Genomic DNA, 144,179 nt, shown 5'->3' with positions numbered 1-144,179 from the left:
CCCTTTGCCTCTGACTGTGCTTTGCTGGGATGGCCTGCAGTTGCTGCTTCTGTCTGAGAGGGGACAAAGACTAGACTTTGTGGTATATTCCTTCTTGAGAGCTCTAAGGGCTTGGACTGAGCTTGCCTCCTGTTTTGAAGTCTCAAGGGACAACAAAGACTTCACTAACCCGTCTCAGAGTTTACTTGCTGCAGACTCTAGCTTGCCAAGTGGCGCCATTCCAGTTCCTGGTCCCCTGGAAGTGAAATCTCGTGAAATTCCCAGTGCATCGACTTTAGACGACTCAGAGTGACTTTGCAAGGATGCTGCTGCATGAAACCTGTATGACTATCTGCACCTGAAGCCGTGGACCTCACTGAAGTGCAAAGACCCCACCAACAATTCAGGCTCAACATAACCACAGCTGCTAATGTCCCGAGAACTTGTGAGAATGGAGTTCAGTCAACACAAGGTGTATTGTAGCAGTGACGTTCATGACACTGACTCTGTCGCAGCCCCTCTGACCCTATGAAATGATCGCAACCCGTGAGGTCACCCCGCAGCATATTGTCCCACCAGGCATCGACCCTGCTGAAGGTGTAAGGGACCAACACCTCACACTGACTCTGCCTCACCTCTACCACTCGGCAGCAGGACCCAACGCCTCTGCTCCTTCTTCCCGCAGCACCTGAATTAATGCCACCTCTGATCCAGCGAAGCCTGGCTCCCTGACTCAATGCACCACCTTGTTTCTTCACTTTTGCATAAAGTACTGTACCTGGACGTCTGTGTGACTCCATGTCCAATGCCAGTGGCGTCACATTGTGGGAAACGACTCCGTCACGATGCCGTGATAACAGCAAATTGCAGCATTTGTGCTTCTAGGCACTATTTTGTGTTTATTCTTGCAAATTCAGTTACTAGTGTATGTCAGATTTGTCTCGTATTGGTCTTGTTTTATTTAGATAAATATTCACTATTTTTCTAAACCTGTGTGGTGTCCATTTTGTAGTGCTTTCACTGTATTACTGTGTGTGTTGGTATACATACTTTACACATTGCCTTTGGGATGAGCCTGACTGTTCGTGCCAAGCTACCAAGGGGATGAGCAGGGGTTATCCAAGGGTGTATCTCCTTTACCCTGACTAGAGCGAGGGTCACTGCTTGAACAGAGTGCAGACTGACTGCCAACCAGAGACCCCATTTCTAACACTGACGATTTTCACTTTAAGTGACTGCATTTTGCTCTTTCGCAATGCTCACATCTGCACCTATCAATGCCAATGTTTTTGTTATGAATTTATTTTTTGATTTAGTTTTGTTAAGAGCCTTAAGTGATAGCATTTCACATTCTACCAGCTCTTGTTGTTTTTAATGTCAGCACAGGGCCCATTAGCAGTTACTGTCTCCTACTAATGCTGTTGTAATTTCCTTTTGTTATGGCCTTTGTTTACCTGACTGCTGCTATTTCACTATAGCAAAACACATTGGTCCCTAGAAACAATACTTTGGATGCAAAGAACCAAATGGTGAATACAATTTATTCAAGGGTGTTTATGAAATCTATTTCAAGACACATAGCAGTGCAGTGAATATTGTTGCAAAATAAATTCACAAATGTATCAACAAAGACATGCAAAACATGGACCCTTACAGCAAATTCTAATAATCATACAGGGTCTGTGTTTTTAAAGTTGATGTCTTTTCGATCCCAATAAGAACAGTGGGATCATCATCAGGTATCAGGGGGATCCAAACAAGCCAGAAAGAGAGATTATGAAAAGTGTTAGAAATTGTGTTTCTGGTTGGCAAAGGTATGCACCCTGATCAAGCAGGAACCACAATCTTTGTCAGGGTAAGGCATAAACACACCCTACATTACCCTTTGCTCACATCCTGATAGCTTGGCACAGAGCAATCAGGTTTAACTTAAGAGGCAATGCATACAGTATTTGTGCAATATTTCAAAAAGTAAAACAGTAAAAACACCACACAAAAAGATATCACATCTGGTTAGAAAAATAGGACTTGATTTTATATATATGAAACAAGACCAAAGCAAAAACATCCAATAAGTAGAACTTGAGTTATGAATTTTTAAAGAATAAACTGTAGTAAACAGGAGCCTTGCATTGAGGGAAACACTGCAGTGATAATCTCGAAAGCAATGCACTGGTTTCATCAATGCAAAGGTGGAGATGCGCCGGTTCTGTCCTTGCAACGCTGAGATGAGTTGATTCTGCTGAAGAAGCACCTGAAGATCTAACTCCCACTGTCCAGGACCGTGGTGGCTCGACTTGGCAGGAGAAGCTCACAGCTGGCAGAGTCCAGTTGGGCTATTTGGAAGTCTTTTAAGTCCCTGAGACTTAAAATCAGAAGACCAGTTGGCTGGCCCTTTGAGACACTCTGGATTCTAGTTTGAAGAGATGCAGGCCCAGTCCTTCTCACCCAAGCAAGAAGGGGAGTGGGTCAGCAGGTTAGCAAAGCTAGGAAGAAATTCTTCCAGAGTAACAGTTCAGGAGAGTGGCAGTCCTTGTAGCAACACATCAGTCCTCTTCGTGGGAGAGTATCCAAAGTCCCAGGAGCGCATTGAAGTGGTGTGGATTGATGACCAGTTCTTATACCCAGTGGTGCCTTTGAAGTAGGGGATATTTCAAGAATGTCTTTGAAGTACACAGAGATACTCCCATCCTGCCCTGGATCCAGACTCACTCAAATGGATTATGCAGCTTTTGGTGTAGAGACAGCGCACAGCCTATTCAGTTGTGGCTGTGAGGCTGTGGCCAGCTCCTCTTTCCCATCCTGTCCTGATGGCCCATCAGAGTCCATCAAGTTACACCTAAGCTTCCATTGTGTGTGGCTGCCTAGAGGGAATACACAAAGCCCAGCTGTCACCCACTCCAGATTAGTGATCAGAGACAGGCTGGCAGGCACACAGGGCTAAGGGAAGGAAAATGCCTACTTTCTAAAAGTGGCATTTTTAAAACTGTAACAATGAATTTGACTTTACCATAAGAGAGGATTTATCATTGCAATTCCATAGATACTAAACCTGACAGATCTACCTCCTCTCAATCGGGAATTACAGCTTATTAAATGTAATAGGGAATCTCCAGTGTTATCCTGTAAGAGGGGTAGGCCCCACAGTAGTGAAAAAGAAACATGGGAGTTTTTGGCTACCGGGACAAGTAAAACTGGAAGGCACATGTCCTACATTTTAATTATATAGCACTCCACTCTGCCCTATGGGCTACCTAGGGCCTGTTTTACTGATGCCTTATATGTAATACAAGTGGAGTATAAGACTTAGCAAGAGGTTTTAAATACCAGGTCGACATGGCAGTGTGATACTACATTCAGGCTGTAATGACATGCCTGGGACATGGCTTGAGGGTTACTTTAGTGGGTGGCACAATCAGTGCTGCAGGCCCACCAGTATTTTTGATTTACAGGCCCTCGACACATGTAGTGCACTTCACTAGGGATATTTTAAGTAATTTAAATATGCCAGTTAGGTATATGCCGATCAAAACCATGTGTAGAAAATGAGCACAGGCACTTTAGCACTGGTTAGCAGTAGTAAAGTGCACAGAGTCCTTAGGTAGACAAAAAACAAGTACAGACAAATTGTAGGCAACCAGGCAAAAAGTTTGGGGAAAGACCACCCTGAGGCTGACAGATCTAAGAAAAGGTAACACAGTTCTTAAAGGAGGGGGTCCAATGTGACAAACCTCAGTTACAGAATGGATGGTAATGACTTGAGCTACAAATATGCTGGATACCCATTGGGAACTCCAACCAGCCTACAGTGGGAGGCACTTATGCTTTCTGGGTCTCAAGGTTGCGAGCTAGATTCCTTCACTGGGCTGGAATCAACCCCAAAAGGGAGATGTGCCGGTACTGCTTACTGTCAGCACTGAACTCTTTCAATGAGGTCTCCAAAGGCCATTGTTGAGAACTTTCTGTGATGGGCTGTACTGTTCATGTGTTTGTTGATACACTAGTTGATCGTAATTTATCAGTTGAGCGTATCACCATGAATGTGTATTTTGCACCAATATTCTCTGCCCCACTAAGTTTCTTGAAATTGTTTTTCATAAACTCTTTTGAATAAATTATATTTGCCATTGTATTCACCATTTCGTTCTTCACATCCAAAGTATTGTTAGATTTATTACCTCAGGTCCCCAGTGATCATTGGGACTTCCTTGTTAAAATATTATTATTATTCTTAAATCGCTATTTCACAGCATACGTTATGACCATTTGAAACTGTTCTTTATAAAGTGATCCTCTTTTTAGTATGCACTCAGTGAAGTGTATTAATGACTACACTCCTGAATGTCATGCTGGTATATATTCTAATTGTGATTTACAGCTGTACTTGAAAACCAGTTTATTATGTATTTCTTACTTGTAAGGCTTCCTAGTTTGCAATTTCAGACTTATATTTTCACTGGAGATTGTACTAATTTCTTGCTCTATTGAGTTCAATGTTTGAGGCTCTCGCATCACTGGGTGTTGGGAATCTCTGTTGTGTGCCATCCAATTTCCTGCCTGTGAGTGGAGGGGGGTGTGGCACATTGACCTTAAGTGTTATTTGAGAATTGTTAGAGGTTGGAATCTATTTTCTAATGCTATTAGACCCTCTGTTGTCTCAGGGTTTACCCACTTCAAGCCTATGGAATCAGAAAGTAGAAGATTGTTACTAAATTGAGTGGCTGTGAGAATATCCTCTCTAATGACTGATCTGCACCCCCTCACCTTATGGGGCCAGTGGGTAACTTGTTGGTTAATGTGTCAGGTGGTTTCTTAGTGTCAGCCTGCAGCTTTGGTACATTAATTAAAAATATATCATGGCCCATCTTGCGAAGTGGTAGAAATCCAGTACAGGATCCTGAACTGATTAGGAATCCATGATGCTTTTAGGGGTAAACATGTGCCCCCCCACCCTTATGTGCATTCTGTGACAGGGAATTACTGCCTAACCTTCCAGGGGTAACAGCTCTACTACTGGGAGTCTTAAGATGTTTATCAAGCACCTCCGTTATAATTATGCCTGCATTAGAACTATGTCCCTTGAAAGTACGTCGGACTTGGGATGAGGTTGAGGTGATAGTATTGGTGCTGATGCTGCCCACGTTTTGGATGATTCCTATGTATGTGAACTGCACTCTCAGGTGGAATAGTCAGATTTGCATGATTAGGGTTACCAGGATTGTCAGGCTGTCCAATTTTTCATTAAGAGCTTTGGACATCCTGGTGATGTGATATCTTAGCTTTTTTGTCTCTTTTTTTATTGTGATTATGGAGGGAGTAGGGTTTGTTCCAGAATCAGATTCACTAAGAGGAAATGTCAGAGGCTGAGCTTTATCTGACGTGTGTTCATCTAATGTCCCTAATATATAAAACCTATTGGTACATTCCATTGCTACTGTGTCCCCTTCAGTGGTGTGGTCCAAGGGCTGGGTCGTAGAAGGTGTAATTGTTAAGAGGTTAGCATCTGATATGGGTTGCAGAACTACAGGTGTGTTGCGATTGGATTGGAGCACTGTACAGGTACTCCTGGATTAAAAGAAGTGTGAAATATCACCTTGCGCTCCCTTCCCTGTTTTATTCCCCTTAGCTTTTGGACCCAGAAACCCTTCCACCTCCTAAATTAGTACATCTATTTCATCATGCCATGCATGCAACTTTCCACTGGATATCTTGGCTGTTTCCCTGCTTTCCCTAAATCAGGAATTTTAGTGTTGGCCTTACATTTTATCATTATGGCCTTACGCTTGAAACTTCTTGAACATGAGATGCCCACACTTCGGGACAACAGGGGTGCCTATTTACGGGCTCCTTCACCTCATGTTACCAACTCAAACCTCTTTTAGGTTCTTTTTAAAGTACAGTAAATTATGGATACCTAATTACTGATTATTTCTTTAACAGTCATTCGCTGCCTGACGCAAGGTGGAGGTGTATCTAAGGTGTTGAAGGTTTTGTATTACTAAGGGGTAAAAGAACCTTTTGCAGTCCCACTCACCCCTAGTATAAGAACATCATCACTGCACAAGTGAGGGAAAAACATGAGGGTTGCGACTGTGACGTACAATTGCCCCATCATCCGACCTACGGGGAAGATGAGTTCCATGGCATCACAACACCAGATAGCCGTTCACAAGACTGGCGGTGCCAAGCCCCCTAGTTTGCACCATGAGAGGAGAAGGTGTTGGCAATACTGCATCCTGAGGGCCTGACTGGAATATCGGGAGGACTGGAGTCTGGTAAGAAACCATCACACCTCTGGCACTAAGTACTCCTGTCCAGCATACCCCTCACCACTCTATCACTCCCCAAGTCACCCCATCTACCACTCCTCCTCACATCTAATCACGTAATACCACTCCCATGCATGCCACACCATCACCCTGCCACAATGGCCACACAGACCCATCAAAGTGCATGGATAGCACTGCCAAGAACAGCCACTACAACTCCCACAAAGCACCTGCTCATCCACATCAGAATCTGCTAACAGCACTGCAAATCACAACTCCTGCATGTACACCTACTATACTCCCCACACTAACTGGATGCTTAGAATGAGGACCAACTCATGGCAATGACAGCAATGCAATCCCCATGCCCCAACATTCAATGTAACATGTCACCTCACTCACAATCCACTATCCACAAACTAGGCTTGCAGTGCTGCACCTGTCATTACCATAACTGGGAATCAAGTAAAGGCACTGTATGCATCAGACAAACAGACAACCAATCACAGCTTCACCAGATAACTATCTTCCACTCCTTTCACAGGTACCCCAGCCACTGGCACCATGGAGACGATGCCAGAGACACCAGCTATCCCAAGGATAAAGGCCCCAGTGACGAGTACGCCTCAGGATGCCTTGACAGTGACGACTTACCTGGCCCATTGGGCACATCTGGTCAGTTCACCACTCCCAGACTCAACCTGTCCACATCCAACACCCCTCCCCATTGTGTCAATTACAGCACCGCCAAACCATAATCCCCAAACCTGTGTCACAAGGACTTGTCAATCAGGTGTGTTCCACGGTACAGGGGCCAGAGTCTAACCCACAAACACAAGACAATGAAGGTACTGGGAGTGGGTACACCAGGCCTGTGGCACAGGCATATGGGGTGTGGGAGTTCACCTGTAGGCCAGAGGACAGGGCAGTCAAGGGACCTAACTGACCAGGAGGCCATCTCCCAAGTCCTGGGAGCATACCAGCAATCCCAGGTCAAGATGGGCCAAATTCTCAACATCTTGGGGATAAACCAAATACTGCAGAGGGAATACCATCAGGAGGCTGTGCAGCAGTGGCAGGCACTCAATGCCTTCATGACTACCATTGTAAGGGTGCTCAATTACCTCCCCAACATCCTGCGCCCCACCTCCACCTCCACCCCCTGACAGGCACCTTCCACTGGCACCCCCTTATCAGAGCCTTCTACAGTAGAGGCAGCAGTGGACTGGAGGCCCTGGCAGGGGACCTACTGGCCACACTCTTCCCTCAGTAGCTGAGGAACCCCCCACAAACGTGATCGTCCATGCAGGCATCCATCTGGAGTAGAAGCCAAGACCAATACCACTGCCAGGACGTGAACATTCTCCCTTGTGGGCCATTTACACACACTGTTGACTGTTCAATGTTATCTCTCACTTTTTCTGATGGCCCTTGGACAATGGACCTGTACTACCTACAGCTAGGCCATCTACTCTGATGAAAACATCCACTATGACCCCACTCATCAACTGTAGGACAATATTTGCACAATAAACACCCTTATAGCACAACATATGCATGTGTGTCTTTATTGTATAATGTGGAAATGTGAGCAAACTGGAATGGCATGTGTTGTAACACTCATCAACCTATAGCCAGTGCAAATCACAGTAGAGGGAGGCATCCACCTCAGGGAACATAGGTCACCAGAGATGTCACATTAGACTTCTCAATGAGGGTTAGCAGTCCAGTCACACACCAGAGAAGATCCAGTTATTCAATCTGCAAAAAAGACAACACAGGGGCACTAATCATTATATGAGCCATGGTGCCACTCTATGCACATGTGCAGTAATTAGTAGCAGTGTTCCCTTGTGCTTTGACAAGGAAACAGGACATAACACATTACACCTCAACTTCAAGAAACACAAGAATGACATAACCAAACACCTGTAGCTGACATCTGGAATAAGCTCAAGACAACACCTCCAACTGTTAGCAGACCCAACTTGCCATGAAAAGCTCAGGCAACAGTTAGGATATGAAAGTAAATGCTGTATAGAACCCATAGCTTGTCTCACATCTGGACAGGAGATTACATGACACATAGCATACTACAGGACTGTCTACAGTAGATGGCAACTTAGCAATCTGCATATGCTACAAATGGCAGTGTTTAAACCACTGACAATGCTCCTGACATATCTATCACCACCCACTTATGGTAAGTGTCAAAGTGACATCTCCAGTGACATACCTTGCCAGGAGAGCTGTTTATTGAATCCAAGTGCAAATACCTCACCTGCTACAACACCGACATAACATACCTGTATGTCATTGGAAGTACTGATTGATCAGCTCCGTCCTAGACTCTGCTGCGCCATCATCATCTGCCTCCTCATCACTGTCCATGTGTCCATCAGCACCCACTGGTCCAGTGGCCATTTCCTCATCTGCCAGTAATGGGATTTGACATCTGAGAACCAGATTGTGGAGCATACAGCAGGCAACAATGATCTGGCAAACCCTCTGCCGACTGTAAAGGAGGGCACCTCTCGAGACGTGGAGACACCAGAACCTTGTCTTGAATAAGCCAAAAGTCCTTTCTATCACACGCCTTGTCCGGCATCCGTGGTAGGGTACCTCACTGGTGTCAATAACCAGGGAAGGTAAGGATATCCTGAGTCTCCTATATAAATAAAGGCAGGACCATTTGGAAAACAAGGACACGTACAGGGAAGTTAGTGTTGACAACAGAGACACATATCCACACTGATACCTACCAAATGAGCCAAGCCCTCTCTCTTTGTAGACGTGTCATTATGTGTGGGGCATTGCTGTTCCTCAATATGTAGGTGTCATGGACAGATCCTGGGAAAAAAACATAACAAGGACAATAAGCATATGGCTTTGAAAGTAGCCTACTCAGGAAAGTGCTCCTCTTTTCCCCAGGATGCCATTAAATGGGTTTCTGGGTGTCTCTTTACAATGGATGACAATGCAGTGACTGAGGATAACATCCTATTTGGTTTATTCTACCAACGTATTATCCAGCTTGAGGCCTGCCTTGAGTTGGGAATAGGCATAGTGGGTGAAGATCGATAGACTGTAATGTAGCCCCAATTTATTGCTTGTGGCTGACATAAATTCAAGCATCCCATCCTTCACTATGTTTTCAGTTGCAGTTAATGCCTTGAGTGCAACAGGTATGCCCAAATGTGGCACATGCTCATTGTGCTATAGGACTCAAATTGAACCCTACAAACTATGCCTAAATAGACAAAAGGTTTTTGGGGTGGCTTGTGCGCTATGTGGAGCAGGTCTCATATGGCAGTTCTGGATAGTCTGCTTCCAAAAGAAAGCAGGTCAGTACTGATTGTGCTTGAGACATGATTGGCAAAAAATGAAGGACTGAAATGCAGCTCTGAACTTTCACCACAGGCTGAGACTGATTCAAGCAGTCCATCCTTCATATTGTTGTTTGTTGCATTGGACAACAGATGTGAGTCCTGTACTCACCGTGCCACAGCACTGAAGCTGCACCCTTTTGACATTTCCCACAAAGCCCAGTAGTTGTCTTAGCTTGATTATGTGTCCTTCTGGAGAAGTCCTAGTCTGGCAGTTCACTATTGAACGTTCTCACGAGGAGCAGGGTTAGTTCTGATTTGCACAGGTTGGGCTACGGTGTACAGTGGCATGGTAGTCCAAAAACAAGGGACCAAAATGTGGCACAAGTGATCACCAGAGTGTGAGAATATTTCAAGCATTCCATTTTTCAATTTGTTGTTTGTAAAAGTTGACAGCCTAAGTGAGACTGTTATGCCCAGATGTGGGTCCGGTGCTTACTGTGCCATAGGACACATGCAGCAGTGGGTCTACTGATGAGTGCCAATTAGGCTGAAACCAGTCTGGGGATGCTTTTGTTGCCTTCTGAAGGTGGCCTTGTCTGCATTTCGAATGGGCTGTTCTCATGAGGAGCAGTTTGAGAGATGATTTACATAAGGAAGGCTTCTTTGTAGAGTCAGATGGTGGGTGTCAGAACCCCTTTCAGAGAGTCACAGGGCAAGAGGGAGCCACTGGCATAATCTTGGGGCTTGGGGCTTGAGGCATTTTACTCCCAATGTCCTGAAGCCCGATCAACCATGGATCCTGAGCAACTGTACCAAGTACATGCTTAGCACTTGACTCTCAGTTTTAGCTCAGGTCGAGCAGTCCAAAGCTTCTCAGTGAGAGGTAGACGTAGGTGGGGGAGGGTGAAGAGAGGCTCACAACTCAAAATATGGCCAATAGCAGCAATAAAAGATTGTCCAGTCAAATATTTGCTTTTATGAAAAAGTGCTTAAGTAAAATGCAACATTCACAAACAATAGACAGTGACCCTTGAGATCAGGACTCTAGTGCTTCAATAGCATAGCTCCTGAGTCCTGTTCCCATCTCCTTAGTGGGTATTCACCATTTACTATAAGCAACATTCAGATTAAGCCTGACTAGTAGTCTGAATTGCAGGGGTCCCACTCCGACTCCAAATAAAGTCAAAAGTATTTCAGTGCTGAAGCTGTATATTGCAGGCAAGTTCAACTGAGGCAATTCTAACATGTTCTTCAGTCTTGTCCACACCAGCAGGACCTGACCAAAGCCATATGTCTCTGGTGACTACCACATATGCAGCAATGCCATGGCAGGGGTTGGGTGTCCTCAAGTTCCTCACATGCAGTCCTGCGGGGATAGTAGCCAGGGGTCCGCAATGATTATTGGAGTTGGGAGCACTCAGGGCAGAGGCATGAGTCCATCACCATGTCCCAACAGTGGGCAGAAAATGGGATAGTGTGCTCTACATATTTGCATAACATAACGTAATATAACATAAAACACAGATAACATGAGAGTGACGGATGAAAATGCTTGAGTCAGTCTGATTCACAAGTAGTTACATATATAAATATGAATATAAATATAAATATATATGTATACGTCTGCAGGAGAGACTAAAAGAAGTTATGAACTCCTTGAGCTCCTCCCATGCAACGGTCACCTACCTGAGCCACTTTTTTCTGATGGTAGGATGGAGGGAGGTGGGCATGTGGTTGATATCTTCCCACATCTTCAACACCCTTACCACTACTGCATCTCAGACTAAATGAAACAGGGGTGGGGATTGTAATGGAGTGGCTGGGATTGTACCCAGACCCTCCTCTTCCTTTCCTCTCTTCCAGATTTCTGTTCAGACATCCCTCTAAGATCTTAGTGCTTCCTTGTCTAAAAAAGAAATGCTAAAATAAGGGACAGTATCCATTCCCCAGCAAGGACCAATGGGCTATTTCTTCCAAAAAGCCCAAACAGTGTCTAACTCCTTTTTGGGGAACGGACACACAGCTGCATATTTATACTCTGTTTGCGCCAAATTTGCGACATTATTTTAATGCAAATTCGGTGCAAACTTAACTCCATATTTATATTTTGATGCTGGACACATCTAGCGTCAAAATATTCGATTTTTCAAAAAATTTTGGATACGTGAACCTACCTTGTGTCAATGAGATGCAATTTAGGCGTTCCCATCCAAAAATGGTGCTATCCCCACAGCGCCATATTTATCCCATGTGCTAAACTGATGCACGGGAGGGAGGCGGAGCTAACTAATGGGGTAAGTTTACTTAGCACCATTATTTAACTCATGGGTCAGACCAGGCGTTAGGGGACCTGTGGACCCATTCCATCATTAAACACAATGGAATGGGTCCACAGATGACCTCCCTAAGCCCCAGGAACACCTCCATCCCCACCAGAGGGTGGGGGACCCCATTCCAGGTAAGAATAAAAAAACGAAAACGCCATTGGGGCCCCCTGCATGCACAGGGTGCAATGGCCAGGCCCAGGGGACACTTGTCCCATGTGCTGGCCATTGGAGTGGTGGGCATGACTCCTGTCTTTCCTAAGACAGTAGTCATGTTTTTGGTGGTTGTGCACCAGGAAATGGGGCTAGTTTGGTTAGCGGCATTTTTTTTTGCCTCTAACCAGGCTATCGGCATTTTTTTAGACACAGCCTCCTCCTTCCCTACTGCCACCGCCACCCAGCTACCGTCGTTTTTCAGGACGCTAGCCGGGGCTTAGCACCAGCTTCTGCCATTCTATAAACAGGATGCCCGGCATGCAACTGAGAATCACGCAAGCCGGCTATAAAGATTTTGACACAAAACTGCGTTAGTGCAGTTTTGCTCCAAAAGCTATCATTATGGGCCACAGTTTTGCATTCTAGCTTTGAGCCAGATGATTTTTCGATTTTCTTTTATCCTCAGAAAAAATCCAAACCACACCCGTGGGGTGCAAAAACACACATCTGCATACCAGCAAGGAGGCAGATGCTGTTTGATTTGTGATAAATGCTCACATATGTGATTGGCAACAAGCATTGGCAAAGCTATTAGCATTATTTTTGGGAGCCAGGAACTCTTGTCTATTGTTTCCTTATTCCAGCCTTCAGGTCTCATTTTCGCATAGTTCATGAGATTGTGAAAAGTCTAATAATGCAATGCAGTTTAACCACAGATCTCAGGCTGGCTACCCCGAGACCTAATACCAGAAATGAAAAGAGAATCTCTTTGGAATGAAAGTTACAGTTTTCATAGATTAGCCACACTTGTGCATACTTTACCTCAGCACCAGGAAATTGTCAGGTGGCTCTTAATGGTTTCGGTATATTGCTTTGAGAGATTCATAGCTATGTCTAGCATTCTAGATTAATCATGTTTTCATTATTTAATTATGTGAAGGAAATGGCTGACTATCTCATCTAAACTTGACTTTAGAAACATCTTTCTCAAGTTCTCCTAGCGTCTCGATTGTCCCACTTACAGATGATCCATATGCCGTAGCAAGATTGATAACCCAGTCTACGAATCAAGACTTTTTTAGTTCCCCATTGTGATGAGGCCTACGGTTACGGGGGTTGGGGGGGTAAAGTCAAATTAACAGCACTCTGCATGTTACTTTAAGCAGTCCACCACCAGATTCTACTATTTTCTGCGAATTCTCATTTGTATACCTATTTACATGCTATGCAGCTCAGAAAATATGTCTGTGATACATCCTTTTAGAAGAATGTTTAAACATGTCAGAGTTTTTATTATACAGTGCTATCTCTCATCTACTGTCCCCCAAGTATATAAGAGATATGTATGAATATTATTTCTTACATGCAGCAGTAACTTTCTCCGATTTCAATCCATAATACAAATAATCTTGGCTACACGTGTTTAGTCATGGTATCAAGAAGCCACTCTGGTGCCACACGTCTGAATACATTTACATTTCATAAGTATTTTCCAAAATAACTATTTCCCAAGTTTCTCAATTTTTTAAACACCAGCTCTCCTTGTGAACATCAAATACATCTATCTGTCGTTTGTATAAAGCAATTGCCGTTATCACACACCATCATCTATGAATAGTCTGCATTCTGACTTTTAATTGTACATCTATTTTTACATAAAATACCCTGATTGGCAAAACAGTGAAGAAGAGCAACTATTGTATTATTGCATTTGGCTGGGAAACTTCTCCACGCAAATGAGGTAGATTTAAGGTTCAAGGAACGGTCAAGCTTGCAAAACGTGCCAAAAACAAAATATATTGGATTTGCTTTGAAACTGCTTATCTCTCCCTATCTTGCATAAAATTGCTGTTCCTTTATTCATTATATATGGAAAGATAATATTGCATTCTTAACAGTCCGATTTATTGAATTGTTAGCCGTTCCCACTTTTAAATTGCCACTGTAAGCAAAGCAGCAGTGATTTTCTCTTCTGAAATTGGTATACACTCATATAACGTTCCAGTGAGAAATTGGGTCGATTCAAAGCTCGCAAGTGTTTACCTTAGCCTCAAATTGGTCTTTCTGTCTCTTTCACGGCTGGATTGTCATTACTGTGCTAAAAACAGACAATTACATGTTTCAAAAGCTACAATCGTTTTGCAAAGTTGAGGGGAAGCAGCCTAAACCACGACTCCTTAACAACAACGGGTGTTGTTCACGAAAGCAGAACAACGCTTTCCTGAACAACGACCCTGTTTTCCTCTGCCTTAACCACGCATGTCTGGAACAATGAACATGCGTGGTTAAGGCAGAGGAAAACAGACTGTGGATCGGAGAGGATGCATTCAGGTAATTGGTGCAGGGGTAGGGTTGGGGGGTAGTTTTAGTTTTTAAGGGTGGGGTAGGGGGTCGGGTAGTTTTTGTGGTAGGGGTGGGGGGTTGGGGTGATTTTACTTTTTAGGGGCGGGGTAGTTTTAGGGGTGGGGGTCGCAGTAGTTTTAGGGGTGGGGTGGGGGGTTGGGACCCTTTAGGTTTTAGGGTCGGGTTGGAGGATCGAGGTAGTTTTAGATGTGGGAGTTGGGGGTTACGGTTATTTTAGGGGCGGGGTGGGGGGTCATTTTAGGTTTTAGGGGCGGGATTGGGGGGTTCGCGGTAGTTTTAGGGCCAGGGATGGGGGTTTGGGTAGTTTTAGGTTTTAGGGACGGGGTGTGGGGTTGTGATAGTTTTTGGGGCGGGAGTGGGGGTTGGGGTAGTTTTAGGTTTTAGAGGCGGGGTGGGGCATTGCAGTAGTTTTAGGGGCGGGGTGGGAGTTTGGGGTAGTTTTAGGGACGGGATGTGGGGTTGTGATAGTTTTTGGGGCGGGAGTGGGGGTTGGGGTAGTTTTAGATTTTAGGGGTGGGGTGGTCGCAGTAGTTTTAGGGGCGGGATGGAGGTTGGAGAAGTTTTGGAGGCGGGTTGGGGGGTTGCAGTAGTTTTAGGGGTGGGGGTATGGGATCCGGGGAGGTCACGTGCTGGAACCATGCATGCCGTTCCAAGCATGCCTTTACCAGGCGTGCCTTTAGAACGAAAGATCATTGTTAAGGCATTTGTGGTAAAAGGAATTAGTGGTAACAACGCAGTCGTTGCTCTGACCACGTTGTTCAGGCATGCGTGGCTCCAGCATGCGTTGTTCTGACTTATATTCAAAGTTAAGATCACTATGTAAGTACTTAGCAAAGTAAGTCTCTGTCATCCTGTGTTTACTTTTCATGTTCCACCCACAGGACCTTAAAGGATCAGTCTTTGACCAGAAACAAGATTTGAATGTTAGTGGCAGTCTTTATTTTCTTAACATTGACCCTTTTTGCAGTGTGGTACACTCTCTAGGAGGACAGGGAGTCTTGGATGATCATTCCCTAGATCAGAGAGGCTGTGTTGTGGACATGCCTAAAAGATTAAGGTAAAAAGCTGAAATTTTTTACTAGTTGGGAGGAGACCTTATATGGCACACAGCTTCACTGCACTTGTGCACTCTAATTTATGTTTTTAATCACACAGGGAGTGGTTTTATCTTTTGTAACTGTGCGTCTGCACTTTTACTCATTTAAGTAAAAAAGGAAAGATTGGTGCTCTTTGGTCCAAGCAGTTAACTGCGGAGAAAGTGATCCTTCTGGACGGCCATTTTCCCTCCTTTGAGCCACCTGGATGTAATTTTTTATACTGTGCACTCCAGTGCGAAAGGTGGTTTGGCTGATGATTCTCTACTTAAGAAAGGCTGCACAACGGAGATGCTGTGGATGTGAACAGCTGGCAAGCAGTGCAAAAGGCACATCAAAGGCAATCCTGTCTATGCCCGTCCATGTCCTTTCCGCTGCCAGTGCCAGCTATGCTGACCATTTTGGGGCAGAATAGTGCTGAAGAATTTAATGGTCTCCTTAGGAGATGTTTAAGATGAAACCCATGCAGAGTTGCAACTCTAAACAACTGACGGGCTACTATAGTGGCCCTGAGTCTTGCTTCATCTGTTCTTCATTTCTGACTTTTGTATTCAATAAAATATTTCCTAGTAATTGTTTGTTCGACCTTCATTGTCATCTCCAGGCCAGGCTCTTAGGGCTGGTCTGGTTAATTTCCGTTCACTTGGCAAACACACCCTAAACATTTTCAACCCCTTGGGGGGGCTCTTGGATAGATGTCATTTTTCTGACAGAAACATGTCTTAATAATTCATCTAATCCTGAAATTGCAATGGCTATACCCATGAAATTTCCCCTAGGGATTTTGAACACGACTACAGCCCGAAATGCTGAACAGAATTACACCAAAGTTGGCAAAAAGGTAGATCTTTGTTCAGAAAGATCTATTTTTGTTATTTGGTGTAAATACATTCAGCAGTTTCAGAGATATGTAAAAAGAAAAAGAAAAATAGATATCCAGGGACGCTGATCCTCCATGGATCTAACAGATCTCATTCTGAAATCAGATTGTCTGGCAACACTTCAACCAGGAAGTGTTGGCAGTTATTTTGGGACTCAGAGTCAGCCGAGTCCCAAAACAAAAGTAAAAAAAAGAGAAGGGGGCAGGGTAGTAATACCCTGAACCCCTAGGCCTGGTACTGGGGTACCTCAAGAACTGTACTGGGGTCAAAAAGCATTTGTTTTGGTAAATTTTCACAGCGAAAACCATGAAGGGTCCGCAATTCCCCACAAAACCTTTTAAAAAACAAGCTTCGGTGCTTGTTTAAGCTCAGTCTCCAGGTGGGACAGGTCACCAGGGCAATTTTTAATTATTAATTTGGGAAGGAGGCGCTTGCAGGCCCCTTCCCCATGGCCAATCCTGGCCCCTGGGACCACCAAATCCCTGAGGCAGGCCAGAAATGTGGTGGCAGAGGGTCATGCATTCCCCTCCAAAGGTGGCTTATGGCCTCCGGACCCACCACCTCCTCGGGCTGGGTCTTTAAATGAAGAGGGAGGCTGCATGGACCCGGCTCATGGGCATTATTTATGCACCAGGGACCACCACCTCCCTGGGGCCCTGGAAAAGTTAAGTAAGGGGAGCGCGTTGCATGGCACCCCTCCAGAGCTATTGTCAGCCCAGGGGACCACCACCTTCCCAGGGCTGGCCCTGAACAAACCAAGGAGGGGGCCGCATACCTCCCTCCTTCAGCCATTAATTGCCCTGGGGAACATCACCTCTCAGGACTGGCTCTCTATGTCCTGAGGTGCCCACCGTCAGTATATAGTTGTTTGCTGTCACTTTTTGAGAGCTGTTGACAGCTCCCGCAAAGCAAGAGCAAAAAGTAAGTCTGCTCCCAGCCAGCGGTAGCAGGGGAAAATGCTCCCACTTATTAGGAGCAGACGTTTCACCTGTTTTCCGGCCCGCTGTCAAGTGGGCAGGTAAACAGATGAAACAATTGCTCTTGCATGCAGGAAGCAGCATTTCTTGCTGCTTCCTGTGTGTTGGAGCAATTGGACCATGGCGGAATGGAGGCTCCACCACAGTCCACAAAATTACACACTGGTGTTGTGGGTCAATTTTTAGCTCCTTGCCTCGGCACCATATTTGGCTTAGCTTAGGCTTGCGACTTGTGCCCTTTTACTCAGATAAAATGATCTGTTTTCATTTATTAAATTTAGGATACCTTGTTTTAGTGGTCATGCTTTTATTTTCATAATCACTTGCAATTCTGCAAGAGAGTCACTGACAGTGTTATGTATTACATACTTTCATTGAGTTCTTCTGCTCTGGGTTTACAACTGCCACCACAAGACTGCACCAACAGTCTAACACTTAGGTACATACCTGCATCAGGCTTATTTTGCAAGAACAAAACATGTTCTTTATATGCACACCTTGTATCACAAAAGGCTTTAGAGGGGGTCTAAGCCAGGATTTTGCATCTACACTGCATGTCAGTTTGCAGCTGACCTCAGCCTTTGTGTATATATGGAGCCTGATCTGGAGACTTACACCACCATGCTCTCACTAGAGGCTAGAGATTAGGCTTTAGGTAGGAATTATATATTCATGTTTATTGCAATACGTTGGGGTTGTTCATCTTTACATCTCTAATCTTCATAATCCTGATTTTGTTATTCCTCATTATCCTAATCATTGCATCTCATGCATTTCATCGTAGATTGCAGTCTTTTCAATAAATGTATTGAAACCTATCCTGCATCTCCTTTCTTGCCTGTGTGTGTGTAAGAAACTTTAGAGAGAAAGGGTTAAGGCTTGTTCACCACGATTTACCTGAGGGGTCTTCAGATTTCCATGATCTAGACTGCCACAAATCACTTTTACCGTTTGGGTGAGGTGCTGCTAAAGAGCTTGGAGGGTTGGGCCAACAGCTGCCAACTGGTGTGTGAGTGACTCAGTCACCCACAAACAGAGGTGCATCTGCCCCAAAACCAGCAGTCTTGTTAAGGTACGAGAGTTCCTACAACTGCGTGCACTTTGTGGGACGAGTAGCCAGGTCCCAGGGAATGGGGTTCTTGGGGCAAAAAGTGGCAAGGAGAGGGATGCCACGTGGCTCCCCTTTCAATATTTGGCTTAGCTGCAGGGAAATTGGCCTGGGGAAGGGGGCCATGCTGTCCCTTTCTGTTCTAATAATTGTCTGGGTCCTAGGGGAGGAGGTCTCCGGAGCCAAAAATGATCTGGGGCGGAGAGCTATGTGGATCCCCTCATCTTTTCCTATTTTGGGTTAGCTGTAGGATGGGAGGTTGCTCTTTTTCTGTGTTGGTCACTAAGGCTCAGAATTTCCATCCCCTGGTCCTGCATCTCACCCACAATGCACTATACCATACTCTAATGCTTTGAAATTGGTGTGTCCTGACAAAGCATAATGGTATGTATATATGACATCCATAGCTATGAAAATCAATGAGTAGTTGAAAACTTAAATGCAACATGTACGTAATACTCAATTCTACAACTTAGGTAACCAGGCTATTACCTTGGAGATCATGGTTGATGACACACACAGTAGGCGAGAGGGAAAAGCCATGATAAAACAGAGAAGCTCCCCAAAGGGCTCCAAAAGATTTTGAAGAAAAATGATTACCACACTCCTTAAGAACAAAAAGAGGGAGGTTCTGATGAGCAGAAGTTCAGGGTGCTTTTTCACCTGTCCAGGTCTGCTTGTCCTGGGAAATCACCCATAGATGGGCACTCCACAGGGCAACCAATGTGGCCATGGGATAGTTTATCACAAGGTGAAGAGGGCAGAGCAAGCGCAATGTCCTTTTGTTGGGACGTGGATCCAGAAGGTAAGCTGGTGATCGCTAAAGGAATTGGAGCTGCTATTTGCAGGAGGTCAAAGTAAATGGGGTCCCTGTTACTGCTCTGAGGGATACCTCATAGCTAGGCTATGGTGGTAGCCAGGCTGGGTATCCCAGAACGGTACCTGCAAGGACACTTCTGCAAGGTAACCCAGGACCATATGCAGAGCTTCTTCCACCCAATGGCCCTGTTATATTTAGAAAGGGAGGGGGATACACGCTCCGAATAGAGTCATTGTCAGCCGGGGTGCCTCCAAAAACACACACACTGGAAGTGCTGCTCCCAATCAGAGAGTACTGAGGCCCAGATGGAGAACAAGGGTTAGGAGGTGGAGGCCATGCACAGTGTGAGGACTAGTAGGTCAGGGGTTATCTGCTATGATGGAAAAGCTCCTCAGTACGGCCATTGGTGATGCCACTTCCAATATGGACGTGCTGGCTGTGCTGTCACAGAGACTTTAAGGGGCCTGCCCCACACAGACCAATACCTGACATAGACAAAGTGTTTCGCCTTTGAGGGGAGCTGTGGTTCCCCCCTTCATGTCTAGGACTGACAGGCACCTGTTCAGTCTCTTGGTCCCAACCTTGAACAGGATGTCACCAGTGATGTGGCAGTTGTAAGAGTGGAGGGGGTGTCTATCAGCTGAGGGTGTAGTCCCCACCCTGGGAAACCTACAAGACCAGGGAGGCCATTTGATCAAGTGGTGAACACCTTACCAGCCCCACAGCCAGAAGTGAGGCCTGCCCAAGGTGCCAGATTGGAGCCTTCACTTGGCAGTGGTTGACCAGAGGCATGGCTTGAGACACTGACAGCTGGCAGTGGCCTCTGTAGGTTATTTGCCTTATGTGCATATTTCTCTGGGGTGGGAGCAGACATCTGACTCAAGGGAAATAATCATCAACATCCCCCTTTTGGCCATTGTGGGACTACCTGCACATTGGGTGGCATCTGTGAGCAGCTAAGCTTAGAAGCCTCAAAGATGGACTCTGCAGATCAGGAGAAGTGTTCCCCTTGTGATGGTTAAGTGGCTCAGAAGAATGTTGAAAGTGGGATACAGATGGCTTTAGAGAGACATAGAACAGACAGGTGCCACTGCAGAAGAGGTTAATTGCCCTATTCCTATTGCCTGAGCTGGGAAGTCTATCGATGAAAGGATTAGGGATGGGCATAGCTTGCGTAATTTTCTGTAGTGTAATTTCACAAAATTACAGCAAAAGTCTGAAAGATTGTGAGGAATTAAGGGGGGAGCACAACATTACATTTAATGCTATTTCCCTAGTGCGAAATGAACCCTTACGTCCAAAATGGACCAGAGGATGTATTTCTTGCAATATAATATATTATATTATATTATATAGAAAATAGCACTAAATGCAACAGAACATGAACAGCAGCAGCCAGCTCTCGCTCTCTTATTGTGCTGTTGTAGTAGGTATTTTTACTCCAAATTCTACGAGCAGGCTTAATTGCGTAGTTTTCGCCATTTTTGTGTCACAAGAATAAAGCAAGCTCACTGAATTGACTTTGATTTCTTCCTAATTAAAATTTAACTCAGTCCGAGTATTGATTTGTGTACCCTAGCTCTAGGTTGAGAGAAGGATATGTAGGATGAGCCCTTTTCTGTAGGGTCACCATGGATTGTTCACCTTTTGCTGGACCCTATATTTTTGCTCTATGTAGAACAGTGACAGTGCAAAAATGACTTTAGACCTGATTTTTGTATTGAACCTGTTGCAGTTGTAAACTGAAAATTCAACCCATCAAAATAATCCCTTTTGACAGGTCAAAAGCCTCCTTTTAAATTCTTATAAAATACTCCAGCATAGGCTTTATTGCATATAAGGCAGGTGCCTGGTATTTAAGCGTAGGAGCTCAATGTTGAATGGGTTCTTACAGTGAAAAAGCTAAGCTTAGAAGCCTCAAAGATGGACTCTGCAGATCAGGAGAAGTGTTCCCCTTGTGATGGTTAAGTGGCTCAGAAGAATGTTGAAAGTGGGATACAGATGGCTTTAGAGAGACATAGAACAGAAAGGTGCCACTGCAGAAGAAGTGAATTGCCCTATTCCTATTGCCTGAGCTGGGAAGTCTATCGATGAAAGGATTAGGGATGGGCATAGCTTGCGTAATTTTCTGTAGTGTAATTTCACAAAATTACAGCAAAAGTCTGAAAGATTGTGAGGAATTAAGGGGGGAGCACAACATTACATTTAATGCTATTTCCCTAGTGCGAAATGAACCCTTACGTCCAAAATGGACCAGAGGATGTATTTCTTGCAATATAATATATTATATTATATTATATAGAAAATAGCACTAAATGCAACAGAACATGAACAGCAGCAGCCAGCTCTCGCTCTCTTATTGTGCTGTTGTAGTAGGTATTTTTACTCCAAATTCTACGAGCAGGCTTAATTGCGTAGTTTTCGCCATTTTTGTGTCACAAGAATAAAGCAAGCTCACTGAATTGACTTTGATTTCTTCCTAATTAAAATTTAACTCAGTCCGAGTATTGATTTGTGTACCCTAGCTCTAGGTTGAGAGAAGGATATGTAGGATGAGCCCTTTTCTGTAGGGTCACCATGGATTGTTCACCTTTTGCTGGACCCTATATTTTTGCTCTATGTAGAACAGTGACAGTGCAAAAATGACTTTAGACCTGCTTTTTGTATTGAACCTGTTGCAGTTGTAAACTGAAAATTCAACCCATCAAAATAATCCCTTTTGACAGGTCAAAAGCCTCCTTTTAAATTCTTATAAAATACTCCAGCATAGGCTTTTGCATATAAGGCAGGTGCCTGGTATTTAAGCGTAGGAGCTCAATGTTGAATGGGTTCTTACAGTGAAAAAGCTCCAAAAGCTATTTTCTCTCTAGTAACACTAGCTGATCCATAGGAGAATGCTGAGATTACAATATTACATTTAATAATGCTAATTTCGATGAGGAAATAGCTAGAAAAAGAATTCAACAATTATTTAAAAAACGTATTAAAAATCCAAGTCAGCATTTTCATAAATGTTAAGTAGAACAGTGAGCACGGGACCCACATCTGAGCACATCCGTCACACTCAGTGCATCAACTGCAACAACAACAAGGTGATGGTTGGAATGCATTAATTAATCTCAGCCACTTGCAATTGCTCACACCATGTCCTAATCCATCATTTTTCACCCACCATACCATCTCAGTTTGGACCAAAACCCTTAGAGATTTAATGAGATGTGATGTGCGAGTCCAAGTCCACAAGTGGAAGGAGGCTCCATTGGAAGGTGAGCCAAGTCATTATAAATCAACAAATATAGGGCTCCATATATGTTTGTGGCTTCATGAATGACTCAAGATGACTGATAAGGAGGGAGTATTACAATTTTCACAAAATGGTGCATTTGATTTAAAGTTTATTGAGAATTTTAAAGAAAAAATATATTAAAAGAAGCCACCTACTCTACCCGCACAGTATGAAGCACTAAATGGAATTGGACAGAAACAGAAAAGCCTAAAAAGAATTGAAAGCTGGGAAGTTGAGATGAAGAGACAGCTAGAAAAACTAATAGACATTCATGTGATGATATTTTGGATGCTGTGTTGTCCTCACACCACCACCTTATTTTTCTCTATCAGTTTCAGAAAATGCTACTTCCTCTATTATTACTGTGGCCATAACCCCTGTTGACCCGAATGTAGTTTAGATTGGGTGAACACTTCCAACACTTTGGATTGTAGCTGCACCGGTATCAGCAGCCATTACTGTATTTGCTCCACGTTTTATAGCTTCTATTGTGACTATTCCTGTAAAAATGTGACACAATTCGTATCGGATCAGACATTGGCATTTCTTGTTGCATCTGCACTAATAAAATAGTGCTTCAAATCCTGTTTTTCCAGGAGCTGTAGGAGGAGTAGCTGCAACAGCGTTTATCCCAAAGTAACAAAACTCACACATTTTTGCCTGACCACCAAGAATGTTCAGTCTTTAAGAGAAGGAAGAAGGATTGTTTTTACAACACCAATAACACAGATGTAAGATTCTAAGAGTATTCCTTTACAGAACATTTCCAGGGCATAGTTAGAATGACCAAATAATTGTTACTATGTGATCTCCAGGAATAAAGTTGCATATTGCTGGACTGGTTAAGTGCATTCAGAAGTGAAGTGATTTTAATAGATGAGAGAGCAAATGGTAAAAGAAGCAGGGAAAGAAAAACAACAATCAGATACTACAGGATTAAATGGTACACCGTCTCCAGTACCCCCAGATGAGGATGAGGCTTTAAAATTCCCTATGAGGTTGGAGGATATGTTCATGTGACATTGAGTCAAGGTGATCTTGTGACATTTACAAGCAAGTTTACTAAATTGAGAGAGAATCTGCGTAGTGGTATGCACAAGTTTAAAGATTTGTGAACATTTCAAAGGCTTTGATATTGTGGTGCCAAATGATCGAGGGCTGAGCGTAAGGCAACTGTGCAATAGCCACTTAGAGAGCCCCAGGAGAAGTGTGTACCCGTGGACCTTTGCCTAAGGTAATGACGATGTATAATGAGGCAATTACCTTTTTGAAGGGTAAGGTACTAGTAAGGGGCATTGGGGGTTGAAAATTGATGGAGCGACTCAGGAAACCAATGAATTAGTGCATGCTTATTATTAAACTGTGTTACAAGTGTTCAAATAGCACAGTACACAACAAAATCCTGAAAGGGTAGATATTGGATGTTTTGTGTCACAGTTCATTCTAAGGTTGCACCTATGACACTATGCACATATTACAGAATCTGACTTGCTGGCAGACAAAACCTTTATATAAGATCCTGAAGTATGCTAAATACTGTAGCAATGAACAAGGGATGAGACGGAAAAGGCTGAAAGAGAAGTTTATATTAGCCAAAACGAAGCTGGCTCAGAAAGAATTTCAAAACCAGCTGTATGTAGAAAGTGTTGGTGGAATGCAAGATGTTGGTTTGGAACCGTGGTAAAATGGAACAACATGGATTTAGTGCCCCATAGCTTAGAGGTCAAGGTGTTCCGGTACATGCAAATTCAGGGGTAGATATTGTGACATTGAAAATGTCAACTTCTTGTCATTATTGTAATAAGGTCTGAAAATGGAAGAGGGAGAGTACATAGAATCCTCCGCGAGTAAATGGTGATTGGCAAATTTAAGGTATAAATCCCTTACAAATATAGAGTATCCAAGTTCAGGTTCTAGTTCAGAGAATACAAGCACCAAATCAGTCACAAGTCTCTATAATAAAAATCACAGAACATCATTAACCGTTGATTCAATGTGAATCAAGCACTAACAGGGAATCTGAATCCCTTTAAGAATCACAACTCATTTCAACAATTTCCTGTGTTTAAGAATGAGTTTTGACCATGCCATAGGGCGGAGGACGATTGTGTGCTTGGAGCAGTCTTAGAGGTAAACCAATAGTCCATTTGTAGAAGGTGAGGTAAAAGTCCACCAAGTGTAATTTCGGATAGACACCAGTGCTACCCATTCTGCTGTTACAACAGTGGAAGTTCCTGACCTGCCGCTCTTGGGAAAGAAAGTGTGGATATTTTAAATAAGCCCATTAATAACCCCATTTCAAAAAGGGTTCCTGTAAAAATAGGCTCATTTGAAGAAGATCATCAGTTGTGCGTGACTCCAGTACTGTACATCTATTAGGATGGGCTCTCTTGTGCAAATTAAGTTGCACTATTTACTGTACACCAGATGGTGAATTTCAAACATATGAAGATGTTGAATTTCAAATGGCCAGAAAAGCTGTTGGATTGTTCCCTGTAAAAACAGAAGAGGATTTATCTCCCAATTTAGGAGACACTGAAGAATCCAAAGCATGAAATTTTTCAGGAAAACACACTAGACTTATTAAAGGTGTAGAACCTGTCCAAAAAATAATCAAAGCAATTGCAGAATTCCCAAGAATGCCACCATACGATGTTACACGTGAGACAGTGGCTGGTATTACTCCGGTGACTCAATCAATGTTAAACAGGGAATTTTAAGAAAAAGCATCAAAAGTCCCTGCAACTTTCCAATTATCGGCCTACAGAAGCCTAATTGCAAGTATAAAATTGTGCAGGTCTTACAAAAAGTTAACCACATATTCATCCCATGTTCTTCTTTGTTACTGAATCCAGGTACAAAATTATCTCATATTCCTTGTAATGTGGAGTGGTTTATTGTTCTTGATCTCTGAAAGCCCTTTTCTCTATCCCATTACATGAGGACAGACAGTTTCTTTTCTAATTTGTATTTCAGAAAAGATTTTTGGAATGGTGCAGAGTTCCACAAAGGTATACCAAAAACTCTTAAATCTTTAATCAGATCTTAAAAAAGATTCTTGAGACTTTACAAATACCCTGCCACTCAGTTATAGAGTACATTGATGACTTGTTTGTTGTGTCAAGTACCCAAGAAGTTTGCAAAGAGGATACTATTGCTTTCTTGACTACACTGACCTTTGGTCAGTGTTTGTATCACTCCCAGTGCAGCACCACCTGTTGCAGCTGCTGCCCTTTGTCCTCTCAGCCTGCCCGAATCTGAGTGTTCAAGGCCCTTCACCACCTGCAGGCACCGCCTGCACCTCATTCTTGGAAGCCAGTGCTGGCCTTCTGTCTCTCTCTCCCCTGCCTTCTACCTTTTTGCTTTTCTGCCTCATTTTGCCTCTGTTTCCCTTGTTTTTCCTCCTTTGGCAATCCCTGTGCTTCCTTGCTGCTGCTCCCCCTGCAGCCCCACCCTCCTCCCAGTGCCATTTTTTCAGCCCTGCTCCCAGTGCCATGTTTTCCGCCCTCCTGCCTTAATGGTGGCCAATGTGCAGCCGTGCAGCGGGCATGCCACCAAGCCTGTCTGCACCTGTCAGTGCCCCCAGACCGCACCCAGCGGATCCTGGGTCAAGCACCATCCATCAATACAACACCAGCACCCTGCACGCCGTCAACACTGGTGGCTCCACCGCCTACCACCACGCCTCGCCCAACGACATTCATGGCACATTATGCTGCTACAGCTGTATCTCCTCCTGTCCTTGTACTCCAACCCCCCATCTGCTAGACCACCCAGACACCTCAGATGTATACTACTCAACACGTGCTCCCTCGTCAAGCATGCAATAGAAATTTGGGACCTACTCAACTCCATCACCCCTGATGTTGCCCTCTTCATGGAGACCTAGATTACCACCTCCTCAGCACTGGACATCGCCACTGCCATTCCTGACAGCTACAAGATCATACATACAGACTGCTTCAACCGACCAGGAGGAGGTGTCACCATTGTGAACAAAAACTCACTTCACCTCACAACCAGCATCAATGCCTAGAACCCCATTGACGAATACCTGCACTTTCAGATCCAGACAAATCCAAACACCACCCTCCATGGCAGCATCATCTGCCCACCCTTCAGCAAAGCCCTGGCCGACTTCATCGCTCCCCCTGGCCTCACCTCAACAGACTACATCCTTCACAGCAACCTCAACTTTCATCTTGACAACCACAGTGACCTGAACACCTCTATCCTCATGGAGAACCTTGCCACCCTCTGGCTCAAGCAACTGTTCAACCTCCCCATGCACTCAGCAGAACACACCCTCAAACCTGTTGTCTCTGCCGGAAACCACATCTCTGTCTCACACACCTTTGAACTCCACTCGACCGACCACCACTGTAAACACTTCTCCTTCACCAAGACAGTCAAACAGCACCAACACACCACCCTCCTCACAGAAATTGGACCAAGGTCAGCAAAGCCACTCACCGCCGCTCTCTGTCACTCCCCACCACCGGACAACACGAATGACAATGCCTTGGCCAACAACCTCCACAAATGGATCGTCAACTGCGCCAACACCCCAGGCCCCCTAAGGAAAGCCACCGGCAACTAACACCACAGGAGACACAGTTGGTTCTCCCCCGACCTCTAAGAATCCATGAGCACATGCAAAAGACTTGAGAGAAAGTGGAGAAGCTGTAAGAGCACAATAGACCACAAAGCCTTCAAAAACATCATCACATCACACCACCAGCTCATCAGATCAGCTAGAAAATCGGCCATTCAAGAGCGCATCAATGCACACAGCACCAAAGAACTCTTCAAGGAATTCACAAAACCTGGCATAGACACCACAGACATCACACCCTCCCAAGACCTCTGCAACAAACTTGCCACCTTCTTCCACAACAAAAAAAGCTATGAAGGTTTAGCAAGCAAAATCCTGCACCCCTGCCCACCAGAGAATACACGAAGCCGCGGCCAGCCTACCCTGGACATCCCGCACCAAAGCCACATCTCCGCCCACCGGAGAGACACTGGCTCCCCATTGACAAATGCATCACTTTCAATTTTCACCAGACCTGCCTACCTTATCCACCGCCCCTCCTTCTACACAGACTCCAGGCAACTCGGCTCTGCACAACTAGTCCTCACCACCATACCAAGGATTCAGAAGAACACGACTGGAAGTAGATCCTTCTTCTACCCCGCCTCAGAGACCTGGAACACAATGCTGCTCCACCTCAGTTGGTCTCCCTCTCTGGCTGAGTTCAGGAAGGACCTCAAGACCTTGCTCCTCGACTGACCTGTGTTCACCATCTACTGCCTTGAGACCCCCAGGGGGACAAGCCACGCTCTATAAATGTTTCATTGATTGATTGATTTAATCATTTAGCTCAAAATTGTCTGTAAAGTGTTTCAGAACAAGTTGCCATACTGCCATAAGGAAGTCCTGTATTTAGGACATCTCCTTAAGAAAGGAACAAGGGAAGAGTCACAAGAGAGAATCACTGAAATGGAAAACACCTAAAATGCAGCCAGAAGTCAGGCTGTTTCTGGGAATGGTAGGCTACTATAGACAGTTGTTAGAAATTGGGTCTCTAGTTGAAAGTGGTTTGCACCCTGTCTAAGTAGAGACCCCCACTCTTGTCAAGGAAAGGGTGACACACAGCTAAGATAACCCCTGCTCACCCCCTTGGTACCTTGGCTCAAGCAGTCAGGCTTATCTCAGAGGCAATATGTAAGGTAATTGTACACACATACTACAAAAGGACTCCACACCCATTTAGAAAAATAGCCAATATTTATTGGAATAAAACAATACCAAAAGACAAAAATCCAACATACACAAGTAAAGATATAACTTTTTAAAAGTTGAAGTGAGTCTTAATCCAAAGGAATCAATGGTTGTATCTTTTTAGTACACAGTACCTGGGATGCATCAAAAACACAAACAATGCAGGCCCCAACAGAGGTGAGGTGCTGGGAAAACAAGACAACGCGTTGGTTCCTTACTGCACAGGGGAGGTGATGTGTTGGTTCCTTACTGGCAGGGGAGGTGATGCATCAATTTCTGGACACGCAGCCTTGGTTCCTTGTGGGGTGGATGAGCAAGTGATGCAAATGGATAATGCAGGGGAAAATCTAGATGCAACTGTGATGATGAAGCCATGGTGGAATAGGCGCTGAATCGGTCCTACATGCGCTGCATCGATTCTTCCACCAAAAGACAGGTGCAAAGTCAATTCTTCAGGTGCCAGGCAAGAGCTACATCGATTCTTCTGCCAGGCATTTTGTTGATTTTCAGCTGTTTCCCATTAATGCATGGATTTACTTCCTCAGGACACCAGTTTCCACTTCCAAGATCTCAGTGACTGGATTTGGCATGACTAAGCAAATCATGACTCTCAGCAGAAGAGTCTAGGCACTGGCATATGAAGTCTTTGATGTCCCTGAGACTTCTAACAGAAGGCAAGCTCAGTTCAAGGGCTTGGAGAACCTTGGAAAGCAGGATGTTAAAAACAAAGTCTAGTCCTTTCACTCCTAGGACAGTAGCAGCAAGCAGCCGGTCAGCACAGCAAAGAAACAAGCAGAGTGGCAGTTCCTCCTATGGCATCCAGCTCTTCTTCCTGGCAGAATGTCCTTAGTCCAGAAATGTTCTGAAGTTGTGGTCTCAGAGGTCTAATGCTTACACCCATTTCTTCCTTTGAAGTAGGCAAACTTCAAAGGAAAGTATTTGCCATGCACAAGACCCTGTCTTTCCTGCCCTGGCATCAGATGCACTCTAGGGGGTTGGAGAATGCTTTGTGTAACGACAGGCCTATTCAGGTGCAAGTGTCAGCTCCTCCTTCCACTCTAGCTCAGGAAGACCCAGGATATTGAGGGCACACCTCAGCTCCATGTGCGTGACTATCTAGAGTGAATTCACTAACAGCCCAACTATCAGCCTGGCCCAGGCATGTATTCCACAGACAGGCAGAGGCACAGAATGGTTAAGCAAGAAATACTCACTTTCTAAAAGTGACACTTACAATCTAAAAACAACTTCGCCAAAAGATGTATTTTTAAATTGTGAGTTCAGAGAGCCCAAAATCCACATCGCTGTCTGCTCCCAATGGGAAAATTCTCTGGAAAGGTAGGCAATCCCCACATTAACCTATGGGACAGATAGGTCTTGCAATAGTGAAAACTGAATTTAGCATTATTTCACTATCAGAACATGTAAAACACACCACTACATGTCCTACCCTTTAAATACATTGCACCCGGCCCGTGGGGTTGCCTTAGGCCTACCTTAGGGGTGATTTACATGTATTAAAAGGAAAGGATTGGGCCTGGCAAACGGATGCACTTGACACATCAAAGTGGCAAGTAGAAACTGCACACACAGACACTGCACTGGCAGGTCTTAGACATTTTATAGGGCTACTCATGTGGATGACACAATCAGTGCTGCAGGCTAGTAGCATTTGATTTACAGGCCCTGGGCACATATGGAACACTACACTAGGAGCTTACTAGTAAATCAAATAAGCCAATCAAGGACTAACCCATCACCAACACAATTTAGACAGAGAACACTTACACTTTAATACTGACCAGCAGTGGTAAAGTGTCCAGTATACTAAAGCCAGCAAAAATGAAATTCAGCACAGAATCGAAAACAGGAGGTCTGAAGCCAAAAAGACAGGGGTAACCACACCAAGCGCTGACACATTTCCCTAATTTCCAAGCCTTTAATGAGGTTGATGCACAAAATGTGCCTTATCTGCATTCATGAGACAACAGCTTAAAAGCATTCTTAGGATTAAGAGAAAGTCTCTGTCACTAGGAATGTCTGATTACAGCAAAATGTTCACTTATTTTTTGCAGTAAGAAGGATTGATGCACTCCCAGTGGTTAATCAAATGCATGGAGACTTGTGCAGCCCTCTGACATATATTTCACCTACCCTTGACTCTTCCCAGCTGTCTGAAAGTGTTTGCTGCAGTTGGTGTCAGTATGAAGAGTACCAAGAAAATAGTCATAAAACTTCCTCTACAGTGATGGTCCCTCACTGCATTGAGATATTGTTCACTCAAACAAATAACTCAATACTTGAAAAAGAGCAGGATTACCAAATTTGAACAATTCATTCTTGCAGCCAACAAAATTAGTCTTAAGTGATGTCAAACTCTCAGTCAAGCTACATTGTTACCATTGCTGGGGAAAGAAATTGATGGGGGAGAGGTTGTGCTTGACTGTCTCAATGTCACGGATTTATGCACAAAAAGCCACGGTCTGACATTAAGAATGAACCCTTTGATGAGCTTGGCTATGTAATCTTTGTTGATGTCTCCTGCCTAAGAGATAATAATAAGAATTTGAGAGGGGTTTATGCTGTCTGTACAGTTCAAGAAGTAGTAGAAGCCTCCTGGGTTTGAGACGTTACCTCTGCACAAGAGGCATAATTGGTCACCCTTAACACAGCATGCTACCTTTAAGAGAAATTGCAGTGACAATATTTAATGATAGTCCATATGGCTTTGGAATGGTCCAAGATCTTGGACAGTTATGGTGACAAGAATGATTTATGAATTTGTCCAGATCGCCCACCCAAAAGGGAGGATAAGTTATAAGACTATTGGAAACTTTACAACTGCCACAAGAAAGTGCAGTAGATAAATGTTTAGCCTACAGGAGGACTAACAATTGTGTGACTTGGAAACAGATTTGCCAATGGAGTTGCTCGGTATTGTGCAACTTTGGCATGCGTATTTAAAACAGAGTATGCAAATGAATCTAATGAGGGCACCACCTTTTTAGTGCTGTTTTTAGTAGCTGATACATGGGAAGAAATTAGGGGCCAGATGTAGGAAAAAACAATTTTGCGACTTGCAAATTGCGAGTCTGACCGACTCGCAATTTGCAAGTCGCAAAATTGGATGCAGAATGGTGTCTCAGACACCTTCTGTGACTCGCTATGGGGTTGCAAAGACCCACCTCATCAATATTCATGAGGTGGGTCGCATTTTGCGACCCCATAGCGAGTCCCTGCACTCACAGGAATGGTGGCCTGCTGTAGTCAGCAGACCTCCATGTCTGTGAGCGCTTTATAAATAAAGCAGTTTTTTTTTCATTTTGCAGCCCGTTTTCCTTAAAGGAAAACGAGTTGCAAAATGAAAAGTAAACCGAAACCATTTGGTTTCGTTTTTTTCGACATTCACAAAGGGGAAGGGATCGCATGGGGACCCCTTCCCTTTTGCGAATGAGTTGTGACACTGGTGGTAACTGCGAGTTGGTTTGCGACCGCATTCGCGGTCACAAAGCAACTCTGAATTGCGATGCAGTCGCAAATAGGAAGGGAACACCCCTTCCTATTTGCGAGTCGCATTTCCAAATTGCGAGTCGGTACCGACCCGCAATTTGGGAATGAGCATCGCGTTCGGCTGTTTGCATGCCGCAAACTGCGATATTTGCAGTTTGCGACATGCAAACGGCTTACTACATCTGGCCCTAAGAGCTTACAGGTAGAAATGTCAGAAGAATGATCAGACAGGATGTGTTAAAAATGCAAATGAAATGTGGGTGTTAGCTGATGGAAGTCGTGGGTTGCCTGATAGCCTGTTATACCCCATTATGAGACATTTGCATGGCCCTGCACACATATGAAGGGATGCCATGGTGTATTTATTTAGGCAGAATTGATTTTATCCCTTTTTTGGAGCCTTTGTTGAGGAATTGTGCCACAGATGAGACTGAGATATATCCTGGTCATAGTGTGTATTTTCTCCTTACAGGTGGAAGGCTACCCAAAAAGGAGTCTCATTGTAGACCAACTGCTGTTGCAGGAACTCATACCCAGGTTCATATTTATGGTTTCTCACTTTAGTAATAAGATCCTTTGAATGCTGTATGTGGAACAAAGATTGCACTGCAGTAATTGACCAGAAGCTTCCAGCTTATCATAACACTGAAATCTTATTTGGCTGAGGTCTGTACATCTACATCTCTGAAATGGTCAGGTGCTTTACCTTTAGTATTGATGAGTCTCCAAAGCACCCCTGAAAGAGGAAAAGGATTGTCGCCACATGAAATACTTATGGGACATGCCATGTGATTGCTTGCTGTGTCTGCAAATGCACTTGCAAATATCACAAATCACATAATTCTTGACTACTGCAAGGGTTAGCTGATTTGGTGCATTTTGTCCCTCACCAGGCTGGAGCTACCACTGCTGTCCTGAGTGAGTCGGGAGTAGTGCCACAATCTTAACCCCAGTGATGGTGTCCTTATTAAAGAGCACATTTGAAAAGAAACCTGCTTGGAATCAAGGTGGAAAGGGTCCCGTCAGGCATTCCTGATTACTTACACTGCCAATAAAGGGGCTTGAATTTATGCTTCTCACATCCGGAGAGTGAGATACGCACTTGATGAGGTGGTGACATTTGAGCAAAGTCCATGAGCTCCTGTGTCTGTATGTCATGATGGACCAGAGGAGTTGACGTTCATCAGAATTCCTCAAGTGTAAGGAGTGAAAAACTATAAAGAGAGGAGGAATGGCAAAGGAGTAGGAGACAATTGAAATCTGGCTAAACGCACAGCACAAACCATCATCAAAGAAACATAGTCTAGTGGTATAAGTGACATAGAAGAAGATCAACAGACACCAGGGAGATCTAAGAGAGCAAGAGTACCTTGTTGTAGGTATTCAGCACCTACATGGACCTATTATACAGAGAGCATGCATAATGTGACAGAATGTGATCTAAATGAACTGAGAACAGAACTATTTGATTTTTGATCCTCCAGGACATGCCACTATTAACACAGCACATGATTCAAACTCTTGAAATAAAAACATGGTTAAACTTTTGACACCTCATTGATTCAATTCAATAACACCTTTTTCTATGAGTAATAAACTGGGTCCAAACAGCAGCTTAAAGAGTGTGACCAGTGACCATAACAATTAGTTTTAAAGAACAATTAAAAGAATTAAGAATAATTTCCTCACACCAATGTTGCAGTAGAATAGCAGGATTGAAATACTCATAAGAACACAGAGTAGGGCTAGGGATAATTCACAAAGACTATTGAATATAAGCCACATAAAATAGCTGTAAGTTTTACTCATTTTGCAACAGTAAACATCAACACATAATGCCTGCTGCTTCATTCTACTGAAGGTTTGACTGTAGACAAATGTGTTTCCTAACAAGGCTAGATGTAGAATTGTATTTGCTGTTGTGCTAATAATTCTGTTAGCAGTCATAATTGCTCTAGTGATATGAGTAGCACCCCAGAGATAGAAACACTGAAATCTACACTTGCATCTACATCACCTGCACATATAGTAGATGAGAAAAGATTAAAAGCTTCATTTATAGATGATTCAAATGGGGATGTCACATCAAATGTATATTCTAGATTAGTTCAGGAATACACATACACGCTTTCGATGCCAAGGACTATTATGTCTGTGCACATCTATATGTTTCATCTAATGAGAACATGTCTTACAATCATATTCCACTTTATTACACAATTTTATGTTGTATATTACTTAGTTTATTTTTTTAGCAGAATCATTTTGAATATTTTAATTCCAATTGTGACTTTATCCCTTCTGGAGTCTCCCTTCACAAGAACATTAATCCCCAGCCACAGCTAAGTAAATGGAGGCAGCATGTTTTTTTTCTTTAGATCTCCAAATTATATAGGGGGTTATTACAACTTTGGAGGAGGTAATAACCCCCATAGACTATTAAAGCATTTGAACAAAATCTGTCATGCTTAAATCAACCATTAGAGGAGAAATTCATTCAGGCATCAGACAAAAGCAGAGCTTACATGTTTTGTAAAGCAACAAAACAAGAAGATGTTTTAAAGAATGTGTGACAAGAAGAAGAAGATGAGTATAAAAAGAAAATGATATGTCCTAAATTGAAATTGGGCAGATGACAGAAAGGAAAACTAGGTTTTAACAAAAGAGGCAATCACATGAGAACCAGACACATGGGTACAGGTATTCGTGAACATATATTTAAAGTTCATGGAAGGCCTGTTAAAATTTTAACTGGGGAGGAAAAAGTTATTCCTGGAGTATAATGTATTTGTAGGTAAGATGCATTTTTCTAATTACCTTCAAGTGGAGGGTGTTTGTTCTTTAGCCTTATTATTCTCTAAAATGTATCATGTGAAGAGCATAGATGCTCCGACGATGAATCCATGTCACAGAGATAGGCGTGGTACAATTGATAGAACACAAAAAATGGGAAATATTTTATTGTGCAATCCTTCCCTCAGTGAGAGCAGTCTTAAATGATGAGAAAATCAGAAAGCCTTCTGAAGTTTTAGATAAGTTAGCCAATAGTACATCTGGTGCTTTGCTAGCAGTTAATACAGAATCAGTGGTTATTAGATTTATGGACTTGCAAGATCAATTGGCATTAGATATATTGCTGGCAGAGAAAGATAGAGGGGGTCAGTACAACATTGGCGGTAAAAGGCGCTTACCGCCGTGCAGAAGACCGCCAATACACTGCGGCGGCCGCGGAATTCCGCCACAGCTATTATGATACACATCTCGGAAACCGCCGAAATTCAGACACCCACACAAGTCCGCCACACCAAAGGTCAGTGATAAACTGGCGAAAACAAAACCTCCACCTCCACGCCAACAGAAACACGCCCATGCTATTACGACCCATGAATCCACGCGGAGGTCTTTCAACCGCGGTATTCCATTGGGGGTACAAACTGCCGCGCTCAAAATAGACACACATCTCCAAAACACCGCCACATTGGACAATTCCAAATACACACACCTGACACACATACAAACAACACTCCCACACACCCAACGCAATATAAAACACACACCCACATCACCCACAAACCCCTACAACCAAAAATCTATCACGAAGGCCAGAGACACAGCACAGATCAGACAATCCCACCACGCAGAGGCACACAACACCATCACCAACACAACATCCACGCACAAAACACCACACACCACGACACATCACCACACACATCAACACTCACACCGCCCCACACATCACACACACCACCCCATGGCACGCCAAAGACACCCCCGCTTTTCCGAAGAGGAGCTCTGGGTCATGGTGGTGGAAATTGTCCGGGTAGAGCCACAGCTATTTGGCTCACAGGTACAGCACACATCAATAGCCAGGAAGATGGAGCTAAGGCGAAGAATAGTGGACAGGGTCAACGCTGTGGGACAGCACCCAAGAAAGAGGGAGGACATCAGGAAGAGGTGGAATGACCTACGGGGGAAGGTGCGTTCAACGGTCTCCAGGCACAACATCGCGGTTCAGTGGACTGGCGGCGGAACCCCACCTCCTCCCCCACAACTAACAACATGGGAGGAGCAAGTCTTGACCATCATGCATCCAGAGGGCCTCGAGGAGTCGGTGGAGGATGGGACACTGGTAAGTCAAATCTTAACTAACATATCCCCCACCCTACCTGCATGCTATCACACACCCCCACCCTCGCACCCTCCCCTATCACCCCAAATCCTCACTAATGTACTAATAACACAAACTACACATCCCAACACCAAGCCCTGCCTGACACAACGAAGCATGGACACCTATCACCTAAGCATGCGCACTGCACATACCCAGAACAACCCCTTAACCATCATCACACAAGCCCCCACACAGGAATGCTAGCACTGGGGTACACGGTCACCCACCCATTGCACACCATGACACACACACATGCAATAATCATGCTCTTATGCCCCTGCAGGAACACGAAGGACCGTCACCACACCAGAGCGTCCAGACAACACCACTCCACCCCCAGAAGAGGCCCACAGTGACGATAGCAGCTCTGCCCTACTGGAGCCTGATGACCAGCCCGGACCATCGTGGGCCTCAGGACAGTTGGTTCCCCTCGCACAGGCACAGCCCAACACTGACCTTCCACCCTCTGGTAACACCAGCACAGCATCCACCCAGCGGGCCCAAACCTCCCTACCCAGGACAGGTCAATCAGCGGTGTGTCCACCACAACAGGGAACCCAGGCTAACCCACCACCCCAACAACAACAGGGACCTGGGGACAGTGGTAGTGGGCACACGGTCCAGGGGACGGAGGCACAGGAACACAGGGGAACTGGGAGGGCTGCTGTGCGACAGGGAGCGGACAGGCCAAGGGAACCCACTTTCCACGAGGCCCTCACCTCCATCATGGGAGCATACCACCACTCCCAGGAGACGATGGCCACGGTCCTGGTCAAGTTTCAGGAGACCCAGCGCCTGCAGGACGACCAGTATTTGGGGTTCAAGGAGGAGCTCAGGACCATCAGCTCCGCCCTGGGCACCATCGTAGGGGTGCTGAAGGACAGACAGCAGACCCTGAGGGACACCGTGGCACTCCAAGGGGCCCCTGACACTAGCATGGACGATGAACTGCCCACCACCTCCGCCGGCGCTAGTGGACAGGACGCCCTGCCACAGGACCACCACACCAGCACCCCACCCCCTGCAAACGGACAACCACCCCGCAAGCAGTCCCTGAGATCAAGAACAGGACAGAGCAAGATGGCAAGACCCCCGCCAGGAAATGAGACCACCCTGATTGTCCCCCCACTGCCCCACTTTGTTACCCTGTCCATACTTGAACTGCCCCAGCTCCTCTTCCTATGCCCAGATGGGCAGTGCATCTGTGAGACTAATAGACTGGACTCTGCCATGGACATTCCTCCGCCATCACCCATCACCATTTAACAACCCCCTCCCAATTCTGAGCACTGCAAAAAACACCCTTGAAACACAAAACAATCTGGAGTCAGTCTATGATTTGTTAAAATGTAATATCAATGATAGTGTGAAAATGCATTGTGAGATGTAAAAGCAACATACCAATGTCACACATCAAAAGTCCTTGTAGGATGCAAGTAGATGACACACGTTGGTAACCACACCTGTGAAACCGTAATGGAAAGAAACAACTCAATTACCAAATAATCCCAAGTAATTACACACAGGATAGAGGAAGACGTGTGACAGTAAATGCAATGTAAAATCTGAAAATGTTCTCACCTGTGTGTCACTGGAACTATTGCTGTATGACTGACTCAATGTTGTCGTTGTCTTCTTCCTCAGCTTCCTCCTCATCACTGTCCCCAGGCTCCACAGGCTCCACAGCTGCCGCAACACCGTCATCTGGACCATCCTCCTGCAGAAAAGGCACCTGGCGTCGTAAAGCCAAATTATGAAGCATCGAGCAGGCGATGATGATCTGGCACACCTTCTTCGGTGAGTAGAATAGGGAACCACATGTCATATGGAGGCACCTGGCCTTAAGGAGGTCGAAGGTGCGTTCGATCACCCTCCTAGTCTGCCCATGGGCCTCATTGTAGCGTTCATCTGCCCTGGTCCTGGGATTCCTCACTGGGGTCAGTAGCCAGGAAAGGATGTGGTAACCAGAGTCCCCTAATAGCCCTACACAGTGCCTCTGGAGTTGACCCATCATATCAGGGATGCTGCTATTCCGCAGGATGTAGGCGTCATTCACAGAGCCAGGGAACATAGCATTAACCTGGGAGATGTACAGCACCTGCACGTCAGGGGGGATTCCTGTGGGATGGCGGATTGGTGAGAATAGGTCTGGCTCCAACTGGGTATATAGTTCCTGGATTGTGGCACGGTCAAACCTGTAGGTGACGATGACATGTCGCTCTTCCATTGTCAACAGGTCCACCAGCGGTCGGTACACCAGAGGATTCCGCCATCTTCTCACATGTCCCAGCTGACGGCACCTACGAAGGACAAGAGCGACGATAAAGTCAATTTTCATCCAGGTATGTACCCACAGTTACACAGAACACGACACCACACACAAAACCCTTCCTGTATGTGTGTTGAGTGTAGGCCTAGCTATGTGTGACGCAGAATGAAATGAAGCCATGTGGGCCCCTGAAATGGCGGCTGCCTGACCTCTACAATGGGACAATGGGATTGTGGGGTAAATGCACTGGCGTTGCACACCGTCGCGGTAGGCAGTTGTAGACCGCAGCGCAATGCTGCATTGGTTCACATAGGACCCTATGGGTCCCAGGAGCCAATGAACAGGTGCGCCGGCGGTGATGATACGCACCACCGCAGACGTCACCGCCGCGGACGTCACTGCCATTTTCTATCTGTTCAATCACTAGATACCTGACCTTCGACAGGAGAGGACCTACACTGCAAGTGCTGCTGTGACCTCAGTCTGGAAGCGACGATGGCTGCTGCGTCTGGGGAAAGGGCCCCTGCCTTCACTGCTCAGGAGTTGGAGAAACTGGTAGACGGGGTCCTCCCCAGTACACGCTACTCTACGGTCCTCCAGACCAACAGGTTAGTACACAGGGAGCACGTTGTATGGGCTAGGCCTAGGTGGAGAGGGCTGGGTGGAAGAGGGAAGGGGGCAGAGTTCAGGGAACATTAATGCATGTCAATGAATGGGCCACATGGCTAGAGTAGGGAGGGGGGCCACTCACATCGACGGTGCAGTTGGTAATGACTTCTCTTCTTCCCTTGTGCATGTCATGTAGGTCAGCGCCCACCAGATGAGGGACATTTGGCGTGCCATCGCCAAGGATGTCCGGACCCTGGGGGCCCACCAGAGACGGGGCACCCGCTGCCGTAAAAGATGGGAGGACATTCGCCGCTGCAGCAAGAAGACGGCGGAGGCTCAGCTGGGGATGGCCTCCCAACGTGGGAGGGGTGCCCGTCGCACTACGACCCCCCTGATGTTCCGGATCCTGGCGATGGCCTACCCGGAGTTGGAGGGGCGCTTGAGGGCATCACAGCAGACACAAGGGGGTGAGTACAACCTCATTCTGAGGACTTTGCGCGCAGTAGAGGGGTATGGGTGGGGGAGGAGGGCTGTGGGTATACCTAGGCCGGCCAGAAATGCGTAGACTAGGCCCCTCTGTAATGCAGCCCATGTGGCACTCTACCCCACCTCAGTACAGTGCCAAGTACAGGTATAGTTGCCCCTGTGGCATCCATGTGTGCAGATGTCCACCATAGCGATGTAGGCCATATCCCAGGAATTGCATATGGAGTGGCCAGGAGCATGGCATAATGCAGGGGGCTGCTGTGTCTGTCTCGTCCGCCAACGGTAGCGGTATGCCATGCACTCAACCTGTTCTTCTTCTGTCTTCCCCCCCCTTTTTGTGCTCTCCCTGTTCTTTTGTGCATCAGCATCATCAGGCGAAGGTACAGTGGCATCGGAGCACAAGGGAGCTGCATCCCACATGGCCATGGAGGGCCACACCACGGACTCAGAATGCACCAGTGGGACGGAGGGCGAGGGGAGCTTCACATCGGCCACCGGATCACCAACCAGCGACACGGACTCGTCCGCCAATGGGGGCTGCCTTGTGGTGGTGGCACCATCTGTGCGCCCCACTTCTACAGGTACAGCCGCCACCTCCCCTACCAGCACCGCCCTCCCAGCAGCCCCTCAGCGTTGGTCCCGTGCCCGCTCACCCAGGAGGGTGGGCATCACCTTCGCCCCAGGCACCTCAGGCCCTGCCCCAGTCACCCCTGCTGCCCTCAGTGAGGAGGCCATTGACCTCCTCAGGTCACTTACTGTTGGGCAGTCTACCATTGTGAATGCCATCCAGGGTGTAGAACAAGAGTTGCAACACGGTAATGCATTCCTGGAGGGCATTCATTCTGGTCAGGCTGTCCTTCCGCGAACCCTGCAATCTCTGGCCTCAGCACTGATGGCAGCCATTGTCCCTGTGTCTAGCCTCCCCCCTCCAACCTCCTCCACCCAGACCCAATCCCCTGTACCCCAGCCCATCCCAAGCACACCTACAGACCAGCATGCACACAAGTCAGCACACACAAGTAGCTCAAGCAAACATAGGCACCACACAACCCACAGGCACTCACGCAAGCCTCACCCACATACAGACACAGCAACATCCACTGCCTCCACTGTGTCCCCCTCCTCCTCTTCTCCCCCCTCCCTCCCAGTCTCGTCTACACACACACCTGCATCCACCACATCTACAGGCACCAGGAATCGCACCAGGACACCCAGCACCACAAGCCGCTCACCTGCACTCACCACCTCCACTGCCATTTACACGTCCCCTGTGTCCTCTCCCAGTGTGTCTGTGACACCCCCTCCCAAAGTACACAAACGCCGGCAACCACACACCCAACATCCATCCACCTCACGAGAGCCTCCAGTACCTGCACCCAAATCACCTAAAGTGACACCTCCTACAACCACCTCCTCTTCCTCCACTCCCAGACCCCCTCCAACTACCCATCCCAGTGTTCGTCAGAAACTGTCCCTGTGTAAAGTTGACCTTTTTGCCCCCACCAGCCCTCCAATTCATCAGTCCCGTTGTACCGCCTCAGCCAAAAAGCCTCCAATACCAGTGGTGCCTGTTCAAGGTATGTGGAGTGCACCGGCCAACTGGTCAGGCAGTATGACCCGGAGCCAAGGCACTGGCAGCCCACCCCCTGTAAAGGCTCTGAAATTGGAAAGTGGACGACGGGACCGTGTGAAGACTCCTGGTGGGAAAACAACTCACAGGGGTCCCAAGGGGATTGGAGAGTCAGCTGTGACTCCACCAAAGGTGGGGAAGGGCCAGAGGAAGTCTGTCCAACCTGTTGTGAGTCTCACGGCGGAGAAGGCCGGCATCATTCCCGGCGGTCGAGACGCCACAGCCAGCACCTTCGTCACTGGTCAGGAGACCACCGCCGGAGTCAGTGCCCAGGAGGGCCCAAGTATCGTCACTGGTCAGGAGACCACTGCCGGAGTCAGTGCCCAGGAGGGCCCAAGTATCGTCACTGGTCAGTTGGCGGTGACCGCTGCGCTGCTTGTCTGTACCGCCGTGGCGGGCGGTGTGTTAAAGTGGCATTCTTTGTTGACGGTTTCCGCCAGGGTCATAATTCCCTTTTTTGGTCCGCCGGCCTGTTTGCGGTATTGCCGCACCTTTAACACCGTCCACCAGGGTTGTAATGACCCCCAGAGTCTGTAAAATGTTGAAAGCACACCATTGTTGTTCATATATACCAGAAGAAGAATGTGCACAGAACATTTCTGACTTAAAGCCTGAAATGAAAAAAACTTAGAAACTACTAGTGTGATAGGCACTTTAGGTACATGACATTTTGCTATAAGCAGCTGGCTTTGAAATATTTGTAATACATTTTTAGCCATCATATAAAAACCTATATTGATTATTGGTATTTGTTTAATATGATTATTTGATATGTATACAGGATTTAGATGTTACCTAGCAACACAGGAAAAAGGCAAAGGAGGGAAGAAATAGAAATGGAAGAAAGAAAGAGTAAGGCTTGCAAAAAGTTGAAGGAGGGGTAAACCTTGAAGAGTATGACAGATGACTTAGCAAAGTGCAAGGGTACATCTTAAAGTTTAATTTATGATAATTTGTGATGTCCATTCTAGGCAGAGGGAAATTGATGGAGTGAAAGTCCTCATTTTGCAAACAAGGTGCATTTTACTGGAAAGTGAAAAATGTGTGCTGAATAGCACATGTATAATAAATGTAATTTTTGCAGTAGGTAATCATACTTAGGCATTGCAAGCACACAAATGAAAAAATATATATACTGCCTTATGCTAGCCATATTAACGCTGATTTTACATGCTAGTGTAAAAGAATATGTTTTCTCACCTTCGCCTTGCATAAGATGATTTTCTTTTCCATAGCAGATGATGTAACTTTCCAGAAACCTTTTGTTAGCCAGTGAAAAGGCATTTGTTATATATTAGGCAGCTGATAGTGAGGTTGTCACCTGGAAGGGGGGAGATGACAGGAAAGTGACACCTGGGAAGATCTGTCTGAACCACAGATGTTCCCAATGTATCATTTCAAGGACTCAACTACTGTGTTTTATTGTGAATACGTGAGAAACCACAGCACTTACCTGTTCCTAGAGTTTATTGAGCATTCATTGGCTGCTGGGGACAAGGAATGTAATATTTGTTGCTTTTACAGAATTATATCAGTATGTGTTTTTTAATTTCAAACAGAGCAGGACTGTATAGGAGAAATCCCTTCCTTTCCTCACTGAGACTTGTCTCTTGCTGATTTATAGCTGAGAATACTTTCCAACTTTGTAAAATGTATTATTGCCTAAGTGTGAATGCTTCATGCATATGCATTTTCATTAAAAAAAATCAGAAATCATAATTTGCGTTTCTGAACTGATACTATTCTTTGCTTTTTGAAGAAATCGACTTTCTTTTGCCTGAACTGAATTTATCTAAATTAGGAACTTCCTCTATTAAACACATGCTGTGTTTCCTCTATTTTATTTGTAATCCTTAATAATGTATTTTTTCTTGTTTTGGAATGTTGATGCCTAAAAATTAATATTTACTGAATAGACTAATCTGAATTAATTTGTTAAGAAACTCTTCAACTCACACTATCTCCCTTTAGTAATTCTAGTCAAGCCCCAAATGGATGTCACTGTTCTTGGCGTTTAAAGAAAACTATTGCTCATTTTCAATTGTCTTTATCAACATACAAAGGATTATATGCCCAATGGCATAGGTTATTTATTGATTATACTTGAAGACAGGTTCAGGAATTCCCTCGCCCCGATCCCCTTACTTATGATTTGAAATGAATTGCAAAACCCATTTTGAGAATCAAAAGACTTTTCTCACTCACAAAAGGGGTTTAGAAAATTGCAAATTATACTTTTACCTTCATGGTCCCTTCAATTTGCAAATCTCAGGAATTCCGAAAGTAAAGGTGTTTAGTCTGTCAGACCCAAACTAGCCTCTATTATATGTTTCAATCAACTTGCAAGTTACCAATGAGTTTCGTGGCTTTATAAAGTCTACTCGGTCATAGAACTCCTGGTGACTCAAATTAATCTTCCAATGTATGGAAGAGGGCATTTTTATCACAAACGTTTGTACTTTTAACCTGTTGTCACAGTTGAAGTGTGTTTTGAGCGTAACTACGACTGTTTTTGCTGCCCGACAATGCATGGGACGCCTCTGCTGCCTTTAATATTGAATGTTGTTTGCGGCTTCTGCTCTGGTGCATTTAGAATAAATACAGTATGCAGGGTGAAGTGTCAAGTCTTACTACAGTTATAAAGCCTCAGGAGCACAAGTACAGCCATCAAGTGACAGAAAAGAGCTGTGCAATTGGTTGCAACTTAAATATTGGAGGGTGAATGAAATATACAGTTGCTTAAAATGGTGTTCTTGCATCTGTCTCCAAATCTGTCAGTTCTGAAAACCTGATGATTAGCTGCAATGCTATCTGTGCTATTCCCCACTATAAACACCAGATAAAGTATGCTAATTACCTACCTGGCACCTAGTTTTTAAATGGGGTTTTGCAGCCAGAAATGTTTTATTTCATGGAAGCCTTGCAGTGCTGAGCTCATGAGCTTCCATCCTCTGTGCATGTGGTGTCTGCTTTCTCTTCTGCTTGCTCAAACTTTAATATCCTGATTATTTTGCTTGTGCGAAGGTGGTTCTTGTTACCCAATATTTTGTTTAACTTTCAGTAAGCGCTCACGTGTCCGACAGCACCACCGTATACAAAGCATAAAATCTCCTCTGTGATCTTGTTCAAAGAATATATTCTTTCTCAAACAGGAAAACTTTCTTTTGTAAGCATCCACTTTTAATCGGAATCACAAAGCACACTCTAATAACAATATATGTACTGTCTCTTGTTTCCCAGGTGACTTTGATTGCTGTAAGCAAATATCGGTGGTGGTGTATCTCCGTTCCCTTTTGAGTTCTCTACTTAATTTCTGTAATGAGTTGAATTCGTTCTGAAAAATGGCGCACAATAAAGGTATGTCAAATAATTAACTTTTGCAAAAATTCTCGAAATTTGTGAATAATTACAAGAAATTACTTGATACTGAATGAAACGTAGATCTGACATTTACATTGATTTGTTATCATGAAATGTGGTCTTGAGTTTACTTTGGAAACGATCCTGCATTTTGCTGTAGTACTGTAGAGCCACAAACATAGGTGTAATTTGCTCTCTGCCCAGGGACAGTTTCTCCTTAATAGTGGAGTAGCATAGCCCTGCCAGCTGCGAGCGCAGCAGGTAAACATAAATAAAATGGCATATTAAATGCTGTTTTATTTTGCCCTCATGCTGTGTACAGTGCAAGCGTGAGGAAATGTGGTGGGGATGAATCCTTCAATTGCAAGAACACTGCTGCCCCTTGCAGTGCATATGTCTGGTTGGCCGGCTGTTACCTACGGCCAGCCCAACATGCACACTGTTGACCCAGCAATCCCACAGCTGTACTGTCAAAAAGCTGGGGGGTTGATGGTACAGGCCCCCAAACTCAAAATGAGTGCTGGATTAGCCTGCTCACACCAGTCCTGGAGCTGTGCTCATGCTGCAAACAGCATGAGAGCAGCTCCAGGATTGGTTGGAATCCAGTTCCACTGAGCAGGAAGGAAGCCTTTCCATTCCTGTTCGCGGACATGGGAGAGAAGTGCCACACTGGGGGGAGCCTGAAATATAGTAAGTTTGGCGCCCTCTCACCCCACCATATTTTTAACCCGCACGCCGCCACTGTCTCTACCTGTGGTCCTGCCAATGCGAAATGACATAATTTCAGGAATTTTGCTTAACAAGAGTAATGTGAAATTCAGGAATTATGTGACACATATTTTAATGCATGAAGGCATTAGGGTTCATTGTGTGGAAAAAACTGTGCAGAACTGAGCCCAACCTTTTCTGCACAGTTGCCCACTGTAAATGGGTAATATAAAGTTGACGTAAGGTACCCACATGGTGATGTTGCAGATGTCCTAACCAAGGGTCTATGCCAAGTTCAGCCTCCATTAGTGATGTGTCAGTGCAAGGATGCTTCCAGTCTGATCTCTCAGTCAGCATTAATGGCCAAAAAAACTCACATTCTATCATAAGAAGAGCAAAATGCTCTGCAGTCTTTTGTCACAACTAGGATTTGTGAGGCAGTACCAGTCTGTTACACTCTGACCTCAACTGATAATTTGGAGTGTCATTATCCCACTCATTTGAATCATTCTGTCAGAATAAAGGGAGGAGCTGCAGCTGATAGCATGTGTATCATGGAGGGGGTGAAGCTTTAATATAATTTAAATAAAAACTGGTAACACACTCACCCCACTGGCTCTCTGAAGTCGAAACATGTTGCTGTCTGCACTTTGAATAAATGAGTGTGCCACACAGAGGGGGTCATTCTGACCTCGGCTGTAAAAGGCGCTTACCACCGATCAGAAGACCGCCATAACACCGCCGCGGTCGCGGTAAACCGCCATGGTCATTCTGACCCGCAACTGGCAAACCGCCAAAAACCCGACATCAACAAAAGTCCGCCACATCAAAGGTCAGCGGGAAACTGGCGATGACCAAACCTCCACCGTCACGCCAACAGAAATACGCCCATCCCATTCCGACCCACAAATCCCCACAGCGGTCTTTCAACCGCGGTATTCCATTGGCGGTACACACCGCCGCGGTCAAAATACACACACCTTTGCAAAACACATCCACATTGGATAATTCAAAATACACGCACCTGAGACACATACACACACCACTCCCACACACCCAATTAAATATAAAACACACACCCACATCACCCACAAACCCCTACGACCACAATTGCGACTGAAGGACAGAGAGAGACAGCACAGAATAGAGTACACCATCACACAGAGGCAAATCACAACATCACCTACACAATATCCACGCACCAAACACCTCACACCACCGCACTCACCACACTCTACAACACATACACCACCCCTCACCTCATCCACACCACCCCATGGCACCCCAAAGACACCCCAGGTTCTTTGACGCAGAACTCAGGGTCATGGTGGAGGAAATAGTTTGTGTAGAGCCCCAGCTCTTCGGGGCACAGGTGCAGCACACCACCATTGCCAGGAAGATGGAGCTATGGCAAAGAATAGTGGACAGGGTCAACGCTGTGGGACAGCATCCACGAAATCAGGACGACATCAGGAAGCGGTGGAACGACCTACGGGGGAAGGTGCGTTCCATGGTATCAAGGCACAACATCGTGGTGCAGAAGACTGGCGGCGGACCCCCACCTACTCCCCCAGAATTCACAGCATGGGAGGAGGAAGTCTTGCACATCCTGCATCCTGAGGGCCTCGCAGGAGTAGGCGGAGGAATGGACTCTGGTAAGTCAAATCTTCACTACTTCATTCCCCCCACCCCACCTGCATGCCAAATCATACCCCCACCCTCACCCCCACCCCATCACACCAACTCCTTGCTAATGGCTCACCATCACAACCCACCCATCCCAAAACCTAGCCCTGCATGCGTCCCCAAAGCATGGACACCCATCACCAAAGCATGCCCACTGCACACACCCATCACCCCCACAAGCCACCGTCACAAAAGCCCCCACAAGGGAATGCCAGAACTGGGGGACACGGCCACCCACCCATTACACGAAATGGCACACACAGAAGCAATAACCATACTCTTATACCCCTGCAGGACCCGAACGCCACCACACCGCCCAGGAGGGTCCAGAGATGTCCATCCCACCCCCAGAAGAGGCCCCCAGTGATGACAGCAGCTCTGTCTCCCTGGACCCAGATGACCAGCCCGGCCCATCGGGGACCTCGGGACAGTCGGTTCCCTACAGACAGCCACAGGCTACAGCAGACCTAACCCCCTCTGGGAACACCAGCACAGCTCCCACCCAGCGGGCCCATGCCTCTGTCTCCAGGACACGTCAATCAGCGGTGTGTCCACCACTACAGGGCACCCAGGTTGACCCACCACCCCAATAACAACAGGGACCTGGGGGCAGTGGTAGTGGGCAGACCGTCCAGGGGACAGAGGCCCAGGGAAACAGGGGAACTGGGAGGGCTGCTGTGCGACAGGGGGGGGACAGGCCCAGGGAACCGACTCTCCAAGAGGCCCTCTCCTCCATCATGGGAGCATAGCACCGCTCCCAGGAGACGATGGCTACGATACTGGCCAGGTTCCAGGAGATCCAGGTACTGCAGGAGGAACAGTACATGGGGTTCAGAGAGGAACTGCAAAACATTAGTTCCGCAATGGGGACCATCGTCGTGGCCCTCAACCAGATAGTCACCACATTGCGGGACCATGTGGCACCACAAAGGGCCCTGTCACTAGCCTGGACCAGGAACAGCCTACCACCTCCGCCGGCGCTAGTGGACAGGAGGCCTCCACACAACGACAGGCCACCAGAACCCCACCTCCTGCAGAAGAAGAACCACCCCGCAAGCGGTACCTGAGATCTCACAAGAAGACAGAGTAGGATACCAAGACCCCCCCAGCAAAGGATACCCCCTGATGTCATCCCACTGTCCCACATTGTCACCCTGTCCAAACTTAAACTGCCCCAGCTCCATCCTTCCACAGGCATATGGACAATGCACCTGTGAGACTGAAAACTGGACTCTGCCATGGACATTACTCCACCATCACCCATCACCATTTTACAATCATGTTCCTAAATTTAGCACTTTAATAAATTCACTTATTGCACTTAAAAAATCTGGAGTCTGCCTGTATTTTGATCAACTGTATTAGACATAACGGTGCCAAAATGTTCAGTTACATTGTGATGACAACATACCACTGTCACACAGCTGTAGTCCATGGGCAAACAAAGCAGAGGTCACGCAGTGGGGCCCACAGCTCTGAAAACGGAAGGGAAAGTCACAACTCAGTTAACTGGGGGGAAACACAGACAGTAGAGAGGCAGGAGACTTTAAGTAAATGTAAAATGGCAGGGTTGATTCGTACCTGTGTGCTACTGAAAATACTGTTGTATCACTGTGTCCCTGTTGTCTGTGTCGTCCCCGTCATCTTCCTCCTCTTCACTCTCCACAGGCTCCACAGCTGCTCCAACACCACCATCTGGACCATCCTCCTGCAGGAAAGGCACCTGGCGTCGCAAAGCCAGGCTGTGAAGCATACAGCAGGCCACGATGATATGGCACACCTTCTTTGGTGAGTACATTAGGGATCCACCTGTCATATGCAGGCACCTAAACCTGGCCTTCATGAGGCCGAAGGTTCTTTCTATAATCCTCCTAGTTCGCCCATGGGCCTCATTGTAACGTTCCTCTGCCCTTGTCCTGGGATTCCTCACTGGGGTAAGTAGCCACGACAGGTTGGGGTAACCAGAGTCACCTATTAGCCAAACACGGTGTCTCTGTAGCTGTTCCATCACATAAGGGATGCTGCTATTTCGCATGATGTACGCGTCATGCACTGACCCAGGGAACTTGGCATTTACATGGGAGATGTACTGGTCAGCCAAACAGACCACCTGGACATTCATCGAATGATAACTTTTTCTGTTCCTGTACACCTGCTCACTTCCACTGGGGGGAACCAAACCCAAATGAGTCCCATCAATGGCACCAATGATGTTGGGGATATGTCCAAGGGCATAGAAATCACCCTTCACTGTAGCCAAATCGCCCACCTCAGGGAAAACAATGTAGCTCCACATGTATTTCAACAGGGCAGACAACACTCTGGACAAAACCTTAGAAAACATAGGCTGAGACATCCCTGATGATATGGCCACTGTTGTTTGGAATGATCCACTTGCTAAAAAATGGAGTACTGACAGAACCTGCACCATGGGGGACATCAGGTCTGGCTCCAGCTGGGCACACAGTTCCTGTATAGTGGCTCGGTCAAGTCTGTATGTCAGTATGACATGTCTTTCTTCCATTGTCGACAGGTCCAACCACCGGTCTGTATACGGGAGGATTCCTCCATCTCCTCGCAAGTCCCAGCGGACGGTGCCTAGGAAGAACAACATGGAGCACAGAGTCAAGCAACCCACAGGTACGTAACCACAGCTTACACAGTACACGATTCACTATGCATTGAATGGCTTGTATGATTGGCAATGCAAGGCCTAGGCCTGTGTGATGCAGTAGAAATGAAGCCATGTGGGCCCTTGAAATGGCGGCTGCCTGACCTGTGAAGTGTGACAATGGGATGTGAGGTCAATGCGCTGGCGTGGCACACCGTGGCACTAGGCGGTCGAAGACCGCGGCGCAAAGCAGCATTGGTTAACAGTGAACCCTATGGGTCTCAGGAGCCAATGACGATGTGCGCCGGTGGTCGTGACCGCCATTTTCTATCTGCTTAATCACTCGAGACCTGATCATCCACAGACCTATACTGCAAGTGCCTCTGTGACCTCGGTCTGGAAGAGAGAATGGCTGCTGCGACTGGGGAAAGGGCCCCTGCCTTCACATCTGAGGAATTGGAGAAACTTGTTTATGGGGTCCTCCCCCAGTATGCGCTACTCTATGGTCCTCCAGACCAACAGGTAAGTACACAGGGAGCACGTTGTGTGGGCTATGCCTGTGTTGAGTGGGGTGGATGTAAGATGGTGGGGAGGGTAGCGAATGAGGAATGCAACGCACAACAGATGAGAGCATGTGCCACATGGCAAGGTTGGGGAGGGGGGGCCACTCACATCGACCATGCAGAAAAGTGATGATATTTCTTTTCCCTCCCTGTACATGTCACACAGGTCAGCGCCCATCAGAAGATTGACATTTGGCGTGCCATCGCCAAGGACGTCCGGGCCCTGGGGGTCCACAACAGACGGGGCACCCACTGCCGCAAGAGGTGGGAGGACATCCGCCGCGGGAGCAGAAAGACCGCCGAGGCTCTGCTGGGGATGGCCTTCCAACCTAGGAGGGGTGCCACACGGCAATTGACCCCCCTGATGTCCCGGATCCTGGCGGTGGCCTACCCCGATTTGGATGGGCGCGTGAGGACATCACAGCAGACAAAAGGGGGTGAGTATCAGCACATTCTGCTATATTAGCGCACAGTGGAGGTGTCTGGGTGAGGGAGGAGGGCTGTGGCTATCTCTAGGCCAGGGAGGTTTCTGTAGGCTAGGCCCCTCCGTAAGGCATGGCCCTGTGCCCCCGCCCCCCACCTCTGTAGGGTGCTAAGTACAGCTACCAATGGCCCGGGCTCACCTATGTGTGCATTTGTCGTCCATAGACTTGTAGGCCAAGTCACACTAATTGAGTAGTGTACCCCGAGTGCGCGGCGTAGGGCAGGGGTCTTCTGTGTCTGTCCTCTCCGCCAACGGTGTCGCCAATGCATGCACTCAACATGTCTTTCTTTCTTCTTCCCCCCCTTTTTTTTGGTTTTCCTGTTCATGTGTGCCTTAGCATCATCAGGCGGAGGAGAAGTGGCATTAGCGCACGAGGGAGCTGCATCTCACATGGCCCCGGAGGGCCATGCACCCGACTCCGAGTACACCAGTGAGACGGAGGGCGAGGGGAGCTCCACAACGGGGACCCGTGGAGACGTCAGCGACACCGACACGTCCTCGGAAGGGAGCTCCCTTGTGGTGGCGGCAACATCCATGCCCACCGCAACAACAGGTACAGCCGCCACCCAGCGCACCAGCTCTGCCCTCCCAGCAGCCCCTCAGCATTCGCCCCGTGCCCGCTCGGCCAGGAAGCCGGGCATCTCCTTCGCCCCAGGCACCTCAGGCCCTGCCCCAGTTACCCCTGCTGCCCTCAGTGCGGAGATCATTGACCTCCTCCAGACGCTCATTGTTGGGCAGTCTACCCTTTTGAATGCCATCCAGGGGGTAGAAAGGGAGGTGCATCGGAGCAATGCATACCTGGAGGGCATTCATTCGGGTCAGGCTGCCCATCAGCGATCGTTCAACGCTCTGGCCTCAGCACTGACGGCAGCCATTGTCCCTGTCTCCAGCCTCCCTCCTCCAACTCCCTCCACCCAGTCCCACTCCCCTGTTCCTCTGCCTATCCCAGACACACCTACAGACCAGCCTGCACACACATCAACACCCAAGGGCAGGTCATCCAGACATAAGCACCACAGATCACACAAGCATTCACCCAAGCAACATCCACATGCAGACATGCCAACAGCCACTGCCTCCTCTGGGTCCCCCTCCTCCTCGTCTTCCTCCTCCCTCCCTGTGACGTCTCCACTCACACCTGCATGCACACCACCATCAGCCAGTACGTTCATCACCACCACACCCACCAGAACAGTCCGCACACGTGCAGTCACCACCCCCACTGCCATTTACACGTCCCCTGTGTCCTCTCCCAGTGTGTCTGTCACCCCCTCTTCCAAACCACACAAACGCAGGCAGCCACCCACCCAACAGCCATCCACCTCACGACAGTCTCCGTCACAAGCACCTGCACCCAAAGACAGCACACTTGACTCTCCTACAACCACATCCTCTTCCTCCACTCCCATACCCACTGCACCTACCCTTCCCATTGCTCCTAAAAAGTTGTTCCTCTCCAAAATTAACCTCTTTGCATCACCTGACCCACCCCCTCCATCTCGTAAGAGTCCAAACAGCACCTCAGCCACCACAAGCCCTGCACCTACTAGGACCATCGTTCAGGGCTATTGGAGTCCACCAGCTCCTAGGGCAGGAACATCGGCCAGCAGCAAGGGGACAGCCAGCCCACCCCTTGGGAAAAAAAACAAAAAAGGGAAGGGCCGGCGCGACAGGCCTGAGACGGCTGCCCCCAAGGACACCACCCTTGCACCGTCACCTGGCACATACACAAAGGGAGGCAAGGGCCCCAGAGATTCGGCAAAGGAGGGCAAGGGCAGCAGGGCGGACAAGTCCGTCAGCAGGCGAGCTGCCCAGGAGGGCCCCACCAGCCCCATTTGGGGTGTGACGGAGGACACCCACGGGCCCAGGACTCCAGCACAGGAGGGCCCCGCAAGCGAAAGGTCGGATGGCGACTGAGCGGGAATTATTGGCCAGATCTGGTTCCCCAGGAACACAAGACAAGCACCGCTAAACAGGGCCCCGCCATGAGAAGCACCGCTGAACAGGGCCCCGCCGTGACAAGCACCGCTGAACAGGGCCCCGCCGTGACAAGCACCGCTGAACAGGGCCCCGCCGTGAGAAGCACCGCTGAACAGGGCCCCGCCGTGACAAGCACCGCTGAACAGGGCCCCGCCGTGACAAGCACCGCTGAACAGGGCCCCGCCATGAGATGCACCGTGCCCTTCCTGTCAAGCACCGCTCCGCTGGGCCCTTCCTGTCAAGCACCGCTCCGCTGGGCACCGCCGTCTCTGAACTGGTCCGCTGGGCCCTTCCTGTCAAGCACCGCTCCGCTGGGCCCTTCCTGTCAAGCACCGCTCCGCTGGGCACCGCCGTCTCTGAACTGGTCCGCTGGGCCCTTCCTGTCAAGCACCGCTCCGCTGGGCCCTTCCTGTCAAGCACCGCTCCGCTGGGCCCTTCCTGTCAAGCACTGCTCCGCTGGGCACCGCCGTCTCTGAACTGGTCCGCTGGGCCCTTCCTGTCAAGCACCGCTCCGCTGGGCACCGCCGTCTCTGAACTGGTCCGCTGGGCCCTTCCTGTCAAGCACCGCTCCGCTGGGCCCTTCCTGTGATTCACCGCTCCGCTGGGCCCTTCCTGTCAAGCACCGCTCCTCTGGGCACCGCCGTCTCTCAACTGCTCCGCTCTGCCCTTCATCTCAAGCACCGCTGGCCCATTGGGAGGGCCGGATCTGTGTCGGGCAGGGCTTCACAAAGCACTCTGGCCAATATGCCTCCTCCATAACCAGTGGAGTCTGTAATCCACCTGATGGACTGTGGCTTTGCACTCCCCAGGATGGTACAGTGGCCAATCCACCCACTGTATAGACTTGAGAGACTGTGGCTTTGCACTCCCCAGGATGGTACAGTGGGCATGGAGGCCCCTCGTGGATCTGGCGTCTTGGACTCATGTGGCTGAGGTGCCCCCCTTCCCTTCCCCCTGAGGTGCCTGTGGTTTTATTAACTGATGCCCCAGCAGTGTTCTCTCCAATGGATTTGGGTCTCGTGTGTGGGCTTTGCCCATGTGTTTATGCACATTGGCCCACGAACAATGGAATGTAGCCAATATGTGACGGACTTTTGGACTATGTATATATTGTTCATGTTGTAATATATTTATTTTATATATTTCATATTTCACTTAACTTCAAATATGCTATAATATACTTCAATTTTAATGATCATTTTATTTTGTCTTTCCATTATTCCGGGGGGCTTGGGGGGTGTCACTCTGACTTGTTGCTCTGCATTGGTGTGTAGGGATTTGGGGGGGGGCGGGTGTGTCGCGTATGTGTGTGCCCGTAACCTTTTCTCCTCCCCCCTCCCCTGTGTCGTAGGTGCAGTACTCACCGTTGTCTTCTGCACCGGCGTTCGTGCTCCTGGTACAGGAGCAGGAAGACAATGGCTGGTAGGATGTTTAAATCGGGTTCCATGCTGTCCAGATTCCTCGTGGAGTGTGTATAGGGGAGCGTTTTCCCGTTCGTAGTCTGTTTCCACCGTGTTTTTATCGGCGGGGCTCCCGCCCCGGAAAAGGTGGCGGATTGGTGGGTCGTGATAGTGTGGGTGGTACATTGTCTGCCGCCTGTCTGTTGGCGGTGACCGCCGCGCTGTTTGTTTGTCCCGCCGTGGCGGTCGGAGTGTTAAAGTGGCGGCCTATGTTGGCGGTTCCCGCCAGGGTCAGAATTCCATTTTTTTTACCGCCTGCCTGTTGGCGGGTTGGCCGCCGCTTTAACACCGACCGCCAGGGTTGGAATGACCCCCAGAGTGTCTTCGGGAAATTATTTTCAGCTTAGGAACATATATTTGTGTATGCAATAAAGGAGAGCATGGCATGACACATGCAGTGATTTAATACATGCTCTGACATATTCTGCAACACTGCACAGATAGACTACTGCTGCTGGTTTTTCTTACATTTTATACTGACATTGTCATGACTTCCCCTCGTGTGATACATTAGTTTCACAGAATCAGGCTCTTCATATGGCCAAGGGGCTTTGTCCACCAAGGTGATTACCACCCTGCCTGCCCTACTCTATTTCTCTGCTATGGACGTACTCGGTTCAGAGTCTGGATAGCACAGTTAGAAAAAATAGGTACTGCAAATGTGCCTGAAACAAATAGGCATGGAACGTAATTAGACGTACAGATCTGACCCTGAAAGGGCTTAGCTACACAGCTGCACATTGTTTGATTACATGGGTTGGCTCTCCCTCAAGGGATTTTGTGCCCTTACACTGAAGTATGTTGGCCAGTGATAGCAGCCAATTGCTACTTCTCTACAGTAAGGTGTGGGTGTCCTGCCCCTATCTGTTACCTGTACTGCTTTCCTGTTTTGAGCTAACTTTTCTTCGTTTTGTTGCTTGATGTTGTGCCAGCATTTTCAGCTATACGTTTCTGTGGAGAAGAAAGAAGACTATTTTAGGCTGGTGAACCTCAATTTTGCTGATCGTCCCCAATGAGAACAATACTTGAAAAACTCAACATAATAAAACACCAGGAAAAAATACACTATGTTGAATTTGTGGATTCTGTTATGTATGTGTAAAAAACATATCACAAAATTAATAGGTGTGTATGCAACAGGCACTATAAACAGTACAAGACAATCTAATGTACAGTTAGACTTTAAAATGTACATTGATTTTAAAATATTATAATTAGAAGATGATTTACTTGAATAGAGTGATTTGCCCACAACTGCTCAACTTTGGGACACATAGTGAATTCTCTTTTGAATCCAGGTATGTGGGTTGCACAGTGAAAATAAACAATTACATTTGAATATGATAATAATGCTAGTTATTTAACTGGAGGAAGGACATATGCTTCAATTTCTCTGACCCACTTTACAACCACTAGACATATTCCTTCCAATTTTCAGTAGATTAGTAGATTAGGTTCGGAACTGAAAAAACATAACAATTCCTACATAGTGGCTTTATATATGGACATCTGGAACAATAATACAACATCAGAAATGCATTAAACCCATTTGCAACGTGTCCATAGAAAACAAGAAGCATGTTCTGTATTTTTGTTCCACAATCCTATCCAAAGATTGATACAGCCGTGCAATACACAATGGACCACTGGCATTACTCTGGTTATGAAGCTTACCTCATCACCACATGAGCAAACGTAACTAGCATTGTTTGTCAGTGAGCATTTAATTAGGAGAACAAAAAGTTAACAAGTGATAACTGCTCTACCCAGTAGTGGTAGAACTAAACGCGTAGGTTTTAAGTATGACACTTCTCCCTTGCAGCAAAGAGTTATTTATCTATTAGCAGGTTTTACTATGCATTAAAGATTCCATTTGTTTTCACTGCCATGTGGTGTGTTAGAGGAGGTACTGGAAATTTAAATATTCTATTGTTTTAGTGCCAAAATGCAGGCTATCCCAACTACTGAGGACTTGAAAGATGAAGGACTGAGACACCAAAGTATTCCGAAGTACGCAAATTCACTTATTTATAATTCAGTTTTATTGCAATTCATTGTATGGGTTATTTGTACCACGCAGTTTCAGTAGCATCATTTCTTTCTCCACCTTAAAACAACTTACATTTGTAAGCAACTGTCATGGTATGGCATTGAGAACACACGTTTCACAACCTCAGTGGTTTGATCAAGACTGATTGTGCACTGATAATAATGCTGATTTCATTGTGTAGTCTTTGTCATTTCAATGAAAAGTTATGGGTTGTCATACTTTAACAGGAATCCAATGTAGTTGTCAAGCTATCCATATAGTTCAAGAAGATACAAACCAATAGCCCTGATTTAAACGGGAGACTCCTGTTTTTTTTTAAGGAAAATTACTTTTTTGGCTGTCTCCTGCTCGCAATTTCCTCTGCTTCAATAGAATTCAATGGGAAAATACATTCTCCTAATTTTTATGTTTTTAAAATGTTGGTAGGTATGCGAAAAATCAAAGAGTACTGTTATTCATTTGTTCTCCATTCAAGTGTCCTTCTCAGCCTGACTTCCAGATTCAGACTCGTGATAGTGCAACAGGTGCCCTCCTGGTGCACAGTCTGTCACCCTAGCTGGAGGAGAGGATCAATAGTACTCCAGAAGTGTGCCTGAGCTCATCACTCCAACATATCTGTCTGTTGCTCGTATGTGGCACTTTGTCCAAAGGGTATCTGAATGGAACCTTGTTACTGCAGCCCATAGCACTTGACAAGTGTGGCTTAGCTGAAGAATTGACTATTGCTAATCCTGTTCCACAAGTCCAAGTGTGCCTAACTGGACTTCAAGTTGTTTAACCTAATGCCCCACTTGTACCCCAATAGATTATTCCACTGGAACAGAGGTTGCTGCTTTAAGGAACTTGTCTAGTATATGCAAGAATGACTGCATGGCTCCCCGTAGTGGTGACTGGAAGTGAGCCTGATCTGGTTATACAGTTGCAGCAGAGTTGTGAAGTTCCTAGAAGCTGCTCAACTGATGACAAAGCAAACTGAGTCTGAAAGCTGACTGCATTATACCCTAGACCCCCTAAAAGGTCTGCCCAGCTGAGCTGGCATCTCAACAAGCAGTCTTAGTGGAGGAGGACTTTGTCAGAACCTGTAGGTCCTAACTCCAGGCAACTCACTGTGTGCCCAGAAGAGGGCAGATGCCCCAAAGACTCAGCACTCCTGCCAAGCATCACCTCCAGACACACACAGGGCGGGTGCATTTTCCACCACATAGGGAGGAGGATAAGGACTGAAGAATGCTGAGGCCTGGCCAATGTCAACCAGGGAGACTGGCATTGGTGAGGGACATAAGACCGACAGGCTGAGTGCACGGGTCTTCCTGAGGGGAAGAGTAGGACTGCATCTGTGGCTGAGATCAACACCAGGGTTACCCTAATGTTGAAAGAAAGAGAGCGAGGTGAGAGTTAAATTAAATACAAAACTGGGAGGGAATTTTTCACAAACTGGCTTCATTGCGGTGATACTAGGTGTGAATTAATATTGTTATCAGAACGTTGCTGATGAAAACATTACAGAGGGTCACCCAAGGGCTCGAAACATTAATATATAGAAAATGCCATCTATCCAATCACCGAATAAACAACTGTCATGGGATATGGTGGAAGGAAAGAAAGATTCAAAGGATGAAATGACAGTTGAAAGTAATCTGAAAATGAAGAATTACACATGGAAACAAAATAAGCAGACAAGGACGTTTAAGCAAGGTAAACAAACAGCAAATTCACGCAGCTCCTCACACTAAAAAGTGACAGGAGTAAAAAAAATACAATAGTTAATGCTAAATAAAAGATAAAGGGGCCCTACAGGGTCCTTGCACCAGAACTCTGAGTGTCTCTATTTTATAGTATTATGTTTTAAAGTGTATTGAAGTGCACTTCTTGTGTAAAGATAATCATTGGGTTAGACAATTAAGTTAATATGTTGCTCGATGTTTTTTGCCTTCTGCGGCTCTTGTACCCCCAAACTAACCTCTCCAAGAAGCCAGTGAGTGATCCTCAGCTCTGCTACTAAGATTGCAGAGCCAGTCCTAGTTTGCACAGCCATAGAAGGGCGAGCTCTGGGACTTCAGAGGCAAATGACACCAGCCTCAGCAGGTCAAGTAGCCTCTGCTTGCCTCATTGCCCCCCAACTTGGTCTCACAAATTTTTATCTGTGATGCATACTAACACAAGGTAGCCATCAATTTTATTTGTGAACCTCGTGTAATCGGAGGTCCTCTGAGTCCAAGGCACCGAATTAGGCAAACTTTGCTCAAATTGGCTAAATTGTGCACTGATGTTTAAATCTAAGCTCAAATAACGTTTGTCAATACCTGTTAAAAACATTCGCTTTTTTACACGTGTTCGTTCTGCAAATGTTGATGCTTCGCTCCAATTTTACATAGCCTCCCACCCTGAGATGAGCATTTCAGACACAAGCAGCAGAACTCGATACAGTAGTTCTTTATATTATACTTGTCATCCGTAAACATTTATACTGCGGAGTGTAATCTTTACACAAACAAAACTTTTTTGTTGACTTCTTGAATAAACACAGTTGCTAGATTTTTAAGGATAGTGCTTTTGAATGCCTTTCAAGCTGTCTCCTTTTCATCTTGGCTATCCTTGTCATTTGGATGTTTCTGCTGAGTCTGTTTGGTTTAATAAGTAAGATGTGATTGAAGTGCCATGTCCTCTGACCCATTCTCTTAAATGAAATGCAAATTTGGAGGTGAAGTTTCTAGAAACTGACATCAACGGGGTGGTAGTAAGTGTGAACTAACACTGTTATTAGAACTTCGCTGAAGAAGACAATGCAGAGGGTCATCTGAGGATTCAAAACATGAATATATAGAAAATGCAGTACATCCGATCGCTGAATAAATAACTGTCATGGGACATGGTGGAAGGAGAGAAAGACTGAAGGATGAAAGGACATTTGAAAATCATCTGAAACTGAAGAACCGCGCATGGAAACAACGCAAGCAGACAAGGACTGCTAGGAAAGATAAAGGAACAAAGCACATTCACATAGTTCCTCACACTAAACAGTGACAGAAGTGGAAGAAAATAAAATAAAAGCACTGAGAAGATTAAAGAGAATTGGTGGTAGCAGGATGAATGAGAAGAGTGTAAGGCAAACTATTGTGAGAACTAAATCGTGCCTAAAACTAGTGGCAGATAAAAGAGGAGTGTTAAAAACCGAATATGAGCTTTATTCGCTTAAAATGAAAGCAACAAGAAGTGATGAAATTATCTGCACATTTTTAAGTTTGTATGTGATAGCCTAGTCAAAAATGTACTGTGCTGCTCACGTATGGCTTCGCAACATCTACGTAATTGATATTCTGGCGAAGTATTATTACACCATTTAGGTTACCAAATGCAACTCTTCGCCTCAAATTAATTGTAGGACAGGTACGCATACTATTTTTTTACCCTCAAAGTTCTGTTAAGATTTTGCTCGCTGTCCTTTTCCTAATTTGTTAAGTTTCACATTTTTTACCTATCTCCGCCCATGGTATTGTTTTTTCGGACCTCGATTAATTAGTTTGCTAGTGTATACCACTTACTTACAGGTAAGATAAATACTGATTCCATGGAGTTCGATAAATCTCATTTGCTAAGTAACAATGATTATGATTTTTTGCTGTATGCAGCTGATACCCATGTGTTAAATACAGAATGTGTGTTATTTAGCTCATGTAAAAACTACTGCACCTGGTAAATAGTACGTGCACTAAACATCAAGCAGTGCAGATTTTCAGGTATTGGAAGTTCCTGAAGTGAGGAAAATGAATCCCTAGAGAACAGAAACTGCCAGAGCAACACAGAAAAGGACCTTAGGATACCCCAAAAGTACACCAACAACTCCACCCTGTGTGGAAGTGTGCAATCATTGTTAGCACACCCTCGGCTTATCTATTTTCAGTGATATTAATTAATTATAGTAAGCTGACAGCATCACTTAAGGTCGATTAATCTTTTGACTTGTTTAAATTATATAATGTAAAACGCAACAACAACCATCAAACAATGCAATTTATTAGAGAGACTTTAAAGAACTCACCATGACCCATTTGGCCATGAATAACCACACCTTTTAATTTCAATTTAAAAGTTTATATTCCCTATATTGACAATGCTAAGGTCACGAAAATTAATCTCAGCACCAAATGGTACCCATAAAGAAACATCACAGGCTGGCCAAATCTCCGAAAGAATCTTAGTTTAAGCAAAGTGATGAGAACAACAACTTCAATGGCGAAAACACTAATCAATAGCAACAATATTTGAGCAAAATAAATTTCATACATTGATCCAAAAATAGAGTGATAATCTCTAGACACAAAGGTAATACTTCGCTAACTTCGCATCAGCATATTGGGCTTTATGCAAAAGTTTTAGCAACACTATTTTAGAAAAACATCTACAGTGTTATCAAAACAACAGCAGCTTCTTCCGACTGTGATCTATAAGATCTTTGTTTGGCACATTCCAAATATGCTGCGAGATGTGAAAGCATACAAATGTATCAACAGCTAGAACACTGGGAGTTAGATGAATTCCCACTGTGGCCTTGTCTGCTTGAGGCCCAGTAGAAAACAAGAAATACTCATAGTATTTCAACATTTAATTTTGCAAGGAACATGCTCTTAACCCCTTCACTGCCAGGCCTTTTCCCCCTCAGTTGCTAGGCCTTTTTTTGGCGATTTGGGGCAGTTCGCACTTAGGCCCTCATTCCTTTTTGTCAACATAAGTTACCCACGCCAAATTTGTGTCCTTTTTTTCTAACATCCTACAAATTGAAGGGGTACCCAGAGTTTGTGGGTTGCCCTGAAGGAGACCAAGAAATTAGCCCAAAATACAACAACGTTGTTTTTTGCAAATAAATGGGAAAAAAGGGCTGCAGAAGAAAGCTTTTAGTTTTTTCCCCTGAAAATGGCATCAGCAAAGGGTTTACGGTACTAAAAGCACCATCCTCCCAGCTTTCAGGAACAGACAGACTTGAATCAGAAAAACACATTTTTCAACACAATACTGGTATTTTACTGAGACATACACCATTTTTTATATGTTTTGTTCTTTTAGCCATCTTCCAGTTAGTGATAGAAATGGGTGTGAAACCAAAGCTGAATCCCAAACAGCTAAACATTTCCAAAAAGTAGACAGAATTCTGAATTCAGCAAGACATCATTTTTGTACATCCTACAAGGTTTTCCTACAGAAAATAACAGCTGAAATATAAAAATATTGAAATTGAGTAAAAAAAAAAAGCCATTTCTCTCCACGTTTTACTCTGTATCTTTTTCCTGCCATCTCAGATTTTCAAAAGCGATATACTAATATGTCTGTTGGACTATTCTGTTTGCGGGATACAAGGCTTGTAGGTTCATCAAGAACCCTAGGTACCCAGTGCCAATAAATGAAGTCCACCTTGCAATGTTTTTTTTTTTAATACGGGCATAGAGCAATTTATTTGGTAAAATATAAAGGATCAAAAATAGTTATCAAGGAAACCTTTGTATTTCCAAAATGGGCACTAGATAAGGTGCTGAGTAGCAGTGGTTATTTGCACATCTCTGAATTCCGGGGGCTCCCATACTAGCATGTGATTTACAGGGCATTTCTCAAACAGGCATCTTTTTTACACAAAGAAAAAAATGTAGAGAAATACAAGGGGCAATAACACTTGTTCTTCTATTCTATGTTCTAACAGGTTTACCGATAAAAATGGTACCTCACTTGCGTGGGTAGGCCTAATGCCCTCGACAGGAAATGCAACATGAACACATCACATTTTATGGAACACTGAACACTGGGTGGTAGGAAATTTGTGCTGGTGTGGTGATCCTACAAAGAAAAGAGAAGAAAATATGTTTTTTTAAGGACATTTTGAGGTCTGCAGGGAGTATGGGTAAGAAAATGTTGTGGGATCCACACAAGCGACACCTCCCTGGACTCCTCCGGACGTCTAGTTTTAAAAAATGCCTGGGATTGGTAGGTTTCCCTAGATGAAGGCCGCACCCAGGACCAAAAACACAGGTGTCCCCCCATGGAAAAAGAGGTTTCTCTGTAATAGATCATTTTGGTGTATCCACATCCTTCTGTGATGTTCTAAACACTACAATTGTGAAAAGAAATGCACTTAGGTTATGTTAAAAAGAACCCTCACCCACCAACGAAGTTAGTGGCATGCTTCATCTTCGTTGTCCCACCCGACACACCTAACATGTCACGGCTGTGCTGCGATGTCTGATTACAGGGGAGGAGGTTTTGCCATTTTTACCACACATACTAGTTGTATTTTGCACGTGGGTAAATGATGGTTCAGTGGATCAAATTTTATTAACAAGAGATTTCACAAAAATTAAATACACTGTTAATAACTTAAGGGCCAAAAAACTGAACCAATGACTCATAGCTCCCAAGCTGTAGAGCCGATACAAGGCACCGGCCGATTTACAGTCCATTCACACACCTTTCATACAAGACATGCACAAGACCATTCACATCGCCAGCTGCAGGCCCAGCACATTACAACACTCGCATCAACAGACAGCGCCATGCAATTGCCCATCACAAATGTGGCTTTATCACAAAGACAGCGCCATGCAAGGGCCCATCACTTTCATATGTCCACATGCCTGATACAGCAATCACACCAGCTGATGGGAGTGTGTGGACTGGCGTTTGGCTACAGTATGTTGTAGTGACCAACAGCAAGTCACTATTTACACCACTAGCCAAGCGCCACTCTGTGCACACCGCCAGCCAAGCGTCACTCCGTGCACAGTGCCATCACTTTTTTTTTAAACAACAAAGAAACCACTAACTAATTATAAGTAAGTACAGAACTACAAACACAAAAGCTCGAACTAAATACATGACAGTAATGCCAACCGTGAAACTGAACACATGAAAATATACAACAGGCAGTTTACGCTCAGGGTATTTCCCAGGATTTCTTTTCGGTGTGGTAACACCTGAAACAGCTGGCCACACACAGCCCAGGCTTTGAAGGGCAATCAGGGCAGTATATCCGAGTCTCCCTCCGGATACCTTTTTGAGCACAGACTCTACATTTCTTAGTCTTTTTTGGGAGTGGGAGGAATCTGATCAGGAAAGTGGCGATCTTAAAATCTAGCCACATCCTCCACTACTGCTACTCTAGGAACTCTTGCATGATCCACCACAACAAGGCTCTCTATCACTGAATCCTGAAATTTAACAAATTTCAACTGTGACTCAGGGAAATAATCCTTGAACACAATAAAAACATTAAAAGTTGTTAGATTAAATAAATGAATCATCAACTTTGTATACCAAATGTAAGACTTATGAACAGCAGTGTAAGGTTCCAACCTCTGATCTACTCTATCAACACCACCCATGTGTTTATTATAGTCCAAAATGCACACAGGTTTGCGCACTTCAGCATCTTGACCCCAAACAGCCACAGGTGAAGTACTCTCATCATGAATGGTAGTTAGCATGTAGACATCTCTCCTGTTGGCAAATTTCAGAGCTAGCAGCTCATCATTCCGCAAGGCACTGCACTGTCCCCTCTCAAGGTTTTACGGACAAACTCCCTTGGATAGCTTTTCCGGTTAGAGCGGATTGTGCCACGGCAAGTGTCCACTCTGAACAATTCCTTGAACAACTGCACTCCAGTGTAGAAGTTATCTACATACAAATGGTGACCTTTGTTAAACGCTTGTATACCAAGTTCCCACACAATTATCTCACTAACTCCAAAAGTGGGTAGACAACCATGGGGGGGGGGGTCAATACTTGAATCCCAACCAGTGTAGACCCGGAAATTATAAACATATCCTGTACTACTTTCAGACAGCATATACAATTTATTGTCAGGAATGTACTGCCTAAAAAACGACAGTTGAACAGGACCAATGACTTGTCCACACTTATTTCATTGCCTGGAATATACACCTCGAAAAATTGATCTAAAAAGTGATTAAGGATAGGCCTAATCGTGAAAAGACGGTATTAATCAGGGTGATCTTGTGGCATGGCTAAACCATTGTCAGCAAAATGGAGCACCAAAGAAGAAGCAAATACTGATTACGAGTTATGGTTGCAGGAAATATAGCTGTTGCCATCCAGGGACTAGTAGACCAATAAGAAGCCAGTGATGGCTTCCTTTTCAACTCGATCAAAAAAGTCAAGCCCAAGAACTTTTTCATCTCTTCCAAATTTGTGGGAATCCACTCGGTAGCTCTAGACTGAGGCCTAAGTCTGGCAGTGTTGTCCTTCAAATACTGATCCGCAGACAAATTAGTCTGCTCAACAATCTCTTCCAAAAATACATCGTCCATTAACAACTCAAAGAAATTGACAGGCAAAAAGTTTTCCATATTCACTTTACACCCTGGGAGACTAGTAAAGGCAGGCAACTGTGGCTGCTCCATGTTTGTGGCAACCCAGGTGCCGGGTCTTCCAATGGTAAACCTTTCAGCCTCAGGCTGCTGCACTGTTGGAACATCTGGGTCCTCTAAAACAGGCCCTTCATCTGCACTGAGTGTGGTTTCCTCATAAGAAGATTCCTCTTGGACAGAAAACTCACTGCCAGAATTTCTCACACTTCCTCCCCTGACTCCGATTCAGGGTCAGTCCAATAATCATGGTCAGAAGATGACTCAAAAAGCATGCCAACAACCTGCTGATCGGTCACTCTGTGGCCAGCCATGATCCTTTCTAAGAAGTGTAACTTCACAAATGCGCCAACAACAACCAGCACTGTTTAAAATAAGTAACAGACAAAGTGTGGCTGTAGCACAAAGAGTTATGTACTCAAAAACGATACCACTAATTTGCCTGAAAAAGCTAGACTCACCAGCAACTATTCAGCACAGACACAGCAATCACCAATACTATCCCACTAAAAAGAAAAAAGAAAAGCAAATTAGATGTAAGACAACACAAATATAATTGTGCACAAATCTAAGGACAATTTCACACACAATCCTGCATTTAGTGCACCACCTGCAAACATGTCATTCATGCATGGCAACAATACTCCTTTGGAGTAAGTTGTTTTTACTTATCTAAAACATGTAACTATGAAAAACGCAGGTCAACCACTGCCAAAACAGCAATGAGCCACGGCAAAGGAAGCAAAATCTTTGAACTAGAACAAAAAGGATAAATAAACTGTTATAATCTTGGTTCAAGTAGTGGGGCACAGATGTACTCTTTGGATGAGATTATGCCAGGTTTGAACCATGGCATGCGCTCTGTGTTTTTGTTGACACTACCGAGTATGAATCTTTCAGACACCTTCTTTAGCTGGTCCTGTAGCAGATGTAGCAATGTGATGGGTTTGTCCACTGTACTGTTCTCCTTGCTAACTTCCAGTGCAAAAAAAATCAAAAGGGAGAAGCAAGTGTGTCAGGCATTTGACAGGGCCCCATTTGTCCACATCCACACTCATAGCTTTCCCAATTGCATCACCTCCTCTTTGAATGACATAGCCATTGATCTATCTGTACTGATCCAAAGAACAGTACAACATGTAATAGGTTGAGTTCCAGTGTGTTGGCACCTCCTGTATCAGGGCTTTAACTGATACTCTGTTAGCATGCTGAATAATCCACAACTGCTTTTGGACTTTAAAAGAATGAGTGACATGAGTGCACATTCTTCTGCAGGTGGAGAGTATATTGCTTACTATGTCTTCTGTTTTGAGAAAGTCTTGCACAATCAGGTTGATGCAGTATGACAAAGACAGGACCCTGAAATAGTCACCATCTGCCATGGCCTTGACTATGTTACTTGCATTGTCCGGGGCAACAAATCAATTTTGGAGATCTTTGGGTCACAGCCATTTAGACACCTTGCTGTTAAGATCATCTAAGATGTTGGCAAATGTATGTGATTTCTCCATGGCGGTCATGGCTAGTATTGCATGCCACCCGATGCTCTTAAAACTTTCTTCATGGGCGAAAACCCATAGATCAGTTTTGCTTTATCACCACAAAAGAGATCCAGTATGTAGTGATTCACATGTAGTCAGTTGCTTGATAGCCAGTCCACACGTCCGTTGTCAGGTGATTAGTGTAGACATCTTTTTGTTGCAAAGCTTGTCCAAACAATTGCAGCACATCATGATGCAGCATTCGAACAGCAACTCTTGCAAAATTGGCCTGACTTGAAAACTTCTATTTTGGGCAGATGGCTGATGCAAATTCTAGGAATCCCAGTCTTTCCACAAAAAAAAAGGGAGAAGGTCCTGCGCTAACATTTTTGCCAGCTTCCCATTGTACAAGCATGCAGTTGGATGGTTGCTAAAGTAGGGGTCCTCCTGCCTAAATATGCCCGTAACAGTAGCCTGGATTTTCTTCTCTTCTCTTCTGAGGCCACTGACGCAGGCGACTTTTGAGAAGTAAGTGGTGGTAGACTAATCATTCATCATGGGGCTATTACTGTATGGTTTCTCCATCTGACTCAGAGTCTTCTTGTGCTATTGTGAGGTCACTGAGGTGGGTGATTCTGGTACACTGATGAGGACAGGTCTGCTTTGCATGATGATGTCACCCTCTTTTCCTCATCACCTCCCACAGTGATTGGACTTGTAGTGGATGTTTCCTGGCTCTCCTCACCTTCACCACCACAACCACTTTCATAATTTTTTTAAGGTACTCCTCCCACCAGATGTGTTTTCAGTTGGGTTGTTTGGCCTCCAGTACCATAATGTGAACCAGGCTTACCAAGACCTTCCATTGACAAACACTTGTGTGGTGAATGGATCATATTGCAATGTTCTCATCCTGTTTGCTAATCATAAAAAAGTCCAAAACTGGGAAGAAGTGCTTTGTTAGTGGGCCAATGCCTGAAGAAGAACAGGAGGTAGGTGGGTGTGTTGTTGATTGTCTCTCTGCAGTGCATACTTCTACTGAGGTAGGAGTTGGTGCAGATCTCAGCTGGGGTTTTACAAATATGGAAGCTGGCAGTACTGCCTGCGTCACATCCCTTGGAGCAGGTTGAATAGTAATGTTGGACTCCTCTGTGGCAGTTTCTAAAATGAATGACTCATTGCAGTCATTTTCCTCATCAACCCCTTCCATAATGCTAAGGCTTCCATAGATGTTTATTTTCCCTTGCCTCTCCTGGCATCTCCTGGAATCTGCTGGGGTCCACTCCACGTCCCTATTATCATCATCAGAAGTAGTGCTTGGAGAAGATGGTAGAATGCTACCCTTACCTTTCCTTGCTGGAGATCTGGGAGCCAATGATTCAAACAGTAGAGGCTCTTGCTCTGCAGGAAGCTGGATCTCCTGTTCTGCTCCAACTTCAGGAGTATGTACTATTGCTGGCTGTGGGTGCTATCCATTTTGCTCTGTTTCTTGGTACTACTTTGCAAAAAGGACAAATCCAATTTAACGTCACTGCTCATGGCCGTTGCCATGATTGCAGTGGCTGCCTCATTGACATACATGGTCTTGGTCTAAGGTTGGTGTGGTGCTGTTGAAGCAGGATTGCTGCTCCAAGGTTTCTCTGCAGAGGCCAGTGCAGCAGGCATGCATCTTCCAAAAAGGTTGTGGTCGGCACACCACTGGTGGAAAGCTGATTTCTCTCACCTTTTCTTTCTTGGGAGCAACTGTCTTCAGTCCACTTTAAAGCTCTCAGTTAGCAGTGGCACTATGCCTCACAAGTGGAAGAGATTGGAGGACTGACGTGACTGTACATGCCTTCTGTTTGGCAGTGCTGGGCGTGATTTCTCTTGTGCACCTAAAAGCAACCAAGCAAGAAAACCATGTAGTTAGTGAAACATGGCATTGTTGATGGTTGAATAAGTACAGAAAAAGGTAATATTATTGTGGTTGGTTACTCAGGCAACAAAACATACAGATATAGCTCTTTGCTTTGTGTCCATCTGTTCTAAAGGAGACACATGTGGTAGTCAGAGAGATTAATGGGCTAACAGAATAATCCTTAGAAAACCTTTGGCTGGCAAGATGATCCGGTGGAATGTAATAACAATTAAAACAATGAATGGTGCTGATGTGTCTGCAGTTTAACACAACCAGAGTGTTCAGGAGGAAATGGAATTATGTCTGAAAAAACTGAATGCTATGGCGCGGCTGTGTGTCTCTGGTGGATAGATGGATGGATGGATGGATGGATGAATGGATCATCTAAAATAAAATGAATGTTTTTTTTAAAATAACATAAAAAAAACATTAAAGGAAAAATAAATTATCAATAATTGCTGATATTGGTATGGGAGGACAAGAAGAAAGAAACCTATTGTGAGGCAAGGAGGAGCACAGTAAAAAAAGCATGTAACATAAACACTCTTCATCAAAATCATATTCTTAATATACATATACTGCAGTGATCAAAAGAAAATGGCCACCAGACAAATGGTCAAACAACAACAGCAAACACGGAGGCATGGGGAAAAAAAGTACACATGCAAGCGTATGACAAAGGCATGCTGGCTGGATGCTCAAAATGGCTGCCAGCCACATGATAAAAGAACAACAGTAAGCAATAGGCATAAGGAACAGAGTAAACATGCATGCCTATGGCTAACACATATTGGCTGGATGCACAAAATAGCCACCAGCTACATCGTCAAACAACAACAGTGACAAAGGGAGCATGGGGAACAAAGAACACATGCAAGCCTGGGTAAAAGCACACTGGCTGGATGTACAAAATGACCACCAGCCACATGATCAAACAACAACAAAAATCAAGGAGGCATGGGTACAAAGAATACATGAGAATGATCTGCCACCGGTGGTTGTTCTGCAGATGCATGGGATGCTGGCAAGGGTGATATCGGCAGTGGGGAGCTGTCAGGTCGGGGTGTAAAAGGAGAGCTGTCTGTTGAGGTATTCTTTTCTGGTGTTGTGCAGTGCCTTGTGAGCGTGGGTGAGGAGTTTGAAGGTGATTCTCTTGTTGACAGGGAGCCAATGCAGGTCTCTCAGGTGTCATGTGATATGGCAGTGGTGGGAGAGGTCCAGGATGAGGTGTGTGGAGGTGTTCTGGATGTGTGTCATCCTTTTCTGGAGTTTTGCTGTGGTTCCTGCGTAGAGAACATTGCCGTAGTCCAGTTTGCTGCTTCCGAGGGCATGGGTGACTGTTCTTCTGGTTTCCGTGGGGATCCATTTGTAGATCTTTCGGAGCATGCAGAGGGTGTTGAAGCAGGAGGAGGAGATGGCATTGACTTGCTGGGTCATAGATAGTGAGGAGACCAGGATGAATCCCATGTTGCATGCATGGTCAGTGGGTGTCAGAGCGGTTCCCAGTGTGGCAGGCCACCAGGAGTCATCCCATGAGGAGGGGGTGGAGCCAAAGATGAGGACCTCAGTCTTGTCGGAATTCAGTGTAAGGCAGCTGCTCTTCATCCATTCCGCGATGGCCTTCGTTCCTTCGTGGAGGTTGGTTTTGGTGGAGTCCTTGGTGAGGGAGAGGATCAGCTGGGTGTCATCGGTGTATGAGATGATGTTGAGGTTGTGAGATTGGGCGATGTTAGCGAATGGAGCCATGTAGATGTTGAAGAGGGTTGGGTTGAGGGACGAACCCTGGGGTATGCCGCAGATGAGTTTGTGGGCTTCAGATCAGAATGGAGGGAGGCAGACTCTGAGTTCTGCCAGTGAGAAAGGAGGTGATCCAGTCCAGGGCTCTGTCAAGGATTCCTGCATTGCTGAGGCATGTGCGTAGGGTGTGGTGGCAGATGGTGTTGAATGCAGCTGAGAGGTCCAGGAGGATGAGGGCTGCGATTTCACCATTGTCCAGTATGGTTCTGATGTAGTCCGTGGCGGCAATGAGGGCAGTTTCGGTGCTGTGGTTGCTGCGGAATCCAGATTGGGAAGGGTCCAGAGTGCTGTTCTCCTCGAGGAAACGGGTCAGTTGTTTGTTGACAATTTTCTCTATAACTTTTGAGAAATGGGAGCAGGGAGATGGGGAGCAGGGAGATGGGCCGGAAGTTCTTGAAGTTCTTTTGGTCTACCTTAGGTTTCTTGAGGAGGGCGTTGATCTCGGTTTGTTTACAGCTCTCCTGGAAGGTGGCAGATTTGAAGGCACTGTTGATGATTTTCCAGAGTTGGGGTGTAACAACGGAGCTTGCTTTGATGAGGATGTGGGGAGGGCAGAGGTCGGATGGTGAGCCAGAGTGGATGGTGTTCATGATTTTGATGGTGTCATTGTCGTTGACGTGGGTCCAGGAGAGCAGGAGGCTGGTGAGTGGTGAGTCAGTGGTGTTGATGGTTGACGGGGGTCTGAGTGCTGAAGCTGTCATGGATGTCTGCGATCTTGCTGAGGAAGTAGGCAGCTTGGGAGTCACTGAGGTCTTGTGATGGCGGATATCATTGGCGTTGGAGCTGGGGTTGGAGAGTTTCTTCATGATGTTGAAGAGCTCCTTGTGGTTGTGTGTTGTTGTTGATGCGTTCTTTGAAGGTGGTTCTCTTGGCGGTTCGGATGAGTTCATAGTGTCTGCGGATGGCATTGTTGAAGGCTGTGTGGTTGTCCAGAGTCTGATCTTGGCTCCACTTCTTTTTGAATCTTTGGCATGTTTGCAGATTCTTGGAGGGTGGCAGTGAACCAGAAGGCCTTTCTGTCAGTGCATCTGTTGGCGGGATTTTTGATCTGGTGAGAGTGTTGGCACAGTGGTCGATCCATTGCTTGAAGTTGCTGGCCGCTGTGTCAGTGTCAGTAGTGTCGATGGATGGGCTCCGGGAAAGGGTAGGAATAGGTTGGTCTTTGTGACCTTGTTTCATCTGCGGTGTGGGATCCGTTGTGGAAGATGGTGAGTTGTGGGATTCTCGAAGGAGAAGTGGATGCAGCGGTGGTCTGTCCAGTGGAGTTCGATGGTGTGGCTGAAGGAGATGTGTTTGCTGGCGGAGAAAATTGGGTCGAGTGTGTGACCTGCGGAGTGGGTGCGTGTCGTGACAAGCTGTTTGAGGCTGAGGTTGGAGTTGTTGTCGAGCAGGGTGGTGGAGTTGTTATAGTTGGTGTTCTCGAGGTGGAAGATTAAGTCCCCGAGGATTAGGTAGTCTGTGGATGTGAGAGGTGTGTGCTGATAACGTTGGTGGTGGAGTTGCTGAACTGCTGCTGGGGGCAGGCGGTCTATAAATGAGGGTCACTCGTAGGGTGGTGGTTGGGTTGGTATAGATCTGGAAGTGCAGGTGTTCGGCAGTGCAAAGGGTAATCAATTTGTACTGCAACCATATGCTGTTACATTTTTGTAGAGATTGTGTTTGCCAGAAAAAATTCAGCTAAAATTGAATATGCCCATGATGTTCTTTGCACACAGTGATGTACTAACACACAATGTGTGTGAACATTTTCGTGTGAATTTACTCAAATACATAGGTTTCTGGCCATTTTTTCATACCTGTCTATTTTCTATAAACTTAATTTTTACTGAATTTTTCCAAGAGAACAGCCAGACATTCGAGAGGGGCAAAATGTCCTTCACAAATGTGCCATACTTTTTATTTTTGATGCAGCAATCAAAAGTTATTTTACCAGAGGGAAGAGTTGGATTACTGCTACTCTCATCCTTCTAGATCTGTCCACTGCCTTTGACACCGTCTCCCACTTCATTAATATTAAGCACCTACTTGAAGCTGGACCTCCAGGACCCACACTCTGCTCAATCTTCTTATTCCTTACAGTTGACCCCAGTTGGTCACCCTGACTCCTTTCACCTCGGTCATCAGTAACCTCTCCTGTGCAATACTACAAGGATCCTCAGCCCCACACTATTCACTGCATACATGACCCCACTCTCCAACATTATTCATGCCCAAAGCATCAGCGGTATATCCAACGCACATGACACCAAGCTCTCCATCCCTGAAAAAACACCGAACACCCAGACCAACTTCATAGCCCACATGTCCAAAGTCACCATATGAATATGAAATAAAAATGCCTCATGCTCAGCACAGTCAAGATGAAAGTAATCATATTTGGCAAAGAGCCTTCTGTGGGGCTACACCTCGTGGCCAGCTGAACTCGGACCCACACCCAACTCAACCAAAGATGTGAAGAGCTTCAAAATAGTAGTCAACAGCCATTTAGCTATGACCAACCAAGTAAATTCAGCCCCCACCCCCTGATTCAATACCTTAAAATTCTCAAGATGATTTTCAAGTGGCTTCCTCTCAACACTCACAAAACCATTAGCCAAGCCCTTGTCACCAGCAAGCTCAACTACTGCAACAGCCTCTATGTAGGAATCAATACACAATCTACCAGAAGACTCCAGGCCACACAGAATTCAGCTGCCAAACTCACACTATGACAAACCCTCTGCACCCACATAACCCCACACTTCAGAAACCTTCACTGGCTCTCCATTCAACGTACCAGCCACTGGTCCTCTACAAGTCTCATATAAGCACACATCCCCTGCATACTCAGAGACAGAACCAGTGGTCGTGCCTGCTCCTACCTCGTTCAGAAAGCCTGGAATGACCTGCCTGTGCGCTTCAGAACCACCTCCTCAGTTCTTGAGTTGCACAGGTAACTGAAGACATTGCTCTCTGACTGATTTTGGTCGAAGGCTGGCCCCCACAATTCCTGCTTTCATTGTTCTGTTGTGCGCTCTACAAAGAGCTATAACCAGTGATTTATTAATAAAATAAGAAGTGTCAGTTCTCAGAGCATAGCTCAGCACTGAAGTCTGGCACTTTAAAATGTCAGAGCACAAATAGCAAGTGTGTGCAGTCCCAAATTCACTTCAGACCTCATAAATTCACATCGGGGCACTCCCTGCTCCGTCATTTCACTTTTACAGGTGTCTGCTTTATCCATTGGTGATGCATTTTCTGTATTTATCTTCCTCGGTTTTATTTGTTTTTCCCTACGTTGGTCTTGAGAAATGTCTGATGTGAAGAAATAAGTGCTGGCCCCCAAAAATGAGTGCAGGTGCCCCCCACCGGCAACCACTGGCACAAATAAGCATTGCTTATAATAGCATAATGTTACATAAGGTGGTGTGTTCATAGTGTAGTTTATTCTTCTACTTGTACTAAGACAAATTTAAACCGAAGAATGAAATAGCCTTGGTAACCCCCTCAATACTGCATTACCTTAGAGCTAAAATTAGGCATGTAATATACAAAATGGAATTTATAGGTCCTGATAAAATCCCCCAGCATCTCTAATGAGTGCAACAGTAGGGCTGAAACATGTTGATCAAGAAAGGGGGATGAATTATTCCTCTCTCCTATTTTAAGTAGACCAGGTGAGGACATTCATAAAAGAGTATGTTTCATCAAGCTTGATTAATCCTCCCACACCTCTACATCATAGGGGTATTACACCTGAAAACATTTATAAGAGCTCCCCTCTCTACAGGGCTGTAGCGCACATCAGTGACAATCATCATCAGTGTGAGGAAGAACTCAGTGATAAATCATGCCACCTAAGTGAGGGTTACTGCCCTGGAAATGGAAATACCCCTTCTCAAATCACCTTCACTCTTAGGTTAGAATTTCTCCAACATTTACTCCTGAGTATACCTTTGGTTAATGTTGTTTACATGTCATCTATTCATATATATCCTGTAATATTTGTAGGCTAGGATTATTAAGAGGAGAAGTCATGTCAAAATGACCATGATGCCTGTATTTTTCTAGATATGTCTCACTTGTGAATATTTGATCTTGTATTGGCCATGCATTGACAGTTGGAAGGAGAGCTGGATAGATGCACCTGTGCTTGTATTGTGAATAGGTCCATTGGCCTCTTGCTTGCAATGAGCATTCAAGCTGTGGAGCTGACATCACCTTCTGAGAACCATCTGTTGCTTGCAGTTATATGGATGCCACATGGTTTTGACTGATCCCGCATCTATGCACGTTTTCTTCAAAATCTTCTAGATGACCCACATTTATGGGCAGACTGTCTGCCAGCCACCTGTCATGTCAGATCAGAGGTGCTTCAGTGTGGATCTTCTGTCTAGTTCCTGAATGAAACCTTACCATCGCAGCCCATAGCTCTTAAATAAGTGTGTCTTTGCAGAAGTATTGACTGGTGCCAATCCTCTGCCAATTGTCTAAGTGTGCCTGAATGGACTTTGGACTTTGAGTGGTTAGCACAATGCCCCTGCTGTACAACCACGCTTCATAGTTGGCTCATTCAAGCAATGTGGGCCAAACACTGAGTGGAACTCATGTTTGATTTGAAACTTCATTTTCGTTTTGAATGTGTGCCATCTTGGTTTTTTTCTGCACTTTTCAAAACCTCAGTTGGACTGGACTCAAGCCTTGTTATGGATCAGATTTTTAAGTGAATTGCAAAATAGGAAACAAGCCTAATATTCCTGAGGACATGCGACTTAGAGAAAACCTGAATTGAAGCTCTATGTGTAATGCTAACTGACAACTAAGCTGCCTTTTTGTGTAGCTTTTTTCATTCAACATAGTTGGATAGCAATGTGACAATCTCAATTCCACTATTTTCTACTCCATTCACAGTGCAGTTAAAACTGATCAAAAGCCTTTACTTTTGATACTTTCTGGTGAGAAGGATAAGGACCATGCTCCACTTCTGGTGAGACTGTGGTGAGACTGTCCTCGAAGTTACTTTACTATGATTTTGAGATAGCTTACACCCAAGGTTTAAAGAACAATAGAGCAGATTATTTCTCTATGATTCCATCAGAAGACAGTGATGCAGGTTTGCCTGGAGATGATGATAAAGAGAGTTGTCTTATTGTCTTATCACAGCTATTGATCTAGGACCTATGAGTGTTGTTGCTGAGTCTGAAGGAAGTGGAAAAATGGCAATCAACCTTATTCTTAGCCAAATGATTTTGTTAGTGAAATCGTTGGTCGGTCAAAGGAAAACAATAGTACAGTTGAGTGCCTCAGCCAAAGTGTGAAAATAACACCAGATTTGTCAGTGGAAGATGGAGTTCTCATTCAAGGTGAAAGACTGTCACCCTCTGAAACTTTGAGGTTGATGCTTATCCACAACAAACAAGGCATGATAGTATATATTATACTATAAAAAGGCATCATAGTATAATAGTATATTTTGTTTATAGAATCAGCATCATTGGCTGCAGCATCATGACTATTAGTTTCTATCAGGATAGTTTTGCTAAGGTTTGTTAGGACTGACAAGGGTGACATAGAAAACTGTAGCATCCACTATTTTAAATCTTTTGTTGATTGTTCAATGTTTTCTTTGTTGTAGGTGAATAACTGTTAGTTGGATGCATTGCATAGCAGAGGGTTTGTCAGAAGTAGGATGGAATAATGTTTGATCTTGAACATTTTGAACCCTTTTTCTGGTCAGATTTTGCTGTTAGTAATATGCATATATAGGTGTGGATGTGTGTGAGGTGGCCCCAGATTTACCCTCAAGTATACTAGCACACTAAGGGCCATATTTATACTTTTTGATGCAAATCTGCGCAGACACAGTTTTGCGTCAAATATTTTACCGCCGGCTAACCCCATTATCTCAGCACCGCTTGGGTGTCAAATTTATACATTGACGCACGGCGGCACAAACCACTGGAGTGAGTCTTTTTTTTTTTACTCAAACCAATGCGTCATACCATAAAGGAAAATTACGTTAATGCGGCGAAAATGACTTTGATCCGGTTTAAGACGTTGCAAACCGGATAGGCACCATTTTTTGACACAATTGCGTAAAAAAGCAGCGCAAACACGGCAAAATGTGCAAAGGAGAGGCAAAATGGATCCCATAAGCTTTGCGAGACCCCAGGAAGATGACAACCGACCAGGAACCAGCTAGGAGGACCCACTCAAGACCAAGGAGAGGGAGAAGAAGAAAAGGAAGTGTTGGTTCAGTGCAGAGGAGCAGGACATACTGGTGAAAGAGGTGATGGAACACCAGCACCAACTTTTTGTCACCTCTAAATTGCCAATTGGGAGGAGAGAGGCAATTTGGCAACAAAGTGTTGACAAGATAAATAGTTTGGCAGAAGTATGGAGAACAGTCATGGAGTGCAAGAAACGCTGGCATGACTGCAAGCTCAGGACCAAGGAAAAGATGGCTGGGAACAGGAAGGCAGCACTGCAGACTGGAGGTGGGAGTCCAGCACCGCAGGAGGCTCTGGACCACATGGAGGAGATGGTGGCAGCGTTCAGCCCTGAGGAGATCGTCACAGGGATTCAAGGACAGGACAGTGCAGACTACCAGGAGACAACACAGAGGAAGGGTAGTGGCATGGGAAACTAAAATGGCTATTTGTAAACTGTGAGTGGGGGGGACCTACCTATTACACAATGCAAGGAAGTGATGATATTCAGGGAGTGGACTGGGCAAAGGGGCACGGCACAGGGGCATGGGCTGTGCAGAGGAAAACTGGGGCACAGTATTACACTACACCAACAACATTTGCATTGGGGTATGCTGTCATGCCAATCATGATGGAAAGGTAAAGCCAGTCCAGGAGGGTAGTGTACAATGTAAGACTGGCCTGCTGTCACATGACAGCTGGTATTCTCCCTACATGAACTAGGGCTCAATTAACAGTCTCAGGCCATATCCGCAAGTGGAATTTAACATTGACAACAGTTGCCACTACCACCTCTGCTGTGTGTGCAGGTCAAGTAGTTAATGGCAGTTACGTGCCCATAAATCAAACACCCCCAAATTAGAGGGTTCAGGATGGCAACATTACCAATCCCCTGTAATTAATAACAAAATTGCTAAACCAGTCATATGTGAATGCCCATAGTCACTACAAACTTTGTCATAAACATTATGAGGTACACAGCAGTAATGTCATGCACAAGCTGCATATGTCAGGGTCCATCCTGTGCCTGGGTTACAATAGCTGCAATGATACCATGCAACATCCCAACTGTTATACTGCTCAGACAACACCATTGAGGGGGAGGACATATGTAACTGGCTAGTGAAATACACCCGCACAGTCAGACGAGGAAATGGAACACTGCTAGGACCATCAGTGCAATCCAATCTAGCACACATTCCCCAACATCAACATTACACACTACCAACACTGAATTCAGTAGTGTGCCATGCCAATGCTATACATAGTATATGCTAGGTCTCAGCAACATATAGCTGGATGTGAAATATCAGAGACTGGGGCAGTTCCACATTGTTAAGTGTGGTACAAGTGCCATCAGAACACCCACAGCCAGTGCAAGGCCACAACATGAGAATGGAAGTAGACAGAGGGTTGGATAGGACAAGAAAGTGGCAACATACAATTTGGGCAGAACCTACACCTAGAGGATATGAAGCTGATATTTCCCCAAACTGCCCACATCACATGTGACTTGCAGGTGGGGCATAGACCAGGGAGAATGCTAATATTAAAGACAGGAACAATGAACAGGAACCAAGATCACAATGTGCAACTAAAAGGAAGTTAGGCACGTCACATTACAAATGCCACAACACAGACACACTAATTGTATTATATCTCATTGCAAAAGACGATGGCTCTCCTGGGGATATGCCTGGACTTCCCTGATGACATGGATGATGAGCTGACAAACATCAGCCAGCAGACCCTCCAAGATGTCCTTGGAACCCTCCAGACCCCACCTTCAGTTGCAAGGAAGAGCACAGATACAGCAGCCATCACAGAGGATCCACCCACCATCCCAATTGTACAACCTGCCAGCTCCAACCAACTGAGGACTCTGAATACACTGGCACCAGCTTTGAGAGGACTGTAGTTGGAGTACAGCGGGAGCTGGCCAAGGAGATGCAGGTGCTGATGCAAAATATGGCAGCCAGCCCAGAGGGGTCCGTTCATGCATGATGTCAACTGCAGAACAGGCAGCAGCTATGCAAGGGCAAACATCAATCTTGCAAGAACTTCAACAAAGTGTGAAGGAAATCAGCACAGCAGTAAGAGAGTTTACACAATACCTCCAACAACAAACCTTTCAACGCGTGCACAAATGCAATATTGACCCCCTCAGGGCCACCATGGCTGCCCACCACAGTGATGTAGCTGCTATCCTTAAGAACCAGCAGCTCCTCCTTGCTGCAGTACTGCCCTTAATAGCCCCACAGTTGGCAGCCTCTGGGATTTCTGACTCCACGTCTTCAAACACTGAAGTGTGTGTGGCCCCTTCAAATCCACCTCCACCAAGGGCAGAGGAGACAACACACACATTAGAAGATGAAGACACGATCACCTTCACCCGTAAGAGTAGCCGGTAGCACTAGTCCCTGACATATGGCCACTTATAACCAAGGTCCTGTGCTTTGTAACATGCCAGTCTTGCAACAGCTGCTCACAGGCACTGTTCTCCAGCCCACTGTTTACCTTGTTACTATGCCCTGTGATTGTCTCTCAAACTACCTCATTGGCGTGTCCAATGACATGTCCTTTGCACTTGTGTAGAATCACAATGGAAGGTGTCACACTAATAAACTCACAATCCTGGACTATGTAGCACTACATCACTTAAAAAAAAATAGCACTTACACAACCACTTTGTCTCTGTGTACTGTGACACATCAAACGTGAGGGAGATTAGTGATTTTGCCTCATGTCAATGCCCATAGAATGTCAATACAACTGCCCTGAAAGAATGTGGGCTGATAACTATGCACTGTGGTCTGGATTGTACTATCATCTGCCCTTCCTGTGGGTTAATTCTGAGATAAATAGAAACTATACAGTATAATGCTGTGTTGGACAGAATAAGTCTTCTTCAAGGGATGTCTAAGCAGAATATTATTGTCTTAAAATTTTTCTTCCAGACAATATTTACGTATGTGACATTTGACTAAAATGTTTTCTCACACACACCATACAGCAGGAATGGATTTGTATGAGTGTACGTACAAATAAGTGACCAGGCAGTACAATGTAACAAATGATCGGTGTGAGTTATGTATACTATACTACATGAGATTATACCACCACTCACCTTATCAGGGTTCACATGAACATCAGGTTGCAGGCAGACATAACACAGTGTCCTCAGTACCAAATCAAATCAAATCAAATCAAATCATGAACATTTATAAAGCGCGCTACTCACCCGTGCGGGTCTCAAGGCGCCTGGGGGAGGGGGTTACTGCTGCTCGAAGAGCCAGGTCTTGAGTAGTCTCCGGAAAGCGGAGTGGTCCTGCGTGGTCCTGAGGATGGTGGGGAGGGAGTTCCATGTCTTGGCCGCCAGGTAGGAGAAGGACCTCCCACCCGCCGTGGTGTGGCAGATGCGAGGGACGGCGGCGAGAGCGAGGTTGGAGGAGCGAAGAGGACGGGTGGGTGTGTAGAAGCTGAGGCGGCGGTTGAGGTATTCGGGTCCCTTGTTGTGGAGGGCTTTGTGTGCGTGGGTGAGGAGTCGGAAGGTGATCCTTTTGTTGACGGGAAGCCAGTGCAGGTGTCTCAGGTGGGCGGATATGTGGCTGTTGCGGGGTATGTTGAGGATGAGGCGGGCGGAGGCGTTTTGAATTCGTTGCAGACGTTTCTGGAGTTTAGCGGTGGTTCCTGCGTATAGGGTGTTGCCGTAGTCCAGGCAGCTCGTGACGAGGGCGTGGGTCACAGTCTTTCTGGTGTCGGCGGGGATCCAACGGAAGATCTTTCGGAGCATGCGGAGGGTGAGGAAGCAGGAGGATGATACGGCGTTGACTTGTTTGGTCATGGTGAGAAGTGGGTCCAGGATGAAACCGAGGTTGCGTGCGTGGTCAGAGGGGGTCGGTGCGGTGCCAAGGGCCGTGGGCCACCAGGAGACGTCCCAGGCGGTCGGGGTGTTTCCGAGGATGAGGACTTCCGTTTTGTCTGAGTTCAGTTTCAGACGGCTGAGTTTCATCCAATCTGCGACGTCTTTCATTCCATCTTGCAGGTTGGTCTTGGCTCTGGTGGGGTCCTTGGTGAGGGAAAGTATAAGTTGAGTGTCGTCGGCGTAGGAGGTGATGATGATGCTGTGTTTGCGTACGATGTCGGCGAGGGGGCTCATGTAGACATTGAAGAGAGTCGGGCTGAGCGAGGAGCTTTGTGGGACGCCGCAGATGATCTCGGTGGGGTCTGAGTGGAAAGGTGGGAGGTAGACTCTTTGGGAGCGGTTGGAGAGGAAGGAGGTGATCCAGTCCAGGGCCTGTCCTTGGATCCTGGTTGCTTGTTGACGGTCTTCTCTATGACTTTGGCAGGGAAGGGGAGGAGCGAGATGGGGCGGAAGTTCTTCAGGTCGCTTGGGTCCGCCGTAGGTTTTTTCAAAAGGGTGTTGACTTCAGCGTGTTTCCAGCTCTCTGGGAAGGTAGCAGACGAAAACGAGCTGTTGATGATGGTCTGGAGGTGCGGGGCGATGATGTCGTCGGCTTTGTTGAAGGTGAAGTGTGGGCAGGGGTCCGAGGGGGCACCGGAGTGGATGGAGTTCATGGTGGCTTTGGTCTCTTCCGTGTTGATGTGAGTCCAGGCGTTGAGGGTGATGGCTGGGGTTGTGGGTTCTGTGGTGGTTGGCTGGGTCTGGTGTCCGAAGCTGTCGTGAAGGTCGGTGATCTTATGATGGAAGAAGGTGGCGAGGGAGTTGCAGAGGTCTTGTGAGGGCGTGATGGCGTTGGCGTTGGCGTTAGGGTTGGAGAGCTCTTTGACGATGTTGAAGAGTTCTCTGCTGTTGTGGCTGTTTTTGTCCAGTCTGTCTGTGAAGAAATTTCTTTTGGCGGAGCGGATCAGTTGGTGGTGTTCGCGGGTAGCGTTCTTGAGGGCAGTCATGTTCTCTGCGGTGTGGTCCTTGCGCCAGGCTTTCTCGAGTGTGCGGCAGGTTTTCTTTGATTCCTTAAGGGTGTCGGTGAACCAGAGAGGTTTTTTGGTGTTGGTCTATCTTGGGAGGCGTCTGAGGGGAGCGAGGTTGTCTGCGTTGTTGGGGTCGGAGGAGAAGGTGGGTTGGTTGTCGTTGAGAGTGGAGAGAAGCTGTTCCTCGGGGATTTTGTTCCACTGTCGACGTGGGATGGGTTGTGTGCGGAGGTGGCGAGTCTCGCGTCGGAAGGTGAAGTGCACACATCTGTGGTCGGTCCAGTGTATAGCGGAGGAGTGGCTGAAGGATACGTGGTTGCTGGCGGAGAAGATGGGGTCGAGCGTGTGTCCGGCGATGTGGGTGGGGGTGTTCACCAGTTGCTTGAGGCCGAGGTTGGCGAGGTTGTCGAGCAGGGCGGTGGTGTTGGGGTCGTTGTTCTGTTCCAGGTGGAAGTTGAGGTCACCGAGGAGGATGTAGTCCGGTGAGGCAAGGGCGTGCGGGGAGATGAAGTCGGAGATAGAGTCGCTGAAGAGGGCGCGGGGTCCAGGGGGTCGGTAGATGAGAGTTCCTCTGAGGGTGGTCCTGGGGTCTGTGTGGATCTGGAAGTGCAGGTGTTCGGCGGCGAGGGGGGTGTCTTCGGTGGAGGTGGTGACGTTGATGGAGTTCTTGAAGACAATGGCGATTCCTCCTCCTACTTGGTTGGTGCGGTCTTTCCTGGAAATCTTGTAGCCTGCGGGGATGGCTATGGCGATGTCGGGGGCCGAGGAGGCGTTCATCCATGTCTCAGTGATGAAGGCGACGTCCGGTGCGGTGGAGTCCAGGAGGTCCCAAAGTTCAACGGCATGCTTGTGGACCGAGCGTGCGTTGATCAGGATGCATTTGAGGTGGTTGTTAGCGCGTGGGCTGGTGGGCGTGGTGTTTTCGCGGTGGAAGGTGAGTTTGCAGGTGTGACATACGAAGGGTCCGTGGGTACGTTTCGGGTTGGCTTGGAAGCAGGTGCTGCAGCGCCCCGCGTTGAGGGCGTGGAGGGTGACGGGGTCGTAGCGGTGCTGCAGGGTTTGGGAGTGCTGGTGGCCAGGGGTCGTGGCGCTGGGCGCGGTCCAGGCACGGACAGGCGCAGACGGGCTTGCCTTTGGCACGCCTTTGGCGTGCCACCGGCTGCCATAAGAGGGAGGAGGGGTCAGCTGGGGCGGGAGTGGGGCGACGAATGGGAGCAGGGGGTGCGGGGGTGAGCAGGAGGTTGCGGCGGGAAAGCGGAGTGTGGGGAGTCAGGTAGAGGGGAGAAAAGATAGGGGAGGGGGGGTTAAAGGTGGCGGGGAGTTAGGAAGAAAAGATAGGAAGATAGGGGAGGGGGAGGGGGAGTTACAGAGGTGGAGGGGAGTGAGGAAGGTCAGAGAGAAGAGTCAGGAGCGGAAGAGCAGAAGAGAGAAGAGAGAAGAGCTCAGAAGAAGGTAAAGAAGAAGAGGAGTGAGGAGCAGAAGAACAGAAGAGAGAAGAGCCAAGAAGAAGGTAAAGAAGAAGAGGAGCAGAAGAACAGAAGAGAGAAGAGCCCAGAAGAAGGTAAAAAAGAAGAGGAGCGAGGAGTCCAGAACAGAAGAACAGAGGAGAGAAGATCCAAGAGGAAGGGTAAAGAAGAGGAGGAGAGAAGAGTCAAGGAAGAGGAGTCCGGCAGAAGAGGAGAGCCCTGAGAAGCAGAGGATACAAAGTACACAGAAGAAGAACACAGATGAAGTACACAGATGAAGAATACAGATGAAGAACACAGAAGAAGGACAAAGAAGAAGAAAGCACACGCAGGTCGCGGTGCAGAAGAGAAGGAAGAAACACAGATGAAGTACAAAGAAGAAGAATACAGATGAAGAACACAGAAGAAGGACAAAGAAGAAGAAAGCACACGCAGGTCGCGGTGCAGAAGAGAAGGAAGAAACACAGATGAAATACACAGAAGAAGAGCACAGAAGAAGAACACAGATGAAGAATACAGATGAAGAACACAGAAGAAGGACAAAGAAGAAGAGAGAACACGCAGGACAGGGTGCAGGGAAGAAAGAAGAGCACAGAAGAAGAACACAGATGAAGACAGAAGAAAGAACACGCAGGACGGGGTGCAGGGAAGAAAGAAGAACAAAAATGAAGAATACAGATGGAGAGCACAGAGGAAGATCAAAGATGAAGAAAGAAGCAGGAGAGGAGGTGAGTAGCGCGGAGCAGGGCGAGGGGCTAGGCGGGGGGGTACTTACTATAATTTTCGCAGGACTTGCTTGGAGGTTTCAGGAGCCTGGACTGGTGGAGCTGCAGCGGCAGGGGGAGCGGCCTACCCTTGGGTCAAGGGTCGCTAACTCTGTCGTGCAGCGGCCACCATAAGAAGGAGGAGGAGGGGAGGAGGGGTCAGCTGGGGGCGGGAGTGGGGCGACGAATGGGAGCAGGGGGGGTGGGGGCGAGCAGGAGGTGGCGGCGGGAAAGCGGAGGGTGGGGGGGTCAGGTAGAGGGGAGAAAAGATAGGGGAGGGGGGTTAAAAGTGGCGGGGGTTAAATCAGGTCTCAAAGTATGTCAGGTTGAAAACATTCATCCAAACTTAACAACACATTTGGAATTATAGTAACCTTGAGTGGTGGGTGCAATGGATGGCAGATGCATAGAGAAGTAGCTTTGGTGTAGCTGCCAATGTGACAGCTCAATTGGGATTTGGATGCAGGATGGAACAAAAATGCAAATACTAAATTGACACTGTTCACCCTTGCAAGGCCCTGATCTCCAAGCATATGACACATACTGTAAAGGAGTACCTAAATATTTATTTAACAGTAAAAAAGGATAATAAAACTAGGGGAAACACCTTAACTAACCTAACCTATCCTAACTACACATTACCCACAACTGGCCCTAACTACCCTAAGCTAAACTTACTTATCACATTTAAATAAACACTCTAAACATCAACTTCCCACCCCCCATATATGACGGGACACATGGTGGACAACATATACTAACCTAAACACATACTATCTTATACTAAACAAATATATATATATATATATATATATATATATATTTTAAATTATGTTTTTAATTTATTTTTTATTTAATACACAAAAACCCCAACATCATCCCCCACCCTCCCACCCACATAACAAAAACATGTAAAATATCATACCCTCCACCCCAACCCACTACTACTAACTAAACTAACAGCCTATTCTAACCTAACACTAAGCCCCCCTAAACCCACTAATTAAAAGAACCAGAAAAGAGGAGGGAGGGGAGGGAATCATGGGTGAGGGTATCATATTCACAAGTTCTCCCTCCACAGGGTCTTCTTAATAGCGGCCACCCTCCTGCTGCGGCCTGTCCAGTCTGTGCAACATCTTTTGCATATCACGTTGCATAGCACGAAAATCACCAGTGTCAATGACTGCAGCAGGGGTGATCTGTGTACCAGTTGTTGAGGGTTGTCCAGTTGGTGGTGCCATGTTTGGAGGGGGAGGTGCAGGTGCTGCTGTTAGTGGTCCAGAAGCTGAGGAAGTTGATGTTCCTGCCATGGTGGCTGGCATCCTTGGTGCCACCTGGGTCATAGTGGTGGTACTGACGACTGTTGTGGACACAGAAGGGCCCCCTTGGGCAAATACCCTCCACACCCCTGAGGCTCTTTCATGGCGATAGCGCCGTGCCAAGTGGCGGAACCCAGACTCCACATCCAGAATGTGCTGGTAACGCATCGCCCTCCGCTGAAATTCACGGATCTGGCTGGCATCCATATTGGCTGCTGTTAAAAAAGAGAAAGCCAAACATTAGGTACACCATTGTGTGATACAGCTACTGCTGAGAATCAGACAATACATCTATTGTGGCTGAAACAGGCCATATCACCATACAGATCACAGATTCTCCCTGAGGAGGTACATGCCAATGCAGCCTACACATGTCCTATCTAACAGCACAGCAATGTTCTGAAAGATGTATACCAACTTAAATGATCTAATCATCATTGTTAAGCTATTAGTCACGCAACAAATGCTGCAAGTCCTCCACATGTGACAGGCCAACTAATGACTATCTTCTGGATGACAATCAAGGGCCACAAGATCTGGGATTTGTAAATGGAATTGACAGGATGGTCTGCAGTTGCTAATCAAGAGTGGGTATCCTAGGTTGGGACAAGTGATTCACAGATTTACATGTCTGTGTACTACACTTTGATCATCACACCTAGGTACACATTTCATAACCCTAAGCCTGTGCCTCAGGGGGAGATGGACAAGCAACACATACTTTCAAACATCAAGGACGCCCAGGAAGCTTGGGACAGCTGTACATGGGTTTAGTCAGTCCACTACAGGTAAGGAGGGTGTCCAACTAGGATAGACACAAACCTTGGACAATCTCATCCACATTTATGTTTGTAATTTCAGACAATTGTCAACATCATTTGATAACTCCAATACCTGTCCTACAACAAGCAGATAGATGCAAGCACATATCTGGGCATGAGCTGCATGCACACCTATGACATGGTACTCAAGTGCCACATACATGTAGCACAACATGTGGAGCTAGATGCTGCTAGGAAGTCAAACATACAGTCAAACATGTTCATTAGTGAACAGGGAGGCTCAAGTCTGTCGGTAATACTTTGGCATCCCTATTCTGTGAGATTCAGCGTATGACTTGCTGACTAAATCATGAAAATGGCCCTCTTCTAAATTTTCTTTATAAGAAATTCAACAACTAATGTCACCCTATTCACATGGCCATGCATACAGGGCTGCACTACAGTCCCAAAAAATTACTATACGCTACGGATTGTCCAACTCAAATATGGAAAGAAAAGTGAAACTCCAGTCAAGTTAAATATCAGATCATGTGCCAGCACATCATACCTCGATATGTGTCCAACACACAGGAGTCAATCACATAACAGCTGTAAACACAATACAGAACAGAAATATCAACACTTACTGGATACGTTTGGGTCTGCAAATCGAGCCACTTCGCCAACTGTGTAAGGGGCAGGTCCACCTCTAAAGCATGGATGGGTGAAATGTGCTCAATGTCTGTGCAATGTACAACACTTTCAAATAAAAATACTGTGTGTGACATTATATCTGAAAGTCTATTCTCTCAGGCATGATGATACTCCATCATACATAGCACTGCAAACTTGTATAGACCCTGTCACTCCAATGAGTGATACACACACATCTGCCCACGTGCAGTGGCCCTAACTATCATGTGGTGACAAACATGATCCATCAATTGGGTGCAGACTCATTTATGGAGTGTACTCCTTTCATCATTTGTAGTAATGAGAGACATGCAAACCCACATTCCTGGAGCACTGCAATACCAGTCACTCAGGTATTGTGACTTGTGCATCAAGTGAAAACCAGTTACTGTGTGATGCTAATGTGGGTTGATTGAAGGTCATGATTTATTATGCTTTCTATGGTCCCTTACATGTAGGGCCTGTGTTGTGTGTAGGTTACATGTGCTACAATTACAGTGTACCCTGAGCCACATATGCCCCCTATGACACCATAATGGCTGGTATCCTGTGCATTTCTTGGTGACAATTTGAGGAAAAACATGGATTGGCCATTTTAAACATTTTAATACAACAAAGAAATATATGCTGACAGTGTATATTGTGGTCATCCATGACAGAATGCATGGGCACAGGTGTAGTCATTGCACCTAAAATGTGTCACTCATTGCCCTGTGCACCCATAATGGGTTTTGGTAATCACAGTTAGCCACATTCACAATCTTACATTTGCCAAGTTGGGAGATCAGCAGGTATAGAGCAAACTGACACTGTCACATTATTGAAACATGGTTTAGCAGATGTACTACTGTGTCAATCATGATGATTTAGGTTTCAATTTGGATGTACCTTCGGAATGGCAGCAGTCACAGGAATGCTGGTCTTCTGATCTTAGCATACACCCATGTATGTGATAGCCTCCATACTGGGAAGTTAGCAATTGTACATTTGCTGCACTAGATCAGCAGGGGTGAACCAAACGTAAACTAGCAAAGAATTAGGGAACTTTAAATGTATGATGGAATTGGTCAGGGGTTCCTTGCACAACATCATGCATGTAACACATTGTGACCATGCATTCCCCAACGTCAGGTAGCCCATGATGACCCCATAACTTATGAGAAGTGCAGGGCTATAGAGTAACACAGATGGGAAATGCATTAACTCTGTTCCAGCTATTGTGCCCAAGACCAATTTAAAACACACAGGTACAAAGAACAGAGGGCCAGGGATAGTTGTTATCCCTCAATTTCTATCATTTGCTTCATGTTATATGCCACAGCTATGGAAAGTAGCACCAAACATTTAGATATGAACCTGTGTGCATTACTTTGGCATCCATTCTTAATTTAATTGCGGCACAACCAAGTCAAACTATCAGCCTACGATATTACCGGAGGTTAGAAATAAATTGGTACGTATGGGCCAGAATACAGTTCAGACATGTGTTCAAAATAATTGGGGAACACATTAATTCTTTGCTTTAGCTTGTGAAAAACATCTCTTTCCTGGTACACTCACAGACCATGGACAAAACATATGTTTGAGCCGCATTAGCATCATCTATTGACATGAAGGCAGCACTAATTTACAAGATCCAGTTGTGTTTTGTAAGTTAGTGCAGCTGTTGCGTCAAGAAATGACGGTAATGTGTAGCAATTATTGTATAACTCAGGGCCACTGTATGTTTTACTTGCATTCCACATGTCCTTAAACATTGCCTGCAGCATATCAACAAATCTGCATTTAAATGTGGACATTACTCTGAATTGTACTCACCAAACTGGGCCACCAATCACAATACCCAAATGGTCCAGCAGGTCTTGCTCTCTGGCAACAAGGTCAGCCCAGCGGTGCTTCAGTTGGTGGTCATTGCGCAGGTTGTTGAAGATGAGACGCAGATGGTACAACAACTTTGATTACCAGAGCCTCCTCGCCTCTGTGTGATACCCCTGTATCACCCTGCCACCTGCTTCTATCATCAATGGGAGGAAGTGGCACACCAGCCAAATGAATGCCCTCAGCTGCTCCTCACCCATTATCCACAGACGTGGCCTACCCAACATGACAAAAATAATAGTAAAAATAAAGGGTACAGAGGAAAATAAAGGGAAAGGAGGGAGGAAAATGAAAGAAAAGTAACCCTAAAATAGCCCAACCGTCCCCAAACTAACAATACCCACAACAGTTTTCCAACAGTACAAAGACAAAATTAGACACCAAAGATTACAAATAAACACTAACAATGAGCAACTCAGACAATTACAAATAAAACAGATGACAAATAGGATGGCACACAGGAGACAAAAGCACAATTGGGACAGACAAAACTCTAAGCACAGCCACACAGTCTAGAAAAATCACAGACTGCAAAGTGAAAATAAAAGTACACCCACTGTACCAATTCTGTAAACAGGATATCCTATTACATCACTTTCTGCCTCAAATGCGGAGCATTTTTATTATGATGCGTCAAAATATCAAGACGCTTTCAGTCTGTGCGTCAATTTTTTTTACGCAAGTGCTTAAAAATTACCCCTCATCCATCGCTCAAAATATTGAGCATTGGTAACCAATTTCATGGGGTACAGTGTAGCAATTACCACTCGGGCCAATGGATGTATCATGGCTGTAAGCGTCATATTTCTATACATATGCGGCGATTTTTGACTCATATGTGTCTTTTTTTACACGTTTGCATCAAAATTTATGTCTTTTACTGGGTTTGTGTCATTTCTCACATTTGTATAGTAAATTACAGCTGTAACTGTACAGAGACAAGCTGTTTGCACCTGCATTGTGCATTCTAGTGTTTGGGCAAATGTGGCAGATCATACTACTGCGGACCATGATACTCCATTTGTTGTACCAGATGAGCACTCTTCACTGATGCAATAGATACCCCAAAATTTGCAATTCAAATTAGTATTACCCAGTTTGAGCAGGTTGTGGGTCAATAGAGGATAAAGGGTACGCAACTTAATACATTAACTCATTGCCTGTTTGTCAATGTCTGTGAATTGGCTATTTCAATTTTAGTCGGGCCTCTGTGTGAACATCATAAGACGTGTTTTCATTAATGTACTTGTGCATGGGGAAACATCCTTTTTTACGACTTTTTTATTACGAAAGTCGTGGTTAACGAAAGCGTAACAACGCTTTTTTTAACCACGACTTCGGATTTTTGTGCCTTAACTATGTATGTTCTGAACAACGAACATGCGTGGTTAAGGTACAAAGAAGGGAGTTGGCGAAGGTAAGTGGTGGGTTTAGGTTTTGGGGTGGGGTTGGGGGGTGGGGAATTTTTGGTTTTGGGGAGGGGTGGGGGGTCAGGGGGTTTGAGCTTTTGGGGTGAGGTTGGGGGGGTGGGGCGTTTTTGGCTTTGGGGAGGGGGTGGGGGTTTAGGGGTTTTTAGATTTTGGGGTGGGGTTGGGGGGTGGGGTGTTTTTGGTTTTGGGAAGGGGGTGGGGGGTTAGGGGGTTTTAGGTTTTGGGGTGGGGTGGGGGGGTGGTGTTTTTGGTTTTGGGGAGGGGGTGGGGGGCCAGGGGTTTTTAGGTTTTGGGGTGGGGTTGGGGGGGTGGGGTGTTTTTGGTATTGGGGAGTGGGTGGGGGGTCAGGGGGTTTTAGGTTTTGGGGTGGGGTTGGGGGGGTGGGGCATTTTTGGTTTTGGGGAGTGTGTGGGGGGTCAGGGGGTTTTAGGTTTTAGGGTGGGGTTGGGGGGGGTGGGGCGTTTTTGGTTTTGGGGAGTGGGGTCAAGGAGTTTTAGGTTTTAGGGTGGGGTTGGGGGTGGGGCGTTTTTGGTTTTGGGGAGTGGGTGGGGGGTCAGCGGGTTTTAGGTTTTGGGGTGGGGTTGGGGTGGTGGGGTGAAGGATGTAGGTTGAATGGTGCCTATTGCTAATGATTTTATCAAGAATGCCTTTACAACGAAATATCGTTGTTAAGGCATTCGTGGTAAAATCATTAGTAGTAAGGACGAGGTCGGTGTTCCGACCTCGTTGTTAAGGTTAGTAGTTGTTTTTAATTCGGTGTTCCGTCATATAATCCTTGTGCATGTGTTGTAAATGTGGATAACCATCAGATGCTATTCTGTGTGGAAATAAGTCAGGAAATGTGTTTGCCATACACATAGCAACTAATGTTGTGTGAACTTCCCTGACTTTTGGGACAAAAGCATCTCCCATGACAAACTATGCACAGGATAGATAGAGGACGGTTGATAATGGCAATGTTACAAGAGTAAGCCATCACATGTACTGGAAATGTTGGATACCACTTCCTGGTCAATTGTTTGTATACTACCCATGAGTTAGGCATTTGAAAATGCTATGTGGGTACGGTGTTTGTGACACAGAGTCCCAAAACGAATCCAAAAATGTAATGTCACTCCACAGTTTGAGTCATATAATTGTAAAATGTGTCTCTTGTGGCAGTGGAGGACCAGCAGATCAAGCTGCATGTGTTCACATATTTCCAGCGGTTAATTGCACAAAGGGTTCCATTTTAAGTGTGTGGCCCTGTGTACACTGTGTCATTATTGGCCTCCATTTTGTCACAGTTACGTGCAGGTCTAGTCATGAGTCTGTAGAGCCATTCCCTGCATTAACAGAGTATCCTTCAAAGCAGAATTAAACGAAAGCCAAAGAGGAATCGACTACACACATGGGGATAGTCCAGCTATGGTCCTGCAGAAGTTTTATGAGACTGACAACAGGGCAACCTTGGTGTGCTCACAAAGTTAATGGATCAGTAATTTAAAACCGCCAGGTTTCATCACAACATTTGTACAGAGGGTGGCCTCTAAAATTCCCACTGCAACCGGGAACATCAGTGCCTCTGTGCTGATTAATCTCACAGCTAGTCACCATGCAAGCACCATCTTTGGGTTGCAGCCAATGTGAATCTGTGTGTAGACCGTCAGGGCACAAACATGTTTTGTCCTTTCATGTACATTAGCAAACGTTGTTTGTTGTGCTGGAGGCACCATACCCAATCCATGCATACAGCCATGGTACACTGTCACTGTTTGTCACTCATGCATACATGAAACCCAGACAAGGGATAGGGCGGGATTAGGCTATTTGAAGACATGTCCCAGACCATGATACGATAAGTAAACTGATTACACTATACAATCTATTTGAGGATTCATCGTAGACCTACCAGACACAATACCTGAGGAGGAAAGTGAGGGCATGGAGAGCAACTATGAGACAAATGTTGCCACAGGGAACCTTTATGGTAACACAAAGACAGGAACCAATCAGGCTAACAGGATGGGGGCTCTGTCAGGAACTAACATGAAGAAGGTAAATACACAGTGAGCAGACACTGACTGGGAAAAGCTGGAACAACACTATGGAAAATGAAAACTGTATTTGTGCTGTGGCCTGCAACGTTACACAGTCACCCAAAGCCTGTGTCACACAAGTAATTTATACAGCAATGCACAACAAGGAAATACATATAATGGCAGCTTCTAAGCCGTTCCAGGCAGCAGCAAGGGCAGTGCAGGTTCAAATGGCTGGTCTGCATGGAAGTGCTCACAGGTGTGCTTCAGTCTCTCAAAAGTCCTGCAGGTGAGAATCAAGTTCAAAGGGCCAACAGTACCTTTCACATGGGAAGCAATGGACAGGTGATTACAGGTCCTACAGACTACCAGGCAGTGCATTATCGGACCTGAAGTCCATGCAGATAGATGAGCTATGACTATTGCATGCCATACTAAAGAGGGAAGCACACTGGAGTCAGAATGTGAGTCTGGGTGTGTGTAGATGAAGGATTATCAGGGTACAAATAGTCCATTTACAGGGCCCCCTAGAGAAGTGTGGGGAGAGACTGAAAACATGCCTGTGGCAGGACTTAGAACCTGGGATGGCATGCGCAGGGCATATCTTGTGAACAATGCTTGTCATACCTGGGGCACTCGTGCTATCCATTTGCAGCTTACATGGACTTCTTGTCACACATACTCCTTGCAAAGATAGCTGATGTCACACTTACTGCTGTCAAGGGTCTGGTCATACATTCCTGTTACTAATGCAATAGCACATCCACTGCCTCATGTATGAAGCAGTTTTTTACCTCATGATTGATGGTGTCTTAGTTTTGTGCCATATGCTGCAATGAACCATGTTGCCAACATGGATGTGTGCCAGAGCTGTGCTACTCTGATATTGCCCTTCAAATGTGAAATGGACAGGGTATATGTCATTTACACTGTGTGTGAAGTTGGGTGTACATTCATACCCATCAAATGTGATGTGGCTTTTTCAGTATCCTAATCTGTATATCTGCTATGCTCCATGAGGCTAAACTCTGATTATGATCCCTAGGGATCATGTGATGCATAAATAATTACCTAGACCATGATTTAGTGATTGGATTAGGTGTTTAATGACATATGGTAAGACAGTGATGATGGTGACTAGAGTTAAAAGAAGTTTTGTACAATGTGTTGTCTCCGATGCAATCCTGCTGCAGTGTTTGGATGGTCCCCCTCATGTTGACGGACAACATCCTCCTCTTTGTCCTCTTCATGCATTTGTGGGTCTGGTTCATAGAGGGGAATGTTCCTCCTTACACAAATGTTGTGCAGGATGGCACAGGTCAAAATGATCTTGCACACCATTTCAGGTGAGTATAGGAGGCTGCCTACGGTGATGTCGAGGCACCTGAATCTTGATTTCATGATGCCAAAGGTCCTCTCTACTATGGTGCGTGCCCTCTGATGTGCCTCATTATAGGCACGCTCGGCTGCAGTGCTTGGGTTTGCAAATGGGGTCATGGGGTCATGATCCATGGCTGGATCCCATACCCCTGATCAGCTGAAAGAGAAAATGAGTGAAACATTTTGATGGAGCTTGCACCATGATTATCACTTTGCATGGCAGTCGTTATCTTGTGTGGTCTGTGACTCATCTGTGTTTGTGTTATTGTGTGGAATCCTAGGCTTCTAGAATGTACCATCTGCATTGGGATGTTTCATTATCTGAACTGGCATTTGGCTGATTGACCGGATGTCAGCTGTATTTTTGTAGACTTGCAGTACATTGTGTACTCCCATGCATTATGCCATTTGAAAGAGGTGTCCATGTGTCTTAACTGGGGGTGACATGATACTTCCATACACAGAATCAATTCCACAGTGGTGGTAACACGGTTGCATCTATATGGCCTGGACATCCCATCCAAATTAACATATGCAACAGAATTAGTTAAACATCAGTGAGGCCCTTTGATTTGGCTAGGCGACAATGTACACCACATCTCCATAAGTTGGCAGCACTGACGTGTTGACTATTGACAATGCACAAATATCCCATGTCAAACAGATGAGAAATAGGATGGCACATGGGAGACAAAAGCACAATTGGGACAGACAAAACTCTAAGCACAGTCACACAGTCTAGAAAAATCACAGACTGCAAAGTGAAAGTGAAAGTACACCCACTGTGCCAATTCTGTGAACAGGATATCCTATTACATCACTTCCTGCCTCAAATGCGGTGCATTTTAATTATGATGCGCCAAATTATTATGACGCTTACAGTCTGTACATCAATTTATTTTAACACAAATGCTTAAAAATTACCCCACATCCATTGTTCAAAATATTGAGCGTTGGTAACCAATTTCATGGGGTACAGTGTAAGAGTTACTGCTCGGGGCAATGAATGTATCATGACTGTGAGTGTCATTTTTCTACGCATATGCGGTGATTTATGACAAGTTCTGTGCAGACCTATTTATCTGCGCTCACCGAGTTGGCTCATGTTCAAACGTGTACCTACACTACTGAACCTGGTCCAGTTAAGCTGGCTACCTTGGTTGTGGGGTTGAAGGTTTAAGTATCACAAGGTCCATATGCTTGTACATCTGTTGTGTATATGGGTAATTGTCTCAATCCGTATGTGTAGCAATGTGCACTTTGCAATATTGTCACATCAATATGTGTTCTTAGCACAGTCCACTTGCTTATTGGTAGTGGGCAATGTCAGACCAGCAGTGATGTGAGATGTTAGTACAGCCTCAATGATTCCATGTCCCATTCATTGGAGTCATCATCATGATGCTATGTGTGTCATGGTGTTAGACCTGCAGCGAAACACATTGCATATGCCTTACACAGTACATATTGCTTGGAAGGGTGTGTGATTGAGTGTTATTGGTGTGATATTGTAAGATTCATCTTCCAAATTGTACTGGCAGTTAAGGCCATGCCATTATCACTGTGTGGCTTTAAATTGTTGCCTTGTGTCTGTGGACTGGCATCTGTTGTTATTTGCATCTGTCATTTGTCCATAGGTGTGTATCCCATAGGGTAAGGATATCAAACATGACTAGCAGTGTCACAACCTCAGTGTCTTCCTGGCCACGTGTCAATGTAGTGGTGTATGTGTTGTGTGTCCTACAGGGTTGCTGTGCTGTGTATATATAACTGGGTTTCTGTACTTACCAACAAGTAGGCCATTGCCATATCGTCCATCCTGGAAGTGTTGATTGATGGTGCAGTGGCGGAAGATGAATGAATCATGTACACTCCCAGGATACTTTGCCACGATGTTGGTGATCAAACCCCGGTGATCCACAATGGCTTGCACATTGATGGAGGGTGTGTGCTTCCTGTTGCGTTATAGATGCTCAGTTGCAGCAGGTGGCACAATCCGTACATGATGTCCAGTCAATAGCACCAGACACGTGTGGGAAGCCGTTGATATGGTAGAAGCCCTGTTTGGTCTCCTGCTGCTTCTGCTGTGTGTTGGGGAAGCTGATGTGGCGGGTATGAGGGAGATGATGGCATCCAATACCTTGGGTAGGAAGGCAGAGAATGAGAGCTGTGAGATCCTGGCAACCAGGGGACCAGTGGTTTGAAAAGAGCCACTTGCCAACATGTGGAGGACAGCTAGCAGCTTGGTCTCTGGTGGAATGATGTAGGGTGTCTGCAAGCTGGGTGCCAACTGTGGCTCAATGTGGTGCAGCAGCTGCTGAATGGCTTGCCAGTTTAGTCTGTACCGCTGGATGATGTCATGCTCCTTGAGTCTCAGAAGGGTTGTCGTGGTCCTGAATATCCTCTCCTGCCTTCTGTGTCGCCTTTGGGGTCCCTGCTGGTGTGGTGGAAGCTGCTGGTGTTGGTCATGTGCTCTGCGTCTTCGTGCATGCTGGATGATTAGCACCTTCATGTCTTCCTTTTGGAGCTCTGATATTGCTTCTGTGTGTTTTCCTTAAGTAGTGGTGTGTTTGCCCCATTTTAACACCTGCCCTGACCCGGGCATTCTTTTTTGACGCAACTCGGGCTGGGCTTCATTTTCCACCTCCGCCTCCCAGCCGTGCGGCATTTTTGCACGGTAGGATAAATATGGCGCATCGGTGTTTAAGTCATTTTTTGGACAGGAACGCCTACCTTGCATGTCATTAACGCAACATGGTTTCACGCATCCAGAAAATGATGTACACAGCGGAATTTTGACATTTGCGGGCTCGGGCATCAAAGTATAAATATGGTGTAAGGTTTGCGCCGAATTTGCGTCAACATTTTTTATGCAAATTTGGCACAGACAGAGTGTAAATATGGGCCTAACTGTTATCCACAAGAGTGTAGGGGATGTGGAGTACTGGAGAATCCCAATTATATTCTGGATTTATTGATAAATTATGTTGTAGGTAGTGCAAGTCTGGAAGCTGAGAAATGGTGATACGTTTCCTTAGATTTTCCTTGAATTATTGCAATTTCTGTGATGTTATTGCGATACATAGGGTTCTCTTGTAAGTATGGCCAACTTCATGGCCATCCATCAGCTGTGCTCTGGTACTTAGCACCATGCCTCACATTGGGTTTGTGGGTAAATTGGGTTGGTATCAATTACCTTGACTTGTCTGGTGAGTGTCAGATGTACTGCCTAGTCAAATTTTGATGACTGTAGAGTCAGCTAAGGCTAAACTGGTGTAAACGCTGTACAGCCATTGACAATAAAACACAGTTGTTTACTGATGTTTTACCAGTCCACCAAACTCTAAGTGACTCCCAATATAATTTTGCCACATGTCTGTGTAAAGAATGACAGTACTGTGTGACTATGTGACATGCCTGTACGGAATCATTTAGTTGTTTTTGTGTAAAAATTATGCTTGTCTTTAGCTCCACGTTTAGGCACCATTTCCACATTACTTTTGTACAATAGAAATTCAGTTTCAGACTCATGAAGGAGCAATACAGTTTTGAGAAATAAACAATGAATATGCAACTAATCCTGGCATATGTTCTTATGAGAAAATACCACTTTTTGCATGGTCAACCCCTTCTTTTGCTGAATTGTATTGCTGGCCTTAGTCACACTGATGTCCAGTGCTCCGACCCCTTGAATGGCATGCTTTACTTCCCTATAAGGCATAGAATTTGGCATAGAAACAATACCTATGATATAGAAAGATACAATGTCACCTGTGGACTGCAGCATTTATTGTGCCATCCAATAGTGTGACATAGGAAAACACAGCTTCAGGCCGACCATTGTAGCTGCCTTGCATGAAGAAATGTAATGTTACCATGCCACTGTAGTGACAGGCCCACAGAAGCTTTTTTCACTGTGGAAGGCTCTGGTTGTCCTTTGAGAAAACCAGAGTACAGATTAAAATATTAGTCTGTTATCTTGGGTTTGGGACTAGCCAGAAAAATGTTTCTACTACTATTTTTTACTATTTATTTGTCAAAAATCCAATTCAATGATGAAGTGCGACTTTTAATAAATATTTAGGAAAAGTGCCTCTCAAAAATGAACTTTTATCGTTCCTAAAGCCCCTGGAACCTACTTTACAGCTGCCTAGTGTTAATGAGGTGCAAAAACTTCTCACAGAGCAGAATAAGTGGACTGGGTATAGAAAATATTTTTCTTCCTTTTAAGGTGGAACCAGGAACTTCATTACTTGTAAAGGGCCTATACTTTCACAACTAATTGTAAGCTGAGGTCTGTGGAAGGAAAACCTTTAATCTCCAAGCCAGACTGGCTCTAAGCCCACTCAATGGGAAGCTACTGCCCTGAATTGGTTTTGAGTGACTACAGAGAAGGGGGTCTGCTCATTTTCCTGGTCAAACCTTTGGGTGTGCACACAGGCTCTACACAAGGGAGAAGGGTTATCTCACTGTGGAGTATGGGAATAAGGTGCACTTTTGGATTTTTTACACTAGGGCAAATAGGGAACTCCTCCAAAAGTGGGTATGATCACTCCTGGGAACTTTTATCCCACTAGTTAGGAAAGAGCCATTAGTCACCCATACCCACTAGCTAGTGTCAACCATAAATTTGGCACCACAGGGCACCCTCCTCAGAACACTTTCTGGTCATGTGGAAGAACAGATGAAGAATCACACTTAGGGCCAGATGTATCATCACGGCCCTTTGCGATTCGGTAATAGCGATTGTTAAGAAATTGCTATTACCGACTCGCAAAGTGCCATGTATCACATTTGCGAATCGGTAACAGCGATTTCTTAAAAATCGCAAATGTTATTACCGAATCGCAAATTGTGATACCGGCCCCATTCGCAGCTATGGGCCTGTTGGCCCATAGCTGTAATTTTTTTGCATTTCCAAAATTGCGATTTCTGAACCAGAAATCGCAATTTTGGAAATGCAAATCCCCAGGGTGCTGGGGGCCTATGGCCCCCTCTGCTGCACCCCAAAAATGTTTTGGGGGACATGTAAGGTGCACACATGCCAAAAGGGCATGTGTGCTTTACATGTTCAATTTAAAAATGCATTTTAAATGCATTTTTTAATTTTGCACCAGGTTACCACCTGGTTGCAGTCCATGGTATTTTGCATGTGCAAAATGCCATTCTGAGAAAAATCGCAACTTGCGATTTTTTGCAGCATTGCCTTGCGATGTGGATTTTGCGAATCGCAAATTGTGATTCGCAAAACCCAGGTCGCAACACAAGAAATCGCTATTTTAGCAGTTTCTGCTTTGTGGTCTGCGAATGCCTTTCATGCATTGCAGATCACTGTTTTGCACTCGCAAACGGCTGAATTTTGCGATTCGCACCGTTTGCGAGTGCAAAACATTTTCATACATCTGGCCCTTAGTTTCTGACCTCTGAGGAGCCCTTATGAGGCACACATTTCTACATTTACCCAGGACAAAGAAGTGGACTAAAACAGTTAGTTGGCTGACCTTCTCTGTGGCTGCAGGGGCACAACAAGCTGCAAGAGAACTTTTTTATTGAAGTGCCCACCTGCCAAGTAGATTTGGACCTGTTCTGGAACCTGGTGGTGGCCTCTGCTGGAGCGAATCTTGACCCCTAAAAGTTGTAGGCAAGGTCATGTGACCCTTGGCTATGTATAACTGGACTTCTTCTACAAACTCTGAAAAGCTGTGGGACTGACTTCCAGCTCTCAGAGGTCCACGACAAACCAACCAAGCTGATCTTGCCAAAGCATGACTTTATTGAGCTGAAGAAACAGATTTCTACAGTTTGGAGGTTTTCTGTAGCAGAAAATCCAGTTCAACTGGAAGGTATCCAGAACTGTGAAGCTCATTGTCGGATGCAGCCTGAAGCCTTGTCATGCTAGAGGTTTCCAAGTTCCAGAAAAGAGACTAATTGCCTGATTTATATCTTGATGGATGTAAGCTCTCTGTCAAAAATGATCCACCATCAGAACTGTACTCCCACATGATGTGAACGCTGGCTGTATCATGAATTTAAGTCCTTCAGGGTCCTGCCATTACCATCTCCTGCAAATACCTCCTTTGATGGAGTATGAGCTGAAAAGCGCCTCCACCCTCCCAATCACAATGCTGCTTTTTGTTGGCGTTCCAATGGTGGCTAAACCACCACACCTGAGCTGACAGTTTCTACCCAATAAAAGGTGGTAAGCTACCACTACAAACCTCTAATACTGCTCAAGTCACAATAAACCTGCTTTTGGAAGGTGTTGCATACCTGCTCTTTGATGTGCAGACACACACTGGGCATATCAAAAAAAGTATGCTAAATTATATCTCAGGATCCTAGGTCCATCTTCATGACAACAGCATGTGAAAAATATCAATTCTAGATAACAAAATTATGGGCCAGATGTATCAAGGTTTTTTGCATTCGCAAACGGTGCGAATGCTCGTTTGCGAATGCAAAAAGCCAGTTCAGAATGTATGAAAGACATTCTGAACACAATTTTAAGGAATCGCTAAAATAGCGATTCCTTAAAATTGCGACCCTGTTTAGAGAGCGCAAATTGCGACTCTCTAAATAAGAAATCGCAAATAAGGATTCCTTATTTGGGATTTCTTAGCACATGTATGAAGCCATTCCTAAATGTGATTTGGGCATTTAGGAATCGCTATTTACCACCAGGTTGAACCTGGTGGTAACCATGTGCAAAATTTGAAAAGTGCATTTCAAATGCATTTTTAAAACGTACATGTAAAGCACATATGCCCTTTTGGCATGTGTGCACCTTACATGTCCCAAAAAATAATTTTGGGGAGCAGCAGAGGGGGCCTTAGGCCCCCATCAACCCTGGGGTTTTGCATTTCCAAAATTGTGATTTCTGGTTAAGAAATCGCAATTTTGGAAATGCAAAAAATGTGCATATATGGGCCACAGGCCCATAGGTGCGAATAGGGCCAGTATCGCAGTTTGCGATTCGGTAATAGCATTTGCGATTTTTAAGAAATCGGTATTACCGATTCGCAAATGTGATACATGGCATTTTGCGAGTCGGAAATAGCGATTTCTTAAAAATCGCTATTTCAGAATCGCAAAAGGCCTCCATGATACATCTGGCCCTATGTCACCATTAGAATAATATCAAAGAATCTCCAAAATCTGTGAACTCCCTTCAATTGTAAGTGTGCGCTATATACAACTGACTTTACATTTGCTCAAACTACTGTCCCATAAGAAAAGATGTAAAACAAATACACACACACATACATACGGGTGTAGCTCATTGTAAGATTGATATTGTTGTCAATATCATAATTTCTTTGTCTCCTTGGCAAAGTGATCACAATAAATGCTGTCCATCATCTCTGCTGTCATGTCAACAAGGCTCTCATATGTTACTAATATTGCCTCTTCACCGATATAATCCTAGTAGAAAACTATTATACCATATGGTACCATAATTTGCCTCACATCTAACATGAAGATCACATTAACCCTTACATGTCCCGTAAAAGTGGAAATCAATGTAGGTGAGCACATGCATCTGATCTGGCATGTCCCAAAAGCACTTGCTGTGTGAACTAAAGGATTCATTTTAAAGACTAGGTATTAGGCCTGGCAATACAGGATAAGATAGCTCAAGGGTATCAATATGTAAGAATTGAGGTGTCTTCAAAAGAGTAGTATAAACCACATAGGAACCAAAATGTTAGAACAAAATATGATAGGGAACCTTACACATCAAATAATAGGATTAATAAATCCTACTTAGAAATGTTTTGAAAATAATTGCATTTAGAACAATGGGATTTTTATGCACCAGAAGAAAACACAAGTTAGCCAGAAAAAAGTGAATACTTATTAAGATACTGCTCTCAATTTGAAAATAATTAAGTCAAATCTAATACAACATTCAATCTAGAAATTAAACTATGGGGGTCATTCCGACCCTGGCCGGGGACCACGGAAGCACCGCCAACAGGCTGGCAATGCTTCCTGGGCTATTGTGACCGCGGTGGTAAAGCTGCGGTCAGAAAAGGGGAACCGGTTTTCCCCTGGCCCAGGGAATCCTCCATGGCGGCGCTGCTTGCAGCGCTGCCATGGGGATTCCGACCCCCTTCCCGCCAGCCTGTTTCTGGCGGTTTTCACTGCCAGAACCAGGATGGCGGGAACGGGTGTAGTGGGGCCCCTGGGGGCCCCTGCACTGCCCATGCCATGGCATGGGCAGTGCAGGGGTCCCCTCACAGGGCCCCATACAGATTTTTACTGTCTGCTTTGCAGACAGTGAAAATCGCGACGGGTGCCACTGCACCCGTCGCACCCCTGCAACTCCGCCGGCTCCATTCGGAGCCAGCTTCCTCGTTGCAGGGGCTTTCCCGCTGGGCCGGCCCAGCGGGAAAGTTGGAATGGCCGCCGCGGTCTTTTGACCACGGGGCGGTCATTCGGCGGTAACCGCATGGCGGGCGGCAACCGTCGCCCGCCGCGGTCAGAATGACCGCCTATATGTGCTCAGAACTGAGTAGTGTGTAATACACCCTCATAGTAATTTCTCCTCCAAAGACAATGGCATACAAATTACCTTTTGCAAACAGGGCATGTGTCACTCCATGAACATATAATGGAATCCAGAGACTTCAGTCTTCTAATCAGGGGAAGGAATGGACATTTTATAAAGGCATTTAGGAGGTTTAGGGGTGGTTGGGGAAGTAGCCGGATGGCTGGATGTGGCGGGTGTAGATTATGTGTGGAAGCAGAGGACATAGGAGAGTTGCTTTGGTGATGGGTGAGTAGTGTGTGTTTAAACTGCAGTGGAGATTTGTGAGTGCGTGTTTGGGTATGTGTTTTGTTATTTACTGTAATGTGGGTATATTTTTTAAGTGTGATGAATGTGTTGGTGTTTTGAATATTGTGGCTTTGGGAGTGTGCTTATGTGGTGTTTGTTTGGTTAGCGGTGTGCGCTTGTCTGCAGGTTTGAGCTTTGATGTCTGTTTTTAAATGTTGTATGCCTGCCTGAGGGTTTGTGTTTTTGTTGTATCGATTGTTTATGTGATGTTCTGTGTTTTTATGAATTTGTGCGCGTTGATGAGATGGTTGTGGTGGTGGTTGTGGGTGAGTTAGTGGCAGAGGTGGTGGTTATGGTGGTGGTAGTTGTGGGCATGTGTGTCATAGTGGGTGGGGTGTGTCGGGGGTTATAGTAGTGGTTGTGGGTGTGGCGGTGGTTGAGGATATAGTGGTAATTGTGGTAGTAGTTGAGGGTGTGATGCGAGTGTCTGTGTCTATATATTTTTTTTGTGCATGTTTTGTCTGTTTAGTATGAATGTCTGTGTGGGTGACTGTGTGTTTGCCCAAGTGTGTGCTGTGTGTGGCTATAGTGTATGAAGAACAAACAGAGGTGTTTTGTGTTGTTATGATGGGTGGAGGATGAGTTAGAGGAAGGATCTTGAAAGGAAGGGGCAGGGGTGGGTGAGAGGGTGGGAGGCAAGCAACTATGCAGTCTGGCCAACAGGAATATTGCACAGCATGTCAAGAACCTCCTCAGACATCACAAAAGGTTTAGGGGCTTTTACAGGTTTTTGTAGACCCTGTATGTGAGACCTGCATGGGGGGGGTTCTTCCTTTATAGGATAGGTGGTCTCACACACATGATAGTGTCATGCTTCATCATTTGACCACCTTTCCCTTCCCAGGCAAGATAGAGTTACCTGGGTGGACTCAATCTCATGGACTTATATGTCCAGAGGGAGTGCTCAAATTAGATTTTTCTGGATTATGCAGGGATCCAGTTATTACGCTAAGATTACCTACCAGATCACCAGTGTGTATCACTTTTAATTATGGTGTCTGTTAGCAAGATTAAAAGAACAAACATGGACAGTTGATAGAGTGTGATACCTCTTACTGCCCCTCTCAACATCAAGGCCTTGTTCATCTGTTTAATTCTCACACACATTTTAGAAAGATTTTTCAAACTGTAAAACATATCCTGTTATGTTACAATAAAAAAAAGCATTATTTTTCTAAAATAGCATCTGAAGACAACATATATTATAAATTCTAACCTACCATAAATACACCACAGAAATAATTATTTACTTTAAAAAACCCTGGAAAGCCTGGAAATTCACTGAAAAAACCCAAAGACAAAGACATTTGTTTTTGTTAAAAATAAAACCTTAGAAATTGAATGTGCAAGTTTCTTTAATAGTTCACATGATGGTGGTCAACCAGCATTTTACATTTCCATGTGTTTTCATACAGTTTGCGTCTAGTTAATAAATGTATATGTTTGCCAAACTCATCTGCTCCTAGTTGGGTAGAACTTGCAGAGTTTTTACAAAAACTTTGTTTCAGATTGTAGGGTATTTTAATTTGCTGTCTATTCCCTTGGCTCAATGTATTTGCCAAATAAAGCAGCTATGTATCTCACCCATCATTATCATTGCTTCCCTGCCTATGGCATTTTGCCACCCATGACATAACTGCAGAATGGTTCAATGTGGCACTCCAGTATTGGCTGTGCAATGTGCATCTGCTTGAGTTAATGCACCAGTTATAAAATGTTCTATGCATTGCAATTTGCACTCCGAAAACAAGGCTTGTTTCCCTTTTGTCCCAGTGCCCAATCAGTCATCCCCTTCTAGAACTTAACTCCTTTATTCTTTCCTAAGTTCCATCCCAGCCTACCAAAAATGTGAAAAATCCATTCTTGGCATGTGCCACATTTTTCTGGCCAAGTGAGTCGTACAATCCTTGACTTCCATAATTGGATTTGAGCTTGTTTAATTTTTTCAATTTCAACATTTGTCAACTACTTCTATAGCAAAACATCTTGTTACCTGGCCTAATACCTCTAACTTACCCTTCAGTACAGTAAGGTAAGTTTCCTTTCCTTATTGCCAAGCAAGTGTACGTGTTGGAAATAATTTGTGGAAGAAAGCAAGGCCAAGGGGTAAAGTTGGGCTAAGGGCCTGATTTAGATGTTGATGGACAAGTTACTCCTTAACAATGGTGATGGATATCCTGTCTGCTGAAATCTAAATCCCATAGGATATAATTGGATTTACATTTTGGTGGATGAGATGTCCATTACCGTTGTGATGGAGTAACTTACCTAACAATATTTAAATCAGGTCCTAACTGCCTGATTTCATGTTTTGCTGATGGAATACTCTGTGACAATGTGCCAAATACAATCAATATATCCTGTTCCTTTCCCTGCACTGCAGTGCTTCCTTTTTCACATAGTCTACTGTTGGCAGACAGGATATCCACATTCTATTCATGACATGTGTAACTTAGTATCATTATTATTTATCTGCCTCTTTAAAGTCAGGGTAGAATTGGAAGGCATTTTGCATAAGAGCAGGGCCATTGGAATTAAAATAATACATTTGTCCAATTCAGCTGCCCAAGCTGCGAAGAGCAACAAAGTACATGACACGCTTACTAGCATGCCTTCATTAATTTGGCAAAAAAAAGAATACTTGTGCTCCATAGTGCATATAGCCTTACTGGCTAATGGGAGAAAATGTATTTTTATTTTTGCACACAAATTGTTTTGTTCTTTGCTAGGAAATCCTTTAAAAGATAACAATAACTATTTTTTTTGTATTGTTATTCTGCCTTAGTTCCTTTCACGTAGCCAGTGATGGCCCTATGACTTGTAATCACTCCAAATTCCAATGGCTCTAGGGGACCAGCAATGTACTGCTAATTTTAAATAAGAGTTTGCACAGAACATTGTTTACAATTTGTCTCTTTTCTTTATTTTTTCTTTCCTGATATAGCTACTCCTGCTGGTCACTACATACATGGCAGGAGATAGCAGCCCTGCTGTGGCGGCATAGGTTGAAGGCCATCTAGGCAGATGAGGCATTGACAATGTACTCGGCCCAGTTCCTCCAGCCAACAACCGGCACCAGCAACCCCATGGTAACAATTTTGCCAATGCCACCGGCAGCTACCCGTAGATCAACTGCTGTTGCCCTCTCCCACTCAGACCACCAATATCAGTGCAGCATCTTGCAGCAGCTAGCACAGCTGAGCTGCCAGATGGCACACCTGGAACAAAACCATCAGGACCTCCATTAGAGAACGTCCTGGATTAGTCATGCTTTTTTAATTTTGGTGGCATGGACTTATGGATGGAGAGGGTGAAAATTGAGAAGGGACTGAGGGTTTGGACTTTGCTGAACTAGTTTTTGCAGACAATAGTTTTTTACATTGGTTTGGGACGGGGGTCTGTTGTGGGTGGAGAGGCTGGGTTTTAAAACTTTTATTTGTATTATTCAAAATAAAGAGAAAAGTATGCTCCTGTTCTGATACTTTATGCCTGAAGTCGTTTTTTGTTTTTTTACTTTTACTTTGCACTACTGCCTTTTCACTCATCCTATTTTTAAACATCTGCTTACCAAAGTATATGCATAGTTATTTGTAGTAAATTATACCAATGTCCAGGTACTCTCTGTAACTATAATCATTAGGGGTGTATGGTGTGCTGCCATTACCTATATTGCCTACAAAAACTGGCTGCTACCCCTCTCAATCTTCCAAACTTTGCTTCAGGGTTTCCCAAGGTTCCTTCTTAATGGTGGTAGTGGTAGCAGTATCAGGGTAGTGTGCTAACAGGGAAGGCATCACATTCACAATAAGCAATGTCTCACTCCCACCTTGATGAGCTCCAATTGTAGGATTAATCAAAATGATTATCCATAACTGGCAACTAAAATGAAAAAAGCACAGAGTTTATATATTTATATCATATCTTTACAAAGACTGAGATCAGACTACTACCACCATAATACAACCAAAAAAAGAGCACATGATGTTATAATGCAAACTAACAATAGCAATTTTGATAGACTTGGCATCCTTGACGCGGTCTCCCCTAACTTTTTGCCTCTGTTTCCCAGGTTGTTTATGTGTGCTGGACCCTGATTTTGATGTTTTTGATACCCTGGGCACTTTACTACTGCTATCCAGTGCTAACGTGCAAGTGTTCCTATGTAAAATCTATCCATAACTGCCTTTCCAAGATTGGCATATTTGATTTGCTAGTAAGTCCCTAGTGCAGTGCACTAGAGGTGCCCAGGGCCTGTGAATCAAATGCTACTAGTGGGCTTTTCAGCACTGGTTGTGCCACCCACATGAGTAGCCCTGTAAAGATGACTCATACCTGCCACTACAGTGTCTGTGTGTGCAGTTATAAACTGGCAATTTGACTTGGTGGGTGCACCCACTTGCCAGGCCTCAACCTTCCCTTGATCTACATGTAAGGCACCCCCAAGGTAGGCTCTAGGTAGCCCCATGGGCAGGGCACAGTGTATGCCTAAGGTAGGACATATACTAATGTGTTTTATATGTCCTAACAGTGAAATACTGCCAAATTTGGTTTTTATTATTGCAAGGCCTATCTCTCTTATAGGTTAACATGGGGGCTGCCTTTAAACATTATTAAAGTGCAGATTCCCTTTGGGAGGAGATATAAATGTGGGGTTTAGGGTCTCTTAACTCACAATTCAAAAATATATATTTTTGTAAATGTTGTTTTAGATTAGGTGTTTGAAAATGCTATTTATAGAAAGTAGGCATTTTCTTGCTCAAACCATTTGGTGACCGTGCGTGTTTGTGGATTCCCTGTATGGGTCAGTTTGACAGTTGGGCTGTTTGCACCTCTTCTCTAGACAGTGACACAAAGGGAGCTGGAAAGTAGCCTGCATATCCTGATGAGCCATTTGGGTTGGAGGGGAAGGAAGGAGTGGTCACATACATGTGCATGGGGTGTGTCTGCCTTCACACAATGCAATCTTCAACGCCCCTGGAATGAGTCTGGAGCCTGAACTGGACAAGGCAGGATCTTATAAACAAGAGATACTTTGCTTTGAAGTCAGCCTACTTCAAAGGCAAAAAGGGGTATAAGTATTGGACCCAAAGCCCCTGAAAATTAGATCACTTCTGGAATCAAGAGGATCCTCTGCCAAGGAGAAGAGCTGAAGTGCTGCCCGGCCTGTGACTGTGCTTTGTTGTGCAAGCCTGCAGTTGCTGCTTCTGCCTGTGAAAGGGGACAAATATTGGACTTTGTCGTGCATTCCTCCTTGAGAAGAATCTCCAAGAGCTTGAACTGAGCTTGCCTCCTGTTGTTGAAGTCTCAGGGCCATCAAAGACTTCTTCTGCTTACATCGCATCGAGACTCTTTGCTGGGACTCCTACCCTGACAAGTGGTGCCCTATCCAGCCTTTGGGTAACCGTGAAAGGTGAAGTTGGCAGACAAGAACTGAAAATCCACGCACAGAATGGCATGCAGGAAATTTTCGAGCCGCTGCTGGCTCCTTGGCTAAATCGACGCTCTACCTGCATCGCGGCTGGGAGATTGATGCATCACGGTTGGAGAAACAATGCGCGACACTCGCTTATGGAGGCTGAAAATGCCGCAAATGCCATGCAGCGTGGTTTTCTGATACCATGCAACCAGATTTTCCACAAATCATCCCTGGGCGTCCGAGTCAACCCGACTCTGCGTGGATCCATGGTGCTCCTCCTGGAAATCGACTCATCGCTCTCTTGCGAGTGAGAAAAACTATGCATTGCCAACTCGACCAGAGAAGGAAATGGTGCACGGCCTCACTTGCAAGTAAGGAATCGACGCTACCAAATGTTTTTCAAAATTACAGACATCAAAAATCAAAGAGCTCCCAGGGGGTCTGAAATCAGGCTCCCCTTTAGATCTGTGTCCTCCTAAGATCTTAAAATTTGTTCCAGAACTGATTTCTACCAACCTTGAACCAGTCTATCAAGAAATTTTGACGGAAGGTCACTTCACTCCTGACTGGAAGGAATCCTTTGTTATTCCCCTTCCTAAGAAACCGGGCGGGGAACCCACTGATCTAAAACACCTATGTCCTATTTCATTGCTGCAAGCTACAGCTAAAATACTGAGCTGGCTAGTTTCTTTCAGACATGTGGGGTCTTGGACCCGTCTCAACGTGGGTTCCGCAGAGATCATAGCACGCATCTGCCTTTGTCTCTTCTGCTGACATGATCTGAAGGAGAGTTGATCACGGGAAGGAGACATTCTGGTACTCCTAGATCTATCTGTGGCATTTGATACCATATTTCCACGGCTGCTGTCACAATGTCCTTTTCAAGCTGGTGTCAGAGATAAGGCACTTGATATTTTAGAGTCTTTTTTGGTTGACAGATCAACCACGGTCAGCTGTGGAGATTTCAAGGCTCGTTCTTTTCAACTCCCCTGCGGGGTTCCACAAGGTTCATCACTTAGCCCCACCTTGCTTAACTTATATGTGGCACCTCTTGCCAGACTGATCCGTTCATTTGGATTTCAAGTGGTTTCTTATGCCGATCACACCCAGCTGATTGTACCAGTTTATCAGAACTGGGAGGAGGTGGCAGATAGATTCCATACATGCATGAACAAAATCAATAATTGGATGAGTAACAATTGGCTAAAATTAAATGGAGGAACCAGATACCAGATACCAATATCAATATATGGGGTGCTCGCTGGTGGCCTGAGTCTTGCAATGAATGTCCTACTCCAACCTCCGTGGTAAGAAACCACAGTGTTTTGTTTGATATGACTCTCTCCTTCAAACATCATATTAACAGCACAATTAAAAGTTGGTATTGGTCAGTGAAAATGTTTTTTAAAAAATCCTTTCTTCAAAGAGAACTTAAAATTCGGGTGACTATAAAATTAGTGACTTCTAGACTTGACAATTTTAATGCGCTGATTCTTAACATCAAGAAGGTCTCCATTAAGCGACTACAATTGATTCAAAATGCGGCGGCTCACTTAATTCTGGAACTACTAAATTCTGCATCGGCTAGCAGCAGTCTAAGACAGCTGCACTGGTTGCCGATGGAAAAACGAGTTACATTTAAAGCACTCTGACTTGCCCATAAGGCTTTTTATCAGGAAGGCTGTTATTATTTAAGCTCGACTTTACGGGCTTACCAACCAGGACGTCAGATTAGAACGACTGCGTTGGAAATTATATGTATACCTTGCTGCTGTACGGTCAGATGGGGGGATAGAGCCTTCTCAGTCACAGCAGCAAGACTCTTGAATTCTCTCCCACTTTCCATCAAGATGGAGGAGACGTACTTCAGTTTCTGAAAGCTGCTTGAAACTTGGTTATTCTCAGATTAGACGAGGCATTCCTTTTTTGTAGCCTTTGTGTTGTACTCTACCGAGATCCTTGCCTCGGGGGGGTTCTTTTATTTTCTTCTATTTTTATTTTTTACTTGAATTCCCCTTTAAATGTTCGCTAGCGCTTCAATGATATGGCCGGAATGTGCTCTATAAATAGCTTACCTTACAATACAATACAATACCCAGGTACTTTGTGTAACAACGGCATTCTCACTGTTTTATAAGGATTAAGACTCTTAGGGGGTCATTACAACCTGTTGTGACGGAAGCACCGCCAACAGGCTGGTGGTGCATTCCGGGTCATTACAACTGCGGCGGAAGCACCGCGGTCGCACCGCCGGGGCTGGCGGTTTTCGGCCACAATGGCCCCGGAGGTTCTAATCCGCGCTGCCCAGGGGATTACGAGTCCCCCTACCGCCAGCCTTCTCGGAAAAGGCTGGCGGTACGGGGAGTCGCAGGCCCCTGGGGGCCCCTGCACTGCCCATGCCACTGGCATGGCCAGTGCAGGGGCCCCCTGACAGGGCCCCGTGCAGCTTTTCACTGTCTGCTATGCAGACAGTGAAAAGCGCGACGGGTGCAACTGCACCCGTCGCACGGCCGCAACACCGCCAGCTCCATTTGGAGCCGGCTCCTGTGTTGCGGCCGAGATCTCCACTGGGCCGGCGGGGATCTCAAAATGACCGTGGCGGGAGTGCGGCCCCATTGGCGGCCGCCCGGCAGTCAGATCTTGGCGGGCGGCTGAAGCCGCCTGCCAAGGTCATCATGAGGGCCTTATTCTTTTGAAAATTCATATTTTGACTTGCGTATGTAGGATTTTTGTTGTTGTGGTCTTGTTTGATTTAGATAAATATTACCTATTTTTCCAAACTGGTAAAGGGACCATTTTGTGGTGTTTTCACTGTATTACTGTGTGTGTTGGTACAAATACTTTACACATTGCTTCTGAAGATAAGCCTGTCTGATCATGCCAAGCTACCAAGGGGATGAGCGGAGTTAACTGAGAGTGATTCTCCTTTACCCTGACAAGAGTGAGGGTCCTTGCTTGGACAGAGGGTAATCTGACTGCCAACCAAGGCCCCATTTCAAACAAATTTCTTCTGTTCAGCGTGATGGGGAGCCAATATGTAATTAAAACTAAAGTTATGAAATCCTTGAGTCAGAAGAAATGAAGTCAGAGTCAGGAGTGAAGTTGACAGGGTTAAGCATTTACTGTAACACAATGCTTGAATGTTGATGTTGCATAATTATGCCAATATCAAAAACATGTATCCCTTTTATATGTGGGTGAGTAAGTGGAGCTGGTGTGGCCTATTGATAAGATAATAGAAGATCCTGCAGTGAGTTGGGGTCGCTTTCACTTCATCTACCCCACCTAGTGTGTGATCTATTTATGGTGTAAAATAAGTCATACTTCAATAAATCACACATCCCGGGGGAAGAGGGTTAGGGTTTTGATCAATGGATAGGAAATGGAATTGAGGAAAGGTATGAGAAAGACAAACACTATACAACAAAAAAACAATATTCATGAGGGCAGTTAGTTTTATGATCATGTCATGTGTGATCAATTAACTGAGAAGTGACAGCAATTTGCAACCAACCATGGATAAATAGCTGTTTATACCAGGCTGATCAACTATCATCGTCATAATATTTACCTGAGTACCTACAGCATGTGATGATGAGGCATTCCAAATCTGTCTCCATTTAGAAGCAACAGGCCCCCTGACCACAACCACCTAAGAGGAGTTTAACATTTGAGCCAGTGTACACACTCAGCAGAATTGTACAAATCAACACACCACTCCATAGAGCTGAGTAGCCCTCAGAGTCATCATCATCATGGTTTCCCTTTGAAGTATGTAACTTCTTTCTTCTGGTTGTTGAGGTCAGCCCACACTGTGTCCTTCCATCTTTCTCCTGCCTCTGAGTAACAAATCAGTCCAACTGCTCCCCAACTCAAGTGAGATAGACCTGTAGTGCACTGCTGTTGATAAGCAAGAAGAGAAACAGAATTTGAGTTTGTGTTGATTTGTGTTTGTTAATTAAAGTGACTCAGAAGAACCAGAAAAAAAGGATCGGGCTTTGCAAGTTAATGTTGCTAATTATGAAAGGGCCAATCACCTTCAGGAAAATGATCACTTATCAGTCTCTACACTTTGTAAATCATCAAAATCAAGTTTACAAATATTTGAATGTCCTGCCTCACTATCTGCCACCACATAAATCATCACTCACAATCTCTTATTAATATATCATCACTCATTTAATTGTTATCTCTTCCAATCCAAGCACGGTGGTAGGTACAGAATTGTATCTCCTCTTTGATGCAAGCAACACATTGGAATTTGGACGTTTTGTAAATCAAATGATCTTCTGGGGCAACCCTGCCAGGTGATATAATAACAAGGCAAGGATAGGCATGAGAGAAAGGCAGGCATTGTCTCCAATGTCCTGAAAGGAATGGGGAGACTTCTTTACTATATACTGGTCCAACTTCAATCCAGCTATACCTGTGCCTAAGAATGTTGGGGCTGCATAAGTCAGACACAAACATAATGTTCCATTAGTTATATTCTTATTTTGGCAAAAACAATTAAACAACAAAATAATTAAAAAGTTTTATGGTGCCCTACTCAATAAGGGTAGTAGAGTCACTCCTCAGACTCAGGTGCTTCACCCAGAAGTTGGTCATCTAGCAGCATCATCGTCCTCCTCTTCCTATGGTATATCAGGAACAGTATAATGGTGTGGTATGAATTGCTGGTACATTTTGTTCATGGTCCCTCCATGTTTTGAGGTGAGAGTCTGGTTCTTCTCACTGTGACAAATGTGCCAGCTGCACTAAACACATGCTTAACAGATACACTGGCTACTGGACAAATCAGATACTACAGCTTGGCAGCCTGCTGAGCTATGGCCATTGGCGCATTTTCCCAAACCCACACACAAATGGGTTTTGATCCACATAGACCTCTTTTGGATCATCTATATAGTCCTGGAACACCTCTGAATGGTCATTGGTTCTGCCACTTGCTTGACTTCTTTTTCTTTCCACTTTGTATTCGGGTTGAGACCTGGAACTTCAAACCAAGCCAATGCAGAGGTTGAGGCTCATTCTTCTGTCCTTGTTATTGTGATTATTTCCGGGGTTCATGTTGCTGGTGTTGACTGCTGTGAAACAACAGAACTGCCCTCTCTGGAAGTTGAAGGAATCACCCCACAACTTCTGCCTGAATGTGGGACTCTAATTTCCAGACATTCTTATTCCAGATTTCTGGTTTGTTCAACAATGCACGTCGTGAAACATCCCCTTCTGAAAAAGGAATGAAAGTGGACAGTAATTTTTGAATCATGGATCAATTAGTGTGGCACAGATGTACTGTTTGGGCATCATAATGTCTTTTGCAGCCTTGTATTTACAGCTAAACTCTCAACCAAGGCATGTTCTTCTGGGTTTTTGTTAACACCTGCAAACTTTGGTAGGATCTTATTTAACTGGTTATGTAGCATATGCAACAATGGCATAGCTTTGCCCCTCTGTACTGTCCTCATAGCTGACTTCCCATATGAAAATCTCAAAAGGAAGCAGCATCTGTGTTAGGCATTTGACTAGGCCATTTGTCAACATCCATGGTCATGCTTTACCTAATGGCATCCCCTCCTCTTTGAATGAGATAGTCATTGATCGATCAGTACTACGCAAACTGATGCAAATTGTAATGGGTCGTGTTCCAAAGTGTTGCCCCTCCTGTATGAGAGCTTTAAATGGTACTCTATTAGCACGCTGAATGAGCCTTAACTGTTTTTGGGCATTAAAAGAATGGCTAAAATTAGTTCAGATTTTTCTGCACTTGGTCAGTATGTTGCTGACTATGTCTTCTTTTTGAGAAAGTCCTAGAGAACCAGGTTGATGCAATGCACCACACACAGGACCCTGAAATAGCTACCATCTGCCATGGCCTAAACTATACTACTGTCCTTGTCCATAAGAGCCCTTCAAGCACCTTGTTGTTAAAGTCTTCCAAAATGTTTGCAGCTGTATGGGATTTCTTTATGGTGAACATCACTACTGTTGCATGTCACCAAACACACCAAACAGCCTAAAATGTTTCTTCAGCAGTGAGACTTGTAGACTGCTGTTGCCTAACCCCACCATAGAGATCCAGTGTGTAGGTAAAAACATCTAATCAGTTGCTTGAGAAAAGGTCCACATGTCTGTCATCAGGTGGACAGTGTGAACAGCATTATTCTGCAAAGCTTGTCCAACCAATCGCATCACACCTTGATGGAGCACTGGAACAGCTACTGTTGCAAAATAGGTCTGACTGGGACCCTTCTATTTTGGGCACATGACTGCCACAAATTCTTAAAATCTCACTCATTCCACAAAAGAAAAAGGGTGGAGGTCCAGCACTAACATTTTAGCTAGCTTTCCATTGTGCAAACATGCTGTTGGGTGGCTGCATTCATTCGGACCCTCCTGATTAAACATGCCCATAATATTACCCTATTTTATTTTCTTGTCTGGTGCCACTGATGCAGGCAACTTCCAGGAACTAGACGTTGGTAGACTCAAAGTAAATCTTAGGGCAGTCATTGTATGCTGTGGTGTCTCCATCTGACTCTTGTGCCATTTCGAGGTTGCTGAAGCAAGTGATACTAGCGTACTGCTGGGCGCAGGGCTGCTTTACATAAAGATGTCACACTCATCTTCCTCATCACCTTTACCTCCCACTGCATCAGAGCTGATTCCCCACTCTCCTCACCTTCACCACCACTACTTGCAGCAATATTTGTTTTAAGGTGCTCCTTCCACTGGATGGTGTGATATTTTTTCATATTGGTCATTTAGCCTCCAGTACCCTAGTGTGCACCAGGCATACATTGACAAACACTTGTGTAGCAAATGGAGCATATTACAATATTATCCTCCTGCTTGCTAATCATAAAAAAAAATCCAAAACTGAGGAGGAGAACTTGCTTATCATGTCAATGGCATTGCCTGAAGAAGAACTGGAGGAAGGTGGGTGTGTCATTGATTGTCTCTCTGCAATACGAACTTCTACTGAGGTAGGGGCGGATGCAGTTCTCAGCAGGGGCTTTACAAATAGGGGAACGAGAGCTGGTGCTAGCAGAGGTACCAGTGCCTCATCACCCATAGGAGGTTGAATAGGTGGGGTAATGTCAGTCTCCTCTGGGCCAGCTTACATTACAATGAATGTCTCGACATCCTCCTTATCCGCTTCCATGATTCTAGGACTTTCAGGAACTTTCCTTTTCCCTTGCCTCTGCAGGTATGTCTCAGACTCTTCCCGGGTCCAATCCCTGAAGGGGGCTTGGAGAAAATGTACCCTTCCTTATTTTGCTAGAGACATGGAAGTCAATTGTTCTAAAAGAGAAGGTTCTTGCTTAGCAGGAAGATCAACCTCCTGTTCCTACTTCAGGAAGATCTACTATTGTTGGCTGTAACTGTTGTACACTTTGCTCAGTTTCCTGCAACAAAATCCACTTCAACTTTAGTGCTCCTTGGTGTCGCTATGATTGCAGTTGCTACCTTACTGACAGACATGGGCTTAGGCTTAGGTTGGGATGGATTCGTTGATGTGGGAGTGCTGTTCCCACCTATCTTTGATGTCTTCTTTATATTTGTCTAGCATTTGTTACAAATTTTTGTAGTTTTTGTGTGTGACTTTAATCATCATAAGCATTACGTCCCTAGACATTTCAGAGAGTTTTTTCCTCCCATCATTCTGATTGTGTGGCTTCAAGATCTTCTACAGCTGGGAAAATGTTTATGTACAATCCTCTTGCGATCATCTTCATATCTAGACATTGTCTAAGGTTCTTTCTAACTTAAGAAACATATATCTTCGGCCTTTTGGGACATTTCCTTTATTTATTTTAGTATTCCCATTTTTAGACTGTCTAAATAAGCAGTCTGCCTATTCCTCCCATTTTGTTTTTACATAATTGGCCTTTGAGGCACTAATTATAAGCCCAGTACTGTCTCAATTTGTTCAGTGCTCAATAACAATAATTCATTTACAGTAAACATAAATTCTATACATATGTGTTACTGATATGCAGCAGTGCCTCATCTAAAATATCAGTGGTAACAGACATTTAAGGCAATAAGATGAACCAGCCCTGTGCTAGCTGCCATAACTAAAGCTAGTTGTCCTATCTGGCTTAAAACTTTAGACAGTAGAAACAATATTTGTTAGGTGCATAAAGTAATCCAAAGTACATTAGTAAGGTTCACTCCTTTTATTTAAAATGCAAAACTCGTAAATATGGAGTATATAGATATAAATGCAATCAACATATTCACGCATAACTCAATGATCTGTGTATTGAAACTTTCTGTATGATATATCACAGATGTTTGCGACTAAGTGAGTGTGGTCACCAGTGAGTCATGTTGATTGTATTTTAACATTCCATTGCCTACTTGATTGGGACTTTATTTTATTACAAGAAATGTTTATGGCAATTGTGAATTGTATTTTTACTGTTCCAATGTCTATTTGATTGGGACTTTAATGAATTCCAAGAAATATCTACGGCACTTGTAAATCCTATAATATTAGATTTTCTGTAAATTTGTAAGAATGTCTAGATTTACTTCAGATTGTTTATTATTACAAGACACACTTCTATCTAATTTCCTCATGAATAAAAAGTTAAATGTTTACTTGCTGTCTACTTTACTGTGATTTTACTTACCTGTTGAGACTCCAACTGGGATTCTAACAAAGCCTTCAGTGTGTAGGATTCCATACAATTTTTCCTCCCACCACCAATATGCTGAGCTGCTAGGTGTGCTTTGGAGGCCAGAGATCTTACCCTCCCCGTGGATCATTCCAGCACTTCTTAATTTTCTCTGGTGAATGCCTGTTGTTAGAGACATTTGCCTTTTCTGAGTAAGAGCTGTAGTTTGGACAAGGGCTTCAAGCAAGTGGGCTCTACCCTAGAGATCTAATCCACCATGACTATCAAACGTGAATTTGGAATTCTTCTCCCTGCCATGTTTTAAAAACAAAAGAAAATTGCAAGGGTGAGCAAAATATATATACAAAAATAAAAGCAGGGAAATCTGCAACTTAAATGTCACAAGGAAAACAAATAGATTGACCCCTCAGCTGCTCTCCTTTGCTGGCTGCTTGTGAGAAACGCAAAGAATCATGGCATTGCCTTGGGTGTGTTTTAAAGTGTGCTCTGCAGGTGTGATTACTTAGCACATTACTTTAAGGTGTGTAACTTGAGCATTTGTCTTTCAGATGCAAGGCTATATCATGGAACAACCGTTCTACAATGTATTTCTTCCAACAGTACACCAGTGCAGGCCTGCACTGCTGACAGATATATATATATATATATATACACATCAATTTGGAGGACAGAATACCGTAATGCCAATGCCAACTGAGTGGTATCTGAAGGCAGAGGTTTATTAGCCACTTGCGTGGTAGCCTTGCTAGTATGAAGGCTCTCACTACTACATAACAATGGTAGTTTTTCTGTTCTATCTATATTATTCAAACAAAAGGTACTCTGCTAGGCCACCATGCAGAGTGAAATCTCTGTTGTGGAGATAGACAAGCTGACCGCCACAATAGAATTCAGGCCAAATTAGAAATTCTGGCCTGGAAAGGTGTTCAGCCAACAAGAGTACTTCCCTGGACATGAAATTCAAACTTTTACCATCAAACCCAATTGCTCCAGCGTGATCTCCCCAACATTTACAAAGCTTTGAGAAGACTTTCTTGGATACTCTCTGATACATTGCCAAGTTTCTTTTCAACTGTATTTTTACTTGTGTTACTTTTTGACTGCCCCTCTGTATTTAGTTTTCCATTTTTTCTCCCAACATTGTATTTTTGTTTATTGTTACTTTTTCTTTAGCTATCCCCATTCCCAGTAATGTCAGAGGCAGACAGCGTCACTATGTCCAAATCCTGAAACAACTGTTGTTGAGGGCAACTCGAGAGGGATGCAACATTTTTTGGAAGGGCTGTGCTTATTTGTTTTTGTGCGGTCATGCTTTCCCCTCATGCTGGAAACAGGCAGCAGGCATGGCAAGTGCAACAGTCTGGTGGACTGCAAATTGCATTTGCCACTGTGAAGTTATAGATAGGTTGCAGTTTTCATAGAAACAATGCTTTTTGCTTTGTTGAAACCGTTGTTGCTGTTAATGAATTTTCAAGACGTTTTCTAAATAAAGTTCATCCAACTCAGATCCTTCCTGGAAAGTTACAAGGCGATCTGTCAAGCTGGGTGTTGGACCTGGCCCTTTTTGCAGGGTTACCCCACACTTTTTTGCCTTTCTTCTCCTATTTTTTTCTGACCTTTTTTGTTGGCCTTAGGACTCTGGGCACTTTACCACTGCTAATCAGTGTTAAAGTTCATGTGCTCTCTCCTCTAAACAAGGTATGATTGGTTTATACCCGTTTGGTATATTTGATTTACATCCAAGTCCTTTGTAAAGTGGATACCATATATTCAGGCCCTGTAAATTAAATGCTACTAGTGGGCGTTCAGCGCCGATTGTGCCACCCACAGAGGTAGCCTTTCAAACTGTTTCAGGACTGCCACTGCAGTGCTTGTGTGTGCAGTTTTCTGCCACTACGACTTAGCATTTTACAATACTTGCCAAGTCTTAAACTCCCCTTTTAATTTATATAGGTATCCTCTTGGGCAGAGTGCTGTGCAAGTTAAAGGTAGGACTTGTGCCTTTATGTATGGCATGTCTTATTAGTGACAAACAGCCTATTTAATTTTTCACTAATGGAAGGCCTGCTCATCTCATAGGTTAGCATTGGGAGTTCCATTATATCCTTTTAAGTGCTATTTTGTCATCAGAAAGGAGTAGCTATGTCCTTCTAACTGGTGAAGTTGGATTTCATGTTACTATTTTAAAAATGCCACTTTTAGAAAGTGGGTATTTCTCTGTGCTGATAACTCTGTGCTTTGTAGTTTGTCTCCAATACACATCTGGCCCAGGTGACAGCACAGGGGATACATCTGCATTCATCTACATACTGATGGACTTCCGGGGCAGGGAGAAGTAGAGGTGGCTCACATTACATTTGAATAGGTTGTGTCCTGCCCTCACACAACGGGCTGATTTACCCTCTACTGATCATCTGGAGCCAGGGCTGGGCTGAATGGATTGTTGTACAATGCAGTGGGTTCTTTTGAATTCATCCCCTACATCAAAGGCATTTTTAGTATAAGTACTATGCCTCGGACCCCCTATCATTAGACACAATGGTTGGGACTTAGAACCAGATGCTGCTGGCTCTACAAAACTGCACATTGCTAGAGAACTGCTGTGCTACCACGAATACCAGTCATTTGGATTAACTGATTTCTTGTCCTGGCCTGCTGCCTTCTGACTGCTGAGTTGCTGAAGAGATTGCCACTCTGCAACTAGGACGTTTGTGCTGGCTTGCCTGTCTGCTACTTTCCTTGTGTCCCAAGTGTGCTCCAAGGGCTTGTTGACTTGCCCCCTGCTTTCTTTCAATCTCAGATTCATAAAAGATTGAACATCACACTTGCTGCTGGACTCTGCCAACTGCAGGTCTCATCCTGCTTGATTTATTTCACTGAGAACAAATCTCAGTAAACAGTGCATGCAGCCGTGTGTTCATTTTTACTCTCTCGCACTGGTGATGTACGGTGTCCAGGAATCCCTGTGCCTGTCAGCTGGAGTGCATGTTCTACGGAGCAGTGCGTGTTAAGTGCTTTTGCTCCCTGTGGCAAGAAGTGTGTATGGAGAGCTTTGTCTCCAGTGAGGGCAGTGTGTATTAAGCAATTCCTGCTCCCTAAAGAGAGAGGCATGAGTTTTTCTCCAGCATGGCCCCCAGCTAGGGAGATCACGATGTGTAATGTCTTTGAATGAAGTGCTGTGCTGATGCACCATCTCCCCTGCACATGACATTGCTGCTGGCCTTTGAAAACACCCCTAGTGAGACCCCTCTGCCACGAGCAGAGCTCACCAGCGGCAGTGCCAAGGAGTGGACCAGGTCCTGGGAGCTGTGTCTGAGGCTCTCCTCGTGGCTCTAGAGCTGGGAGGTACTGTCAGAGCTGCATAGGAGACACAGCTGTTCAGTGTTCCTTCCTGGGAGGACTTCCTTTTTTAAAAAGGGGTTGAACTTCACTGTGTTATTGTCAGCTGCACTGTACAACTCCTCTTAGCCCTCTGTTTGTAAGAGAGTGGAATCGGATAAGGTATCCTCATCTGGTTGTACCAGTTGTTGTCTCCTCATCCCCCTATGGTGATGGGCCTGTAGGTGCATTTCTCTTACTTGCATGCGAGTGCCCTGTTTGGGCTTGGGGAACTATTGAAGGTGAAAATCATAATACCATATCCCATATAGTAAGCACACAGATGGTCCTTTGCTTAGCATGCTATTCTGAACATAATCAATGTAATAGGGCTCACTAAAATACTGCATAACATGAAATAGGATCCCAGGTGTACTGTAATTGTATGTGATTTACCCTAAACATTTTGCATTACATTATTTACTGATATATGTTGTTTTTGCCTTCCATTGTTCAAGATAATGAGCATTAGCTGAATAATTGCACTGGTTGCACAAATATTTATGATTCATGATGTTTTGGTCTTGTTTTATGTAATTTATACTAAATAGATTTTTGAATAACCCTGTGTGGAGTCTCTCCTGTGGTGTATTCTTTGTGTTTCTGTATATGTAATGGACAAACACTTTACACATTGCCTCTGATGATAAGCTTGCCTGCTCTGCATTAAGCTACCAGAGGGTGAGCACATGTTATCTTTGGTGTGTAACTGACTTCCTCTGAATTGAGTGGTGGGTCCTGCTTGGCTTAGGTGCATACTAATAGGTAACTAATCAGCTACCCTATTTCTAACGTTGATGACCAGCGGTTAGTATAGGATTTATGTTTGTGTGATACCCCAGTAATACATTGCTGCACTGCTGCTCTGCACTTAGACCATTATGTCCCTCATTATGATATTGGCAGTAAAAACCACCTACCCCTGCGGCGATGGCTGACAAAAGACTGTCGCCGCGGCTACCAGCTGCCAGCCGGATTATGACCACAGCCGGATTTCCTCCAGAAGGATGGCGGAAATCTGACTGTGGCCATGCCGGCTGACGGCAGTAAGGTGGCGATGCTGCCAGCAGCAGTGCCACGCTAGTAGAACGCCGCAGACCATATCATGACCCACGATATTGCCTGGCGCTGTTCTGCTGGTGGACACTGCTGCTGGCAGCAGCGCCCTGTCCCGTCTCCTGCCGGAGGACGACCGATATAAGGTAAGTTGGGTGCTCTGACAGGGGAGGGGGCGTGGGGAGTGTGTGTGGGTGGTGTGTGTGTATGTCTGTGCGTGCGTGTGATGCGTGTTGTATGTGTGTGCATTTATGGATGTGTGAGTGCATGCATGTTGTGTTGTGTGAATGTGTGTGTGCTTGCATATATGTGTGTGGATGTGTGTGTGAATGGACGTGTGCATGCATGGATAAATGTGGGTATGAGTGTGTGTATGCGAGTGTTCGTGTGTGCATGAAGGTGCGTGTATGTAGTCGGGGTCTGGAGAGGAAGGGGGTGGAGGAAATCTGGGGAGGGGGAGGGAGCGGGAAAGACCCCTATCAGTGACAGGGAAGATATTCCATGTCACTGATAGTCCCTACCACCATGGTTTTCGTGGCAGTAAGATTGCCATGAAAACCATGACGGTAGGCGGGGACTCATAATCCCACAGGCGGGCAAGTGATGGAAAGTGTTGTTACCGCCATGGCGGTCAGTGTGGAAATGTCTTTATATGAAGAAAAGTACCGCCAGCCTGTTGGCAGTACTTTCCTCCATATTAACACCGTCGCTGGAGTCATATTGACCCCCTATGTGTTTTGTTTTCTCCTGCACTCTTACATTGGTCATTCTTATTGTTTACTCCTACTTTATCTTCCTACACCTAGGACTCTTACTGATTGCACTCGTAATACCTTACCATAATGGAAACTACTTTTGACCTAGATGACCTGTTCTTGACTGTATGGAGGAGTTGAAATGATTCTGCAGGGCAAGGAAACTAGCTATGGACAGGGAAACCTCCAAGCAGGACCGCCAGGAAATCCTGTATAATTTTAAAAGGGCATGCTGGGAAATAACCTTAAAACAGGACCAGAGGGGTGGTGGTTTTGGGGAGGACTCTCAGGAGTACCCCAAGATCTGTGAGGAATCTGAGTGGGAGGGTTCCAAATCTGCACTCCAAGAGGGCAGTTGCCCTGAAGAGTATGAAGAGAAGGGAGAAAATGGCTGGACAGGGATGCCAGTGGAAGTGATATGCAATACACTGGAGTCTTTACAATCTTCTTTTAAACCGTCTTATCTGGTCCAGAATAGGAATGAAGCAAAGGATAGGGATGGATGTGTTCTTCTGGTTCCTGTAAATGACTGATGGCTTCTTTTACAGACTAACATTATTGCTAATTTCAAAGGCTATAATGAAATAAAGGTAGAACTAGTCTGAATAGTTAGGACCACATTTTCATAGTGAAATCATTTATTGTTTCCTAACAACTTTGACACCTGTTGATGTTTCTAAAAAATAAGGTTAATCAAACTCAGGTCCTTTCTGCATTGTTTTGGGGTGGATCCATCAAGTGGGTACCAGGGAGAAAGAGGGATTCCCCCATGCAATTTCCAATAGGAAAATTAAATGCAGCTGCTGCCAAGTGGCTGAATGGATTTACACTATATTCGGGAGAATGCGAGATCTTGGTGCAGAAGTGTGCTGGGAATAGACATAAATTAGTTTTTTACTGTTTAAAAACATTAAGGCCTATATTTATACTTTTTAGCACCGCATTTGCGTAATTTTTTCAACATGGCTGGGTGGGCACTTAGGCACTCAAAAAAATAAATAAATAAACAACAGAAGCTTCTCCTTTTTCATTCACTTCTCCTGTAAGGAGCATTCCACAATGCCTTGGGGCTTTTAAGAATTATACATTTTCTTGCTGGTGGTGGCCCTAGAAGGGGCAGGGACACCACCAAACATTCAGCCTGATTAACAAAGGTAAACTTAGACCAAAACTCTAAGTTTAGACATAAAGGCCCTCATTCTGACCTTGGCGGTCTTTTCGCAAGACCGCTGAGTTACCGCCGCGGTGAAGACCGCCGACCGCGGCGGTGTGCCGCTGTGCGCATTCTGACCGCTGGGAGCGTTCCGCCGGAAAACCGCCAGCAGCCACACTGGCGGTCGGCGGGAAAGTGGAGACTGGTCAACCTCCACCGCCACGCCAGCAGAACACCGCCCAAAGAATTACGACCCACATTTCTGTGTGGCGGTCTTCTGTTGGCGGTCTTCTGTTGGCGGTCACGTCCCTATGGCTCCCGTCGCCTCCCGGAGGACCAACGCACAAGGTAAGTTGATCGTCCGTGAGGGGAGGGGGTGGGGGGGTGTTGTGTGATGTGGGCGTGCATGGGGGTGTGCGTGTGAGTGTGCAGAGGGGGTGTGTGAGTGCGTGTATGCGGGCGGGGGGTGCTGCTGTGTCTATGGGTAATGTGTGCTGTTCGGCAGGTGCGCATGTCGGCATGTATGTGTGCGGGTATGTGTCCCCGTTGTGTATGTGTGTGTAGGGGGTGTGTATATGTGCATGTTGGGGGTGTGTGCATGTCGGGGTACATGTATGTGCATGTCGGGGTGGGGGTGGGGAGGGGGTTCGTACCACCTCTGGGGGGTGGCAGGGGGGTGGAGGGTGTGGGGGGAGGACTCGGGTGGGTAGTGGGGGGTGGGGGAGACCCCTATCAGTGCCAGGGAAGGAATTCCCTGGCCCCGATAGTGCTTACCGCCATGGTTCGCACGGCGGTTCCCGCCCGCAAGAAACCGCGGCGGTAGGCAGGGTCATAATACCCTTGGCGGTCTTGGGACGACCGCCGGGCCGGAGTGCGCAAACTCCAGCCCCGCGGTCATGACCGCCGCGGCGGTCGGAGTGGAGAAGTAGCGGTCGGTCGCGGCGGGGACCGCCGCGGTCAGAATGCCATTTTTAATACCGCCGGTCTGTTCGCGGTCCGACCGCCGTCTCTCCGCCGACCGCCAGGGTCAGAATGAGGGCCAAAGTCTCACTTCACCATGAGTGAAGTTATACTTTTGGTCTAAGTTTATACTTTTGGTCTATGTTTAGACCAAAATTTTAAATGTAGACAGAAAGCCTAACTTTACTCCGAGCAAAGTTAGACTTTTGGTCTGAGTTTATTCTTTTGGTCTAAGATTAGACCAAAAGTCTACTGAAATTCACCAGTAATAGTTATCTCAAGTAACAAACTACAACTTGTGCTTTAAATAACTATAACTCACTCCCCACATGCACAGTGTTTTCATCAATGATGTAATTTCAGATGTTGCAGTGATGTTATCAGTGAAGCCATAGAACATGTCATGAATCATGTAATATGTGAGGTAATTAGCAGTGCATGATGCAGGCATGAGAGGATACCAGAATGTTATTGACTACTTATTTTTTTAGTAAGTTCTAAACAATTAGGTTTATGCAATGCTTAAAGTAATGGTACTGGTGTATCCAACATCGGCCATGACTTTGACAATATTTCTGCCATTGTCAGTAGCAACACATTCAGTTCCGAGACCTGTGGCTTTCAGCCATTCTTAAACTTAAGAAATAAATATCTCCAAGATATTGACAGCTATTTCTCCATGGCGAACATTGTAACATTTGCATGCCGTTAAATGCCCAGAAATGCATAATCGATAGTGAGACCAGCAGTTAGCCATTGCTTCACTCCCTTGAAGGATTTCCAGTGTGCAGTGATGCGCATGTAACCTGTTGCCTGATAACTGGTCCACATGTCCATCATGAAGTGGATGGACTGAACAGCGCTCTCCTTCATAGCTTCGCCAACCAATTGTAGCACTTGATTGTGCAGCACTTGCACGGCAACAGTTGCAAAAAAGATCTTGCTTAGAACCTTCCACTTTAGGCGGAAGGGTTTCAAAAATTCATACAAACTCTATCCTTTCATGAACAAAAAAAGAAGGAGGTCAAGTGCTGGCATTTTGGCCAATTTCCCATTGTAAAAATGGACTTTCCCATGGATTAATTTATACGCTGACTCTTTAATGACCGTAGCCTTGATAGCTGGTCGCTGTGACGGTCTTCTTTGTTATGCCACCAATATGGGATTGATTTGTTATTCTCCTGTGAAATACTGAGTTTGCTGTGAGTGATGTCTACACCCTAAGGGCCTGATTTAGAACTTGGTGGACGGGTTACTCCATCACAACAGTGTTAGATATCCTGTTCACCAAAATCTAAATCCCATTGGATATAATGGGATTTAGATTTGGCAAACGGAATATCCTTCACCGTTGTGATAGACTAACCTGTCCGCCAAGTTCTAAACCAGGCGCTAAGTGTGACAGTCAAAGGTCTGTTTCAGATGATGCTGACATCCTCCTCTACTTCCTCTCCACAACCTCCTTCTGCAAGCTAGACGTCTTCTCTCTCAATAGCAGCAGCTATGTTTTGTACTGCTGCTCCCAAATGAGTTTGTGTTGATTTTTCAGATGGACTAGTTGGCTTACAGTACCATAATGTCCACCTGGCTACAACAACAAATGTTTTGTGGCAAACTGAACATTCTGCAATTTGCTCCTGACTATAAAGAAGTCCCAAACTGGAGAGGAGAGTTTTCCTAATGTAACAAAGTATAAAGAAATCATTGAGGTGGAGCTAGACAGCTCTGTTGGACTTTCACTAGGGCAGGCTGTGACTGTGGCACTGGTGGTGGTAGTTGATAGAGATGTTTGTGGTCTTCTTGGAAAGACTAACTTAAGCATTGTTGGTGGAACTACATGACAGAGTGGGTTGAATAGAGGTGAGCTGCACTTCCTCTGTGCCACCCTCCATGCTAACAATCACTGGTTCATCATCACCTTCCTCACTTCAGAGGCTTTTGGTAACCTTCCTTTTTCCATGTCAACTGAGGTGGGCCTCGGTTAAGTTCCAATCCATGTGAAGTTCTTAGGAAGCAGAGCTTTGAAAAGATGGGGGAGTGTTCTTTATTTTCTTTACCAGTGTTTTGAAAGCTTATTTCTCCAATGGAATTGCAGTCACGACAACATCCTATTCTGCAGCAAACTCAACTTTCTGCTCTGCTCCTACTTCTGTAAGATGAGGATTTATAGGTTGTGGTGAAGATTCAATTTGCTGCTGGGACAAATCAATTTAATCTTCACCTCTAGGGTCTATAACTGCAATCAGTGTGGTGCTGAGAGACGTGGGCTTTAGTCTTAGTGGAGTGATCCTCCTCCCAACCTCTTCCTGCCCATAGGATGGTACAGCAGGTGTGTTTTATTTCAGGAGAAAGGATGAGGGCTTGATAACAGTGGTGGCAACAGGCGTATTCTCCTTACTGGCTACTTTCTTGGCAGAAACCTCCTTCTTTGTGTGGTTCTTCTAAAACACTATTAGCTAGCACTTTGCACAAGCAGAAGCACATTCCAGACAACTCTGGCTTTTCAGGCTTTGCTCCACCTCAGTATTGTGTGTGATGTCAAGTGTACCTACTGCCAACTAAAAAGAAAAAGCACGAAGTTATGAATCTTGGTAAATGTAGCCAATATAAAACAAGTTATCATCATCATGATCTCATGCATAAACTATTTTTTGCTAGACATTACACGGGAAAAGCTAACTTGGAGCCCCTCTAGGGCCAATGACACCCTTATATAGAGACAGAGGTGATGTAGACCACACTCTAATAAAAGATTTTTTAATTTCCAGTGTTGCTGTAAGATCCATGAGACCCCCATGGAGCCGTGAGGAGGGCAAGCTAAAATTTAATAAATAAACTATTGTTGGTGTCCCTTCAGGGCCCATGGGACATCTATGAGAGACAGGGTTCGGACAAATTTCAAACATGTGAATCCCCTCAGGACCCAAGGGACCCCATTGGGAGGCAGAGGGGCAGGCAAAATTAAATACATGAGCTAAACATTTTCCAGTGTCCCCGGTGGGACCATTGCACCCTGATGGGAGGCAGGGACTATGCACAAATCAAATAAATTAATTTAATAATTGCTGCAGTCCCTCTAGAGCCATAGAATCCCTATCTGTGTTGGAGGGTCAGGCACACACACTGACTTCTACAAGTAGTGGTTGCCACCTAGCTAGCAAAGAAGCAAGCAAAAAGAACAAAGAAAAATGGTGACCTATGACAATGATGCATAATGATTACACAAAATAGCCACCTCCTCATGGTTATCATAGAAGGAATCTTGGAGAACAAAGAACATTGGTGCCTTATCCTGCTTGAAGAACCTTCCTCCTCCCCGAAATACACCTTGTAGCATTACAGTGAAAGTATTGTGGAGATATATATTGTAGGAGGCTGGCCTGGTTTGTAGTGGGTACCAAAGCTACTTATACCTTATACCAGGTCCAGTTATCCCATATTAGTGAAATGTAGGTAGTGTTTAGAAGCCAGGCTGTCTAGTAGTAGCTGTAGCTGAGCAGCCAAGGCTTATATAGAAGACATGCAAAGCTCATACAATACCACTGTAGTCACACAGTACTTACACCAGTGGAAGAAAATACTAAGGGGGTTATTCCAACTTTGGAGGAGGTGGTAATCCGTCCCAAATGTGACGGATTTACCACCAGCCGTATTACGAGTTCCATAGGATATAATGGACTCGTAATACGGCTGGTGGTATATCCGTCACTTTACCGTCACTTTTGGGACAGATTACCACTTCCTCCAAAGTTGGAATAACCCCCTAAGTGTTACAAAAATACCTTAGAGGTTATACTCCCTTAGGAGGTAAGCAATATGCATAGTATATGCACTAGGATGCAGTAATAGCTGTAAAAACAGTAAGAAAACAGTGCAGATAGTGAAAATCACAATAGATAGCAATGAGCATAGGGGAAATACAAACCATATACTAAAATAGTGGAATGCAAAAGTCGGTTTCCCACCTAGGCAAGTGTAGTGTGTAGAGGGGCACTGGGAGTGTAAGAAAACACCAGAGGTAAGTAATAGAACCCACCCCAGAGCCCAGGAAAGCAGGAGTAAATCACAGTAACTTTCCTAGAACACACAAGAACACGTGATAGAAGATATTGCAAGAACCAGAAGAGACTGCAAGACATCAACAATGGATTCCTGGACCTGAAGACCTGTGGAAGAAAAGGACCATGTCCAAGAAGCACTAAAGAGTCCAGGGAGAACAAGATCCCCTGCTAACCCGGATAAAGGTGCAAAAGAAGAACAACTGGTGAAGAAGAACAGTCAGTACTACACCCAAGAAGACGGATGTGGGTCCCTGGTTGGTGCAGGTGATGTCCTGTGCCGGATGGATGATTGCAGTCTGGTTTGCGTCGCTGGATTCCACCAACAAGCCTTGGCACACGCAAAGCTCACGGTTAGCAATAAATGGTGCTGCCTGGGACCAGGAGGGACCTGGTGGCCTCTACCCAGGAGGAGGAGACAAAGGAGGCTCATTCTTCTGGTGCAGACCAAAGACAGGCAGTCTTCGTAGGATGCACGACCTGGAAACAGTTGCAGTTGCTGACAAGAGCTGAAAATACAATGTTGCAGAGGTTGTCTTTGCTTCTTTGTTGCAGTTTGTAGAGTTCGTGGAGGGTCCAGATGCAGTTTTGTCAGTAAAAGGTGAAGTAAAGGATGCACAGGATTCCTGCTGGAGTCTTGCAATCTGAATCTGAGGAAACACCCAGAAGAGAGACTCTAACTAGCCCCGAGAGGGGGATTGGTCAGCTTCACAGGTAAGCACACATCAGGGGAGGGCTCTGACGTCACCTGCTGGCATTGGCCACTCAGATGCTTGCAGAGTGCCCCACCACCTTGGAATCCAAGATGGCAAAACCCAGGGACACTATAGAGGAGCTCTGGGCACCACCTCCTGAGTTGTGATGGATAGGAGAGTGTTCAGTCCCCTTTTCTTTGTCCACTTTCGCACCTTAGCAGGGACTGGGTGCCCCTGAACCGGTGTGGCATGAGCACTGGGGTCCTGGTTAGTAGGATCCCAGTGACACAGTCAAACATACTGACATCAGGCAGAAATTGGGGGTAACATGACAAAAAGAGGGTACTTTCCTATATATATTATGTACATAAAACGTGCCTGGGCCCACACATTAGTCTGTACTTTACCCAACATCAGTAATGGCAGAAAAGTAAATTAAATACGCTTAAAAAATGTCCCATCCACAAACAGCCCAGGGCAACATTAGTTACCCCTCCAAAATACTTTGCAGCAAAAAAGTTAAATACAATATACACCATGCACATACACAAACTCAGAAAATTGTGAGTAAGCACATGGGGGGAAAGGTCACTGAGAATAAAAGCACATGTCTGGACCTATTGGCCTGGACTCCAGGAGCCACTCTAACCCTAGCCATCAAATTGTATATGCAGAAAGAAAATCACATACATTTTTAATTCTATTCAAGGTCATCCACAAGTCTGTAAAATGATATTTAATGACAATTTGAACAACACATTAAAAATACATAGACCTTCCAGTGCAGAGCAGATAAGGCCCCCTTAAAAAAAAACCACAATAAAATGATTAACAAAGACTAACAAAGATTAATGACATTCCCAAAAAAACACAAAGAAAAAAGAAAATGTATATTATAACCTTAGGCCACCAACATCTGAAAAATGTTCAAGGAAAATGTATCTTTTTGAATAATCCGCCCCTTTTATTTTGGAATGATGCTGCTGTGTTTTGACTCCACACACTAGGATAGGACTATGCTAACAAAGCCCCAGTGTACGTGCTCTAATCCCAAAAATGTCAAAATTAGCAGAACTCCTATTTGGCATATTTGGGAATAATTCTGCTGTGTTTTGTCTCTGCCCACCGGGACTCTGTTAACCAGACCCCAGTGCATGTGCTCTGGCCCCTAAAGCATGCCAAAGTGGCAATACGCCTAATAGGCGTATTAAAGTGACTCATAGTTCCCTAGGATATTGTACAAAATGCACCTACGGCCTTTAATCTAAACGCCTCTAGTGGACTTTCGCACCTATTGTGTCACCTATGACAGTGCTAGTGCAAATATGACTGCAGACTCACCACTGTAGGTTCTCTGTACAATTTAAAAACTGCAAATTCGACCTGTCAAAGTAACACCTTGCGACAGGTCTGATTCCTCTCTAAATATTTAAAAATTATCACAAAGTAAGTTATAAGGCAGAGTGCATGCATTTGAAAGTAAGACATGTAAAGGTTTAATGCTAAACAAGTCCTTACGGAGAAACTGCGTCAAAAGTTATTTTCATTGGAGCAGGGTTAGCTGTTCCATAGGAAAGCAGTACGATACAATAGTACATTTATTAATGACATCTCCACCTAGAAAACAGCTGCAAAGTATATCTTTGAACTTTTCAAAATAGTTATTACAAACCCAATTCACTGCTAAAGTCAGATTTATAATAAATATTTTAGATAAGGAACTTTAAGAAAGTCACCCTTTGCCTGCCTAAAAACACTAAAAGCTCATTTGCATGAATCTTTTGTATAGACCCTTGTCACAGGCGACGTAGAAAACAGCTTGTCCTGCTCACTCATTTATCCCACTAGTCAGCAAACTACCAGTCCCAGTGGAAGAGAAGCTCCCCCTGAACCAGTTTTGAGAGACCACTTATTTTCCTGGCAACACTGCTAGTGTGGACACAGGAGCTCGACATAGGGGAAGAAAGTTAGTTAATCTTCTTTTTAGGTAAAAATGGTCCTGGAACCCTGGTAAATGTTACAATGCACTCCTCCTTCCATACTGAAAGGCCTGGGACTTAGAAACGGTTTGGCTCTAAAGACTTTAGGAGGAAACGGACAAACAGCCAAGTCAATCCAACTAAGTTATTTTCCTCTGGGCCAAAGAGTCAGGTTGCTCCTACTCTGAACTTCTCCAGTGCAGCATTTATATTTCAGCGGGATGTTGCAGAGAGAGTATCCAAACCTTTTTTGGCTACAACTTGCATCCTTGCCCTGCTGGAGGATTCCAAGCTCCACAAATAGTAAATAAGTCCTAATGTACGCATTTTCACTAGTTGAAGGTGTCAGATTTTTTGGACCAGTGAAGGACCTTCCTTGAGCATACATTTTGAATTTCTCCACCTCAGAGCTTTCCAACCAAAAGTCAATGGCATCACTGGGACCTTGCACGACAGCTATCTAGCCTCATAGGTGCCTTCTCAGCCAAAGCCTGCTGCCTTCCCGTGTTGAGGATTTTGGTCTTTTGTTTCAGAGACTAAGTCAGAAGTTCTGACTGAAATGAGCCTTGCTTTTGGATCATCTCGTACTCCATCACAGTGAGCCTGAAATCACACCTTGGTGCTTGCCAAGTGCACACAGATGACCATATGTGGTGTGTAACACTTTTGACACTATTTCTTTTCTTTTAATAATATGTTGATTGAAGAATTTTGACTTCTAATTCAGAATCTTAATCCTAAAGTAACATCTTGGGCTGGGATGAACATGTTTGGCTGACCTATGCTCCTTCGTGGTTAGTCTGAGATTGCACCTTCATTCCTGTAAGCCGTGAACAGCATTAACTAATTGGTTCTGACAGGTTCTCTCCTTGAGTATGTTTCACAGGAATGAAGACTAAGAACACGAAGAGTAATCAACACCTCCCTGTCAGCTGAAAGGGCTTAACAAGGTCAAAGCCACAATTCATCCAACAGGGAAAGAGGGAAGGGGGATAATGTATACAAGGATGCCCATAGAGAGTGCTGCACTTCAACCCATGGTTCATTTACTTGCTGATCTCCCTGTAGTGAAAAATGAACTTTCATTAATATAAGGTACTGTGAATATTTCCCCTGAAGTCTCTCCTCCAATATGCTACAGAAACAACTGTAAGAAGTCAGTACAAGCATGTTACAACACAGTCTTACTCATATGTCTCTAAATGCATGTGACTACAAGACATACACAGAAGCCTTATTGGTTTTCTTGTTACACTTCTTGAACGATGGCAGCACTCTGTAAACTTCATAACTGAACATAACATACAGATAACCCAGGAAAAAGCATCATAAATCATGCCTGACCATAGTTAGTCCCACTTTCTAAGGAATTCAATTTGAATTGCATGGTATATGCATTCTAATGCTCTCTATTACTTTGGTTTATAGTTCATCAGTATTACAGAAAGTTTGGATGACTGCAGTACAAAGGAAAATTCCAGAAATCGTCTTTAGAGTAGATAAATATATACTGTGTTTCTATTGTGTCTTTGGTGCTAAGCCTGCTACCGGTAATTAGGTTATCAGACTTTGATGCTTTTTCATTTCTTGTCTTGGATGGATTTATGGAAGGTACTCCACGCACTTCGAGGAGAATCCGCTCCAAGCACAACGCTCACTCGAAAGCTACTACAGGGCTGTGAGATGCGACACAGTAGTCAGTTGTGTGCCTATGTAACCAGTCTTAATGCTGGTTCTTTTTCTTGTTTGACAGGATTTAACAGAGGAAAGTCCCATGGTCATCAAGGGAAATCCAGTCTGAACCTGACACTCATGCAGGGGTTGCTTGAGAACGCGAAATGCGACAGATTATTCAGGTAAAAGTCTCTGCTTCATAGAAATCCACTGATGAGAACACTGAGACGCTGAGAAAGGAGACAGGTGAGTGCCCGGTTGAACAAGAAAGTGACCGAAAGCCAGGATATAGCTTCCTGGAGGACAGTGCACATTTTTAGGACAGCACGGAACAACCTCATTCATGACGAGAAACCAGAGATAGCTGCCAGCAAACCCGAAAGGTGCTTTGCTTTTTCTTGTTACTTTTTATCTTAATTATTCTAAAAAGCATGTAATCAGTTCTCATCGTTGAATTTTTGTCATTTTGGTGTCAATTTGTTCAAAAAAAATTCTCTGTTTATATAAATTAAAATGGGATATGTATTCTGTTTTGTTTTCAACTATTTAACTGTTTGAGTGCTTCTAAATGCTTTACACACTTTTCCATGGTAAGTCTGTCTGCTCTGTGTCATACCTTAAAAGGGCTAAGCTTAGTTTAAAATTACTAAATCCTTTACTGGACTTAACAAGAATAGTGATGTTATTACTTGTGGTGGACTACCTTCCACCCCAACTACTAATCCACTTTCTCACAAGTATGCCTTAATCCCACCTGGGCCCCTACTCCAAAACTTCTTGCCACCCAACAGCAAATAAAGGAAAATGAATACAAAAATGAAAGGAATAACAATAGTGGTTCCTGCCTTCTCTCAAACAAAATACTTTTTGCAAAGTAGCTTACTTGACTTTTTCCCAAAAAAGTAGAGGGTATTAGGATGTGCCTGAAGCAGAGATTGCAGTCAAAAAGAGAGTGATGCTTTGCCTCAAAAATCCAAATAAAAAATGACTAAGGGCTAAGCAAAGCAAAGGAAGGAGACTTCAGGGAACTACTCTATGTACAGTAGTCTCCCAGTCTTTATGGTGCTCTCTTCCTGTTAAAAAAAAAATGAAACAATGTTTTGGCCTCAAAGCATTGCCGGGACCATGCCTTCTGCAAAAATTCAACTCAAAAATATATTTTTGAGTTAATTTTCTGCTCACTTGCATTAAAAGAGCTTTCTCTCTTGCTCAAAATTGTAGTTTTGCACTTAAAAAAAACGTCCCTAATGGTCCACTGGAATTAAAAAGCAACCTGAATTGTTTGTTGATCAGCAGCTTTAATGAACTGTCCCTTGTCTTGCGAAGAATCAGCTCTTATTCATGTTGTTAGAAATTGGGTCTTTGGTTGGCAGTCAGGGTACCCCCTGTCAAAGCAAGGGCCCTCACTCTAGTAAGGGTAAGTCACACACAATCCAAATTATCCTGTGCCCACCCTCTGGTAGCTTGGCACTGAGCAGTCAGGCTTAACTTAGAAGGCAATGTGTAAAGTTGTGGAATAAATCATACAATAACACAATATAGCACCACAAAAATACACCACACAGTCTTCAGAAAAATATATAATATTTATATGGATAAATGCAGGTCAAAACGATTAAAGATGCAATAAGTAAATGTTGAGATACCACTGAAAAGTGATATAAAGTGTTGTAAGTCTTTTAAAAGCAAACTAAGTCTCTTTCAAGCACAAAGTGCATGGTTCGCGTGAAAAATCTCTGCAAAGAACCGCAGAGGAGGAGAAGCATGGAAACAAAGGGGTGTGCGTCGATTTCTCGGGCCACACACGGCGATGCAACGTTTAGTTTTCAAGCAGGGACGGCTGTGCGTTGATTTCTGGCACTCGGTCATGGATCCTCTTCGGGTTGCGGGGTTTCCAGGTGCCCTGGGGATGATACGTGGATTTCCTGTGCTGGCAGGATGAAGTCACAGGAGCTGCGTCGATCCGGTGGGCGATGTGTCGAATTCTGTACCGCACGGCAGGTGCTGCGTCGATTCCTCTTTAGAAGTCGGGCTGCGTCATTCCAGCTCGGCTGTGCATCGATCCAGTGGGCCATGCATCGAATTCCAGTCTCCACACTGGCGCTGCGTCGATATTCTCATTGCGAAGTCGGGCTGTATTGTTCCAGTTCAGCGTGCAGTGAAATTTTCTGGTAGGCTGTGCATCGAATTTTGCCGCACAAGGGGTCCTTCTAGAAGAGATGAAGTCTTTTTGGTCCTGAGACTTCAGGGAACAGGAGGCAAGCTCTATCCAAGCCCTTGGAGAGCACTTCTTCACCATAGCCAGAGAGCAGCAAGGCAGCAGGGCAACAGTAAGGCAGCAGTCCTTCACAGAAAGCAGACAGGTGAGTCCTTTGGGTAGCCAGGCAGTTCTTTTTGGCAGGATGTAGGTTTTAGTTCAAGTTTCTTTTCCAGGAAGTGACTGAGTTGGTAGGGGCAGGGGCCCTGCTTATATACCCAAATGTGCCTTTGAAGGGGGGTAGACTTCAAAGAGTGGCTTAGAAGTGCACCAGGTCCCCTTTCAGTTCAATCCTGTCTGCCAGGGTCCCAGTAGAGGTTGTGGTAGTCCTTTGTGTGAGAGCAGGCCCTCTGCCCTCCCAGCCCAGGAAGACCCATTCAAAATGCAGATGTATGCAAGTGAGGCTGAGTATTTTGTGTTCGGGGTGTGTCTGAGTCAATGCACAAGAAGCTGTCAACTAAACCCAGCCAGACGTGGATTGTAAGGCACAGAAGGATTTAAGTGCAACGAAATGCTCACTTTCTAAAAGTGGTATTTTTAAAAGAGTAAAATTAAATCCAACTTCACCAGGCAGCAGGATTTTATATCACCATTCTGGCCCTACTAAATATGACCTTACTACTCCTTTCAGATCAGCAGCAACCACTCAAACAATGTATGAGGGCAGCCCCAATGTTAGCCTGTGAAGGGAGTAGGCCTCACAGCATTGTAAAAATGAATTTAGGAGTTGTACACTGCCAAGACATGTAAACTACAAAGGTACATGTCCTGCCTTTTGCCTACACATCACTCTGCCCTATAGATTACCTAGGGCATACCTTAGTGGTGTCTTATATGTAGAAAAACAGCAGTTTTAGGCTTGACAAGTACATTTAAATGCCAAGTCGAATTGGCAGTGAAACTGCACACACAGGCCTTGCAATAGCAGGCCTGAGACAGGGTTAAGGGACTACTTAAGTAGGAGGCACAATCAGTGCTGCAGGCCCACTAGTAACATTTAATCTACAGACCCTGCACTCTACTAGGGACATATTAGTAAATGCAATAGTCCAATTGGGTCTGATCCATTGTTACCATGTTTAAAGGGGAGAGAGAATATGTAATTTAGCACTGGTTAGCAGTGGTAAAGTGTGCAGAGTCTGAAAACCAGCAAAAGTTGAGGGAGGCAAGCAAAAAGTTAGGGGTGACCACCCTAATGCTGTCAGGTCTAACATGTGTCCCCCCAGCTGAAAGTGGGGAGAGCTACCCAACCTCCTGGGAGCTTTCATCGCTAAGGCGGAAGTATCTGGAGAGACCATCAGCGTTGGTGTGGTCAATCCCCGGGCCATGCTCCACTGCAAAGTCCATCCCCTGTAGGGAAATGGACCACCTCAAGAGTTTAGGATTCTCACCCCTCATCTGCATGAGCCATCTGAGGGGCCTGTAGTCTGTCTGAACCCGGAAGTGAGTCCAAAACAGGTATGGTCTCAGCTTCTTCAGTGCACAGACCACAGCAGATGCTTCTCTCTCAAGAGCACTCCACCTCTGTTCCGATGGTAATAGTCTTCTGCTAATAAATACCACTGGTTGGTCTGAGCCCTCCTCATTTAGCTGTGCTAGAAAAGCGCCTATGCCATGCTCTGAAGCGTCTGTCTGCACAATAAATTCCTGGGAGTAGTCAGGGGCCTTGAGCACGGGGGCTTTGCACATGGCTTCCTTCAGAGAATCAAAGGCTTTCTGACTAGCCTCTGTCCAATTCACCAACCTAGGTTGCTTTTTGGAAGTAAGTTCAGTCAAGTTAATGGTACCATAGCCCTTGACAAATCTGCGGTAGTATCCAGTGAGGCCTAAAGGGGCTGTCACTTCAGTCTGTGTTCTAGGTGGTTGTCAGGCCTTGATAGTTTCAATCTTGGCCTGGAGTGGCTGCACCTTGCCACCACCTACTTGGTGTCCTCAGTACACCACAGAACCATGCCCAATCTGGCACTTACTAGCCTTGATGGTCAGGCCTGCCTGTTGCAGATCCTGAATCATCTCCTTGAGGTGGAGCAGGTGTTCCTCCGAGCTGGAACTATAGACAGCTATGTCATCCAGGTGGCTGCACAGTAGGCATCCTTTTCAGGTAGGACCTCATTGACCAACCATTGGAAGGTAGGGTGGGGGCATTTTTCAATCCAAAGGGCATCACCAGGAACTGGTAATGGCCATAAGGTGTCGAAAATGCAGATCTTTCTTTGGCCCTCTCAGTCAGGGCGATCTGCCAGTACCCTGATGTAAGATCAAATGTACTCAGGAACTTGGCAGCACCCATCGTGTCAATGAGCTCATCAGCGCGGGGATGGGGTGAGCATTAGATGGATAAGTAAAGGAGTAAGGGAAAACCGGGAAGAGAACTGCTCTAGCAAGTCATAGCAGTCTCCTCTCTGGTCTAGAGTCAGGGAGTCAGAGAGAATGACACCCTCCACTGACCTCTCACCTTCTTTGGCAGAGAGGAGGTCGGGGAGAGGTTCACTTTCCTCTTCCATGCCTTATCTGTGACTAGGAGCATACTGACCTCAGACCTCTCAAAGTGAGGTTTGAGTCTGTTGTGATGGAGAACCCTCTTGGGGGTGCCTAGAGGTCTTTAGGTCCACTAGGTAAGGTGCCTCTCCCTTACTCTCCTTAATCTCAAATGGGCCAGACCAGCGGTCCTGGAGAGCCCTAGGCTCTACTGGCTCCATCACACAAACCTTGTCTCCAGGTGAGAACTCAACCAGAGCGGTCTTCCGATCGTACCACTCCTTCATCACCTCTTGACTGGCCTCAAGATTACTTTTGGCCTGCTTCCAGAAGCATTGGGTTTGGTTGCAGAGGGCCAGCATGTAACTGACCACATCCTCGGGAGGTTTCTTGGGAGCTTTCTCCCAGCCCTCTTTAACTATGCTCAGGGGTACCCTGACAGGGTGACCATAGAGAAGTTCAAAGGGGCTGAACCCCACCCCTTTCTGGGGCACCTCAATGTAAGAAAACAGCAGGCATGGTAAGAGGACGTCCCACCTATGTCTCATGGTTTCAGTCAGGCCATTAATCATGCCTTTAAGGTCTTGTTGAATCTCTCAACAAGCCCATTGGATTGAGGATGATAAGGGGTGGTAAACCGGTAGGTCACCCCACACTCATCCCACATGGACTTCATGTAGGCAGACATGAAGTTTGTGCCCCTGTCAGACACAACCTCCTTAGGGAATCGCAAACGGGTAAATATTCCCAGCAGGGCTCTGGTCACCACCGGTGCAGTCACTGTTCTCAGAGGGATTGCCTCTGGATAGTGGGTGGCATGGTCCACCAAAACCAGGATAAACCTGTTGCTCAAGGCAGTTTTGGGGTCCAAGGGACCAACAATGTTGATGCCCACCCTGTCAAAGGTAAGTACTTTTTGTTACTCAATGTGTCATGGTAGCACAATCTTTGTATTAGACATACATTTCTTTATGTGGAATTACCAAGATTAGACCAATTACACTGGCTTAGTTAACATTACACCTGGGCCTAATTTAGACCGAGCTAGTGAAACACCAGCACTGTTAGCAAGATACAAGATAGAACAATTCATTGAGACAGATAATTTATAACCATAAAAGAGTACTGCACCTGACCTGATTCTTGCCTGATGGACCCCTTAAACTGACGTAGATGGATGGGAGCTACAGATGTAAAAAGATATGACTATAGTAGGGCAAAGCTCACCACCCCTGAACATAGTGTCTGCTGTATGCAAGCACCAATTCATTGATAATATCCTTAGTGAGAAGAAGAACCATGCATTTGAACCCAGTGGCGGCTGGCAACTATAACAAGTGGAGGGGCGGGCTAAGGGTGGTGAGTGCGTGCAGTAAAAAATACTTTAAAAACGTTAAAAGAAAAGAAAAGTTACCTACTGTGTTTCCACAAACACGCCCTGCTCGCTCCTGTCCTCTTCTTCTCCTCCTCGTGTCACGTCCAGGGCCCCAGGTAACTCACTTAACCAATCCTGGTGCTGCTCTCATGCTGTTAACCAACATGGGACAAGTGCCAGGATTGGAGGGAGCGGCTGCTCTCGTACCTCCTGAGGAAACTGGAGCCCTATGCTTTCTCTCATCCCAGCTGTCCTTAGACAGCAGGGTTGAAAAGTGAAAAGTGCACGTCAGACTGGCCATCACAAGACTGCAGACCAAAATTTAATGAGCACTTTTAAATTAGTGCACAGGCAGCCCACCACTTTTGCCACTTAGCAGGCCCTGCTTGTCCTGGCACTGGGTTCAGGACGGCTTGAGGAAAAATACAATGGTAATAAAGTAACTTCATTACCATTTCATTTTAGTCTCTGGGGCATTTCTGGCGCATTTCAGCAGGGCAACATTCCTTCGCTCTACCCCTGTCTGAACTCCATTATTGTTTGACTCACGTTTTGCCATGCTATTAAAGTTCCTCTCTAGGAAAGCTTTTGTTGGATGATTGTTGAGTTCTGAGTTTTTTTCTCCCACATTACCTGCATGGAAAGCATTTGACAGCTTGCCATCATTAACCTGAGCTCAAGAATGGATGATGTGTATTGGGCCCAATTTGTATTGCCAAAGTACTAAAAAGCCAGGCACAAGTATCAAATGACCCCAATCACCATGGTTTGGGCCCAAGAGCCCCAGTTTGCCCTACAGTCCCCATAAACGGAGTCTGATACCACACCTTAAGACATTTAAGCAGAGAAAAAACATAGTTGAGAAATATCCACAACTCTCAAAATTTAGATTCACAATTAAAGGTTATTTGCACCTGACATTTTATTTACCCAGCACCTCAAAATGAAGCCGCTCTACAAGGTGCATACAAAAAATACCGTATGAAAATCCGACATTGCTTCATTATCATGAACCAGCGATGTGCACCGCTTGTCTGCACCGCTTTCCATGCTCACAGTACCGAGCGGCTCTGGATTTGACCAACGCGTGCTGTAATAAAACCGCATAAAGTGTGTTTCTGTGAGGCAGGTGGCTTCTTCTCTGCGTGTGAAGGCTATGACATATTAAGTGGAGCTTGTCACTGTCTCACCTGCTTATCCCAGCAGCTGGAGGTGGAACATTTTTCGTGATTGCACACTTCATGCAGCTGGTGCTGAATATTCCAAAAATAACGAAAATACATTACCGATTCATTCTGGTTTATTAAACCTAGCTTGTGGGATTTGTGTCATTGTTTTCCGAGCAAATTGCAACAAGAGCACGTAGCGTTAGAGGGACCACTGATAAAAAGATCCCAGTTTGCAGCCTGAAGCAGCGAGACGTGGAGTACTGCACGGAAGAGAGAAGGGACTACATTGGATGATTAAAATTCATCTAAATGGCTGCGGTTGACACAAGAGTCCTCGGTTCGTAGCATAATACGTGCACGCCTTCTGGGTCTTCTATGTTTATTTGCTTCCATCTCCCCGCAGACGCGCTTTATCCTTCGGTCTTATCTGAAAGAAGCAGTTGCTGCAAAGTGTTTTGCTCGCTGCATACACCATTTAATCTTTTCTGCCATTGATGGATTGCTTTTGTAATTCACAGATGAAAGCGAGTCTTAGAAATAAGGTATTCCCTTGTTGGTTGGTTTCCCTTTGGTTCTTTTGCTTGGTGGTTTCTGCCCCTATCTATACAACTGCAGCGGAATTTATACATATTTAGGGGCTCGCCACTGGCCAATAATAGCAAGATTTCATTTCCATTAATCCACTATTCTCCACTTAGTGGTTTGCTATGAATCAAAATCTTCGACACAGGCAGTTTGGTTGTTTTCCTCCTTTCCGAGCCCATTTTCTCCCAGTGACTTCAGATTGAAAAGCATTTAGTGCACCTGGTTCCCTCTGAGTGCTTTCGTGTTAGATGTCAACTACTTGTGGCAGAACTCTTTAATCTGTCATGATTTCTCGTGTTAAAAGAAATCGTGTAAGGTATAGCAACTGACTGCCTGCAAATTTCTAAAGTGTTTGATAGAAGTAAATAGTGGCAGCCGAGAAATAATTCCTTCAAAGCCTACAGCTTGCACAAAGTAAAGCCGAAAATGGCGAATTTTCCACCATCGTGGTATGCAATGCGTTGCAGGTCAATATACAACGAGCAGCACACGCAGTCTGCCCAAAGGGAACTGATTCTGTCAGGAACCAACTATAGTTTCCCTTTTGCTGAATTCCCATGCACCGTTAATATCAGGAGTTTATGGTTATTAGAAATGATTTATTGCTCAATAGCAAACTGATAGTTCTCAGATTCTGTTTGCTATTACTACAAGTCTGGAGGTCAAATATTAGATAGTATTGGGCAACGCTAGGCTTTTCAGTAGCCATTTTTCCTGATGTACGTTTTTTCATCGAAAATCGTTAAATCGTTAAATCCTTTTTCAAATATCCCTGGAAAAACAATGGCACTCATTACGACCCTGGCGGTGGGTGATAAAGTTGCGTAATACAGCCAACAGGCTGGGGGTAATTACTGCCAAATTATGAGACAAAGGGGGTCATTCTGACCTTGGCGGTCCATGACCGCCATGGCGGAGTGCGTCGGAAGCACCGCCAACAGGCTGGTGGTGCTTCCTGGGCGATTCTGACCGCGGCGGTAAAGCCGCGGTCGGAAAAGGGGAGCCGGCGGTTTCCCGCCGGTTTCCCGCTGGCCCAGGGAACCCGCCATGGCAGCGCTGCTTGCAGCACCGCCATGGGGATTCCGACTCCCTTCCCGCCAGCCTGTTTCTGGCGGTGTCCACCGCCAGAACCAGGATGGCAGGAACGGGTGCCGTGGGGCCCCCTAACAGTGCCCCACAAAGATTTTCACTGTCTGCTGTGCAGACAGTGAAAATCACGACGGGTGCCACTGCACCCGTCGCACCCCTTCAACTCCGCCGGCTCCATTCCGAGCCGGCTTCATTGTTGAAGGGGCTGTCCCGCTGGGCCGGCCGGTGGTCTTCTGGCGGTCGTCCGCCGGCCCAGCGGGAAAGCCGGAATGGCTGCCGCAGTCTTTTGACCGCAGAGCGGTCTTTCGGCGGGAACCGCTTGGCGGGCGCCGACCGCCGCGGTCAGAATGACCACCAAAGGGCCTGATTACAACTTTGGAGGAGGTGTTAATCCATCCCAAAAGTGACGGTAAAGTGACGGATATACCACCAGCCGTATTACGAGTCCGTTATATCCTATGGAACTCGTAATACGGCTGGTGGTATATCCGTCACTTTACCGACACTTTTGGGATGGATTAACACCTCCTCCAAAGTTGTAATCAGGCCCAAAGTACTGCCCACCATATTATGACACTGCAATCCGCCACCTTTTTCGGGGCGGTAACAACGCCAGCAAAAGCCTGGCGGAAACAGAGCTCAGAAGTGAAAGGACTCACCATTGGAGACACAGGGAAGAACCACACCACCTTGGAACCCAAACTGCAAGTTTTCCAGATGATCTTCTACGTTATGCTCCACCTGGAACACCAATGCCGACGAAGACGACGACGGTGAGTACAGTCGCCTAGCACACAAGGGAGGGAGGGAGGAAAACGACAGTGACACACACACAACACACACCGGGGACACACACACACAATACACACAACCAGCTGCACACGTAAACCAATCGCACAAGACACACGGCAGAATAATACACGGACCATAATGCTGGAGTAACAACAATGTATTATCATAGCAAAATCCACCCCACAAACCAAATATATACCAATGTCCATAAAGGATTAATGCCCAGTCCACAGTCTTGAGGGCACACAAGACCGCAATGCACATTCCAAGGCCCAACATGTTCCCTGACACAGCTGGAGAGAACACTGCAGGGTCATCATTTTGCAAGTGTGAAAGGCAAATCAGGGGAATTGGGGGGGCACCTCAGCCAAATACAGGAATGTCACCACTGGTACTGGATGGGGCAGGATGCCCATTCCTTTGTCCTGGGGAGTGCAATGCCCCAGTCGCTCAAATGGGTGACTTGTCCACTGGTTCTGGAGGGGGCAACATGCCCATTGCTTTGTCCCGGGGAGTGCAAGGCCACAGTCTCTCATGTGGGTGACTTGCCCACCTGTTCTGGAGAGGGCAACATGCCCATTGCTTTGTCCTGGGGAGTGCAAGGCCACAGTCTCTCAAGTGGGTGACTTGCTGTAAGGAAATGGCTCCCTGTTGCAATTACCCCCCACTTTTTGCCTGATACTGATGCTGACTTGATTGAGAAGTGTGCTGGGACCCTGCTAACCAGGCCCCAGCACCAGTGTTCTTTCACCTAAAATGTACCATTGTCTCCACAATTGGCACAACCCTGGCACCCATGTAAGTCCCTTGTAACTGGTACCCCTGGTACCAAGGGCCCTGATGACAGGGAAGGTCTCTAAGGGCTGCAGCATGTCTTATGCCACCCTAGGGACCCCTCACTCAGCACAGACACACTCCTTGCCAGCTTGTGTGTGCTGGTGGGGAGAAAATGACTAAGTCGACATGGCACTCTCCTCAGGGTGCCATGCCAACATCACACTGCCTGTGGCATAGGTAAGTCACCCCTCTAGCAGGCCTTACAGCCCTAAGGCAGGGTGCAATATACCACAGGTGAGGGCATAGGTGCATGAGCACTATGCCCCTACAGTGTCTAAGCAAAACCTTAGACATTGTAAGTGCAGGGTAGCCATAAGAGTATATGGTCTGGGAGTCTGTCAAACACAAACTCCACAGCTCCATAATGGCTACACTGAATACTGGGAAGTTTGGTATCAAACTTCTCAGAATAATAAACCCACACTGATGCCAGTGTTGGATGTATTGAAAAATGCACACAGAGGGCATCTTAGAGAGCCCCCTGTATTTTATTCAATTGTTCAGAGCAGGACTGACTGGTCTGTGCCAGCCTGCTGCTGAGAGACAGGTTTCTGACCCCATGTGGTGAGGGCCTTTGTGCTCTCTGAGGACAGAAACAAAAGCCTGCTCTGGGTGGAGGTGCTTCACACCTCCCCCCTGCAGGAACTGTAACACCTAGCAGTGAGCCTCAAAGGCTCAGGCTTCGTATTACAATGCCCCAGGGCACTCCAGCTAGTGGAGATGCCTGCCCCCTTGACACAGCCCCCACTTTTGGCGGCAAGTCCAGAGGAGATAATGAGAAAAACAAGGAGGAGTCACCCACCAGCCAGGACAGCCCCTAAGGTGTCCTGAGCTGAGGTGACCCCTGCCTTTAAAAATCCTCCATCTTGATTTTGGAGGATTGCCCCAATAGGAATAGGGATGTGCCCCCCTCCCCTCAGGGAGGAGGCACAAAGAGGGTGTGGCCACCCTCAAGGACAGTAGCCATTGGCTACTGCCCTCTAGACCTAAACACACCCCTAAATTCAGTATTTAGGGGCTCCCCAGAACCTAGGAAACTAGATTCCTGCAACCTGAAGATGAAGAAGGACTGCTGTCCTGAAGCCCTGCAGAGAAGACGGAGACACCAACTGCTTTGGCCCCAGCCGTACCGGCCTGTCTCTCCACTTCAAGAAAAACTGCAACACCGACGCGTCCCCCAGGGTCCAGTGACCTCTGAAGCCTCAGAGGACTACCCTGCATCTAAAAGGACCAAGAACTCCTGAGGACAGCGGCTCTGCTCCAAAGAAGAAACAACTTTGCAACAAAGAAACAAACTTTAAAGGACTGCACGTTTCCCGCCGGAAGCATGAGACTTTCCACTCTGCACCTGACGCCCCCGGCTCGACCTGCGGAGAAACAACACGACAGGGAGGACTCCCCGGCAACTGCGACCCTGTGAGTAGCCAGAGTTGACCCCCCTAAGCCCCCCCAGCGGCGCCTGCAGAGGGAATCCAGAGGCTCCCACTGACCGCGACTGCCTGCTTCAAAGAACCCGACGCCTGGTAAAGACACTGCACCCGCAGCCCCCAGGACCTGAAGGATCCGACCTCCAGTGCAGAAGTGACCCCCAGGTGGCCCTCTCCCTTGCCCAGGTGGTGGCTACCCAGAGGAGCCCCCCCTTGCCTGCTTGCTTCGCTGAAGAGACCCCTGGGTCTCCCATTGAACTCCATTGCAAACCTGACGCCTGTTTGCACTCTGCATCCAGCCGCCCCGTGCCACTGAGGGTGTACTTTTTGTGCTGACTTGTGTCCCCCCCAGTGCCCTACAAAACCCCCCTGGTCTGCCCTTCGAAGACGCGGGTACTTACTTCCTGGCAGACTGGAACCGGGGCACCCCCTTCTCCATTGAAGCCTATGCGTTTTGGGCACCACTTTGACCTCTGTACCTGACCGGCCCCGGGCTGCTGGTGTGGTAACTTTGGGGGTGCTCTGAACCCCCAACGGTGGGCTACCATGGACCCAACTTTGAACCCTGTAGGTGGTTTACTTACCTGCAAAACTAACAAACACTTACCTCCCCCAGGAACTGTTGAAAATTGCAGTGTCTAGTTTTAAAATAGCTTATTGCCATTTTTGTGAAAACTGTACATGCTATTTTGCTAATTCAAAGTTCCTAAAGTACCTAAGTGAAATACCTTTCATTTAAAGTATTGCTTGTAAATCTTAAACCTCTGGTTCTTAAAATAAACTAAGAAAATATATTTTTCTATATAAAAACCTATTGGCCTGGAATTGTCTTTGAGTGCGTGTTCCTCATTTATTGCCTGTGTGTGTACACCAAATGCTTAATACTACCCTCTGATAAGCCTACTGCTCAACCACACTAACACAAAATAGAGCATTAGAATTATCTCTTTTTGCCACTATCTTACCTCTAAGGGGAACCCTTGGACTCTGTGCATGCTATTTCTTACTTTGAAATAGTACATACAGAGCCAACTTCCTACATTGGTGGATCAGCGGTGGGGTACAAGACTTTGCATTTGCTGGACTACTCAGCCAATACCTGATCACATGACTAAATTCCAAAAATTGTCATTAGAAACTGATTTTTGAAATTTGAGCTATTTTTCTAAATTTTTAAAAGTCCTGCTAGGGCCTTGTGTTAGTCCCTGTTAGCATTTCTTTTAGAGTTTAAAAGTTT

This window comes from Pleurodeles waltl, chromosome 1_2 (genome assembly GCF_031143425.1).
Source record: "Pleurodeles waltl isolate 20211129_DDA chromosome 1_2, aPleWal1.hap1.20221129, whole genome shotgun sequence".
Taxonomy (NCBI): Eukaryota; Metazoa; Chordata; class Amphibia; order Caudata; family Salamandridae; genus Pleurodeles; species Pleurodeles waltl.
The sequence above is the reverse complement of the archived record's forward strand: the minus strand, read 5'-3'. Positions refer to the sequence as shown.